This window comes from Dendrobates tinctorius, unplaced genomic scaffold (genome assembly GCF_039654945.1).
Source record: "Dendrobates tinctorius isolate UK_male_01 unplaced genomic scaffold, ASM3965494v1 ptg000158l, whole genome shotgun sequence".
In the NCBI taxonomy this organism is placed as follows: domain Eukaryota; kingdom Metazoa; phylum Chordata; class Amphibia; order Anura; family Dendrobatidae; genus Dendrobates; species Dendrobates tinctorius.
In genome coordinates this window covers 4,006,046-4,127,941 of record NW_027361825.1, presented here as the reverse complement: position 1 = coordinate 4,127,941, position 121,896 = coordinate 4,006,046, and the positions used below count along the sequence as shown (strand labels likewise).

Sequence of the window (121,896 nt, the reverse complement as noted above, 5' to 3'; positions counted from 1 at the left end):
ATAGGTGATGTCTTTTCTGATTGAAGTTAAAGGGAACCTGTCACCTGTTTTGCCCGCAATAAGATGCGGCCACTGCCTTTAAGGCCACGTTCACATGTTCAGTATTTGGTCAGTATTTTTCATCAGTATTTGTAAGCCAAAACCAGGAGTGGGTGATAAATACAGAAGTGGTGAAGTGTTTCTATTATACTCTCCCTCTGATTGTTCCTCTCCTGGTTTTGGCTACAAATACTGAGGTAAAATACTGACCAAATACGGAACGTGGCCTCAGGGCTATAATGCTGTAGATAAGCTCCCGATCTGACCTGAAAGATAAGAAAAATAAGTTTTATTATACTCACTCGGGGGTCGGTCCGGTCCGATGGGTGTCACAGGTCCGGGTCCGGCGACTCCCATCTTCTTGCAAAGCCGCCCTCCTGCTTGCTTCATGCCTCCCCGGCATCGTGCTCCTGTGCAGGCGTCCTTATCTGCCCTGTTGAGGGCAAAGCAATTTCCTGCAGTGCGCATGCGCTGGGTCTCTCTGACCTTTCCCAGCGCCTGCGCACTGCAGTGCTTTGCACTGCCCTCAATAAGGCAGAGAAGTATGCCTGCTCAGGAGCGTGATGCCAGGGAGGCATGAAGCAAGCAGGAGGGTGGCATTGCAAAAAGATGTAAGACGCTGGACCCGGACCTGCGACACCCATCGGACCGGACCGCACCGGACTGCCCCCCCGGGTGAGTATAATAAAATGTATTTTTCTTATCTTGCAGGTCGGATCGAGAGTTTATCTACAGCATTATAGAATGCTGTAGATAAGCCCTGAAAGGCGTTGGCCGTATCTAATAGCGGCCAAAACAGGTGACAGGTGCACTTTAAGTCCATCTTTATCTTCTTTATCTGGTCAGGACACCATGATGATGTTTCACAGCCAGAGCTCTTCTCTGCAGACTTCCCTCTTCTCTGACCTTCTGATACAAGTCTCAAAATGTTGCCCTTAAAAATAATAATGCTCCTTAATAATAATATCTGCCCTATGCTGTGCTTTATATAAGCACTGTCCCTCTTAGGCCTCTTTCACACATCAGGTTTTCGCCGTCAGGCGTGATCCGGCGCTTTTGACAGAAACCGGATCCGGCGAAATGCAATGCCGGATCCGGTTTCCCCCCCATTGACTTGCATTTGCGCCGGATGGCCATGCGTTTCATCCGGTTTTCGCCGGATCCGGCAATGTGTCGCGATCCGGCGTCTGGAAAAAACGGCTACTGTAACGTTTTTTGTCTCCGGCGAAAAAGCCGGACCCGCCGGATCCGGCGCGTCCGGCTTTTTCACACAATGAAAGCCTATGAGCGCCGCAATGCGCCTGATCCGGCGAAAGCCGGATCCGGTGGCCGGATCCGGTTTTTTTGGTCTGAGCATGCTCAGTAGCTCTGCCCACAAGACATATATAAAAGCAAGACAGTGGGACCCACAGCCACACCCAACATGCCACCCAAGAAAGCAACCAAGCGCAGCAGGAGAAGGCAGGAGACCACTGCAGCACCATCAGCACCACCACCACCCCAAATGGAGCAGCAAATGGAACATGCTGAGGAGGGAGGCCAGCAGCAGATGAGAGACGGTAATTATCAAATCCCCCATTCCTCCAAACTAGGGCCATGGAATATCAAGATATTCATTGGCCCTTTGTTTCTCTTTATTCAACAGCCGCCCAAGAGATGCAGCAGCAGCAGCAGAAATGGCATCACTGGCAGCAGCAACAGCAGCAGCAATACCCACAGCCATGGAGTCTGGACATCAACAGGACAGCACATCTTCTTCTGGGAGCCCTCCCTCGCATCGTCAGCGTTTGACGGTAAGTTTTTATTTCTAAAATCCATCATCTCTGTAATATATGTCTATTCATTGCCTTTTATTTCAAAACAGGAATCACAAGATGAAGAGGAGCCCCCAGAAGAAGAAGGAAGGGGTGGACAGACACCTGGAGTGGGCTCACAATTGGTAAGTTTTTTGCATCAAACGCAGAAACACAACATCACACTACACACAACACATAGAAAACAATGTTCTGCAGACCACACACAGCAAACAAATGCCTACATCCAAAGACATAACATTTTTTGTTTTCTTCTCTAGTCTTCCCAATCTGGTGCTCGGCCAAGAGGTCCTCGCAGTGCCTCCCAGGGTCGTCGGCGACAGCAACGCGGCGGTCACCAGCGTGTAACTATAAATATTTTTGCTTTGTTTTTTTGCACTTTTTATTTCATTTCTTTTGTGGAGGCTAATTATGTTATTTTTGTCTTTTTCTTTAACAGCCTTCACAGCGTGCTCCCGACTCTGACGGTGAGGATGGAGGACTCGATGTGGACCACCTCATCGATCTCGTCAGAGAAAGGGAGCCGCTCTGGAATATGGCTGACCGCCGCCACGCTGACCTGATCGTTACCTGACGACTCTGGGAGGAAATCTGTTCGCTCCTTGTGGGCCGCTGGGAGGACCTCGATGTTCGGGCCCAGATTAAAGAGCGTAAGTATATACAGTACCGGTTGCTTGATGTAAACCAGTGTTTCCCGAACTCCAGTCCTCGTGGTCCCCACGGATCATGTGTTCAGGATTTCTATTTACTATGGAAATCCTGAAAACATGACCCCTGGGGACCATGAGGACTGGAGTTTGTGAAACACTGATGTTGTATACTAACCACTCCTTTCTCGTTTCAGGGAACAGAATTGTGAATCGGTGGCGGTCTGTGAGGGATCGTTTCAAGAAGGAGTTCAATAAAGAGATGCGGGCCCCGAGTGGATCTGGAGGACGCAGGAGCAAGTACAAGTACGCACAAGCCCTGTCGTTCCTCCGGGAAACAATGGTCACTAGAAGGTAAATATTACACACCACATGTGAAAAAAAATGTTAGATGTAACTTTTTTTTTTCAGCCAGGGCCATACCATGTCAGTATTTTAATTGTTTTTTTTTCTCTTTATTCCACAGCACGGTGAGCAGCACTCGGGAGCCTGCACGATTGGACCCTTCTGAGGCGATCCCTGAGGAGACCGGCACCGAGGGACACTTCGACCGCCCTGGTACATCTGCACCTTCCCAGCCTTCCCACACATTCGACCCATCTGTCCCATCCACCAGCACAGGAGCATCGTGGCCGCCTACATTACATGAAGCTGCTGGTGAGGAGATCGCTTTCCCTTTACCCCACCCTTCTGCTCCTGCCACCTCTAGTACACCTGCGGGTACTGGGCGACAGCGGCAGAGGGGTCAGGAAAAGAGTTATGCGCCAGAGTTCTTGCATCTGAATGCATCTTTCCAGAACTGTCTAAAAGTCTTGTCAGAGCAAATCTCCGCAGGCTTTCAGCAGATCAACTCCAGCATTCTGGAGGTGAAGACACTTCTGCAAACCATGCATTCAGAAGCAAGATCTTCGCCAAACCACACCTTTTTCAGGTCTGTTGTGGAGCGCATGGCAACACTATCTCCTACCCAGCAGATGCATGTAATGCATTCGTGCCACGGTGCTCTACAGCAGGTTACCTCCCAACCTCCACCTCCCACCACTGTAGTTCCTCCACCTGCACCCCCTCCAGCCACTTTCCATCCTCCCCCTCCTATTACATCTGCACCCCCTCCAGCCACTTTCCATCCTCCCCCTCCTATTACATCTGCACCCCCTCCAGCCACTTTCCATCCTCCCCCTCCTATTACATCTGCACCCCCTCCAGCCACTTTCCATCCTCCCCCTCCTATTACATACCAGCAACCTCACCAGTACCAGCAACCTCCCCAGTACCAGACATCTCCCCACTTCCAGCAACCTGCCCTGTACCAAACTCCTTCCCCGTACCAAACTCCTTCCCCGTACCAAACTCCTTCCCCATACAACTTTCCATCAACATCATCTGCTCCTACAGTCCCTGCCCAACCCTCCACTCCACCGCCCACCACCTCTTCTGCCTCCCACATGTCCACCCATTCTGTAGCTTTTTCCACACCTTCACCTCTAACTGTTCCTTCCCCACCACGATCCCAGTCCTCTCTCCACACACCCAGTGTCGAAGTGTCCCGCAGCCCCTCCAGCAGTATTTCCACCCCACACTACACAGATTTGTAATGTGTGTTTTTTAATAAAAATGCCCATTGGGTTTAAAACCTTTATTAAAAAAGTTTTTTGCACTTTAAAAACATTTTACAAAAAAAAAAAATTTTTTAAATAAAAGTTAAATTATCGTTTCACAATGGTTGTCTGTCATTTCTTTCTGCGGCGAACTATGTTTAAAAAAAAGGTTAAATACAGGGTATTTCAAAGGTAAAAAGGTATTCAAAACCAGGTATATAACTGTGGGTAAATTTTAGCTTTTTGCCACAGTTGTGTTCCTGGTTGTGTTTGAAGCAAAGTATTTCACCTAAAAAGTTGTGTTTATTGTTGGTGATTTCCTAACAATGTACACAACTTTTGTTACAAGGTGAAATACTTTGCATAAAACACAACCAGGTACACACCTGTGGCCTAAAGCTAAAAATAGTAAGACCATGACAAGATAGCCAACTTTGGTTGGCAAAGGTATATACTGTTGGCAGTGGCGGATTATAATGAGGTCAATTTGGGCAGTTGCCCCGGGCCCAGTGGGGTTAAGGGGCCCACAGCCCAGGCCAGTAAATTGCCCCATTATAATCCGCCACCGCGCAGGGCCGGATTATAGGCAGGGCAGGCGGGGCTTCAGCCCCGGGGCCCCCACCACAAGAGCTTCTAAGGGGGCCCCCACCACATTCCTGCTGGCTGCTGCAATGGCACTCCATCTTCTCCCCACCTAAAAGTGAGTGACCGTGGGGGCGGCATTATGTGCTCTGCTACCAGCAGCATCTACAAGTAGCCTGAACGCTGATGCTGCTGGTAGCGTGCAAAGGCTTGTGATGAGATCACAGGAGGTAAGGTGTCAGGGCCCCCGATCATGTGACCCCTGTCTCCTCCCCTCCTGTGACCTCATCACAGGTCCTGTGCGCACAGCACTGAGAGCAGCCATGTATGTGGAGTGCGGCTCTGCAGGTGGAGGTCGGTGCTGGAGGCTCCATTATTCTCTATGTGGAGTGCGGCTCTGCAGGTGGAGGTTGGTGCTGGAGGCCCCATTATTCTCTATGTGGAGTGCGGCTCTGCAGGTGGAGGTCGGTGCTGGAGGCCCCATTATTCTCTATGTGGAGTGCGGCTCTGCGGGTGGAGGTCGGTGCTGGAGGCTCCATTATTCTCTATGTGGAGTGCGGCTCTGCGGGTGGAGGTAGGTGCTGGAGGCTCCATTATTCTCTATGTGGAGTGGGGCTCTGCGGGTGGAGGTCGGTGCTGGAGGCTCCATTATTCTCTATGTAGAGTGTGGCTCTGCGGGTGGAGGTCAGTGCTGGAGGCTCCATTATTCTCTATGTAGAGTGCGGCTCTGCGGGTGGAGGTCGGTGCTGGAGGCTCCATTATTCTCTATGTAGAGTGCGGCTCTGCGGGTGGAGGTCGGTGCTGGAGGCTCCATTATTCTCTATGTGGAGTGTGGCTCTGCGGGTGGAGGTCGGTGCTGGAGGCTCCATTATTCTCTATGTGGAGTGGGGCTCTGCGGGTGGAGGTCGGTGCTGGAGGCTCCATTATTCTCTATGTGGAGTGCGGCTCTGCGGGTGGAGGTCGGTGCTGGAGGCTCCATTATTCTCTATGTGGAGTGTGGCTCTGCGGGTGGAGGTCGGTGCTGGAGGCTCCATTATTCTCTATGTGGAGTGCGGCTCTGCGGGTGGAGGTCGGTGCTGGAGGCCCCATTATTCTCTATGTAGAGTGTGGCTCTGCGGGTGGAGGTCGGTGCTGGAGGCTCCATTATTCTCTATGTAGAGTGCGGCTCTGCGGGTGGAGGTCGGTGCTGGAGGCTCCATTATTCTCTATGTGGAGTGTGGCTCTGCGGGTGGAGGTCGGTGCTGGAGGCTCCATTATTCTCTATGTGGAGTGGGGCTCTGCGGGTGGAGGTCGGTGCTGGAGGCTCCATTATTCTCTATGTGGAGTGCGGCTCTGCGGGTGGAGGTCGGTGCTAGAGAATAATGGAGCCTCCAGCACCGACCTCCACCCGCAGAGCCACTCTCCACATAGAGAATAATGGAGCCTCCATGTGGAGTGTGGCTCTGCGGGTGGAGGTCGGTGCTGGAGGCTCCATTATTCTCTATGTGGAGTGCGGCTCTGCGGGTGGAGGTCGGTGCTGGAGGCCCCATTATTCTCTATGTAGAGTGTGGCTCTGCGGGTGGAGGTCGGTGCTGGAGGCTCCATTATTCTCTATGTGGAGTGCGGCTCTGCGGGTGGAGGTCGGTGCTGGAGGCTCCATTATTCTCTATGTAGAGTGGGGCTCTGCGGGTGGAGGTCGGTGCTGGAGGCTCCATTATTCTCTATGTGGAGTGCGGCTCTGCGGGTGGAGGTCGGTGCTGGAGGCCCCATTATTCTCTATGTGGAGTGCGGCTCTGCGGGTGGAGGTCGGTGCTGGAGGCCCCATTATTCTCTATGTGGAGTGCGGCTCTGCGGGTGGAGGTCGGTGCTGGAGGCCCCATTATTCTCTATGTAGAGTGTGGCTCTGCGGGTGGAGGTCGGTGCTGGAGGCCCCATTATTCTCTATGTAGAGTGTGGCTCTACGATTCGTGACCCCCGTCACGTGACGAGGGGGGCCCACAGAGTCTGAACTGCCCCGGGCCCTGGCTGCCCTTAATCCAGCCCTGACTGTTGGTCCAGAAGGTACACAAGTTTGGTTAGGGCACAAATCTTTCACACTCTGTCATCCTGCCAGTGTACTCTGCCTTGAGGTGACATAAAGTATAGTGCAAAATTGTCCCTCATTACTGAAACCGTCACAGAACTTCTAGTGGTAATATTTCCAATGACAACATCCATCTTCGCCAGTAACTTGCTCTTCTCTCCAACCTGCACTTTCTTCTCTACAACCTGTCAAAGAAGGGCTGTAGGAACATGCTATATATAGTTTTCCAGTAGCCAATCCCGTTCGGAAGGCCACAAGGGTCAATTTTAAAAACCGGATCCGGCGTAATCCGTCGAAAAACGGATAGAAAAACGGATGAACCGGATGAGACGGATCCGGTTTTGTCTGTCAAGAACAAGACGGATCCGGCAGAAAACCGGATCCGGCACATCAGGCTTTACAAAACATTTGCCGGATCCGGCATTCCGGCACGACGCCGGATCGCGCCTGACGCCGAAAACCTGATGTGTGAAAGTAGCCTTATGATACATGGCCTCCACATTGTCCTCTGCTATGCTTATTCCAGCCACACCATCCCCCGTTATATACTATAACCGCCACTCTCCTAATCCCACTTTTCAATACTGATCCCCATATGCTGCCCCTTCTGCATACTGAGCCCCCAAATTGTCCCTTTGCCATACTGAGCACCCAAAACTGTCCCTTTTCCATACTGAGCCTCCATGTTGCGCTTTCTGCATACTGAGCCCCTCACATTACCCCTTCTTCATCCCTTGCTAATCAAAAGCCGCACTAAAGATCCTGGAAGGTAAGAGTTGGGCCAGCGTCACACTAAACATATGGAAAATTGGTCCGAGTCGCCATGCCGAGAGTTGCACAAGTGTTCTCCGTATGGTCATTTGTGTGTAATGCGTTCGCAATGCGATAATGCGATTTTCTTGCACTTATATATCCGTATGACTTCCGTATGACATGCGTATGGATTTACATTTCTCACTGATTTTCCCCATTGAATTAAATGGCTCAATGGGCTGAAATGAGGAAAATGTGTGTGTATTTGTCGCAAGCTACATGGATGGTCCGTGTGATGTCTGAGTTTCTTGCACCCATAGGCTTGCACCTATCCATTGAAAGGTGATAACTTCTTTTCACTGGACAACCCCTTTAAACGAGATTTTCCTCAAATCAGTTAAATATGTATAAACTATAGATGGAGGGTTGGTCTGGTCAAAATTAAATGTTTTAATATTTTTTTTTTTATGCCAGGAATAATCTTTTTACAATATAAGAAAAAGGGATAACGGACATTATATTGTGTAAAACAGAATAGACAGGATTTCATGTGTAAATATTAGTTAAACAATATGCGGGGGATTACAAGAGCCAATCAGATTAAAGCCTTTATGCACTCCGGAATGCCCTCCAGACACACAGAAGACTCCAAAACAGGATTTGCAGGGGAAACACAACACACAGCTTTATAGGAACAGTCATCACATTTCAGACCCCATTTAAGAGATGGAACTGGTCAGCGAGGAAAAGTGAGGGATGAACTGCTGATAGTAATTCGCGAATCCGAGAAATCGCTGAATCGCTTTGACACCATGAGGACGCGGCCAATTGAGCACGGCGGACATTTTATCCAGGTCCATGCGCAAGCCGGAGTCGGATATGATGTACCCCAGGAACAGGAGAGACGATTGCTCAAAGGCACACTTTTCGAGCGTGGCATAGAGGCGATTCTCCCTCAGGCGCTGCAGTACTAGACGAACGTTCCTTCGATGGGTAGGCAGGTCAGGCGAGAAAACTAAAATATTGTCCAGGTATACCACTACACACGAGTACAGCAGGTCTCGGAAAATATCACTCACAAATTCCTGGAACACTGCGGTGGGCATTGCACAAGCCAAAGGGCATCACCAGGTACTCATAGTGGCCATCCCAGGTGTTGAACGCGGTCTTCCATTCATCACCGGAACGGATACGGATAAGATTGTAGGCTCCACGGAGATCCAGTTTGGTAAAGATTCGTGCTCCCCGCAGCCGGTCAAACAACTCTGGAATGAGAGGGAGCGGATACTTGTTCTTTACCGTAATAGCGATGAGACCCCGGTAGTCGATGCAGGGGCGAAGAGACCCGTCCTTCTTCTTGACAAAAAAGAACCCCACGCCTGCGGGTGACGAAGACTTCCGAATAAAACCCTTGGCCAGATTTTCCTGGACGTACTCAGTCATGGCTTGGGACTCGAGAGGATTTAACGGGTAAATACGGCCTCTGGGTGGAGTGGAGCCTGGAAGCAGATCGATCGGGCAATCATAAGGACGATGCGGGGGCAGACTCTCAGCTTCTTTTTTATTGAAGACGTCAGCGAAGGACCAGTAAGGCTGAGGTAAGTCTGCAGGTACCGAGGCGGAGGGAGGAGATTTTAACAGCCGAACGGGAGGCAGGTGGGTCACCCTCCCAGGGCCGTGGGGTTCTCGGTACCGGGCCGGTATCAGTGGGATGTGTCACAGCAGCAGTGACCCGGACCGTGGCCCTGGGCGCCCAAGTACTGGGGAAATTCTGAATGGTGGAATGTAGTTAGATGGAATAGTTCGTGACGCCACCTGTGGTGTTCGGCAAGTGAGATGTTAGGCCAACGCTGCTTGCAGATCCTCTGGGGCTGGTGATGGGTTGCAGCCAAGATGGTGAAGCTCCCCACAGGTGGAGCTGTAGCCCCAGGGCAGTGTGGATATAGGGGAAGAGGAGAGGCGCAAGCGGTGTAGAAGCTGGTACCCAGATGTTGCGGTGCTGGGTGTGTTGGCACAAGAATCAATGGAGGACACCAGGGCTTGTAGTTCCAAAGCTTTACTCACAGTCTGTAGTACACACAGGTGCCGGCCTCTGTGCCATGTCCTCCGGGTCAGGGACTCAGCCAACCTCCAGGCAAGATGGAATGCTCCCTTCCAACGCTCCGCCAACATGTGCCTTTCTGAACGTCTCCTCTTATAGCGCCTTTTAGTGTGAAGATCTCCTAGTACTGAGTTACACTGGAGTTGTATGGCAGACAGCTGTAGCCTGTTTCGGGGACTCCTTACTCCTGAGTCCCTGCTCTCTATCCGTGTTGCTGTTGTGCCCCCAAGTCTTAGATGGGAGTAGTGCATTTACAGCCCACTACTCAACCGGTGTCTGCTGCAGAACCATTAGCGTCCATACAACCTCAGGGACCGGGCCCCGGCCTTGCGCTTAGAACTTCTAGGCAGGGTTCTTCCTCTAACCCACGTCCTCTGTGTTCTCTTATTCTCCTATGTTCCGTACTTGTCTTTCTTTCCTATGGAAGCTCTGGCTTCAGTTCAATGTCTTTCTCCTTCTTTCCTTTCCCGTGCCAGCAGACCCGGATCACTCAGGTCTGCTGCAGCACTCCTTCCTCCATCCCTCTCTCAGGGATCTTCTTTCCTCACTCCTCTCTGAGTGACTTCCTCCCCCAGTCTCTCCGACTGACTGAGCTCAAATCCTAAATCTTCCCACTCTTTTATGTATTCTCAACTCCACCCACCTCCCAGCACGTTTCGTGTTCCAAGCAGGGAGCCACCAAAGGTGCTCTGCTACACTCTAAGCAAAGAGCCACAATGTGGCTTTGCTGAACTACCCTGTTGTGTGGGGTGCGAGTGTTGGATGGTGGGGCACCAAACCTGGATGGTGGGGCACCAAACCTTAGGAGAAGGTGCAGTACCTCTGTGGCGACTGAGCCTCAGGGGCACCACATACCCCCCTGTTAAACACTGCACGTCCACGGGCTGCAAGGCAAACAAAGCTGGCAACACAGGAACATACAAATTTTTTTGTAATGCTGAATAAACATTTCTGATACTAAACTTCCCAATGTGGGAGGTACTCATTCTTGAACGTTGCAAACAAGTCTTAATTAACTATCTAAAGTCTTAATTCAAAAGTGCAATTCTCAATAAATTCAAAGTGCTATTATCTATCACTCACTATCACGTCAGTATTCTTCATCAACACATTTCTTCATCATCTTTCCTTTTTCACATTTTCTACTTTTCTATATACTTGGTTCACCATCTACATTTTCCAAGTCCTCATTCTTTATTCAAATCTCTCATCTCTTTATTAAAACATTCCTACATCTTATATAACAGTTATCATAAGACACATCATCAAATACTTCACATTAAAACTTTCAATAATTCTTGTAAATGCCGGACACCGCTCCCAGCCGGGATCTCTTGCAGTGTCCTTTGATTGGAGTCACGCTCCACATGAGGTAGACTTTATCTTCGCAAAGTGTCTATGTAAAACCAAGAGAGGGCACCTAAAGAGGTGCAACTATTTACAAACACAGTTCTGGATCACTCAGCATTCATGATCTCTATAGTTCAAATGGAAAAGGCTGCCAACAAAACTGAGCAACTCTGGAAAAATAAACTAGGACAGGATAACCAAAAATAGGAAACTGGTGCAAAAATAGAAAACAATGGCACAACTGTGCAAATACCCTTCTGGGCAACGAGATTTATTACTTATGGTTGTTGTTCCCTCCTGGGATTCTGGAAGCTGATAACTGGGAACTGCTACCAGATGAAAGAAACGCATGTGCAGTCTTCAGGTACTCTTCCTCCAGTGGGGTGAAGCTTGAGGTCTTCCGTACCTTTGGTACACCTTGGCACATGGGGGCTGTAGATGGTTCCTGTCTGCAGGTCTGGAAGAGATCCTCCGGGACTCGCCTAAAGTTCATAGCATACCAGCCTCTCAATCCTGCATGTCTGGTGAAGGTCACACGATCTCCCGGGCTTAGGTTCCTGGCAGGGTGCCCCTTTCTCAAATGAGGTTCCACAGATCTCCGGTTGAAGAACAAGTCGGAGATCCGGCTAGGGTCATGGATGAAGCCGAACCCTCTCTCATGGTTCACATTCAGAATGTGGCCCCAACCTGCCGCATCTCTGGGACCATAATGACCGGCACGGGTCCGCTCATTCCGGTCCAAATCTGGGCCTAGTACCGCTAGCCGGCGCTGCTCCCTCTCCCGGTGTTCAGCTGCCAGTTGCCGGATGGTAGCTTGACAACTAGCCCAGTTCTCATCATCTTCCCGTTCCTCCTGAGACCGATCCAGGCTGGTTTGGTACCACGGTGCCACTGTCAGGGGTTCCGGTGTTTACGCCCGGGGACAGGCATTCTGGTCCCAGACCAGATCTAGCACGACCTGGCAAGCCGCTGCGACCGCGGTACACCCCAGGGCCTTCCCATGTACAGGGACATCAGACATACCTGGAGCCTCCTGGTGGTGTGGGGTCTGCTCCTGGTGCAGGCATGGTGGCAGTGGACGCCGCTCGGTGCATCACCGTGAACATCGGTGGAGCTAACGGCGGCTCCAGGTCCGCGGGGGCCTCTGTAGGGACCTGCGCAGCCATGTCAGGTCCGGACGGGGGCTTCTCTTCCTCCGCTTCAGCTCCTGGGGCCTCAGACAATTCTTCCAGTGGCGGCAGCGAGGGGGCTCCGGATGCTGCCGGTGGTGTGATGGCGACGGCAGGCTCAGCGGAATCTGCCTGGGGAAGCTCCGGTGCAGCAGCGGCGGTTACCACAGGTGTAGGCCCCTCCTGGGCGTGCTGCCAGTTCAGCCTCCACAAGGCCTCCTGCCTCAGTCGCAGACATTGGGTCAGCCGGGCAATCTCCTCCTCCAGCTGCTGGCGGTTCATCTCCGTTACTGGGTTGGAGCCTTCAGCCATGGCGCCAGGGAGATGCAGCATAACCTCCCTGCGCTCCGCAGGCCTCCTCCCTTCTTCTTCCAAAATGGCGTTCTGGCATTCTTCTTCCTGCCTCGGCCCCTTTCCAGCCACTGGCTTCTGCCCCTCCTTCTTGGGGCGGCGTCTTCTTCCAGCGCCTCCATACCAAGCCAGTATACGAACACCTCGAGGGGTGGGCCATGTTGCTGTCACATAGTAATTCAGGCATGGGAGGCCCAAGACTGTTCGCGGTCTTTTCCTAGGACCTCCCATATCGTCACGCCCTTCTTCTCCGTGCCAGCCGCCATTTTTAAGGTTCATTTTACAGTCTATTAAATTGGGTCTTCTGCACATTCTCAACAAATCTTAGGCACACAGAACCCGATGGCATCGGGTCTCGTCATCCTGTTCGATGGCATCGGGTCTCGTTATCCTGTTCGTGACGCCATGTTGGGTCGCCCTCCCTGGGCTGTGGCGTACTCTGTACCGGGCTGGTGTCAGTGGGATGTGTCACAGCCACAGTGACCCGGACCGTGGCCCTGGGTGCCCAAGTACTGGGGAAATTGTGAATGGTGGAATGTAGTTAGATGGAATAGTTCGTGACGCCACCTGTGGTGTTCGGCAAGTGAGATGTTAGGCCGACGCTGCTTGCAGATCCTCTGGGGCTGGTGATGGGTTGCAGCCAAGATGGTGAAGCTCCCCACAGGTGGAGCTGTAGCCCCAGGGCAGTGTGGATATAGGGGAAGAGGAGAGGCGCAAGCGGTGTAGAAGCTGGTACCCAGATGTAGCGGTGCTGGATGTGTTGGCGCAAGAATCAATGGAGGACACCAGGGCTTGTAGTTCCAAAGCTTTACTCACAGTCTGTAGTACACACAGGTGCCGGCCTCCGTGCCACGTCCTCCGGGTCAGGGACTCAGCCAACCTCCAGGCAAGATGGAATGCTCCCTTCCAACGCTCCGCCAACATGTGCCTTTCTGAACGTCTCTTCTTATAGCGCCTTTTAGTGTGAAGATCTCCTAGTACTGAGTTACACTGGAGTTCCTCCTAACAGATGTTCCCAAGAACTCTACTTGTATGGCAGACAGCTGTAGCCTGCTTCGGGGACTCCTTACTCCTGAGTCCCTGCTCTCTATCCGTGTTGCTGTTGTGCCCCCAAGTCTTAGATGGGAGTAGTGCATTTACAGCCCACTACTCCACCGGTGTCTGCTGCAGAACCATTAGTGTCCATACAACCTCGGGGACCGGGCCCTAGCCTTGCGCTTAGAACTTCTAGGCAGGGTTCTTCCTCTAACCCACGTCCTCTGTGTTCTCTTATTCTCCTACGTTCCGTACTTGTCTTTCTTTCCTATGGAAGCTCAGGCTTCAGTTCAATGTCTTTCTCCTTCTTTCCTTTCCCGTGCCAGGAGACCCGGGTCACTGAGGTCTGCTGCAGCACTCCTTCCTCCATCCCTCTCTCAGGGATCTTCTTTCCTCACTCCTCTCTGAGTGACTTCCTCCCTCAGTCTCTCCAACTGACTGACTGACTGACCTCAAATCCTAAACCTTCCCACTTTTATGTATTCTCAACTCCACCCACCTCCCAGCATGTTTCGTGTTCCAAACTGGGAGCCACCAAAGGTGCTCTGCTACACTCTAAGCAAAGAGCCGCAATGTGGCTTTGCTGAACTACCCTGTTGTGTGGGGTGCGAGTGTTGGAGCGTGGTCAGGAGTTCCCACCTTACCTGGATGGTGGGGCACCACACCTTAGGAGAAGGTGCAGTACCTCTGTGGCGACTGAGCCTCAGGGGCACCACATAGCCACTTGGTTTGGCAAGATTGACCCCAGTGTAGGATGTCACCAGATCGCCAATCAAGGATGGGTTCGTGGGTTCTCAACCATGGAAGGCCTAATAACAGCGTATGAGACAACGAGGGGAGCACGTAGAAGGCTATGTTTCCCGATGCGAGGCTCCGATCTGTAGCTCCACCTCCTCGGTGACCTGGGTGACAATCTCAAGCAAAGGCTTGCCATCAACTGAAGCTATCCACTGAGGAGTTTCCAAGGACCTGACTGGAATCCGGAGTCTTTTGACCGCCTCGAGCTGAATGAAGTTCCCTGCTGCCCCAGAATCAATGTAGGCGACCTCCGAGAAGCGACAAGAGCCCAGATTCAATAAAACAGAGAGGGTTAAGGGTAAAGAGGTATCAGTGGCACTAAAGGGAGGCCTCTCTTACCTGACCAAGGCGGAGGCGTTTCCCGGCCTCTCCGGACAGGAACGTAGCAGGTGGGCGGCGCTGCCACAGCAGAAGCAGAGACCCTAAACGACTCTTTCTCTGCGACGCTGCTCTGCTGGCTTGAGGCGGTCTACCTGCATGGGTTCAGGTGCCGAGGCCAAGGAGGCAGAAGCGAGTCGCGGGCGGGGCGGACTGCGTGTGACCAAGGATAGACTGGAAGGTTTCCTTTCCCTGGCGGCTTCACGGGAGCGTTCCTGGAAACGCAAGTCAATGCGCGTTGCCAGGGAAATTACATCCTCTAAAGACGTTGGCGTGTTCCGACCTGCCAGCTCATCTTTGATCCGGGCAGACAAACCGCGCCAAAAAGCTCCCACCAAGGCCTCATTATTCCATCCCAGGACAGGGTACGGAAGCGAATGGCGTACTGGCCAACTGAGAGAGTGCCCTGGTGGAGATTAAAAAGGGACTCGGTGGTGGAGGACACGTGTCCGGGCTCATCAAAGACTTTGTGAAAAGTTTCAAGAAAAGTAGCGAGCTGGGAGACCAGGGGGTCATCTCGCTTTCAGAGGGGGTTCACCCAGGCCAGAGCTTCTCCCTCCAGGTGGGATGCTACAAAGGACACCTTAGCCCGATCGGTGGGGTATTGTAGTGGCAGTAATTCAAAGTGCAATTGGCACTGATTGAGGAACCCGCAACATAATTTGGGATCTCCGCTATACCGCGGAGGTCTAGCCAGGCGGGGTGGTGGGTGTGGCGCAGGAGACTGGACAGGGATTGAGGCGGCGGACTGCAGGGATAAAAGACGGTTATCCACGGAAGCCATGTAATTTAGGATGTTGGCCTGGGTGTCGAGTTGTTGGGCCAGTTCCTGCTGGAGGCTAGCCAGCTGGGACGCGTTCCCTGGATCAGTGGGTTGTAAAGCTGAAATACGGAACTCCATGGACTTTAGAAAAGCCATGATCCGGGTTTGGTTTTCCCGTAGGAACAGCAGTTCCTTCTGGGCGGGAGCAGAGGTACCAGCGGAGTCCATGGCCTGACCGTGCTGTGATGATGAGTGGACCTCCAAGGGTGGACCCACTGGACCGTGATAACGAACCTCCCCCGGATGAGCAGACAAGGTGGACCACCCCCTATACAGGGAGCATTAGGGGCAGGCCCGGGAGAGACTATCACCATGGTAGCTGGCACCCGGGGACGGAACAACAGATCTCAGGGAAGGACAAGGCAGACTGGTGGCAGACAGACAGAGCTGCAACACAGGAACACGGAGAGAGTGGTGATGCTGGCAGGGAGACACGGCTGGGACACAGGAACACGGACATATGGTAGTCACTGGCGGGAAGACACGGCTGGAACATAGGTACGGGAACATGGCAGGATACGAAGACACTGGAGAGCAGGCACTAGGAGAAAGCACATGGAGGGCGTAAGGACACAGGCAAGGAGACAGACTAGCAACAGAGAAGGCAAGGAGCGTCAGAGGACGTGGGGCCAGAATCACTTGTATAGCACAAATGACGGTCAGGCACAGCCCGGAAGAAGGGGCGGCCTGATAATCAGAGTACGCAGAGGACTTCTGGGTCAGGAACCTCCAAGCCATAGAGCAGGCTGGGGAGAAGGCTGGGCTGACAGGCATGGTTGCCTAGCAACAGGATGCACGTGTGCCCCTGAACTCTGTGCGCGCGCGCCCCCGACGGATGACAGGAGCAGGGACCAGGGGGGGCGTTCGCCGAGACGCCGAGGGCCGGTGAGTACAGCGGGGCTCGGGGGGAGGTGACGTGATGGACGCAGGCAGCGATGGAGAGGCAGGAGCTGGGGGCGGCCGCGGCGGCGGCAGAGGGACAGGAGCTGGAGGCGGCCGCAGCGGTGGCATGACAATTTGTTCTGAAAAATATATTTTTTAATAAACTCTGAACCATTCATAATGTGGCTTAAATACTGTATGATCTTTATTCTACAGATCAGTTTGATTACATATATATACAAATATAGTTTTACCAGCAGTAAAAAATAAAATATATGTAAGTGAACTCTTCTCCAGAATTCTGGTGCTGAGGAGGTAAAGACTTTCTTCACATAGGTTGTAGCTCTCCAATCTAACGGGTATAAAAATGTCTCATTGGGGACAAATTCCACATTCTGCCGATTGATGCGGGTCCTAGCGGTTGTACCCCCAACAATCAATAAAGGAGTTATCCACTACTAGGACAAACCCTTCTCATTTCCCATGTTTGGTTCTGTTAAAATTAAAAAGCTTATACTCACTTCCCGTGCCGGCGCTGTTCCAGTGGGGTCAGCACTCCCTCTCCCGGGGTTCACTTGAGGTTAATATGTCACATGAGCTGGAATCACTGTCCCCTCCTTCAGATGTATAAGTAATTCACAGGAAGTGAGCAGCCGTCCACGACTCTTACTTCCTGTTGATTAATTATACGTCTGAAGGTGGGTACAGTGACGCAAGTGCTTATTTGTCGCAAGGTTCACATGACTTAACAACATCACATGTGCTTGGGAGAGGGAGTGTCGATACTGTTGAACAGTACCGGCACAGGAGGTGAGTATAAGCTTTTTTTAATTTAACGGGACCAAACATGAGAAATGAGAAGGGTTTGTCCTAGTAATGGACAACTCCTTTATTGATTGTTGGGGGTACGACTGCTAGGACCTTTATCGATTGGCAGAATGTGGAATTTTTTTCCCTGACGAGACATTATTATACATTATTATAGTGGACAACCTCTATAAGTTAACATTGGAGATGGTAGAGAAAGAGAAGTTCATCGGCACAAACGTCCTGGATATGATAAATTATGCCAAAGACATATCATATCCTGGATGGTTGTGCAGACGAATTTCCCTTTCTATACCATTTTGTTTGTAATCACCAGTGGGTGCGGCACCCACAGGAGGAACTCCAGTTGGAAATTCTGATATTCGATCTACAATGTCTCCACAATTACCTTTTCCTCCTTCTCAACTATTACCCTATCATTAGAGATCGGTGGATCAATTTACGATACAGGTCACTAGTCTCTGGCCGCTGGACAGGAAGCTTGAAGCTTTCATATCTTCCGGGATCCTCAGCTCTGCATTCGATTAAACGAGGCAGGTGCATTGTCAACTGTGCTTTACTTCACAATGAGGAAGTTGCACCAGTCCTAACCAAAAGCCATGCTAGGGATCCCGGAAGGTAGGAGTTTAAAAAGCCTTCTGTCCAGTGGCCAAAAACGACTGACCTGCCCAATGGAATGGAATTCTGCAAATTGATGTACCCATTTCCAGTTACCAATGGATAGGTGATGATAACTTGTTTTCACTGGACAACACCTTCAAATGAGATTTTCCTCAAATCAATTACATATGTAAAAACTATAGATGGAGGGTTGCTCTGGCCAAATTGAAACTTTTAAATATTTTTTTTTGTGTGTCAGGAATTTTTACAATGTAAGAAAAATGAATGACATTATATTGCATAAATCAGATTAAACAGGATTTCATGCATTAATATTGGTTCAGACAATAAGTGGGGGTGTTACTCACAAGAGCCAATCAGATTACAGTCTTTATGTATACCGTATATTGGAAAATAACAGAAGCAAATAACATCGCCACCTACTCTTTGCACTACTGATCTTTCATAAATTACAATGCTTTATTATTAATTATAAATAACACATATTAAAATCATAGTAATACAGTATAAGAGCGCCCTAACTAGGGGGGACATTGGGCTGTGTTAGAACATCTGACTTATCAAAAGCCTATATCATAAGACCAAGCAGGTATAGTTAAAGTCAAGTGACTCACTAAAAAGATTAATAGGTATGTACCATATATTTGCTGCCAGGATAAATGAAGGCTATATTAATGTGCAATCATAGGAAAATAAGCAATACATATTACCAAAACAGTGGTGTAGCAGTGAGGATTGCAGCCACTCAGAAATCACAGCATCCCTCCTCACCCCAAGGCATATTTCGCATCCAGCTTCTTCTGGGTGCGCCTATTAATCTTTTTAAAATAGAAAAATTGGAACAGCACCAAACAATATCTCTATTGGTGTGCAAAGCTTTTCCAACCAACAATCTAGTGGCTTCTTGCAATAAAGTAAAAGAGAAAAGCAGCACAAAGACATAAAAAAGTGGGTTTTATTGCCCCATGGCATGGCGATGTTTCGGATACAGTATCCTTTCTCAAGCTTGAGAAAGGATACTGTATCCGAAACGTCACCATGCCATGGGGCAATAAAGTCCACTTTTTTATGTTTTTGTGCTGCTTTTCTTTTTTTACTTTATTAATGTTTTTAGTGAGTCACTTGACTTTAACTATACTTGCTTGGTCTTATGATATGGGCTTTTGATAAGTCAGATGTTCTAACACAGCCAAATGTCCCTCCTAGTTAGGGCACTCTTATACTGTTTTACAATGGTTTTAATATGTATTTTTTTATAATTAATAATAAAGCATTGTAATTTTAGTCACTTTCTGGATCTCTTCATTTGGCAACATGGCATGTTAGTCCGAAAATTGTGTTTATCTGAAGTGAAGTGCCAGACTTATTTATAATTGGACATCCTATTGTAATTGATCTTACATAAGGCTAAAATTTATAATATTTTTCATATTCAGGAAGTCTAAGGGGTCAATAGTCTTAATTCTAGAAGTAATGTGTATATAATTCCAGAAATTAGATTTATTTCATTTGTGCAGTGGATCCTTTGTAAAATGTAACGCCGGTGGTGCTTTTTGTTACTACTATCACTTGTGAAAACTTTTCGTGAAGCCAATCCAACCATAGCTTATGTCTTTAACGTGGTCCAATCGTTACACGTATTAGTTCAGGAATGTCAAATCTTCCTTCAACTTGTCCTTTAGCCAAGGCAACATCTTAAAGATATCAATATGGAAGTCACGAGACAACGCCGGAACCGGCCCCTGATTTCTTTTAGGTCCATTACAACTGATCACTGTCCCCCAGCTAATAATGCCAACCTAAAACGTCAAGGACAGGTGAAATCAGTACAAAACTTATAAAACAAAAACACAAAACATTGAAATCTAACAAAAACCTACAAAGCATACAAAGTTTTCGGCGTTTTGTTAACATAACATTAATCCCATTGGAACATGGACAATTTTCATTTTTGAGTCTTCATTTTATGCTCCCCTTTTTCCAAGAGCCATAGGTTTATTTGTGGTATGTGTTGCAGTTTATTAAAGTATATAATGTATTGGAAACCAGTGATATAGAAGGCTTAATATTTTGCTAAGCTGCACAACATTAGGGAAAAAAATTAAATGAGATGAAATGGTGAAAAAAAAAGAAAATAAACAAAAAAAAATGAACAACCCAATTCCACCATTTAATTTTTACGGCATTAATAGTTCAATAAAAATGACCTGACAAAACTATGCTGCAGATTAGGGTTATTATAGTCATACTAAATATGAACCTTCTTTTTTCTGTTTTAGGGGCTTAAAGAAGTTCAGAACTTGATAAAAAAAAATTAGCTTGTGTTCCTATTTTTCTAAGACGCATACGTGTTTTATTTTTCCTTTACTGTACCAGTATTGGGGCTTGTTTTTAGCATGCTAAGCTCTCGTTTTTAATGGTAACATTTGGTTGTTAAAATGTTATGATTGATTTTTATTGAGTTTTGTGGGAAGTGTGACTAGCAAAAACAGCAATTTTTCGTTTAGTTTTTCTCATTTTTTTATGACATTTACCATACTAGTTAAAACATTTTATAATTTCATAGATCAGACTTCTACAGATGTGGTTAAAAGTAAGATGATTTCAATTTCTATGGACCTAATAGGTGGCTCAACATATGCCTGGGCAAGATTGTGTGCCTTACAGTATATGCTGCTGTCAATGACTGACAGTGATATTTAAGGGATAGCAGCAGCAATCAGAGTTAGCTCCGGTCACTGCAGTTAGACACGAACTGGCTGAATAACACCACAGGCCCTCTGTGGAGCTCCACATTCCCCTATTCATTCCATGATGTAAATATCCATAATTGAATGTGAAAGGGTTAATAACCTTTTTCGTTTACAGTACTGTGCTAAAGTGTTAGGTAGGTGTGCAAAATGCTGCAAAGTAAGAAGCTTTCAAAAACAGAAGTGTTCAGCATCAATTCTTCTAGATACACTTGCACAAAATCAGGAATTTTGTAGAATTATAGTCAGGTGTATGAGCAACCAATTATACTAAGCAGGTGATAATAGTCATAATTTTCATATATATGTTGATACGCAGTTATTAATTTGAAACAAACAGCTGTGTGGGAGGATGAAAACTGGGTGAGGAATAGACAATAAGTTGTGGAAAACAGTATCATCACAGGTCATGCACTATGGCAAGATTGAGCACAACAATAAGACACAAGGTAGTTATACTGTATCAGCAAGGTGTCTCTGAGGAAATTATTTAAAAGCAGACTGGGCTCCCAAGATATACTGCTGTACAATCTCTTTTGAAAAAGCATTAAAAAATGGGCAACTTTGAGAATCGTACATGCTATAGTCAGCTGCTAAAAAACAATGCAGCAGATATGAGACACATGCTTACTTCAAAATCATGGTCCAGCAGTGCCATCAGTTCAGACCTGGATGGAACCAAGGGGACATAGCTACACCCATCTACTGTTTGTAAAAGGCTGGTAAGAAGTAGCTTCTTTGAAAAATTGCAGACATAAAAATCAAACCCTCTACATGGAAAGAACTCTTCCAACCAACTCAACTACGCATGAAAACGTAGGAACTGGGTGCAAAAAATGGAAGCAGGTGCTCCCATGGGGGAGGGTATGCCAGGTTTGGGCTGCATTTCAGCAAAAGGAGCTCAAGATTTGGTCATAATTAATGGTGTCCTCATTACTAAGAAATTGACTCAGATACTTATCTATCATACAAAACCATCAGGGAGGCATCTGATGGTCTCCAAATTTATTCTGCAGTCAGACAAAGACCCCAAACATCCAACCAATGTCATTAAGAACAAATATTAATTTGATTTTCATTTGTTTTGCTTTTTAATTAATTGATGAAAAATAAACTATTAACACTTCAATTTTTAAAAGCATTATTACTCCACAGCATTTTTTTCACACCTCCCTAGAACTCTTGCACGGTACTGAGCATTAAAGAGGTTGTCTACTACTTTATCACTGTTGACCTATTCTTAGCATAGGTCATCAATGTCTAATTGGTGGGGGTGCAACACCCGGAACACTCGCCGATCAGTGGCTCTCAGGGCTGGCGATAGAGCGCAACTCTGTCAATTGTAAAATGGCTGAGGTCAGGTACTGCACATCCGCCCCTATTGATTTGAATCGGGGGCAGATATGCAGTACCCGGCCACAACCACGATAGAGGTGATGGAGCTGCGCTGTATAGCTCTGCAAATAAGCAGTTCCGGCTGCCAACACTGGGAACAGCTGATGGGTGGGGGTGCCAGGTGTCGCACCCCCACCAATCACAAGGATAGATCATCAGTGATAAAGTAGTGGACAACCTCTTTAACCCTTTAAACACAAACGCCGTCCAATGCCTGAATGTCCCCTCTCTTTTTTTGTGGGGCACAGATGACTGTTTCATTTTTATATTGGGAAAATGATGGAAAACACACTTTTTTTTTTTTCTTTTTTAATTTAACAATAATTGAATCAGACAAATATAAGTCACAGGATACAGAGTAGGTGCTCGACCTACATCACCCTTCATCTTCCTGAGAACAAATGTCACGGTGATGTTCCTCCCATCATCCCTCTGTACTGCCATCACTTTTCAGTTCATCTGCACACAGAAGATTGCTGGCGGGGTACAGATCCCGTTCCTTCCTCTCTATCTGGTGCACAATTACTGATATTTCCATTAGGACATAACTAGAGCAAACTGTCACGAGTGACTTAACATGAAGCAAAAAGAGAATATGCAATGTGCTTCTATGTGTTGGTCACTTACCTGAATGAAGCGTTGTTTGTAGGGCACAATAACAGGACCTCCAGAGTCACCTGGAATCAGAAGAAAAGGAGACGTAGATGCATTTCACAGCTGGTCATACAGTATATTCCTATTATGTACTTGAATCTATCCATTTACAGCTAAGATTAAGAAGCCTTATGGATGGAAGGTGCTGATGAATTTTTTTTTCTAGGTGGTCAAAAACAATGAGTTTTCAATTGGAAATGTTCTTTGGGAATGTGAAGTATGACACCAGAGAGATCACACAGAAAACCTATGGTGCAACCATATATGATGATCCTTCACCTCGCCACTCTTCATGACGTCACTATTACGTCAGCGAGATCACAAGGAATGATCTCCTTACATCAACGTGACATTCTGCACCATCTGGGGACATACAAGGTCAGTTTGGCGCAGGCTCCTGTCCACACAGGTCCAGGGAGGCACAGGGAGTGAAAGGATGGGGTCCACGCAGTCATTGACGTGGCACCACACTCTCACACAACCAGGTGATGTTAGATTATGGGTGCGCTGGGCCACAGGGTGCATGGGTTGCCAGCTGTCTCCTCGGTCCCTTCTCAGCATGTTACTCGATCTGGCCCCCACTTCTAAAGTGGACCACATGCATCACAGGAAGAGCCACCACATGACCGTACACTGGGTCACTTTGGGTCTCTCCCCTCCTACCCTCTGGGCTGAACACAAATCCTCTCCCCTTGCCTCTGCAGCTGCAATTTCCAAAACCTATAAAAGATCATAACTCCTTTCTGGACTGCTCTAGGGTGGTGGATCTTGAGCCATTTGATGCAGCTGGGCCACTGCTACGCTTTAAGACCAAATTCAGCTTTGTTATCTGGTTTCTACTGGCTGTTCTATGTATCTCCATACCCCTGGTTGCTAGAATGGGTTAAGACCCAGCCAGGCACTGGCCATGTTCTGGGGATCTTGGAAATATAACTGGTGTGTGGCCAGGACATATGGTAAGTCCATATTCTCCTTATGAAATCATATATGACTCAATAAAGCAGTTAGACAACATAGTTTAGATCCACATTTCAAGCAAGACCTTTGTTCTGCTGTGACCTGACTCAAGGTATTAGATCTGTCACTCTCAGCCTTTGAGTATTGTCCCCCCCCTGCTGAGCTAGCTGCACACTGGAGGAGGTCATAGGCCATGTGCACACGATGCAGATTTGCAGCGTTTCCGCAGCGGATTTTACCGCGCAGAAACGTTGCATATCCGCATTGTGATGTACAGTACCTTTAAAATGAATGAAAAAAAAAAAACGCTGTGCAGACGCTGCGGATTTTTCCGCGCGGTTTTCCTGCGGTACAAAATCCGCAGCATGTTGCTTCTTTTGTGCGGTTTTCTATCTCCCCTGTTACCAAATCCGCAGGGGGAAGACCGCAATGGAAAACCGCACAAAAACCGCATGAAAACCGCGTGAAAAATGGAAGAAATCCGCAGGAAAAATGCAGGTCATTTGACCTGCGGTTTTCTTCCATTCTGCACGGAAAAATCCGCAGGGCTCAAAACTCCGTCTGCACAATAATCCCATGCCACATAGGATGCAAAGATCGGCATGAAATTATATCTCCAATATTTTTCACAGAGAAATTTTTTAATTTTTTTTTGTTTTCAGAAGAAGTTTTGAAGAATTTTTGAAGCATTTTGGAAGAGACATTTTTCACAACCTGAATCTCACAAGACTGAACATACGAACAACAAAGTGGCTTTACGATAGAAATTAATTAAAATGCTTCAGGCACGTTTTGAAGCGGATGCAGTCCGAAAAACTCCTATAGAAAATATGTCCAATGTATAAAAATAGTTTGTATGGAAAGGGGAGCACAATTTAAAATGTTTTTTTTTAGTAGCTCTTTGTGGTAGTAAGAAATTAAATAAAATTGAAAAACAGACAGGTACTGTATTTCATGTTTAAATAAAAGTGACACAAAAATTAGGCTCCTTGTATCGAAGAAAAAAGATACAAAATGATTTGAATATCCTTTTTTTCAGCGTTGTTAAAAAACGCATGTGTGATAAAAACCCAAAAATGTGCCTAGTCAGAAATAGGAAAAAAATACCGTGATCCTGAACTAGTTAAAGAAGAGAAAAAAAAGGTTTTCCATAATGGCTGTGTGGCGCCCTGCGTCTTTACTGCCACAAAAGGGTTAAATATGTACTGTTTTGCATGTGTTTTGTGAGCACTGGGAGTTATGTTTTCTCTGCTAGAGACCACAACACACACACAATTTACTTCACTCCCTTATTTGTCTGAAGCTTAGAGCTTTGCAGACACACCCTATCTGGGAGGGGGAGAAGTTAAGTTGTTGTTTTCAGTGAAGAATGGATAACGCTCCTGGAAGCCATGACATGCGCTTTCTCCAGGAGAAAAGCTAAGAAGAATCAGGGAGTCCTAGGCCATCCATGCTTTCAGAGCAGGGTGGTAAGCTGAGAGACTGTGTGAGTTTATAAAACCAACAGCGGAGTGTTTTCCCCGGGAAGACTGCAGCAAACTAGGATCAGTGAAGGATAGTGCAAGAAGGAATTTGAGCTTCACACAGGATCCAAGCTGCAAGTTGCCAGAGGAGGAATACACAGTGAGTAGTGGCTATACTGGAAGTTTTAGACTCCGGGAAGCCTTGGTCCCAGAAGGGATTAGAATATCAGGAAGCTTACACCGAGTCACAGCAGAGTGAAGGATAACTCCCATTCTGCAGAGCAGACTGTAACCTGGTGAGAGTTGTAATATCTCCTCTGAACTGCACCTGAACTACAGTAAATGATAATGTGACTTTCCTTGTCTCCTGCCTTATTACTCCGTGCCTTCTACTTCCATCACAATCTCTGGGGGTCAGCCCTGATTGGAGAGGGTTAAACATCTGCACTGTCATCACCATCTACTACCCCAGGGATCATCTGCAGTGCCGGCTATACTACAGTCGAACACTCCAACTGGCGTCACGAATCACTACATAAACTTTATCCCTAATAATAATAATCTTAATAATCTTTATTTTTATATAGCGCTAACATATTCCGCAGCGCTTTACAGTTTGCACACATTTTCATCACTGTCCCCGATGGGGGCTCACAATCTAAATTCCCTATCAGTATGTCTTTGGAAGTGTGGGAGGAAACCGGAGTACCCGGAGGAAACCCACGCAAACACAGGGAGAACATACAAACTCCTTGCAGATGTTGTCCTTGGTGGGATTCGAACCCAGGACCCCAGCTAACCACTGAGCCACCATGCTGCCCGTCAATACTCCCATTTTACATGACTGCCTGGGGCCACGGACCAGGTCACCACCACTGTGACATATCCCTTTAATATGACCGGCCCGGTACCGAGTATCCCACGGCCTCTGGGGCGCGTCAGCTGCCAAATATAAACCACTCCTAATCCCAATCCAGGTGGGTTTTCCAAAATTATCTCTGAAGGAAGACTGCTACTTTGCATCCTCTTCCATTTTCTATCGCAGGGACATTGAAATAGGCAGCACAGCGGCAGTGCGCAGGGGTAATAAGGATGTGGTTGCCAGCTATACACACAGATTACAGGTACCGTGGGTAGTGACAATGATGAAGATAGGAAAAATTAGCAAAACTTCTAACACTTTGTAGTGAAGGTGACCTCATGGACGGACGGACATGTCAGAATAGAGAAAGATAGGTTTGCACAGTTTAGACAGGTGTCAGTTACTACAGTGGGGAAACAGCTAGGAAAGTGTAGTGGACGTGCAGTACCTTGGGTTGACCATTAGATGGCAGGGAGGAGTGTGAGCAAAGGACTTGACATCAGCTTAGGGCTTTAGAAACCGTTGGTTATGGGGGGCGGAGTTACAGTGACAGGGGACCGGGAATGCTATAAATACTGAGGGAGGGTTCCAGAAAGTTCCCATCCCCAGGGGGAGCTCAAGTGACAGGAGGACTACGACAGTCTGGGCACTCTGAGGAAAACCAAACCAGGGGGACTGAGGAGAGAGAACGTCAGGGGGTGGTCCTGACAGGAAAATACCGCAGAATAGACGAGGCATCGAGGTAAAGCATACCGTACTGAGAGAGACGACTGTTCAGTAAAAGTACTGTTGGTTACAGGCCTAGGGCGGCCACAGTGACGGATCTGACAGGAGTGTCAACGAGTGAAGAGGGGACGGTGTAAGCATACACGTCCCCAGTGTAAAGTATGGTGTAAGGGAAGCGGCTCAGGAAACGGAGGGCTGACAAGTAAGGCGAAGTAAAGTGTATTGCATTGAAGTGCGGTGTACTGTGGAGGCTGTCAAGTGGGCGGCCAGAGAATAAAGCTTGGACCTGTTGTACCCGACATTTGCCTCCATCGTGTCTCTGTTACATCTCTGCGCGGTATAAAGAGGGACCACCCCCCCAGCTCGGCCCACCTCTACAACTTTATGACACCTGCACATGATTTACCTTTGCAAGTTTGTGGATCCACTTGAGGATTTATTCCCCCTGTACATAAGAAATTTTCGGTCACTGCGTCTCTAATGTCCGGAATATCCTTGAATTTGTCTATCTTTTTGGTATCCTCTAGACAGGCGAGCCTCTGTGGAGAAGAAGGTAAGTTATAGTAATGAGCAAACATAAGACTGCAGATACTGTTGAATACAATGCTGGGGATGAAAGCCAATGACTCCATTCAGCCTCTGACATGCAGCCTGTGCGTCTGAGACAGCACTAAGTCATGCCTCAAATTGCACGATGCAGAGAATTAAGCATCATGGAGGGGGAACGTGGCTAGGTGAGTATATTTGCATTTTTATTTTATCAGTCACTACTTGTGAAGGCGCCACACTCTATATAGAAGAGCTGTGGGGGCATTGTATTATATACAGGGAGCTGGGGGGCATCATACTGTATATAGGTAGCTGTGGGGGCAATATACTGTGTATAGGGTGCTGTAGGGCAATCACACTGTATACGGAGAGCTGTGGGTTATTTTACTGTATATAAAAGAGCTGTGGGTACATCATGCTGTGTATAGAGAGGTGTGAGGACATCATACTGTTTATAGGGGCTGTGATGACATCATACTTTATGTAGGGACCCCTAGGGCTATCAAATTGTATATAGAGAGGCTGTATAGGCCATGATACTGTACATAGGCTGCTGTGAACCATCATACTGTATAAAGAGAACTGTGGGGGCCATCATGCCATATACAAGGGAGCTGTGTGGCCATCATATCATATATTAAGAACTGTGGGGCCATCATACTGTATATAAGGAGCGGTGGGGCCATCAAACTGCATATTGGGGAGCTGTGGGTGCCATCATACTATAAATAGGGGAGCAGTGGATGCTACCATACTGTATATAGGGAACTGTGGATACATCATACTGTGTATATGGAGTAGTGGGTACTATTATACTGTGTATAAGGGGCTGTGATGACATGATAACACATTTGAGCATCAAACTTTCTTGGTGTCACTCTGGGATCATCACACTGTACTAACTTGTATAGGGGAAAATCACTGTGTAGGGGAGCTCATATTCATGCGATTTGCATTCTTGTGGTCATGTGAAGACCAACTTCTCTTCCTGTTTCTCTCAATGCTTTAATATTCATAGAAGCAGGAAAGGAAGCTGTCATGTGTATGTTATGACAAGACAAATAAGCCTTGGTATGATAAACACCTTTAATGATAAGGCATTGGCTTTATAGATGAAAGGTGCGCCCTCAGAATCAATTCATCTGGTGGGCCTAATGTTCCCCAGTCTGACACTGCTAATATAACAATATATTTTTAAATAAATGAAGACAGAATAAATTAGATTAAGGTTTTTTTTCAATAATAGGAAGGAACAGAAAGGCAACTCTATGGCAGCAGCACACATGGCAGCTCTATCGCAGCAGCACACATGGCAGCGCTATGGCAGCAGCACACATGGCAGTGCTATGGCAGCAGCACACATGGCAGCTCTATGGCAGCAGCACACATGGCAGTGCTATGGCAGCAGCACACATGGCAGCTCTATGGCAGCAGCACACATGCCAGCTCTATGACAGCAGCACACATGGCAGCTCTATGGCAGCAGCACACATGCCAGCTCTATGACAGCAGCACACATGGCAGCTCTATGGCAGCAGCACACATGGCAGCTCTATGGCAGCAGCACACATGCCAGCTCTATGACAGCAGCACACATGGCAGCGCTATGGCAGCAGCACACATGGCAGCGCTATGGCAGCAGCACACATGCCAGCGCTATGGCAGCAACACACATGCCAGCTCTATGACAGCAGCACACATGGCAGCAGCACACATGGCAGTGCTATGGCAGCAGCACAGATGGCAGCTCTATGGCAGCGGCACACATGGCAGCTATGTGGCAGCAGCACACATGGCAGCTCTATGGCAGCAGCACACATGGCAGCTCTATGACAGCAGCACACATGGATGGCAGCTCTATGGCAGCAGCACACATGGCAGCTCTATGGCAGCAGCACACATGGCAGCTCTATGGCAGCAGCACACATGGCAGCTCTATGGCAGCGGCACACATGGCAACTCTATGGCAGCAGCACACATGGCAGCGCTATCGCAGCAGCACACATGGCAGCGCTATGGCAGCAGCACACATGGCAGCGCTATGGCAGCAGCACACATGGCAGCGCTATGGCAGCAGCACACATGGCAGCGCTATGGCAGCAGCACACATGGCAGCTCTATGGCAGCAGCACACATGGCAGCTCTGTGACAGCAGCACACATGGCAGCTCTATGGCAGCAACACACATGGCAGCTCTATGGCAGCAGCACACATGGCAGCTCTATGGCAGCAGCACACATGGCAGCGCTATGGCAGCAGCACACATGGCAGCTCTATGACAGCAGCACACATGGCAGCGCTATGGCAGCAGCACACATGGCAGCAGCACACATGCCAGCGCTATGGCAGCAGCACACATGCCAGCTCTATGACAGCAGCACACATGGCAGCGCTATGGCAGCAGCACACATGGCAGCGCTATGGCAGCAGCACACATGGCAGTGCTATGGCAGCAGCACAGATGGCAGCGGTATACATGGCAGCTATGTGGCAGCGGCACACATGGCAGCTCTATGGCAGCAGCACACATGGCAGCTCTATGACAGCAGCACACATGGATGGCAGCTCTATGGCAGCAGCACACATGGCAGCTCTATGGCAGCAGCACACATGGCAGCTGTATGGCAGCGGCACACATGGCAGCTCTATGGCAGCAGCACACATGGCTGCAACACACATGGCAGCTCTATGGCAAGGGCACACATGGCAGCTCTATGGCAGCGGCACACATGGCAGCTCTATGGCAGCAGCACACATGGCAGCTCTATGGCAGCAGCACACATGGCAGCTCTAAGGCAACAGCACAGATGGCAGATCTATTGCAGCAGCACACATGGCAGCTCTATGGCAGCAGCACACATGGCAGCTCTATGGCAGCAGCACACATGGCAGCTCTATGGCAGCAGCACACATGGCAGCTGTATGGCAGCAGCACACATGGCAGCTCTAAGGCAACAGCACAGATGGCAGCTCTATTGCAGCAGCACACATGGCAGCTCTATGGCAGCAGCACACATGGCAGCTCTATGGCAGCAGCACACATGGCAGCTGTATGGCAGCAGCACACATGGCAGCTCTAAGGCAACAGCACAGATGGCAGCTCTATTGCAGCAGCACACATGGCAGCTCTATTGCAGCAGCACACATGGCAGCTCTATGGCAGCAGCACACATGGCAGCTCTATGGCAGCATCACACATGGCAGCTCTATGGCAGCAGCACACATGGCAGCTCTAAGGCAACAGCACAGATGGCAGCTCTATTGCAACAGCACACATGGCAGCTCTATGGCAGCAGCACACATGGCAGCTCTATGGCAGCAGCACACATGGCAGCTGTATGGCAGCTCTAAGGTAACAGCACAGATGGGAGCTCTATGGCAACAGCACACATGGCAGCTGTATGGCAGCAGCACACATGGCAGCTCTATGGCAGCATCACACATGGCAGCTCTATGGCAGCAGCACACATGGCAGCTCCATGGCAGCAGCACAGATGGCTTCTCTATGGCGCAGCACACATGGCAGTTCTACTGCACCCTGTAGCAGTACGGCAATGTTCTGGCCATTCAATCAACCTGATAAATCGTTCTCCTTACCTTACTCTCTCGCTTTATGATCACATCTTTTCGCTCAAGCGCTCTATCAGTTTCCTCTGCAACAAACATGGCCTTCACCAATTCTTCCGAGAGCAATGTCTTCTCTACGAAATATAAAATGGTATTGGTTAACCTTTTTTTTTTACATTTTTAGACTATACAGTTGGATTATGATACTTTATGGAAACCGAGGTAAAACAGAGTATTTCGAGCTTTGTATCACAAAGAATAATCTCCGATCACTATGAAGCAATGTTCTGAAATTAGTCACAGAGGAACAAGTCACAGAGGAACAGAGATATAAAAAAAGACAATATGAAGTTTATAGTTGGAAGTACACAAAACCCATCACATGAAATCCTTCCGTCTGACACTCACCATGGTCGCTGCACGTGACAGATTTCCCTCGCTGCTTTAAAGCCCAGGATGCCCCGGTTGTACACGGAAGGCAGATAGGTCTGCGGGAAGAGCGAAGCGTTATTCCTGCTGTCTAAATAAAAACGTTCTGTTCCACACTCTCTGAATAAACACCAGCTCCAATAAGAAAAATCCTAATTCGTAGCTTCACACTTTTGAAGGTGCGCCGAGCGCGCCAAAATGCAACATGGTGCGCTTGGCGCACACCGGCGCACCTTCAAAAGTGCGCAGCGCACGCAAAAATCCTACTAGTGCACGGCCAGCGCATGGTCTGCGCACCCTATGCTAAAGGGAGGGGGCGCAGATCGTATGCGGCCATGTGCGATAGTAGGAGGAGATGACCGGACGAGGCGGGCAGGGGGCGGGGCTTAGCGGCACCGTGCGCTGCATGTAAAATGCGCTAGTGTGAAGCTAGCCTTATGCAGAAGAATAGACCCAAGCAAAGTCTTGTAACTTCAGTGCTGTCAGAATGTGGTAGTGACCTACTATGTCACTCTTTATTAGGCAATAGATGCAACCAAACTGAATGGTTTAGGCCTATCCAATCTACACTGACCTCACAATAAGAAGATATGGCTTTTTGGCAGCTTATTGACACTGTTTACCCGCATCTTTCCAGCATTATATGATTTTGATTTTCCAGCACCTTATTAACGCTGGCAAGGTCTATGTCATATACGTCTTAATAAAATGCTCCTCGCTTGTTGTGTATATCATGTATAAGAAATCTCTCTGTGTTATAAAACACACCATGGGATGTTCTCTGTGGTATTTTGTGGTGACAATACCTCAGTCTATAGTGTTCTTACCTCTATAGTGTGCTTACTCCAGCACCTCTTCTGATTAGGTAGCTCAGCACAACATCATGCCACAACTATGATTTCGCACATGACCTGTGAACCTTTATGCTTGTGTCATGGTTTGGACAGTGTTCTTGCCCTGCACTCACAGGGTAAAGTGTACGTGGCCTCTTTCTGGATCTGGGAGGGGTATTTATACTCACTCTTTACCAGGGTTCTCTGTCAGCTATACTGTTGTTCTGATTGTGTGTCTGACCCCCCTGGTGTGCGTGTGCACTGCAATGCTTGTTTGCTTCCCGTGTATGACCCGGTCTGTCCCCTCACTCTGTACTACACCTCTCGTTTTGGTATTATTGTCTTTTCCGGTTCTGACCTCCTTGCTTGGCTATCGTTACTCCGTTACAGGTTACCCCTATTGTACCGTCTATTGCCCGTTCTGGTTTTTTGATCTGTTGCTACGTCCTGACTATCCATTCTGCCTAACCCTTTGGTACTGTCGTGCTATCTTGTGCTTTGACACTGGCTTGATCTGGATTCTGTCTCTGTCTATGCCCCTTGGTAACATTGTCCTGTAGTTACCTTTCTAGGAGTTTTCTTCAGCTCCTAGCTCTCTGGAGTTTAGACCATGCCCTCAGCAGTCACATGCTTCAGGTCCTGTGAGCCTGGAGCATGCATCGTCACCACTGCTGCCCCATTCCACAGGTATCTTTGTGCACAGTTTTGCACTCAGGACACGCGTACTGGCTCAGTGAGCAGGTTCAGTGCGGTGTTCCTGACAGCCATGATACCAGGACAATGCAGGTCATGACGTCCCCATAACAGATATGACCACAGGGCCTCCATAGTAACTACACTTCCAGTGCCCCATAACAAGGTTAGTCATGGTGCCTCAAGATGTGGTGATCATGTCACCATTGCTTAACGTGTTCATGTTCAATTTAACCAAGTTGTCAAAATAAATCTTCACTTATTTTACCTAATTTTACTGGAAAACTCAAGTTGCTTATCCAGTTCAATGAGAGCCATATCGTAATCATAGGATTTTTCCACACCCTTGTCCTTTTTGCCAATTGGGTTGTAGTCACTATGACGGTGGAGTTCCTTCACTTTGTAGACCTTACCTACAATTGATGAAAGGAAAAAACATACGTAGTCCTCGTAGTTTGTAGAATCGTCTCCGAGGTGCTCATGTTTCTGCTAGAGAGCACGTTGGAGGTTGTACATCAGGGATGGGGAAACTCATTTCTGCCAAAGGATATTTCTACCATCATTCGGGGGCCGTACAAAATAATCAACTTAAAAATTATCCTGCTATATTTGGTCAAATATTTAAATAGCTCTTCCCAAATGGAGCTGCTTCTCTTTGGCGAGCTGTGTGATGTTAGGTGGTATGGGTGATGCTGTTACTTTTCCAGGTTTGTATCCATCTGCAGCACAGTCAACTATTTGCAATAAGTTTTTTAAAGAAAGCACCATATCCTCTGCACGGTAGTGCATTACCACAGCGCCATGAGACACTACTCCGTAGAAGGTCCCACTGTTCTGATGAAGGTCATGTTATTGGCCAAAATGTCAACTTTTTCTATACAGTGGATGAATCTGTATCAATAAAATATCTTATAATTTTTGCATCTGCTTTGGAGTGTCGAATCTATTTTTTAAGTTTTGTAAAGAACTCGCAGCAGTGAGTTGTTTTGAACAGAGATGTATATTTCACTAAAAGTCTCCTCAGAGTGGGAAATTCATCACTGCTCATGTAATGTTTATAGAACTCAAGCTGTATATACATCACATTGGAGATACCAAGACTGCTGTATTCATGACATCGGAGACACAGAGACTGCTGTATACACGTCACATAGATGTTGAGACTGCTGCACATAAATCACATAGGAGACACTGAGACTGCTATATACGTCACATAGGATACATGGAGACTGCTGTATATATATCACATGAGATACATTGAGGCTGATGTACTGTATATACATCACATAGTATACACTGAGATTGCTGTATATACTGTACATTCCGTCGGAGCCAACAAGACTATTGTATGCATAACATAGGAGACAGTGAAACTGTTGCATACATCACATAGGTGACAATGAGACTGCTGGATACATGACATATGATACATTGAGGTTGCTGTATATACATCACAGAGTATACACTGAGACTAATATATATACATAACATAGTATTCACTGAAATTGCTGTCTATACATCACATAGGAGACCCTGGAGTTGCTGTATATACATCACATAGGAAACGCTGATACTGCTGTATGTATCACAAAGGAGACACTGAGATTGCTGAATACATCTCTTAGGATACACTGGGACTTCTGTATACTTCACATGTGAGACACCAAGACTGCTGTATATGCATTACATAGACTACACTGGGGCTGGTGTATATATAGCACAGGATACAAAGGATGATGTTTACATTGCATAGGAGACACTGCTACCTTCGTTGAAAGAACTGGATTAGAGCACAGAATGCACTAACTTCTTCCACAAAGAAGGCGCTGACATTAGTACTCCAGCATTCAGAGGGTTGGCTGCTGGCAAAACAGGGTTGGCAGCTTAAGCATTGCAATCCCCAGGAATCTATCAGGATGCCTAAGAAAATGTAATTGTGAGCCCACCCTTGTTGTGGTAGGACCACAGCTAGAGCTCAAGTAAAATTGATGGGAGAACTTACCTCCAACTCTGACACTGACAGTATGAAGCAATTCATCTAGATGGAAGCAGTGAGCAGCCGTCAAGAGAAAAGATTTGCTCACAATGGTACCTTTACATGTCTCTTGAGACCCTGGACGCTAAAAGTAACAAAAAAGAGAAAGCGTCACAAAGTCTGTTTGCAAGTGAACAGAAAAGAGAGAAAATTGAGCAAATTTTAATCTTAATATATGCATGCTCATAGTTGAAGCAGATCTCATTTTTTTACCTAGCAGACCAAGATGCCCAAGGTCGTGCACCTTTTAATTGATTGGATTTATTCTACTTCTACTTCAGAATAAGCCTGGCCATTCTTAATGAAACTCCCACAAAGTGCTTTCTTAAAGGGATATTCCCCCAAACAGAATACATTGTAATTAATAAATCTTGGAATAGTAATTTGTTCCACAAATTGATGTGTTAAAAAGATGTTCCTGTGCTGATATAATCTTATAAATGTGTCCCTGCTATGTACTGTGTAATGGCTGTGTCCTACCATGCAGAGCTGGACCAGTTCATGTTCGGAACATACCTGTTGGGATCCTAACAGCGCCGGCGTACTGCCTTCGCTGCGCAGGGACTCACCCGTACTGTAGGGGCCTCAGGGACAGGAACAGCTGAAAAGTACTGATGCACAGGACCTGAACGCTGTAGTTTTAGCAAGCAGGCACAGGACCTATGTGAACGCAAGGGGGCGTGACTTAACGTCCTGCTTACAGAGATGGTAGAATACTCAGAGTCGGGCAAACCAGAGGTCATACACAGTAGGGGCAAACGAGGTACAGGAGGAATAGGCAGATGGGAGGTCAGACAAAGCCAAAGGTCATACACAAGAGGGCGGTGCGGTACCAAAAGGATGAGCAGAGAGAAGTCGAGTCACAAGCAGAGAGTCATACACGAGAGGGTGGTGCAGTACAAGAGGGTCAGGCAGAACTCGTAACAGGGACAGAATCGGATCACAACCAAACAAGCAACAAGTTATCAGGCACAAGGCACACGTAGACAAGAGGTCACTTAACTCAGCCGACGGCAGAAGTATAACTGACACCGGACCTAGGTCCAGTGAGCATTAAATAGCCGCCCTCTGCCAGAGAGAGGCAGAAACAATTAACCCCCTGTCTGACCAGGACGGGCCAAAGCAAAACCCCGTCCCGGATCATGACAATACCACAGCTCCTGGCCATGGGATGAAACATAAGTCGCTTTAGATAATTGAATATTCAGATAAAAAAGCAGCAGCTGCTACTTTCTGAGGTAACACATTACTCTTCCTGCTTTATCATAGGACTGAGGGTTTCTGCCATGTCACCAGTCCTGTGAGCTCATGATAAATGGAAGTCAGTGACATATGACCGCTCCAGCCACTAGAACTCATACCTCACTGATTTGATTTTCGATTATTTCAGGGGGCTGGAGACAAAACACTGGCTCCTGTGAAGAAACAGGAGGGGAAATATGTAAGGGTCCCGTCACAGGGTGATTTTGTGACACATCAGCAATCTCGCCAGCAAGATCGCTGTGTGTGATGGGGATCAGCGACCGGCCCCCCTGCCGGTTATCGCTGATCGTGCTCGAGCGGCCTGGGCTGTTTTTCGATTGCTGGTCTCCCGCTGCCCAGCACGCATCGCTGCGTGTGGCAGCGAGAGACCAGCAATCAGCGACGCTGGTTTCTAATGTAAACGTCGGGTATCCAGGAGCAGCGCGACTCCTAGATACCCGCTGTTTACTTTGGAAACCGGCGCACACGCTGGTTTCCAAGGTAAACGTCGGGTATTCAGGAGTCGCGCGGCTCCTAGATACCCGATGTTTACCTTGGAAACCAGCGTGTACGCTGGTTTCCAAGGTAAACAGCGGGTATCCAGGAGTCGCGCTGCTCCTGGATACTCGACGTTTACATTAGAAACCAGCGTCCAGCGTCGCTGGTCCTGATCGCTGGGGCTGTCTATGTGACAGCTCACCAGCGATCAGCCTAACGATGTCCCAGCTATCCCATCATGTGGGATCGTTGGTGGGATCACTGGGACATCGTTTAGTGTAACGGGGGCTTTACCTTAGAAAGCAGCAAGTCCTTGAAGTGTCATGTTTGTACTCAATTATCATAAGTGACTTATGTTTCTTCCTCTGACCAGGAGCTGTGGTATGTGCCAAAAATAAAATGGAGCAGCTCTGCATGGTCAGGTACAACAAATAAGACAGTACATAGCAGGGGAACATTTATGAGATTATCTCAGAACAGAAACAATTTTTTTATAATCTACTTCTCCCCATTCCCTTCCACTTTATCAGCGCACGACACACCATTGCCCAATTAAAATTTCAAGCAATAGAGCAGGTTCAACTCCCACGCAGGGGTGGGAATCATATCAACCTTCTTAAGAAACGAGAGGCATATTGGATATGTGGGGAAGGTGACTTGATGGACAGACTTGACTGGAAGTAGGAGGGGACGGTTTGTGCACTATAGACGGAGATTGGCAATGACAGAAGGGTAACAGCTGGGAAAGATAGAAAAGGGAGTGCAGTACCTAGAATTGACCACAAGATGGCAGGGGGGACTGTAGTTCAGGACTTGACATCAGCTTAGGGCTTAAGAAACCGCTTAGTCATGGGGGGGGGGGAGATAGGAACCCAGGAGGGAAATTCCCAGTGAGAGAGGGGATAAATAGGACAGGTTAGGGTTCCAGGTTAGGCTAGTCCCGGTGGGAGCTCAGGAGGAGAAGACTCAGGACAGAAGACTGAGACCGGTGGAAGAGTTCGACCAGGGGACTGACAGGAAAAGACAGTCGGGGGGGTGGCCTTGAGACGACGGACCGCAGGACAGACGAGGCCCCGGGGGTACCGATTGGACGACAACCTCGGGCAGGTGAAGCGCTGGTGGTAGATTGGTCTGGGACAGCCCCAGAGAAAGATCCGCGAGGGACGTCACTTCGACAGGAGGAAAGGTGAAGGTACCCGGGCCTGGAAACGGAGAACTGTAAAGGAACTGCGGCGCATGGCTATGGTCGTGAGGAGGACGGCCAATAATCCCGGATCTGTTACAACTGAAATCTGCCTCCGTCTCGTCTTTGCATCGCCTGGTGTCTGTGTCGTCTGGACATGGTAAGCAGTGGACCTCCCCCCAATCCGGGCCATTACTACAGATACATGAGCTCAATACTCTGGCACCCAAGGGGTTAAATAAGGATTATGATGTTCAGGCTTTTCTTATGTCATAATCTTAATTTTATTTTCTCAGGTTTGTGATAATTCATGCTGTAATCTCTTATTTAGATAGTGTACTAACTATATGTATTTCTGTTACAGAACCAACAGCGTTGAATGCATTGAAATCACTATCACCTGAGCACAAGATGCCACCACTTCTTTATATGGCACCGCCCTACTTCTGTATAACGTATAGTGGAGCACCTACGGTCTTACATCCACCAAAACATATCCACCTATATGTAGTGACAGGCACCGTCAGACACAGAGTATGCACGCCCCCTTCAGCGTCATCCTACTGATGGAAGGCACAGGCCGCGCCTCCTCCCACCATGCCCTCCGGCCAGTGGAACGCAAGATGGTGGCATTGGAACGCACGCCGGGCTACTTCCGGTATCACACTTCCGCCCGGGCCGCCATCTTCTCCCTAGATAAAAACACTGCCGGTCTCACAGAGCGCAGCACCCGGGACAAGCGGCGGACGCCATGTCAGTGCAGGCTTGCCCTTTCTGCACACATCAGACCGGTAAGATTCTAGGGGCACTCCCCACCATTATGTCAGCATATAACGGGGTTATGTTTATTCAATGACGGCACCGTTACCTTTTTTCAGATAACCAGCCACAAGTAGCCTGCTCAGTCATTTTGGTATGTAGGCACCTCTCTCCCCTATACACTATCACTATATGGCAGTGCACATTCCATAACTTTGTCCTCTTACCTCCTAGGCGCTTTGCCTATATATTGGAAGCTCACAGTACATCATAGGGGTATGTGCCTCTCCTATATCTTGTTACCTGACCTTTAGCACTGTGTTACTCTATGGTTTATACATTATGTCACATGGCTATGATGTGATTGATGTCTCTAAGCAGTTGATATTCCATAAACGGTTTCTGCACCCAGCTGTATCTCTACATTTCTTACGTATATACTTTAATTATTTCTCAAATTGTATATTTACTTTTGTTTCAGTACATTGATGAAGGTCATACAGACCGAAACCTCACTGTATGTACTGTACTTTATTAAAAACCACCATTTTCCATTGGAATCACGAGTTTGTGCCAAGTTTTTAAACACTAGTTCACGGATTGGGACCCTACTTATACACCACCACCCCTATCTGAGTTGTGCCAACGGTTTCTATAATAATTTAATTATCCCTTACGCTGAGCACACTCCTCTGGGCAATGACATCACTAACCTTCTCGTATAATGCAGAAGAGACATCAAGCATCATAGCACAATCCACCTTACCAAGCGATTTCCTTAGAGTCCCACCAAAAGAGACGAGGGGACATGACCTGTAGAGGGAATTGAGACGCTGCACTAAGTATGAGTTACACTGCGTCACCCTCACGGAGTATTTAGAGGTTCAGAGAATACCTAGGGGCCTACGTGTCCCCTTGCGTCCAACTCTTTTAGTGACGCTCATGATTTCTGCTCACGCTTTGAACAAATTATTAATAAATGTTCTTTTGACCTTATAACCCTCACATTAGAGCATCTACATCGGTGAATCACAAAGTGTAAGGAAGAAATCGCGAACATCGAAAACCAGCTGGCATCCTCAACTACCACCGAGGAGTTCGACACTCTAAAGACCAGGATCAACGGGATAATAGAACAACACCAGCGGGACACTGAGACAAGCAAAAGGAACAAGTTCGCACAGGATACTGAAGCCTACGAACAGAACAGGGTTTACAAATGGCAAGAATCTTACAACTCTGGGAACTTTACCACACGACCAAACTACAGATCGTCTACAGACATCCCGACTTCAGGTTCAGACTACGAAAGACAACCCCCAAACAATCGTTTTTTAGGCCAAAGACGCAGACCTTCAAGAAGAAGAGGACCCGCAGGGGAAAGAGACACTCGCAGAAATATGGACTTCAACCGCATAACCCGCTCACAGGTAATAACCCCCTTGTAGTCAATATTTCCTCCAAAAACCTTGGTAAAGCGGAATAACGTGTGTTGCAGAAAGGCCTCTCCTTCTGCCCTAGTTATAAATATAACACGTTTAGTCTAGATATGGACCTACAAAGATTTTACAGGTCACTCAGATTGAAATTGCATTTCTCGAATAAAGTGGCCACCATGAATGATACTACTTCATTATTAATTTCTGGTGTATCTTCTGAGAGCCTAGGCCTCAGGAACAAAAGTAACTACAGACCCTTGACAGGTTCTCATGCCCTAGAAACCTTCATCTCTTTTGTTGATAATACATTCCAGAACCTAAGGGATGACAACATCAACAAACGTAAGGTACACTTTCCCTCCAACCTTCCTCCGCTTGACCAACAGGCTCTAAACAGCATACAAAATGATAAAGACATAATCATCAAACCAGCGGATAAGGGGGGAGCGATAGTGATCCTCAACAAATCAATGTACCTTAATGAGATATACCGCCAATTGGGTAATACATTGATCTATCAACCACTTCAAGGTGACCCTATTCAGGAGGTCCAACAATTAATCCATGAGATATTAACCAAGTATAAACACAAAGGGGTTCTCGATAACAAAACGTGTGAATTTTTAACCAAACAGTTCCCCATAACCCCTGTCTTCTATGTACTTCCTAAAGTACATAAAAGTCTAGACAACCCTCCGGAAAGACCAATTGTGGCTTCCACGGAATCAGTCTTCTCACCGATTTCAAAATATCTGGAAAAAATTTTGACACCTCTCATTAAACGTGCATCATCATTTCTGTTAGACACGGGGGCCTTTTTAGACATGATACATAACCTTGGTAGCATTCCACTAAATGCTATCCTTGTGACATTTGACATGAAGGATTTGTACACGTCAATACCCCATCTGGAGGGAATTAGATCAGTATGCAGATTGCTAGAACTATCTGACTACAACCCTGAACAGGTCAACCTTTGTTGCGATTTGCTTTCTATTGTCTTAAGAAGAAACTATTTTCTATTTGAGGACAAATATTACCTGCAAATCAAAGGGACCGCTATGGGGTCAAATACTGCACCTCCTTATGCTAATTGTTACGTAGCCCACTTTGAGGAAAGCCTAATCTACCTGGATGACCTCTTCCACACACATGCTATCCTGTGGAAGAGGTACATCGACGATATTTTTTGTGTCTGGGATGGCCCACCAGATACATTAGATACGTTCTTCTCTTTTCTCAGATCCTCCTGGCCTGGCCTTGATTTTACAATGACACACGATATGCAACAAATTAATTTTCTAGACACTTTAGTCATTAAAGACGACTCAGGTCATCTCTCCACCGAATTATATACAAAACCGACAGACCGCAAGAGTTTGCTCCATTACGAGAGTTTTCACCCCACAAGGATGAAGTACTCTATACCTAAATCACAAATGAGAAGGGTTAGGAGAATAGTCTCAGACACAGAAACTTGGAGTAAACGGATGGAGTAAATGCGTACTAAGTTTACAGAGAGGGGGTACCCCCTTATACATTAAACTCCTTAGATCTAACTGCTCCTCCAAAACCCAAGATAAAAAAACGCATCCCTTTTGTCCTTGACTATCACCCTTTGGCCTACCGTTTACATACAACCATACGCCAACATTGGCGCATTTTAGAAAAAGCTCACCCTAACGTTGACAAGTTTAGAGAACCTTTCCTTCCTTGTTTCAGGAGACCACAAAATATTAGAGATCTTCTAGTTAGAGCAGACATAGGCTCTTCCCGTCCATCCAAACCACAGCGATTCCTCATGAACTCAAATACGGGACCTTCCCCTGCTTGCAGTGTGTGCAATGCAACAATGTCCAGAAGGGCAGTTTTTTCCATCATCCTCATACAGGAAAGAAATATAATATCATGGAGTATTATACATGCAACACATCTTTTGTTGTATATCTGATTAAGTGCCCCTGTAGATTAATTTACGTGGGAGAAACCACACAATCCATACGTGATCGGATTTCCAAACATAAATCTACCATCCGGTGTAAAAATCTACTTCTCCCCATTCCCTTCCACTTTATCAGCGCAGGACACACCATTGCCCAATTAAAATTTCAAGTAATAGAGCAGGTTCAACTCCTACGCAGGGGCGGGAATCGTATCAACCTTCTTAAGAAACGAGAGGCATATTGGATACATGAGCTCAATACTCTGGCACCCAAGGGGTTAAATAAGGATTATGATGTTCAGGCTTTTCTTATGTCATAAACTTAATTTTATTTTCTCAGGTTTGTGATAATTCATGCTGTAATCTCTTATTTAGATAGTATACTAACTATATGTATTTCTGTTACAGAACCAACAGCGTTGAATGCATTGAAATCATTATCACCTGAGCACAAGATGCCACCACTTCTTTATATGGCACCGCCCGACTTCTGTATAACGTATAGTGGAGCACCTACGGTCTTACATCCACCAAAACATATCCACCTATATGCAGTGACAGGCACCGTCAGACACACAGAGTATGCACGCCCCTTTCAGCATCATCCTACTGATGGAAGTCACAGGCCGCGCCTCCTCCCACCATGCCCTCCGGCCAGTGGAACGCAAGATGGTGGCGTTGGAACGCACGCCGGGCTACTTCCGGTATCACACTTCCGCCCGGGCCGCCATCTTCTCCCTAGATAAAAACACCGCCGGTCTCACAGAGCGCAGCACCCGGGACAAGCGGCGGACGCCATGTCAGTGCTGGCTTGCCCTTTCTGCACACATCAGACCGGTAAGATTCTAGGGGCACTCCCCACCATTATGTCAGCATATAACGGGGCTATGTTTATTCAATGACGGCACCGTTACCTTTTTTCAGATAAGCGGCCACAAGTAGCCTGCTCAGTCATTTTGGTATGTAGGCACCTCTCTCCCCTATACACTATCATTATATGGCAGTGCACATTCCATAACTTTGTCCTCTTACCTGCTAGGCGCTTTGCCTATATATTGGAAGCTCACAGTACATCATAGGGGTATGTGCCTCTCCTATATCTTGTTACCTGACCTTTAGCACTGTGTTACTCTATGGTTTATACATTATGTCACATGGCTATGATGTGATTGATGTCTCTAAGCAGTTGATATTCCATAAACGGTTTCTGCACCCAGCTGTATCTCTACATTTCTTATGTATATACTTTAATTATTTCTCAAATTGTATATTTACTTTTGTTTCAGTACATTGATGAAGGTCATACAGACCGAAACCTCACTGTATGTACTGTACTTTATTAAAAACCACCATTTTGCATTGGAATCACGAGTGTGTGCCAAGTTTTTAAACACTAGTTCACGGATTGGGACCCTACTTGTGCACCACCACCCCTATCTGAGTTGTGCCAACGGTTTCTATAATACAGATCCTGCTGATGCAGGATAGGCCACGGAACCTAATCTCTGCAGAACACAGCAGGGTTAAATTTCTGTAGAGACCGGCCCCTATAGTTAAATGCAAACCACATGCTCATGCAACAGTGCTGAGAAGTGCAGCAAAAGGCAAACTCAGCGAGATGGCCTGACACAGTGAGCAGGATCGCGCTAAGGAGGAAAGCGGGCACCAAGTTACTGCCATAACACACAGTTTATCTAGGATAATAATAAATACATCAGTATTTATTTACAGCTTTTTGAGTAGTGCTGCAAAACCCAGAAATGGTCCAACATGCAATATTTTGGGTAGCTGCACAGTGTAGACATGCAAATCTGCCAAAATGGGAAGTTAGGGCTGCCAGAGAAATTGGTAATAAATCAAATAGTCTGTATAAAGACGAACTGTGTAGGCGCAGTAGTATTTTTTTTGCACAGGACATTTTGCATCAGATTTTTGTCCACTATAACCTATTTTGAGAACTACTGACACTTCTTTGGCAGATTCAGGGGTCTCAAATGTGCAGCAACCTCATTTGAAGACCACTTTACTAGATGATAATGGCTTTCTGGCAGCTTACTGACACCAGATAGAGGTTTCTTTATCGATTTTAAATGCAGTTCAAAGGTAATCTTGGATTTATGTGATATAGTTAGTGTATATTTATGCTATCCTCACATATGACTTTCTTACACTACATCTCCTCTTATTGTATATCTAGGGATTTCTTACTCTAAGTATAATGTAATGAGCCAAGCAGATATAGACTTACTGTGATGGTAATTTTAGCTATCCAGGGAAACACTTCTTCTAGGCCCTCATTAGGGCCTAGGCCCTCATCATCTTCAAGTCGTTCTTTGGAAAGTCCACACATCTGAAGAACTTCTGTATCATCTAAAAGTAAGGTGTTAGAAGAAGCAGAATTGATGAAAGACAGAACCCTTGCAGACAGGGCCAGTTGGCTGCAAAAAATTATGGTGGTGCCACCATCCAACCTACTGTATGAGATTTGAACCACAACTGACCCCACCTCAAGCATATCTGTATATAGGAGTGGCTTCCTTGTTGGCCTTTAGGACTTAAGGTCTAAGACCCCTAAACTTCCCAAAAGAAACAGCCATGAATATACTTACCTGTTCTCATTACCACTGTGGCAGTCTATTTGTGCTGTCCAGCCAATCCTCATGCCTAATGTAATATGTCTTGATTCATTCATTATATATAGATGTGATGTTTATACAGTGCTTGTTGTCTGTTGCTATTTACTGGCCATTGTTATTATATATTTTCATTTATTTCAGCTGTAATATCCCATCATGCCTCTCTCTCTCTCTCTGTATCTTGGTTCTGCACATCATGTTCTTTCTGGTCATTGCCATCTTGGCAGAAATGTGCATCAGAGCTAGAGAGAGGATTCTCCTGTTACCTTTATCCACCACCATCCATCTTTATTCCTCATCCATGTCCTTTCATCTTCTCTGACATTTCTACCTCGTAATGTATCAAGGTACAGTTAATAAACTACCTAAAAGTTTGTCCACTGCATCTTCTTTCTTGGATTGTCCACATGCAGCTGGTCAGGCAAGAGAGGAGAGGATAGCAAGTAACCTATCTACCATTGCTGCACTGAGATCTGTGGTCAGATCATCAAACACATCTGACCTACGTACATTGGTGGCAGAATACTATTCCTGCCTGTTATCAATGCTTACTGCATCTCCATACCAGCATGAACAATTACATCATTGCACACAATAAGTAGGAAAGAAATGTAAATGTTCTGACCTAACATTTTGTCAAAAGCCCTCTTCATATCATTTACATTTTCCATCTTGAAAACATGCTTCTCAGGATCTTTCTTGGATGCAATGTCATTGATTTCTTCTTCGCTTATGTCTTTACCCAGGCCGAAGACATATACATCTATAAATGAGAGAAAATTAATTAAAGCGGGGATAATTTAAAATTTTGAGTAACAATGAGACTATAAATGATATTAATATAATGTAATTTATCGATATATTTTACATGAACAGGAAGGAAATGTATAGGAGGGGGAGGCATCCACCAAAACTGCATCTTGCCGGCATCCAATTGTTTTGGTGCAAAGACCAAGTTGGAGTACCATTTGTAAATCCCCTTATGAATATCATGGATATAGCCTTTTTAGTGCAAAGTCCCATAGATGTTGTGGCCATAAGACGTTAGTCATTTGGATATAATAGGATAATTGCCTGGCGCATATGGTCTTTGTCCCTTAAGGACCACAAAGACACACAGATGATCTTGCTTTCACTTGATCACCAGGTACAAAAGATACAGTGATGACACTGTCGAGTAATTTGTGTAATATAATAGAGAAGACAGAAGTAGCAATGAACCATATCTGTCTTCTCCTTGGGCTTTTGTATCTGTCAACTGATTACCCAACATTGCTAATGAATTGATGGAGCTTCATACCTGATAGTGGTTATCATCATAGTCTACTGAAATGAGACACAGGTACGATAATATATATTCCATACCTAGAAAATCTTCCCGTTTATTGTCCTTCCTGATGTTCAGAATTTCTCTGATCCTCTTAATCTCCACGGTAGGGTCTCCTCCCATATTGTGCTTTCCTAAAGGGTGAAAGATGGTTGACAATGAGACAATGATGTTGAATGTGTTTGTGGAGACATAAAACATTGGCTATAAGGTGAGGATAAAGCACTGACTGAAAATGTCAAAAGTCTGAAGAATTTGATAAGCTGAGCATCAGATCTCAGTTCTTTGGAGCTAACAGATGCGATGATTTGAGGAACCATCCTCCATCTATGCAGGACATATACACTACTAAAAAATTTTTTATTATGATCAAATTAGCTTCTAATTTTACAAATAAAAATTCTGATTCTAAATGGTAAGGAAGGTATTCAAAATTTAATATTCATCTCTCTCATCTTACAGCTCCACGTCTGATCATTTTGTCTTCTTGTAGTTGCCTTAAATACTAGACCTTGCAACATCATTATGTTTTGGAGAAACACACTATGTAATATTGATTTAGGCCTAGTCATTAACTAAGCTCTACTCATGATGATGCAAGGGCTACTCAGCATTAAAAGCCGACCAAGGTGAAGACTTGAGAGGATCAAAGACACTTATAAGAAGACTGAACGACCAGGCTATGACCAGCGTGAAAGGACAGGCAAGGGCCAGGAAAGGTGAGTATAATCTTTTTTCCTTTTTAAGCCTTACGATTGTTAGACTCTAGGGTCTGGAGAGGCCATGGCTGGCAGACATTATGCTGAATTGTAAAGGATCAGGAAGAGGACAATAAAATAATAATATTTTGCCGTTCTTGCACTCGCTTGTACCCCTGCACAGCTTCCGCCTAGTCATCTGGTCCTCTCCTAGGTGTGTGCCTCTGGTCCTCCCTCAAAGTCACAATGGTCTTCGACACCTCCAACACTAATTAGACCTTGATGATTATTCGGAGCGACACACTTCATGACTGCACATGGGGCCTAATTATTGACTAGGCCTCAAAATGTTGCAAGGCTAAATCAGCGCCAAAGACCAGTGTCAAGATGGAAGAGGACCATAGGCTTCTGAAAGAGAATTGGACATGGTAGAGAGTTGTGTAGAGCAACAGGTGAGGGATGGGGAGAGGTGAGTATAATTTTTTTTTTAAACCCAAGCAGGAACAGTTGTAGCAATCAGGGCGCAGCTTGTCAAGATAGTCAAGTGGTCTAAGGAGTCAGTATTAAGAGTAAAGTCTTCCACTACATTTATTATACTCTTGGGTCAGAAGTGAGCATAGTAAGGCTTACTCAACTTGCATTCAAAAATTTGATGTCATTCTAATTTTTTGTCAAATTCAAAATTTGGCAGATTCATATTCATTTCTAGTTGTTATTGCACACATCATTTAATTAAAAAGGAATACTTTTTTTATCAACCTATAAGAAAATGTGAGTTATTATTATTATTATTAATTTATATAGCACCATTGATTCCATGGTGCTGTACATGAGAAGGTGTTACATACAAATTACAGATATCACTTACAGTAAACAAACTAACAATGACAGACTGATACAGAGGGGAGAGAGGACCCTGCCCTTTCGGGCTTACATGCTACAGGATGGTGGAGAAGGAGACAGTAGGTTGGTGGGTTGCAGCAGTTCTGGTGTTGGTTGAGGTGATATCACCGGTAGTGGTGAGAGAGAAGGCGGTAGCGGGGTCATTGCAGGCTGTAGGCTTTCTTGAAGACGTGGGTTTTCAGGTTCCATCTGAAGGATCCAAATGTGGTTGATAGTCGGACTTGTTGGGGCAAAGAATTCCAGAGAATAGGGGAAGTTCGGGAGAAGTCTTGGAGGCAGTTGGGTGAGGAGCGAATAAGTGTGGAGGAGAGAAGGAGTTCTTGGGAGGAACAAAAATTACGTGAGGGAAGGTATCAGGAGATTAGTTCAGAGACATATGGGGGAGACAGGTTATAGATGGCCTTGTAGGTCAGTATTAGTAATTTGAACTGGATACGCTGAGGGAATGGGAGCCAGTGAAGAGATTTGCAGAGGGGAGAAGCGGAGGAGTAGCGAGGAGAGAGATGAATTAGTCGGGCAGCAGAGTTAAGGATGGACTGGAGTGGTGCAAGGGTGTTAGCAGGGAGACCACAGAAAAGGATGTTGCAGTAGTCGAGGCGGGAGATCATGAGGGCATGTACCAGCATTTTAGCAGATTTAGGGTTGAGGAAAGGACGGATTCTGGAAATATTTTTGAGCTGGAGGCGACAGGAGGTAGAAAGAGCTTGGATGTGCGGTTTGAAGGACAGGACAGAGTCAAAGGTTACTGCAAGGCAGCGGACTTCCGGTACTGGGGAAAGTGTGATGTCATTAATTGTTATAGCTAGGTCGGGTAAGGAAGATCTTTCAGATGGAGGAAAGATGAGTTCAGATTTGTCCACATTGAGCTTGAGGAAGTGAGAGGAGAAGGAGGATAAGGCTGATAGACACTCTGGGATTCTGGACAGCAGAGAGGTCTCTCTGGGCTGTCTGGGCCAGAGAGGTAGATCTGAGTGTCATCAGCATAAAGGTGGTACTGGAATCCGTGGGACTTAATGAGTTGCCCCAGACTAAGTGTATAGATTGAGAAGAGTAGGGGTCCTAAAACAGAGCCTTGGGGAACTCCAACAGAGAGAGGGTGGGATGAGGAGGTGGTGTGGGAGTGGGTGACGCTGAATGTGCAGTTGTAAAGGTATGAGGAGATCCAGGATAGGGCAAGGCCTTTGATGCCGAAGGAGGAGAGGATCTGTAGTAGGAGGCAGTGGTCAACTCTGTCGAATGCAGAGGACAGGTCTATAAGCAGGAGTATAGAGTATTGTCCATTTGATTTGGCTGTAAGTAGGTCGTTAGTAATTTTGGTCAGGGTTGTCTCAGTGGAGTGATGGGGGTGGAAACCAGATTGTAGATTGTCAAAGAGCAAGTTAGATGATAGGTGGGAGGAAAGTTCAGCGTGGACGTGCTGTTCTAGGAGTTTGGAAGCGAATGGGAGCAACGATATTGGGTGATAGCTGGACATAGCGGCTGGGTCGAGGGTTGGCTTTTTAAGGAAAGGCGTGATTGTGGCATGTTTGAAAGCAGAAGGGAAGGTACTGGACGTTAGTGATAGATTGAAGAGGTGGGTTAGGGATTGGATAAGTGTGATGGTGAGGTTGGAGAGGAGGTGGGATGGGATGGGGTTGAGTGCACAGGTTGTGGGGTGCGATTGGAGAAGAGACTATTAAGCTCCCCTTCAGTGATGTTGAAGAGTGAGGTTATGGGGTTTGGGCATTGGTCTGGTATACAAAGGGGTTGTGGTGGTTGAGTGATGAAGACTTGCCTTGTTTGGTCAATCTTATTTTTGAAGTGTGTGGCAAAGTCCTCGGCAGAGATGAGGGATGTTGGAGGAGGCAGTGGTGGGCGGAGGAGGGAGTTAAAAGTTTGGAATAACTGTTTGGGGTTGTAAGATAGGGAAGATACGAGGGTTGTGAAGTAGGCCTGTTTAGCAGAGGTGAGGGCAGATTTGAAATCGAGTTTTGCCTGTTTGAATGTGGTGAAGTCATCTTGCGAATTTGTTTTCTTCCAGCCGCTCTGCCATCCTGGACACTTGCTGGAGCTTTTTAGTGGTGTTATTGTGCCAGAGTTGTCTGTTGATACGTCGCATTTTGCCATGAACGAGAGGGGCAACTGCGTCAATAGCTGATGCGAGAGTGGCATTGTAGAAAGCAGTGGCACCGTCTGTGTCGTGGAGGATATGGATGCCAGTGGTAGAATAGAGTCAGAGAGCGTGTGGGTGTCTAGGTGTGCAAGGTTTCTGCGGGGGTGCGCGTGTTGCTGGACATGGGTGCCAGGTGAGGAGGAGAGGGATGAGAAAGTGAGTAGATGGTGGTCAGATAGAGGGAGAGGGGAGGTGGTGAAGTTAGAAAGAGAGCAGAGAAGGGTGAAGACCAGGTCTAATGTGTGTCCTTCTGTGTGGGTGGCTGAGGAGGACCACTGAGTAAGTCCAAAGGATGAAGTAAGGGACAGGAGTTTGGAGGCTGCTGACTGAGGGTATCAGTGGGGATGTTGAAGTCACCCATGATGATAGTGGGGGTGTCAGTTGAAAGAAAATGAAGAAGCCAGGTAAAGAATTGGTCAATGAAGGCAGTGGTCGGGCCTGGAGGTCGGTATATGACGGCCACTTGGAGGTTGGAGGGAGAGTAGATGCGGACAGAGTGGACTTCAATTATCTCCAAAGCTACTACCAAAAGGGGTTGTCTTCTGCTGGATAATTAGGACCTATTGTATGATCAGAGCCTAGCCCGCCTGATGATCCTTTGGCTAAAAATTTTAGGAGGAAGATAGATCACTGACTAGAAGATGAAGTAGACAAATATTAAGCACTGACAATTACTTCATTAGTGACCTGAAGGACTAACTGTGACCCAATACTTGCCATCTGTCATCAGCAGGATTACATTTCTTGTTTCCAGGAACTTTTTGGGATTTCTCGTATTTTCCAGAGACAACATGTTGTGAGTTTCATTCAGGGCAGCCCGAGTATTCGTTCCCTGTTTATCTTCATGTGCTTTTTTTAAAAAAACAAAAAAAACAGATATATTCATGTTAGCTTTGCATCAAGCTTATTATGGAAAGCTCATAGCTTCAGGAGTGGAAGGGTGATTTAAAGAGTTATTAAAGATAAGATATTGCACTTTGTACTATATCTACTTGTTAGGTGGGTCTCTTAGACAATGCTGAGATCTTCAGTTATCACTGATTTGTGGCAGGTAGTGGTTAGTTTTCCTGCAGTGCCACCTTAGGGCAACATAAGTATTACGTTGGGTCCATTCAGATGAATGGATCGTCTGTGTAACGCAGGCCAGGAGAGGTTCTCCAGAATGAAAGACACTCTATCCATCCCGTCTCCACACACCTTTAGGCTGGAGTAACACTACCGTATAAAAAATCAGTCCGATGTTAATCCAGAAAAGTAGGAAAAGTGTCATGCGAGTACAATGCGATTTTCCTCACCTAGTATCCGTATGACATCCATATGCAATGCGTTTTAACATTATATTTTACATGCTGTAATTCTCTATGTAATGTACAGTTGTGGCCAAAAGTATTGACACCCCTGCAATTCTGTCAGATAATACTCAGTTTCTTCCTGAAAATGATTGCAAACATAAATTCTTTGGTATTATTATCTTCATTTAATTTGTCTTAAATGAAAAAACACAAAAGACAATGAAGCAAAAAGCAAAACATTGATCATTTCACACAAAACTCCAAAAATGGGCCAGACAAAAGTATTGGCACCCTCAGCCTAATACTTGGTTGCACAACCTTTAGCCAAAATAACTGCGACCAACCGCTTCCGGTAACCATCAATGAGTTTCTTACAATTCTCTGCTGGAATTTTAGACCATTCTTCTTTGGCAAACTGCTCCAGGTCCCTGATATTTGAAGGGTGCCTTCTCCAAACTGCCATTTTTAGATCTCTCCACAGGTGTTCTATGGGATTCAGGTCTGGACTCATTGCTGGCCACCTTAGAAGTCTCCAGTGCTTTCTCTCAAACCATTTTCTAGTGCTTTTTGAAGTGTGTTTTGGGTCATTGTCCTGCTGGAAGACCCATGACCTCTGAGGGAGACCCAGCTTTCTCACACTGGGCCCTACATTATGCTGCAAAATTTGTTGGTAGTCTTCAGACTTCATAATGCCATGCACACGGTCAAGCAGTCCAGTGCCAGAGGCAGCAAAGCAACCCCAAAACATCAGGGAACCTCCGCCATGTTTGACTGTAGGGACTGTGTTTTTTTCTTTCAATGCCTCTTTTTTCTCCTGTAAACTCTATGTTGATGCCTTTGCCCAAAAAGTTCTACTTTTGTCTCATCTGGCCAGAGAACATTCTTCCAAAACGCTTTAGGCTTTTTCAGGTAAGTTTTGGCAAACTCCAGCCTGGGTTTTTTATGTCTCGGGGTAGGAAGTGGGGTTTTCCTGGGTCTCCTACCATACAGTCCCTTTTCATTCAGACACCGACGGATAGTACAGGTTGACACTGTTGTACCCTCGGACTGCAGGGCAGCTTGAACTTGTTTGGATGTTAGTCGAGGTTCTTTATCCAACATCCGCACAATCTTGCGTTGAAATCTCTTGTCAATTTTTCTTTTCCATCCACATCTAGGGAGGTTAGCCACAGTGCCATGGGCTTTAAACTTCTTGATGACACTGCGCACGGTAGACACAGGAATATTCAGGTCTTTGGAGATGGACTTGTAGCCTTGAGATTGCTCATGCTTCCTCACAATTTGGTTTCTCAAGTCCTCAGACAGTTCTTTGGTCTTCTTTCTTTTCTCCATGCTTAATGTGGTACACACAAGGACACAGGGCAGAGGTTGAGTCAACTTTAATCCAAGTCAACTGGCTGCAAGTGTGATTTAGATATTGCCAACACCTGTTAGGTGCCACAGGTAAGTTACAGGTGCTGTTAATTACACAAATTAGAGAAGCATCACATGATTTTTCAAACAGTGCCAATACTTTTGTCCACCCTCTTTTTATGTTTGATGTGGAATTATATCCAATTTGGCTTTAGGACAATTCTTTTTGTGTTTTTTCATTTAAGACAAATTAAATGAAGATAATAATACCAAAGAATTTGTGTTTGCAATCATTTTCAGGAAGAAGCTGAGTATTATCTGACAGAATTGCAGGGGTGTCAATACTTTTGGCCACAACTGTAAAAGTAGTTTACAAACTAATAAAGCAATCTTATATACAGATACACAGTATATAGAATGGATGAATAGATAGATAGATAATAGAATAGATAGATATCTTATAGACCTATAATTTCACAAGCCCGCTACATATAATAAACTTTCACCCTTTAGTGCCTTTCATGTGGCACTAAAGAGTGTTTCGCTTTACATAGACTATTAAAAAAATAAATTAAAAAAAAGTGGGGTCCCCCCTATTTTTTGACAACCAGTCAAGGTAAAGCAGACAGCTATGTACCTATATTATGAGGCTGGGAAGGTCCATGACTATTGGGCCCTTCCCAGCCTGAAAATACAAGTCCGAGCCACCCCAGAATTGACGCATTACATGAGATGCCCCAATTCTGCCTCTTTGCCGGGCTCTTCTTGATTGCCCTGGCGCAGTGGAAATGGGGATAATTGTAGTTGTCAAAAATCATAGCTGCCATCAACCCCTGGGGTTAGTAATGGAGAGGTGTCTATCAGATACCCGAATTAATAATCCAGTAAACAAACACACAAAAAAAAGTTTATTTGAATAAATACTCCCTCACACAATCCCTGGTTCACAAATTTATTTATTTTTTTTAAAAAAAGAAAAAAAAAAAAGCAATGTAGGTCCACTAGTGTCCAGGGAATCGGACGTAGTCCACCGAATCCGCTGCAGTCCACAAATGGATACCTGAAAGACATAAAAAGTGAGAGAAATAACCAATACACTCTCCCTCGTTCACCAATTTATTCGCAAAAAACGTTGCCACCCAGATCCAACGTAGTCCACAGTTCCTTGAATCTGGTGCCAGCGACTGTGAAAAGCAGGTATTATACTGCTATTCACAGGTGCTGGGTACTGACATCACCGCTAATTAGAGTTGCTGGCTCCCACGTGACCCATCGTCTCTGAGCAGCGGTGATGTCGGTAGCTACACCACTTATCAGAGTCGCAGAGTCTCATAGAGGGCAGTGTGACTCGGCAGCTCAGAACAGCGGTGACGTCAGTAACTATAACGCTATTCACAGTCGCGGATACTAGATTCAAGGAACACTAGATTGGATCTGTGTGGAAACGCTAGTTGGGAATAAATTGGTGAACAAAGGAGAGTGTATTGTTTATTTGGACCCTTTTCATGTCTTTTGGGTATCTGTTGGTGAACTACTGCGGATTCGGTGGACTACGGTGGATTCCCTGGACTATGGGAGACCTGTTGTGTGTGTCTTTTTATTTTTAAATGCTGGGTTAGTAATGGGGGGTGTCTAATAGACACCTCTCCATTCCTTGATAGTTGTTAGTAGCTCTGATTTCTGACAAATTGCAGCTGTCATCAACAGCAACTACCATTACTCCGAGTACCACCGCATCAGGACAATTGGGATGGGCCAGGCAAAGCACCAGAATTGGCACATCTCATGTGATGTGCCAATTCTTTAGCGGCTGCGGGCTTGTATTTTTAATCTGGGAAGGGCCAAATAACCATGGACCTTCCCAGCCTAATAACATAAACCTGCAGCTGTCTGCTTTACCTTGGCTGGTTATCAAAATTAGGGGGAACCCACGTTAGTTTTTTAAAATTATTTAATCATTTATTTAATAGGTTAAATAAGGCAGCTAAACAACCTTTAGTGTCATATTAAAGGCACTAAAGGGTGCTAGTTTATTATATGTAGGGGGCTTGTGACATTTATTTTCCTCTCGCGTGAATGAGTCCTTATGTAATGGCTTGTAAGGACATGGGTTCTCTAAACTATAATACCCCTTCAATTATAATTCTGTAGTGTGGTAGCTTTTGATAATTTTTTGTTATATAATTAGTACAGTTATTGGGAAAGTGACGTGAACCCCATTACCTGCGTACTTAAACTCTTTAATCCTCTCGATGACCGCGTCCGCATCCACACTATCATCATCAGAAAGCAGCATAATGGGTTTTGCAAATGACGCATACGAGATGACAGCATAGCGAGGGGTAAAATCAAAGCTGGCTATCTGTAAGAGATATTGATATATCAATCAAAATAAAAAGTTGACGCACCACTGTTAAAATGCCAGGTCATGTAAAAAAAAAAAAATCATACCCAGGAGAATCAATTCAGAAAGATTTCCACCTCTAATGTTTCCCAAAATTTGTACAAATCCAATGAGAAAGAAATTGAAATCATTTTTAGGAGGGAGATAAAAATAACAAAACTAAAATACAGTGGGTGTATAAGTGTGAACACCGTCCTATAATTGGGGATGTGGTTGTGTCCAGAATCCAATCCATGTAAATTCATGTTACATCATAGTCAGTACACGGCCACCATCATTTACAAGGATTCTGATAAACCTCATATAAACTTTAAGTGTTCTAGGAGAATTTTCTTGGTATTTTCTTAGTTGCATTTTACAGAGAAGCCATGGTCTGTAAACAGCTGACAACACATCAAAGGGATCTCACTGTTGTAAGTTATACTTCAGGAAAAGGTTACAAAAATGTTTCCAAGGATAAACAATGAGACACTGAAAACTGTCATGTAGAAGTGGCTTAAATTTGGCACCAAGAGTGACTTTACCTAGAACTATACGTCCCTCAAAAATTGATGAAAACACAAGAAGAAAATTGGTCCGGTAGTCTGCCAAGAGGGCTACAGCAACATTAAAGAAGCTGCATGAATTTCTGGCAAGTCCTGGTTGTGTACTTCATGTGACACAAATCTTGCATATTCTTCATACAGTATGTCTTGGCCCATGGGGTAGGATTGAAAGATGAAAGCCTTTTCTTAGAAAGAAAAACATCCAACACAAGCACATTAGGTGCTGTAGGGGCGCCAGCGATATGCTAGCACCTAAGTCTTGCAAAAAACAAAAATAAATTTTATATTGAGAAGTCGGGGGTTGTACCAAATAGATGTTATCCCCTATTGATAGTGCAGGACTCATACAATACCATAAAGAATGAATGGAGCGGAGGTGATCACGCTTGACCTCTACTCCATTCAGACGAGGCTTGGATATGTCACTGTACATTTACATTGATTGGCACAATTACTGCACAGTGCATTATTTGCAGTGTATGGTGGTAGTAGCATTGTATAACTGTATAGCAGTATTACATATTATAACAAAGCGGCACACTTTTATGGCACTATATGGTATAGTTACATTGCAGCAGCAGAGGGTACGCCATTTTCATACAGGTTCTGTATTAGTATCCTAAGAGGATACATATATTCTCCATACCTTTTCTATGAACACTTCACTAATATCCTTTGCGGTTTGAAAGTTTTTTGGTCCAACGCTTTTAGAGGCATCGATGATAATGAAGATGTTCATGAGACCTCCTTCTTTCACTCCTATTTTACGAACAGCCTCCCCTATGTTAAAAATAAAAGAAGTGTCAGGATCTGTATATCATAAAGAAACGCCGTGGGCACTACTGTGGTAGGTGCCTAAGTAGGTTCCAATATAAACCCGGCACTCAACTAGTGGATGCAAAATGAACTTTAATACAGACCAAGGTTGTAGTACATATGCATGCACAACAGCCTTGGTCTGCATTAAAGATAATTTTGTATCCACTAATTGAGTGGCGGGTTTATATTATACAGGATCTGTATCTCAGTCTTAATGTGAGCAGCGTCCGTTGGAGGCCCCTTTTAATCTGATGAAAGTAAAATGGATACTGTAAAGCACCTCCTCCATGGCTCACCTATCTAGTGTGTCAGGTCAAAAGTGTCTAAGTGTTCCTCTTATCTTATTCCAGCTTCCACCTTGAATTTTGTGTTTTATTTATTTGTATTATTTAGAATCCCCTTTATGGTTCCAGCTATAAGGGCCTTTATTTTAGTGCTAATTTTTATGGTCTTTACAAAGGGGAGGGGGCTGGCTCACAAGATAATAATGCAGCAGAAGGTAGCAAGTATTTGTGCAGTGTAAAGGAAATGATAGATTTTTTAAAAAATATTTGAACCCTTTTCCAACATCGGGCATAATAGTACGCCGATGTCGGACTCCCTCCCTTTGATGTGGGCTCCAGTGGTGTTTTTAACAGCTGACATGTGCCTAGATCGCGGCATTTAACATGCACTTCCAGCAATTGCGCTGGAAATCCGCCTATCGGTGACCCCCGTCACGTGATTGTGGGTTACCGATGGATTGACATGACAACCACAGGTCTCCTGCAGACAGTGGTCAAACGTGCTCAGTAGCTCAGTCCCATCTCCTCGATCCTCCGACATGGGAGGTGTAATAATTGCTGCTATTCTACAGATCGCAAGTAAGAATCAGGGGATTCTTCTTACTTGCACTAGATATGCAGGACAAAAGTACTACATCTCCCTGAAAATGAGTCTTAAAAGTAGGAATATACACCTTAAAGGGGTAATCCCCCAAAAATAACATGTTATCACCTATCTATAGGACATTATATACTATTTATCCCAACTTAATGGACATGCATGACCACCATTCCATTCTCTTCTATGGATTTATAAAAATGGGAGTGCGCATGCGTGACCACCACACCAGGAATAAACCAGAGGAGGAACATGCGCACTATTGATCCATTCACATGGCGGATGCTGAACCTGCTTTCTCATGGTCAATGGTGATTCACATCGGATTGACCCCCACTAATCATTCTTCTCTCACTTATCCTTATAGATGTTGCTGGTAGGACAACCCTTTAATTCATAACCTTTAATCTACGCTTCTCCTCCAGCTTTTCCTAGCAAATCTCTTCTACTCCTTTCATGATCTCATCTACTGGAAGGTAAATTTTCCCAGTCCAAACTAAACATCAACTCTCTCTTCCTAGGAAGCCCGAGTGCCAAATAATCCTGGACTCTGGACCCGGCCCTGTTTGCTCTGCTTACTTGACTGCCATATCTAATATTTGAGTATTTCTTGTTTACCGCCCGTCTATTTCCCGCTATAACATAGGTATCCTCCATTGTAGAGTTCATGTCACGTACTGGTCTCTTACCTTCTACTTTATCTTTGTCTGATGATTCAATAGTTTCAGAAAGGGAGGAAGAGAAAGTCTCCGCCACTTCATCGGGGGTATCAAAAGTATACCAGACTGTGGAGGAAAGAAACACATCAGACACCTTACACATATAACAGGGATCTATTACTAAAGGGGTTTTATGATATTAGAAAAAAAATCCTTTTTCTTTTCCATAGACAGAGCAACCCATTTCTGTACACGATGGGGAACATTTATCTGAAGGAAAGAAAAGAAAGAAAAACTGTCCGTCGCCCATAACAACTAATCACAGCGCAGCTTTCATTTTTCCAGAGCAGTTTCCAAAATGAAAGCTGCACGGTCATTGGATGCTATGGGTTACAAAGACAGACATTCTGTTAGAGCTGTTTTGATAAATAAGGCCCTTTGTCTGGTATTGTAGCAATGCCCACGTCAGGTAAGAGGTGCATCAGCTGCAGTACAAGACATAGCCTTAAAACAAGAGTGTCTCTGTCTCTTTGGAAAAAAAAGACTCTGTTTTGTTTCTTTTTTTTTTTTATAGGGATACTAACCTAAAAATTGTCATCATAGAGGAAACTACAGTTTCTCATAGGTTTATTTCTGTCCTCCCCTCCTTTTGTGTTTGCATCATTTGCAATTTTCTACATTAAAGGTTTTTGGAGGATATGGATTCTTTTGCAGCCATATTTTATTGCTCCAAATTCAGCAAAACAAAATGACGAAGTCTACAATTATGTGTACGTAGCTCCTATGTAGACCTTATGCATCACCATGGTTACAGACTACAAACAAACTGTAGTCTGAAATCATGTCGTACTCCACTTTATCTGCCTCCCTATAGGAAGTAAATGAAAAGGCAGAAGGTGGAAATTAACACACGACTACAGGATCTGACTACACAGGGTCTGTTTGTAGTCTGTAACCATGGAGACACTTTTTTTTTCATTTTAGCTGCAGTGTTCTTAACCTAATCTCAAACAAGTATATCGCATTAGCCCAAAAATTCCAACAGAGTAGTTGTGGGATCGGACAAATGGATTAGGAAAAGTAAAAGATGAGTAATGGAAAACTGCACAGCAAGTCCAACATCTTATTCCATAAAGAGTATGTGATCTTACATCTGCAGGACGGTTCTGCTCCGGACCAACGCTTATTCTCCATACAGACTCTCTCCTTAGAGCCGAACATGCGAAGATTCTGCTGGCATGTATATGTCACTTTGTGCTCAATCTTGTAGGAAGAACCTACTTTTGTGCTCCCGATAGGAACTCCTGGATTTGGACAGTCACCCTCTGTATGTGGGTAATACATGAAAAACAAAAGGAGTCAAATAGGAATGGAACTTGCAAGCGAAATGCAAAGAGAGAAATCAGCAGCGTCAGAGGATAATATAGTATAGTAGTATACTTTTGTGCTTTTCTTGCTTTCATTAGCATTTACTTACAGTCACCACTAGAGGCAGCCACGTACAGATAGATATTTACACTTCCCTTGGAGTTCAATACTTGCTGTTGGCTCCCCCTAGTGGTGGCTGCAGGGTGCTAGAATTTTATTATTTGACCCTGGGTGATGCACCCAATCTAAGTTTTGCTGTGGAAACTTATGATTTTGTGCAAAAATATCAAGATAGGTAAATAAAATCAATCTGAATCCCAACTTTCCTTGCAAGTAGTGCTCGCTGTGTCTCAATCAGTACCCCTGACTTTACAGAAGCTTTCAGATGGATCATATTACACTCCTGCTGGGGTCTACCAGACCTGGACCTGTATTCCAACTCAATGGGCAATAAACAATCTACAGGTTGGGCCATTTATATGGATACACCTAGGTCGGCGATTTATATGAATAAACCTAAATTAAATGGGAATGGCTGGTGATATCAGCTTCCTGTTTGTGCCACATTAGTATATAGGAGGGGAAAACGTTTAAAGATGGGTGGTGACCATGGCGGCCATTTTGAAGTCGGTCATTTTGGATTTCATCTTTATAAATGGCCCACCCAGGTGTATCCAAATAAATGGCCCACTCTGTAGAGCTGAGCATAATTCTTTACTCAGGGTCCAAGAAGAGCAACACTAAAAGGAGGACTTGGTCTAGATTTATGTTATTAATACCTGTGATACATGGGTTCTCCATGTTATTAAATCAGTGGCTTAAGAGTAGGAGAGCTATAATATCAAATAATAAATTATTACTCACCCACTAAGCCCTCTGCAATTATTATGATTTTACTAGTAGAATACTCGCGGCTTCGCTCGCGGAAAATATGTTAAATTGTTGGTTATGGTAGCTCTTTTCAGTTTCACCCTGATATTGAAATTTTCAGAGTGCTACAGTAATTTTTTTTTCCACTTTAAATTTTTATTATTTTGACATTTTACTAATTGATGTGAACAACAACTTTTTTTCATTTCAACATTTTTATTGATTTTACATATTATGTAGTATAAGCTATTACAACTATTTTTTTTAACTATTTTTTATCAAAAATGAAATTGCCGAATAGATGGTCATTTTTTGGGTGGCATTTTAAAAAAACTGTCCTTAGTATTATGACCCTTTAGTATTCACCTGACACTGATAAGAGATGTAATAGGATGAATAGTAATTACAGAGCAGCCCTCACACAATGAATGAAAGCTCCCAGTATAGTAAGCAATAATGACAATCTTACTATGAGGCATTTTTCACCTGACCAATATTGCTGCTCAGTAATGTTCATCCGTGTGCGTAGGGTGCATCCATCTGAGTGTGTTTGCATGCGTGTGTGGTCCTTGCGTGCATGTGTGTGTTGTACGTGTAGCAATTTTAAAGGGGTCCCAAAAATCACTTTTGGTTGCGCAGAGAAATCTTTCATTTTTATGTGGTATGGTAGAGTAGAATTTTTTTGAGTGTCTTACACAATTTCTTGACACCATTTTGCTGAACCCCCCCCAAAAATACATACAGGCCACATATTTTACAGTGTGGTATATCCGTCTGCTAAAAATTTGGTCATTTTAGGCCTAAATTCCATTTTTTTCTTGTGTGTCACTGTAGTTATATACAGCACTATTTAGCCTAAAAAAGCAAAAAATACCGGCCACAGATTTGTCAGTGTGATGTCTCCATGCTAGCTCATATATCTGCGTACTCCAAATTTGGCCATTTTAGGCCGGTTTTCCATTTTTTTTATTGTGTGTCACTGTAGTCATACTGTATACAGCACTATTTAGCCTAAAAAAAACAAAAAATACAGGCCAAAGATTTGTCAGTGTGGTATCTCCGTGCCAGCTCATATATCTGCGTGCACCAAGTTTGGCCATTTTAGGCCGGTTTTCCTTTTTTTTTTGTGTGTCACTGTAGTTATATATGGGTCGCCCCCTCGTCCCAGGGCTGTGGGGTACTCGGTACCGGGCCGGTGTCAGGGGGAATGTGTCATAGCAGCGGTGACCCGGTCCGTGGCCCTGGGCGCCCAATGTAAATGGTGGAAGTTTATATTACAGTTTATAAGAATAGTTTGTGACGCCACCTGTGGTGTTTGGCAAGTGTGATGCTAAGCCAACGCTGCGGCAGATCCACTGGGACTGATGGTGTTTGCAGCAGAGATGGTAAAGCTCCCCACAGGCGGAGCCGTAGTCCCAGGGCAGTGTAGATGAATTTATGGCGGGGAGGCGCAGATGGTGTAGGTACCCAGGTGTAGCGGTGCTGGAAGAACTGGAGGACACCAGAGTGTGCAGTTCCAAAGCTTTACTCACTGTTTGCAGTTCACACAAATGCCTGCCTCCGTGCCGTGTTCTCCAGGTCAGGGCCTCAGCCAACCTCCAGATAAGACAGGATTCTCCCCTCCAACACTCCGCCAACATGTACCTTCCTGAACGTCTCCTCTAACGCGCCTTTAAGTGTGAAGCACCCCAGTACCGTGGTTCCCTGGAGTACCTCTTGTCCCGGGTTCCTATGACCCTTACTTGTATGACAGACAGCTTGAGCCTCTATCGGGGACTCCTCACGCAGGAGTCCTGGCTCACTATATGGGTGCTGTTGTGTCCCAAGTCTATGATGGGAGTAAGGCGTTAGCGGCTCACTACTCCACCGGTGTCTGCTGTCGGATATAAAAGTTCCAATCAACCTCGGGGACCGGGCGCCGGCCTTTGCGCTCTGGGCTGGAAGGGTTATCTCTCTTTCTCAACCTGCTTCCCACCGTCCTTCTGTTCTCCTTCGTTCCGATCTGTTCTCTCGCTCTTATGGAATCTGTAGTCTTAAGTCTATGTCTCTTCTCCTTCTCTTCCTTCCCCGTGCCAGCAGCCCAGATCACTGGGACCTGCTGCAGCACGTCCTTCAAACATCCATCTTCACCAACTGAACTCACTGACTTCCCGTCAGACTGACTGGTAATCATACACTTTCCCTCTCTTTTATATCTAACTCCATCCGCCTGCCCAGCACCTCTCGTGTTACGAAGCCAGGGACCACAAAAGGCACGGATGGGTCCCTGCTGAACTATCCCATGTGTGGGGTGCAGGTGTTGGAGTGTGGAGGGGAGTTCCCACCTTACCCGGATGGTGGGGTACCACACCTGGAGAGAAGGTGCAGTACCTCTGTGGCGACTGAAGCCTCAGGGGCGCCACATATACAACACTATTTAGCCTAAAGAAGCAAAAAATACAGGCCAAAGATTTGTCAGTGTGGTATTTCAGTGCCAGCTCATAAATCTGTGTGCTCCAAGTTTGGCCATTTTAGGCCGGTTTTCCATTTTTTTTCCTGTGTGTCACTGTAGTTATATACAGCACTATTTAGCCTAAAAAAGCAAAAAATATTGGCCACTGATTTGTCAGTGTGGTATCTCCCTAACAGGCCTCAATTATTTGTGCAAAAAATTTGGCCATTTTAGGCCTACATATTCTAGTGTTTTTGCAGTCTGTTACCGTACTTATTGACACAAATCTGATAAGCCAAAAAACATTTTTACCTACAGTCCAGATAGGTAAAAGTGTAGTTTTCCCGCACATGTATCACTTACAAGTTGGCTCCCAATTCAGCAATTTGTAGTGAACGTCTATAATATTCTAGTCCATTTACAATGAGCATGGAGCGTGGCAAGGGACGTGGAAGTGGACGTGATGGTTATGGTGCATGCCGTGGCCGAGGCCGTGGACAAGCTGAATTTGGGCCACTAAAAACACCAACATCTCTCTGGACCTTAGTGTACAAAGTCCTAAGGGACCGCGGCAAGACGACAGCACTATTGAAGCCCGAGCAGTGTGAAAAGGTTGTTGGTTGGATAGCGGATAATACTTCCAGTTACTTATCCACCACCACCAGCACCCTGTCTTCCACACAGTCAAGTCAGAGCAGCCGTGAATCTGGACCGCATATTCCTCAACCTCATCCTCCTTCCTCCCACCATGTTGAGTGCCCTGACACAACTGATCCCACACTCTGACACTCTGAAGAGCTGTTCAGTTTTCAATTTGTAGATTCGTGCCTCTCGCCTGGTCCACTTGAAGCGGGACAAGATGATATTCCATGTAGCGATGCACAAATATATGAGCAGCCACGGTCACAAGAGGTGGACGATGATGAGACACAAGTGCCAGAAAGTAAGGAGGACCAGAGTGCGGAAGTGGAAGATGAGGTGCTGGATGATATAGTACCAGACCCATCCTGGCAGGAGGACATGCAGAGCGAGGACAGCAGTGCACAAGGGGAGGTAGGCATAGCACCACTTCAGGCAGGAAGAAGCAGTGTGGTGGCTGCAGACAGAAGGCATGCAACCGTTCCCCGTTGCACCAACATGACGGAAGTTGCTAGTCCAACTGTTAGGTCTTCCCTATTCTGGTTATTTTTTAATGACTCTGCCGATAACCCCAAACAGGCAATTTGCAACATCTGTCATGCCAGCATCAGCAGGGGTAGCAAAACTACCAGCCGTATTACCACCACCAGCATGATCAGACACATGGCAGCAAAGCACCCGACTTTGTGGGCTCAACCCCAGGCTGTAGAAACAGTGTCTGCGTGTGACACCACTGCTTCTTCCACTGTTGTGCATGCAAGCCAATCCCCTGTCCACGGTGCATGTGAAGATGCCTCCTGCCCTGCACCTGTCGTTGCCCACAGTCAAATAGAACCATCATCAAGCACGCCCACGTCCTTGTCCCAGCGCAGCCTTCAGTTGTCCATACCCCAGTCATTGGAACGTAAGCGGAAATACGCAGCCAACGCCCCACAGGCCACAGTACTCAATTCTCATATTTCTCATCTGCTTGTGCTCGAAATGTTGCCTTTTAGGCTTGTGGAGACGGAAGCTTTCCGCAACCTGATGGTGGCGACCATCCCAAGGTACTCGGTCAACAGCCGCCACTATTTCTCCCGCTGTGCCGTCCCGACGTTATACAAGCACGTGTCCCACAACATTACCTATGCCCTCAACAATGCAGTTACTGGGAAAGTACACCTAACCTAGGAAACTTGGACAGGGACGGTACATCTCGCATACGACACACTGGGTTAACATAGTGGAAGCCGGGACCCAGTCAGACCTTGGGATGGAACACATCCTCCCGACACCAAGGATTGCGGGCCCTACATCAATCAGGGTTGCCCCCACTGTGTACAGCTCCTGCACCTCCTCCTCCCCCTCCTCTTCAGCCTCCATCTCCGAAATGAGCACATCAGTCATAAGCTGGAAGCACTGCAGCACTCCCAAAGCCAAGCGGCAACGGGCTGTGCTGAAGCTAATTTGCTTAGGTGACAAACCGCACAATGCTGAAGAGTTGTTGACAGCTCTGAAAGAGCAGGCAGATGTGTGGCTGACACCGCTGAATCTCCAGCCAGGCATGGTTGTGTTTGACAATGGCAAGAACCTGGTGGCAGCTCTGAGGCAAGGAGAACTGACACACGCACCATGCCTGGCCTATGGGCTTAACCTCGTTGTTCAACGTTTTCTAAAAAGCTACACGGAGCTGCTAAATCTGCTGGTGAAAGTACACCGCCTGAGGGCCCATTTTAGAAAGTCAGGTACAGCTTCAACCTCCCTTGCCGTGCTTCAGTAGCGAATGCAGATTCCAGCTCACCGACTGGTGTGTGATGTCCCCAAGCATTGGAACTCTACACTGCATATGTTGGAAAGGATTTGTGAGCAGAAGTAGGCAGTTGTTGAATACTAGAATCAACAATGCCGTCGTTTTTCAGGTTTGACTCTACACATAAGACCTCAGGAGTGGACATGGATGTCAGACATATGTAACATCCTCCAAAACTTTGAGGAGTCCACCAAGATGGTGAGCGGCGATGACGCCATAACTAGCGTCACCACCCGCTCATCTGCATTCTGAAAAGCTCTCTGCTCACATTGAAAGAGGATGCATTGCAGGCGGAGCTCAAGGACATGGAGCAAGGGACCATACAGGGTGATTACACACAGCCCAGCCTCATGTCATCCCAATGTGGATTAGTTGACAATGAGGAAGAGGAGGAGTAGGAAGAGCAGGAGCTACTTTCATGTGCTGTAGGCGGTACTACAACCAAAACTGTCATACCATCTGTTCAGGGTGGATGGCCTGAGGACAGGGAGGAAGAGGAGGAGGACACCTTGGTGAGTTGTCCTGTTAGTGAGGACACAGAAGGCTTGCCTGTTACCAGTCTGGCACCTATGACTGACTTTATGTTGCGCTGCCTTTCCCGTGACCCTCATATTGTAAAAATATTGGGTAACAGTCATTGCTGGGTAGTGACACTTTTAGACCTACGCTACAAGGAGAACTTTCAATCTCTTGTTCAAGAGGCAGACAGGTGTACCAAAATGGTGCAGTACCAGAAGGCCATTGTTGCAGAATTATTAAAAAAAATTCCCATCTCAAAACAATGGCGGCAGAGATAACAGTTCATTGGCGAACCAAGGAGGACAGGTAAGAGAGACACAACTCCAATCCAGCAGAGGCAGGGGAACACTGGCAAAGTTCTGGGACAGTTTTCTCAGACCCTCCCATTGCCCTGCCCTGAGGCACGGAGTAATCTCACAAGGAATACAATGTTCTCTAAGATGCTGAAGGAGTACCTTGCTGACCGTACCAACGTCCTCCGTGATTCCTCAGTGCCTTTTAATTATTGGGTATCCAAGCTGGACATGTGGCATGAACTGGCTCTCTACGCCTTGGAGGTCCTGGCCTGCCCGGCCACTAGCTTTTTGACAGAGCGGGTTTTAAGTCCGCTCATGGAATTATCTCAGATAAGCACATTCGCCTTTTAACGGAAAATGCAGACAGGGGATGGATTGGGCCAGACTTCTCGACACCACCAAATGATGACAGCGAAACATAACCTCCAATGTACTGTCTTTTTGGGAGGTGTATATTCCCATGCACCTCTTCACACCCAAACATGGGTATACGCTTCCTGATTTTGGCTATTTGGTGTCCTCCTCCTCATCATCACCGTCCACCACCACTCGAACACCAAGGTGAACGTATAAAGTTACATAATGAATGTTCAATACATTTTTGCATATAATATTGGGTACATTTTTAGCTACAATAAAGATTTTTCTTGTTCATCTTGCTTGTACATAATTTCATGTGCGTTTTGTGTAAAATCCATACATGATTGTTAAAAATAAAAGTGTTTTTTTTTTATCAGGGCATAAGAAAATATAAGAATCAGTTAGTGGATTTGTAACATTTTCATAAACCCAAATGTGGCATATGTGTGTTATTACTATATAATTTTACGAATTCTTTTATTCTATTATCTTATTACTTATAATATTGTACTTATTGTTTTTACTGCTTTATTATTATACTTTTTTTATTAGGTTACTTATGATATTTTAGTTGCTGTTTTTACTACATTGTTTATTAAAGTTGACTTGCTGTTTTTACTGTTTTATTATTATACATATTTTTGTTATTTTATTAATTTACTTGTTTTTACTATATTTATTATTTTACTTGTTTTATTATATTACTTAATATAATATTTACTCTTTCTTTTTAATATATTATTTGTTGTATTACTTTGCTTATTGTTATTACTAAATGATTTATTTTTGTACTTTATTAAATTATATTTATTATATATGATTAGATTACATTTTTTATTATTTGATATTATATATTCTATTTTATTAATTGTTGTCTTAAGTCTTTACTATATTATTTTGCATACTAAATTATTTACCGATATATATTTAGCAATTATATATATATATATTTGTTATGTATGATTTCATTTTAACACTAAATTGTACCTTGATCGTCACATTTCGTATCTTCTCCACTCCATTTTCCATTTGCCTGACAGGTGCGGTTTTCAGGTCCGAACATTTTGAATCCTCCCCAGCACTCGAAGGTCAGGACGTGCCCCACAAAGTATACCGCTTTCGGAGGATGGAACTCTCCATTTTCGAACATTTCTGGTCTGGGGCACTTCACAACTGTGGAGGTAAAGGAACCAAGCATCACGTAGAAATAATCTACAGAAGTGGAACCAGTTGATCCTTTATTTGACCCAAGATGAAGCACAGTAAAGCTGCAGTAGAAGACAACTTTATTTGAAGCTTCCCAGGATCCCCAGTCCAATAATGCTAAGCGGTACAGTCATATTCTTATGGGTAGCACGGTGGCTCTGTGGATAGCACTGCAGCGCTGGAGTCCTGGGTTCGAATCCCACCAAGGACAACATCTGCAAGGAGTTTGTATGACAGGGAAATTTAGATTGTGAGCCCCATCGGGGACAGTGATGATAATGTGTGCAAACTGTAAAGCGCTGCGGAATATGTTAGCGCTATATAAAGATTATTATATTCTATGCAAAATGTGTATCAGGTCACCAGCTACCATGTGCCATTTATAATACTGGTGTCATCTTCAGTGGCAGAGGAGCCTTTGGGTCTTCTGAGTAACCAAGGTCCAGATGTGACTGCTACCTCTGCTCCCCCTATAACTCTGTCCTTGGTTATTGCCTATAAATGTCACTGTAATGTCTCAGTAAAGAGATGTGTAGTTAGTTACCTCTACATTGTGCCTTCACTTTCTCATCCGTCCACCGACCAGTATAGAGGCAATCCCGTGAGAAGGATGGGTGTGGGTACATTCCTTGAGGGCAACTGTACTCCACCGTACTGCCAACATTTCCTCCATTAGTCACAGTGTAAGTCCCACCAGCAATGGTTATTTTATTAAGATCACATTCAGGTGTAGGGGCTGCAATGCACACTAAAAAGAAAAGGAAAACAGTGATTGTACAAATGGCCTTCCAGGAGAAGCAAAACAATTAGCCTGGGCAGAGATTTGTATTATTATAGGGCAGGCACTGTTATCTCAATATGCATGATAACACACGCCCCAATTTCATCCTGTATTATATTCAGTGGAGTACCTAACATCCGTTGGGCCCAAGTGCAGAATTAGGACCTGGGCCCCCACATGCGTGTTGGTCAGATCGATGGGCCCTTGTAGCGTTCTAAATCCTATACAGACATACATGTAACTCCATCTTAATATTATGTCACCATCCCCATCCTGTACTATTAGGGGGACATCATCCTGAGCCTCTTGCAGTAATAATGTCCAACTACCTGTGCTCCTACCAATAAAAATGTCCCCATTCTGGGGCCTTTCAGTAATAATGTTCAACATCTTGGGTCCTTCCTGGTATAATGTCCCCATCCTGGGCACCTTCCTGTAATAATATCCCCTATTCTGAGCCCCTTCTAGTAAAAAATGTCCCCCATCCTGGTGTAATATACCCATTCAGTAATATATGTCCCCCATCCTGGGCCCCTTCTTGATATAATGTCCCTGATCCTTGGTCCCATCCAGTAATGATATCCCCCATCCTGGTGTAATGTCCCCATCTTGGTCCCTTCCAATAATATATGTCTCCCATCCTGGTATAATGTCCCTTTTCCCCATCCAGTAATAATGTCGCCATTCCCCATCCAGTTATAATGTCCCCACTTTCCATTCTTTAATAATGTCGCCTTTCAGTTGTTATGACTGCCAAAGCACATTCATGTGGCTAACATACAAGCCAGGAATACAAATACCTGAACCTGACAAGTCCCTGTTCACACTAGGAAAAACCCTTCTCTGACACTAGTCTGTCCCTGCCTGACATCAGAGGTTGGCACCCCAAGAGCTGCAAACAACACAAACTACAGCTGTGTGAATGAATCAAAGTCTATCACCATTTAAACAATATTAAAAGAACAGAAACCATCATATGCATTTGTACAATAAAGGGGGACCTAACAGTCTAGTGAGCCAACAGTGGTTTGTCAGCTAGACCCTCCAAACATAGAGTATAATACAAAAAACGAGTCAAGATGGTCCATTGAGAAAAAATGAGTATAAATTTATTAAATCATAATCATACACAAAACCTGTAATAAATGTTACACATAAAAAGACAAGATGAGTAGTAACAAGAGACTCAAGTATAAAGCATGGGGTCAACACGTACGTATAAGGTCAAGAGGAAAAATTGTCACCTGGGAGCACTAGTGCTTGAAACACATATTATATTTTTGCCTGGATGTAGTAGGTTTCTGTCCGGATGACAGGTATAGAGGTCATACTCCTGTCAAACGTGGTGCAGCAAGAGTGCAGGAGAGCTATGTAGAGCCAGGGAAGCCCCAGCCGGTGACGTCCCTGGATATCATCGAAGAAAGATGGCGGACTGTGATAACTAATGTGTGACTTCACAGAGGCTACAGAGTGGCACTGGGACCAAAAGATTGACCAACGCATTTAGAAGGATTGCTTCCTTCTTCATCAGGGTTAGGAGTATACCTCTATACCTGTCATCTGGACGCAACCCTACTACATCCAGGCAAAAACCAAGTTGTAAACGGCTTCTAACCCGGCAAAGCAGTCGCTACTTTACTAAACCTAGGCAGCAACTACAACATAACCTGCCTCTAACCCGGCAAGTGCACACAACTTTTCTACACCTAAGCAGCAACTAGCAACTTACCAGCATCGGGTAAATGACTAACCGATTGGGCCTGTTAATTTATTTTTTTTTCACTTTGCAGTATACTTTTGGGCACTTTTTATTTCAGCCAACTTTCCCCAGTGGTAAGGTCACTTTCACCTAAAAGGATCTAAAGGGGCTTATATCCCGGTATGACACACCTAAGTGAGAACTAACACTCCTAAACGCTGTCCAGTCCAGGACTCCACATTACACAAGGACCAGATTAAGTGGTTTATCTGTTCGTAAGAGGATCCTATCTCTGTGCAATTCATTATCTCAAAAAAGTGGATTTTATTGCATTTTTTCACTCTATCACTATATTTTTTGTTCTCTGCCATACCCTCAAGCGTGGTTTCAGCTATTTCAATCACCTAGTGTCTGTAATCATAATTCACTGCTCCTGCACAGTGCAAAAATGTAAACATTAGATCCAGAAGCAGGCCCGGACTGCTAATTTGCCCAGTGGGCCACGGTGTAACACCTCTTGGGGGGCCGCCAGCCCGTTTTTCAGTTGGCGGCCCTTTTAGTTTTTCAGGCAGAAGTTGAGGTGCGTGAGTTTGCGCACCCGCTAAAGTCTGTCATAACTGGCCGATCAGGGAATTGGCTCCATTACCTATTCCAGAAAAACCACAGACACATTTTTTCATGGATTTCTTCACTGATTTGCATGTGTCTGGAGGAAAATCTACTATTTGGGAGATAGATAACCGATTCAGTAGACAGGCTCATTTTGTCCCATTATTTTGGGTTGCCGAATGATGAAACACTTTCCAGGTTCTTTATCAATCATGTCGTGAAGTTGCTTAGAATCTGTCAGAATGTGGTAGGAGGCCGGGCTTGGGGGTGGACCACTGCTTACCAGATGAGGCACAGACGAGACGGAGACGGAATCCAGTTGTAACAGTTCCAGGTTTATTTCGTCGTCCCCTGACGACCACCAAACACGCACCGCAGCTTCTTCACACTGTCTCCAGGCCCGGGTACCTGTACCTCCGTTGAAGTCACAGTAACGCACCTCGCGGATCTTTCACTGGGGGCTGTCCTAGACCAATCTACCCCCAGCGCTTCACCTGTCCGAGGTCGTGGTCCAGTCGGTACCCCCGGGGCCTCACTTGTCCTGCGGTACGTCACCTCGCCTGTCCTGCGGTCCGTCGGGTCAGGGCCACCCCCTGACTGTCTCTTCTCTGTCCGCTCCCTGGCCGAGCTCTCTCTTCTCTGTCTTCCTCTGAGCTTCTCCTGGGACTAGACTCCTCTCGAGCCCCGCCTTCTTCTATTTATCCCCTCTCTCACAAGGGAATTTCCCACCCGGGCTCCTATCTCCCTGCCCCCCATGACTAAGTGTATCTGAGCCATAAGCTGTTGTTCAGTCCTACACTACTCTCCCCTGCCATCTTGTGGTCACTTTCCAATACTACACCCTTCTATCCTGCCTTTCCTAGTTGTCGCCCTTCTATCCTGTCAATCTCTGTCTCCCCTGTACAAACTGTCCCCTCCTACTGCCAGTCACATCCATCCGTCAAGTCACCTTCCCCACAAGAACATTATATCTGATAGAGGGGTGCAATTTGTCCCCAGTTCTGGAGAGCATTTTGTAAAAAATTGGGGATTGACTTGTCATTTTCCTCTGCTTATCATCCTGAAACGAACGGTCAGACTGAGAGGACAAATCAATCATTGGAACAAATTTTAAGGTGTTTTGTTGCACCTCAGTGGGAGGACTGGTTCTCATTTTTACCTCCTGCTCATGTTTGCCTTTAACAGCCGAGTTAACCAGTCTAATGGAACCTCGCCTTTTTTTGCAAATATGGTTGTTATTCCCATTTAGGTGAATTCTCTTGGAAGAGTTCTGGATGTCCTGAGTAGAGGTTGCCATACAGAAATTAGGGGATGTCTGGAGGGAGATTCCGAAGAATATTGGGGTGGCTCAGCTTTGCCAAAAACGGAAGGCTCATAAGAAACGTTCAGCAGGTCCCATCTTCAAAGTAGGTGATATAAGGATTGGTTATCTTCCAAAAATACTAACTAAAAGTAGCATCAACGAAGATGGGTCCTAAATTCAAGAGCATGAGATTGTGGAGGATGCTATTCCAGTGACATTTAGATTAAAGGGGTTGTCAGGTCCAAACTGATAACCTGGACCTGTTGAAGTGTCTGTGTACGCGAAACGGCTGCCGTCCGTCTTTTTCCCCGCATGCCTCATGCAAATCTGCCCGTCCTTTATTGTGTGACCTTTAATGTGAATAAAGAAACACTGCACTGCAAATCTGGGTGAGTGCCGCATCTTTTTCCCTTCTTGTTTTAAATTCAGCATGTTTTTTCTGATGCTGAACACCATTAGCCTCAGCAGTGTTTTCTACACACTGTGTGCCTGTGATTGATCCTCGACTTGTTGCTGGTGGATTAGAGCCTTGGTGCCGTTCATTTGGGCTTCCTTTGAATTGAATTCCAAATATGTGTATATTTGACTTTTTTATTGTTGTATTTTGAATGGGGCGAACCCATTGGTGACCTGCGATCACCTGACGGGGATCACCAATGAGTGGATTTCCAGCACAATTGCAGGAAGTGCATGTTAAATGACACTGTCAGCGTTTGAGAGCGACATTTAATGGGTTAATAGCTGCGGGTTGAATGCGATTCCACTCACGGTTGTTCCAGGCACATGTCAGCTGGGAAAGATGTGGGCTCACCGCCAGAGCCCACATCAAAGTGAGGGTGTCCAACATCGGCATACTATTATGCCTGATGTCAGAAATTGGTTAAATAATCACTCACCTATGGATCTGTTGCTGGATACCTTTCCCTCTTAAGTATGAGTTATACATACTCCAAGCCAGAAGCCGACTAGTGGGTGCGGTCTCGCTCCATATACTTTTATGGAGCGAGACTGCACTGCAACTAGTGATGTGGCAGACTAAAGGGTGTGGCCTTGTTCCATACAAGTGTATGGAGGGAGGCCACTTAAACTATATGGGCTCTGGCTGGGAGTGTGTATAACTCATACATACCGATCCAGTCCCGGCTCAGAAACTGGCGAATCCAGTGCACAGTGCACACAGACTGACTATAGACTTATCGATTTGGACTGAACAACCCCTTAAAGACTTACTTTGACTCTTAACATCCCAAATGTGTTCCACAGGTCCTTGTTGAAACCATTTGTCCCATTGATATTGTCTGCCTCGTCTCCGCCTCCTCTTGTTTCTGTTGATGGAGGTTTGGAGTATGAGGTGTAGAGGATAGTGGATTCTCAGAGGGTCCAAAATGCTCTCCTATGTCTCTTTCAATGGAGGGGATATAGACCCTGAGAGAGATCCTTTGGTTCCAACTTGTCATGTGCTGATCATCTGGTCGGAGTCTTCTGGTCAACTGTCACAATTCCACCTATCTGTGCATCTGGAAGCATTGAGTAACAGTTCAGTCATCCAATCTAGGACAGGAGCATACTTAGCTGTCTGTATGGTTAAGCACAACTCAGTCGTCAAATCAGAGACTGAGGCGTGTTGAGCTGTCAGTGTGTTGATTGACAGTTCAGCCGTCTAATCAGGGCCAGAGAGTGACAGAGCTTCCTTCATGTGCCTGTGCCCATTTGTCTGCTATTCGAGTGATTACAGTACCTTGTGAAAGTATTCGGCCCCCTGGAACTTTTCAACCTTTTCCCACATATCATGCTTCAAACATAAAGATACCAAATGTAAATTTTTGGTGAAGAATCAACAACAAGTGGAACACAATTGTGATGTTGAATGAAATGTATTGGTTATTTTAAATTTTTGTGGAAATTCAAAAACTGGAGAAGGAAATGTCATTCTCCAGCAGGACTTGGCACCTGTCCACACTGCCAAAAGTACCAATACCTGGTTTACAAACAACAGTATCACTGTGCTTGATTGGCCAGCAAACTCCCCTGAACTTAACCCCATAGTGAATCTATGGGGTATTGTCAAGAGGAAGATGAGAGACACCAGACCCAACAATGTAGACGAGCTGAAGGCTGCTATCAAAGCAACCTGGGCTTCCATAACACCTCAGCAGTGCCACAGGCTGATCGCCTCCATGCCACTCCATATTGATGCAGTAATTGATGCAAAAGGAGCCCCAACCAAGTATTGAGTGCATTTACTGGACATACAGTTCAGTAGGCCAACATTTCAGATTTTAAAATCATTTTTTCAAGCTGGTGTTATAGAGTATTCTAATTTACTGAGATAATGACTTTGGGCTTTCATTGGCTTTAAGCCATAATCATCAACATTACAGAAATAAACACGTGAAATAGATCACTCTGTAATAACTCTACTTTTTGTATTGAAGAACAGAAATAAATTTGTGAGAAGCACTTGTAATACCACCTAACTAATACCACACATACAGTAATAGCACTGAATAATGTCCACATCATGATGTATATTTCCCAAACAACAGAGCACATCAACACCAAAATGTGTTCCAATCAAGTGGCGAAATTATACCACTATACACCGCGGTATACAATGTATGCACAATACCTTAAATATAATACTGCAACATACTGTACAAATAATATTATCATATAGTGTCCACATAACACAGTAATATACTGTATTTCATACACAATGTTACCCAAAATAGTGTCCAAACATTGCCGCCATACAATGTCTAAACTGTGAAGATGTCAGTGGTAAAATCCCAAATTTATAAATTAATTGTAAAATAATTTTGCATTTTTTGCAAATTTGTAATCTAATCTGGCCACGAGAAATAAGACATCTTCTTTAGGTTATATGTACAGGTCCTGGTCATATGGCGGGGTTTGTTAGTGTTTTAATTATTTCATAGTATATAAACTCTCTTTCTATATGGTAGAACCTTGTAAAATGGATAAAATTCTGCAAATCTTAAGATTCCTTATGCCCGGGTGCATTTCCCACGTGTCGTCAAATGATCCAGTTTGCAGATATCCAGTTTCAGGATAAATATATTTTTCTGCAAGCAGATCTGCAGGGAGGGTTCCTTTATTATATAAGCCTCATTTTTTTAATAGTATCCAAACTTAAATAATGACGACCTTCAATGGACAAGACATGAAATGTGACCTCGGAAACAATCTGAGTCTTCATTTTATAGACCGTCTGCTCCAGCTCTATTGTATCACTCGCTACCATAAAACCTGCTCCATCTGTAAATCCCAATAAACGTCTTGAGATCGCTCAGTTACTTACGTGCTATTTGGCTGAGGAGCAATAGAGGTAACATCTTGTGCCTGTCGTCTTTCTGCGTCCCTCTCCTCCTGGCATCTGAGCCTCGCTGTGGGTTTGGTGCTGTGTATATATACTAGGGGTCGAGGACAAGTGAATTCCTGTAAATGATAAAATAAACAGTTCGGTTTCACAACAGGTGTTTGCAGAGAGGAGGAGCCGAGTGATATTACCCAATTCACCAGAGACATGAAAATAGGGAAATTCCTCCTTATATATTGTGTAAAAATTAGAGGCTTGCAGGACATAACTGTGGGGCAATTGGGCAAAGCTGAGACAAGGTACAGAGGAGCAAGAAGTGTGTAATGTAACGTAGGGAAGTGCAATTTGTGATGAAATAGTCCTAAAATTGTCAAGGCAATTATTATTTGTTCTTCTTTATGTTGCTTGTTTATGTTTATGACACTTCGACGTCTCTTATCTCTCACTTTATTCATTAAATCTGCATTATTTTCTTTTCCTCACACATTATTAATCTTCTTGCTGTCATACTCACTATCCACTCACTTTCTTCAGTGTCTTATGGCTGTTTTTCCTTATTTCTTTTGCTAAGTTGCCTGCTATTGTAGGGAGATGGACCGGGCTTGGGCAGCTTCTTGTGTGTCTGGACTGGAACGATCGAGGCTGTCACCATTGTTGCGGGGGGGGGATTACTTTCTCACCGCAGCAGACCTTTGCCCCTGACTGCAGGGGGTGGGAAGACAGAGAACACGCAAGGAGAAGGTTGATTCCGTCTCCACGCCAATCAGCAGGCCTACACCACTGCTTATCAGCTTCTATGCGCACAGCCTGTATCCAGACAGAGTCGAGGTCCTGACAGACTTCCACACCTGAGAGCTCTGATTGGACGGCACTCCTCGCAGTGCCTGACAGTTATTATCAAACGGACCATACACAACACGCTGACTACGAGGTCCCCTCTTCGGCTTCCTCTCTGGAACTCTGTGGCCCACGTGTTTTTTCATCTTCTACACCCCGTGCAATCTCGTGTACCAGGACCGGAACCCCGCATCAGGAAAAATCAGGAACCACCGTTTCGTTCAAGAGACATTGCTTCGATGTCATCCGGGATCGTTTCCGAGACTTCCCTGTCACCTGCGTCGACACCATGGAATCGTATAACTCTGACCGGCCGGGAGCTACAGACTGATAAGTGTGATCCATTCCTTTACCGATCGTTGTTAGCGTTAGATCTACACTGTTCATCTTTCCTTTATTTGTATTATTATGCTTTTGTGTTCTCCCTGTCCTGACTGCCGATTAATCTCTGCATAAAATACCCGTTAACTCTTTTTCTGCCTCCTGCTCGTCACTGCATCCCTGCTGGACTGCGATTGGAAGTCTACTTTGGAAGTTGATTGGAAATCAGGAGTAGCAAAGAGATAATTAATAACCAGCTTTAAATGGTGGTAAGTGGAAGATGACATTAACGCCTGACAGACATACTAGCTGAGAATTACGGGATTAGGATGTTTCGCCTCCAGCAGTTTGCCCCCAGCAGTTCACCCCGGCCCCGGGTACATTTGGCCCCCGCACATTTGGCCCCCAGCATTTGGCCCCCAGGATGTTTCACTACGCACACTTCACCCCCACACATATCACCCCCAGCAGTTCGCCCCCGGCCCCCAGCAGTTCACCCCCCCGATGTTTCGCCCCCAGCAGTTCGCCCCCGGATGTTTCGCCCCCAGCAGTTCGCCCCTCGCAGTTCGCCCCCAGATGATTGTACCCTGTTTTGCCCCCAGAATTTTGTGTTTGGATGTTTTGCTAGGTTTCACACCCAGCAGTTCGCCCTTGGATGTTTCGCTCCCAGCAGTTCGCTCCCGGATTTCTCGCCCCCAGCAGTTCGCCCCCAGATGTTTCACCCCCAGCAGTTCACCCCAGAAGTTTGCCCCCGGATGTTTGTACCCTGTTTTGCCCCCAGAATTTTGTTTTTGGATGTTTCGCCAGTTTGTCCTCGTGGTTCATCAATCCACATGTCACAAAAGTACTGTACAGAGTGCTGCACTTTTGTGACATGTTAAATCAACTGTTTCCAGCTGTTAACCTCACAACTGATTACATTATAGTGTCAGAGTATTTTGCCCGCAATTTTAACAAGACATTTTCCATAACGTTTCTAAAACGTTTTTGTGTTACAAAAACATAACATGAAAAAAATAAACGGATTAAAAAAATGTAGTGTGATTGAGGCCTGATTTAGGTGGGGAATGTAAACCACTCAAAAATCAAAACATTTTGTGAACTTTTACCTGACCCAGCATTGACCTGCTTTTTTGCACGTTTTGTTGCAGATGTAACAATTTTCATGTCAGGTGTCCTTCAAGTTACATTAGACTAGCTTTTATTCCATCTTTACATCAGAATATGGCAGTGTCTAAAATCTCTACATAGTGGTGTACTAGCACAAAAAATCAGTCAGCTTCCACAGCAATTCACTTTCTACAAGTATGAATTCAGTCCTATCCAAACGTGGGAAGAAGAAGTTGGTCTACGAGAATCACATTTACGTATTTTCCAAATGAACGGCTGACGATGTCCATTCCATCTGGGTGTGTGAAAAACGGTTGACTTGAAAGGGACGTGTTTGGACCAATGAAGCATCTGGTGAAGTGGTGAAAATAACCAATCCCCACAACCACGCAGCACAAGCAGCAAGACCTGAAGAAATCCGACTTGTCAATGAGGTGGTCACCAGGGCAAGGACAACACAGGAGTCACCACAACAGATTCTCACAGAAGTCATTTCAGGAGCCCATTCTAATGTTGTAGCACTTCTCCCAAGGAAAGCATCACTGAAGAGAACAATACGATTATCAAGGCAACTTGGCAATATTCAGAGGTTGCCCCAAACCCTTGATCAACTTGTTATTCCCCAGGAGTTCTTCTTTCCCCTTTGCTGAGGTACCGGCAGATGTGGAGGGTCCTCTACAGTCCTCTTCCATGCACTTCCACATTGTGTGAATATGTCATCGTTCCCGAGGGAATCCCTTTCAGGATTCCTAGCTGGGAATTCCCTTGGTCAAGAAGACTCTCCACACAGGTTGGGACCTCAGGAAAGGGGAGAGAAGTGATTTTTATTTTCTGATGAGAAAACTCCGAACATTGCCTGTTTGGGGTGAGTGTGGTTGAACCCGAGCAGGCAATGTTCGATACGAACCCTGAACTTTTCAGATTGGGTTTGGTCATCACTACATACAGTATGATATGTAATGGATGACAAAAAGAAGCCATTAAGTGTAACACTACTAGTACATGACAGTAAAATGATGGTCACTTTGTCTTAGATAAGGGGTGTCAAACTCATATTCACCAAGGGCCACACAAATTTAATGGTTGTCCCCAAAGGGCCGTTTGTTACTGAAAGACCGGATGCACACAACTGAGTCCCGTCCAGAACATGCATTTCTCTGCACAGAGCAGTGCATGCCCCTGTATAAGGCATGTCACGGTGGATCAGCTCTTTACCAGGCACTGTCACATCTTCCCTGGATCTCACTGAAATCATGGAGAGCTATGGCTGCAGCTTCCAGTCACTTGTCCTTGTCGTTGGTGCTAAAAGCTGCTGATAAACAGCTGGTTCAATGCAGAAAACAACTGGACCCTATTCTTGGCCTAATCTGAGGAATGGGCATCAATAGAAAAAGTGATCCTGAAGTGAGAATACCACTTTTATCTGCTGGTCCATTCCTTGTTATACTGGCAGAGTGTTCTGTGAGGGCTAATCCCAAAACCCCCCTTCTGAAAACCTGATAAAGAGGTTCTGTAGAAGCTTGTTAACCACCACTTTAGTTCAGCAAAGCCAATATCTCAGTTCTGCAGAGATGGTTCGTGGGATTAACTCTGTAGTCAGTTAACAGCCCCCCCTGCTTCCATACATAGCCTGCATTAAAGGGGTATTCTCATGCCGCCGAACATCAAAATAAGGCAGCATAGAATCATAGAATCGTAGAGTTGGAAGGGACCTCCTGGGCCATCTGGTCCAACCCCCTGCTCAAAGCAGGATTCGCTAAATCATCCCAGTTAGATGTCTGTCCAGCCTCTGTTTGAAGACTTCCATTGAAGGAGAACTCACCACTTCTCGTGGCAGCCTGTTCCACTCATTGATCACTCTAACTGTCAAAAAGTTTTTTCTAATATCTAATCTGTGTCTCCTCCCATTCAGCTTCATCCCATTGCTTCTAGTCTTTCCTTGTGCAAATGAGAATAAAGTTGATCCTTCTACAATGTGACAGCCCTTTAGATATTTGTAGACAGCTATTAAGTCTCCTCTCAGTCTTCTCTTTTGCAAACTAAACATTCCCAAATCCTGCAACCTTTCCTCATAAGACAGGGTTTGCAGACCGGTCACCATTCTGGTCGCTCTTTTCTGAACTTGCTCCAGTTTGTTGATGTCTTTTTTAAAATGTGGTGCCCAAAATTGGACACAATATTCCAGATGAGGTCTGACCAAAGAGGAGTAGAGGGAAATAATGACTTCACGTGATCTAGACTGTATGCTTCTGTTAATACATCCTAGAATTGCATTTGCCTTTTTTGCTGCTGCATCACACTGTTGACTCATATTCAGTCTGTGATCTATTAGTATACCCAAGTCTTTTTCACATGTGCTGTCACTTAGCCCTATTCCTTTGCTTTTAGCAATCATGTTGCGGTATGCATGCTGCACATGCTTTTAGCAATCATGTTGCGGTATGCATGCTGCCGATCTTCCCCTCCTGGTACTTACCTAGAGGTCTTCTGCTCATCTTTGCCTGATCTTCTCCTGGCTGTGTGGGATGGCGATTGCCATGCTGGATCAGGAGGCCACCTCGAGTCCTCTCCTTCTTCCCAGCGTTCTCTTCTTCTGCCTGATCTCATCGCGGCACTGCGCATGCGCAGCAGTGTCTTGGTGACAGGAGAGGCATCCTGCAACCTGGATTGACTGATGAATGGGGCAGGAGTGACGTCATTTCAGTGAGCGGCCAGGAGACATTCAGCCTCACGGGCGCGGCATTCATCATGCTTCATGGATCAGTGATCCAGGCAAGATGAAAAGACAGCCAGAAGCAGGAGAAGATGTCACAGGGAACCGCTAGACTACACTCCGAGACCCAAGGAGCTGCAGCTGTGACAGGTAAGTATGTCAGTTTTTTTGTGTTCCAGAGTGATAATACTCCCTTAAGACCAGCCAGAAGAGACACTGGTTGAGCTGCTGAAAAGGCAGCCACAGGAATCCCCAGCACTTGGGGTCCTGTATATTTTACCCCCAGGTATGTTCAGCCCTAGATGTTTTGTTCCCTACATGTTGACCCCAAAAGCTGAGGGTGAAACATCTGGGGTCAAAATGCTAGGGGCGAAACATCAGATGGCGACACATCCAGGGACAAAATGCTGTAGGTGAAACATCCGGGGGCAAAACATCCAGGGGCGAAATGCTGGGGGCGAAATGATAGGGGCGAAATGATAGGGGGCGAAATGTACCTGGGGGTGAACTGCTGGGGGCAAACTGCTGGGAGCAAATTGCTGGGGGCGAAATGCTGGCGAAACTTCCTATAACCGAGAATTATACACGTGGTCAAAATTGTTGGTACCCCTCGTTTAATGACAGAAAAACCCACAGTGGTCACAGAAATAACTTGAATCTGACAAAAGTAATAATACATCAAAAATCTATGAAAATGAACAAATGAAAGTCAGACATTGCTTTTCAACCATGCTTTTAAAAAAAATAAAACTCATGAAATAGGCCTAGACAGAAATGATGGTATCCTTAACTTAATATTTTGTTGAACAACCTTTTCAGGCAATCACTGCAATCAAACGATTCCTGTAACTGTCAATGAGACTTCTGCACCTCTCGACAGTTATTTTTGCCCACTGCTCAAAAGCAAACTGCTCCAGTTGTCTCGTGTTTGAAGGTTGCCTTTTCCAGATGGCATGTTTCAGCTCTTTCCAAAGATGCTCAATAGGATTTAGGTCAGGGCTAGAAGGCCACTTCAGAATAGTCCAATGTAGAGATGAGCGACTTTGCCTTTTTTCGGGTCGAGTCGGGTTCCATGAAACCCGACTTTTGCTTAAGTCGGGTCGAACGCAATCGGCCGATTATCGTGAAAAGTCGAAAGCACGAAACTCAATGCAAGTCAATGGGGAAGAAAAGTCGGCAGTGAGTGGAGGACAGGAAACACACCTACAGTGCCCATTTTAATGCCAAAAACATCAATTCTTATTACTTAAGCTTGTCAACCTTAATTTACTTTATAATAATAGTTACGCATTGAAAACTGGGGGTTATTTGGCTAAAGTTGGGGGGGGGGTAGGGCTGGCTCCAGATTTTCGTGGACCCAGGGCCAAAGAGTGTCACTGGACTCCTTTAACACATGCCACAATTCATGATCCTCTGATACGGCATAGAAATAGCGGTATAGTACGCTGAAAAATACTTCACTTCTTACATCACATGACTGATATCCATTTTAAATTCTCCAATAGCTCCAAAAATGGACAGTATATTACTCTATATAGTATTATAGCCACCTCATAGTGCGCCATACAGAGTAATGAGGCCCATATATTTCTCCATACAGAATCATTGGTCCCATATAAAGTTCGATACAGTATATGATGATGTTGGTCCCCATGGATGAAGCTCCACTGTCTTATGGGCCCAAATAATGCTCCATATATAATGGGCCCCATTTCTAATGCTCCAGTGTATAATGGGCCCTGTAAATGCTGCTCCAGTGTCTGATGTCCCCCATTTGGAAAGCTCCAGCATATGATGGGCCTCACGGATGATGCTCTAGTGTACAATTGGTCCAAATAATGCTCCATATATAATCTGCCCCATTTACAATGCTCCAGTATATGATGGGCCCCATGGATGATGCTCCAGTGTCTTATGGGCCCAAATAATGCTCCATATATAATGGGCCCCATTTCTAATGTTCCAGTGTATAATGGGCCCTGTAAATGCTGCTCCAGTGTCTGATGTCCACCTTTGGAATGCTCCAGTGTATGGTGGGCCTCATATATCATTCTCCAGAGTATAGTGCTCCCCAAAAATTGCTCCCAACCTTTAAAACAATTAAATAAGTCTCACTAGGGAATCCCTGTACTCTGGACTCCTCGTCGTCCCCATCTTCCATCTCTCTGCACTTGGACTGTTTAGGCAGTGGGCGTACAGACGTGATGTCATCTGACCAGAATGTCAGTCAGGAAACGCGGAAGACGTCACGGCGGTGGAGCAGGGAGAGGTAAGTATTTCAACTTTGCAAGTGCTGTGATCCTGAGCAAGCAGGGGGGGACCACTCGTTGGCGACGGCACTGGCACAAGGCCCCTCATAGTACGTCGGTGTGTCTGACGGCGGGTGGGCCCCCTCCCATCGGCAGAGACACTTTTGCGTACTATGATGGGCCCTGTGCCAGTGCCATTGCCCATGAGTATACCCCCCCACCTGCTCAAGGGACCTGCACGTTCATCTGCACCTTCCTCTTTGTCACCGTGTAAGGTGGTATAGTACATGGGTAGGGGAACCTGAGTTTCATCAGGGTCAGATTCTGGCTGTGTAGAGTGCGAGGGGAATGTAGTGGTCTGGGTCAATGTACCAGCAGAATCATCTAGCAGTGGCTGGGCATCAGTGCACTTGTGGCGCCCCCAGGAGTACGGTCGCCATAGTGGCATTACCTTCCTCCTAGGGAGTGTGATGTCATGCTTGGGAGCAATGAAGGATCTCTCTAGCAGTTAACCCAACACACAACACAGTTCCCACTCCAGGCCAGCAGGGAGAGCTCTGAACCTAACTGCTGAGGAGCTGCTCTCTGTGGTCGGGAGGAGGGAAGTTAGGGCAGTCTGTGAAGGGAAGGGGAAGTGTGTGGACGTGAGAAGGGAAGCTGGAGGATGAGCAGAGTTAAGGCTCACTCCTAGCTGAAGCGCATGGTCCGGATTCCGGTCTCCGAGTTTGTAGGGACACTGACGGTCCTGCAGCAGAAACTGGAGGAAATAGCAGCTGTAAATGCTCTGTTCCCAACTAAGGCTCGGAGGCCCCAGCAGCGACGTGTGTGAGCCAGAAGGAAAAGGCTACGGCTGTCTGCCATACAAGAAAATTCCAAAAGAGAGTCAACAGGGGGAACTTCAGTGAACTCAGTACTGCGAGTACCTCAGATAAGCGCTAGAACGGAGGCCACACTACCTATCTGCAGAGAGAGAATTCCTAATTTGCTTCCAGGCTGACCAACTCCTTCTCCATCTGTACTCTGGGTCCTGGACGGCACTTACAAAGTACAGGTAAAGGAACTGCACGACTGTGTCTGTCATCTTTCTCCTGCACACGGCTCTGCTACATCCTGCACTGCACACCATCTACCAACGCTTTCATCTGTCCTGCGACTACGGCCCTACCTGTGCAGGACTTCTACATCTTAGCTGCACCACAACATCTGTCCCAGAGAAGCGACACTGCAGCGCTGGTCAATCTGATCAAAAACCACAGGTGGTGTCACATATCATTCACCTATAAACATTATTCACCCCTTTGCATGGACGCCCAGGGCCAGGAACCGGGCCAACCCCCCATGACACATTCCTCTGAGACACCGGCCCGGTACCGATTAACCCCACTGCCCTGGCTGGCGACCCACACTCCATGTCAGATTCATCTTGGACTGGGGAATTCATGATTTAACTTGATAACCCAGGCATGGTATGTGAGAAAGAGCTACATGGACTAATGTGAAGTGTGGCCTGCTGCATCATTCACTTTTGGTGGGGGTGAAGGACACAAGGAAAGGGGTTCTTCCTGACCAGGAGCCAGCACTTGACAACTCAGTGCTTGCATTTTTTGAAACTTCAGAAGAGAAGGGCATATTGGCTGGAGTCTGTTTCGGCAATGTAAGCCAAAACCTGTTCCTGATGCTCCGGCTTTAAAAGCGGTTAACCTACTCCAAGAAAAGGTAGCCTTCCAGGCCTTCCGGAGCCAGACCATAATGCAGGCTCAACACCTCCTGTCTTAGCTGCTATTGTGCTTTTGCCACTACCAGCAGATGCACCACCATCATCAGTACCAGCTGCCCCCCCCACGCCCATGTCCATGGCATCTTCCATCATTCTTCCAAATTTTGGAGAAAATGTACCCAAAATAACATCAGATATATGGTACTGTATCAGAAGCGTACAGCTGTATACAGTCAAAGGATAATTGTAAATCTCCGTATATATTTCATGAGTCACACAGAGACGCTCACAGGCTCAGTATGGATTAAACAAGAATAGAAGTAGAAAAAGGGTACAGCATCATCAGATAGCAGGTATATATAGTATACATTCTAAATCTCCGTATATATTTCAGGAGGCAGACACAGATGCTCTCAGGCTCAGTATGGATTACAACACAATATAAAAAGCCGTAAAACGGTAATGTATCTGAAGCGTACAGCTGTATACAGTGTAGGGGTCATTGTCAATCTCAGTATTTATTTCCAGAGTCAGAAACAGACTCTCACTTGGTCTGTTTGGATTAGACCAGAATATAAAACCAGTAAATGGGTAATATATCACAAGCGTAGAGCTGTATACAGTGTTGGGGTAATTTTTAAATCTACATATAAATTGCAGGAGTAACCCACAGACTCTCACACGCTCAGGATGGATCACACCACAATATAAAAGAAGATCCGCAAGAAATAATCACACATGTGGGCCAATGTTACAGGTGTCAATGATACACTTAGAGTGGTGGGTGGAGGAGGACTTTCTGGCAGAAAGGGTACAGTATCACCAGATACCAGATATATATACCATAGTTTAAACATTAAAAATGTACGTCTATATATCAGGAGTAGTGTTGAGCCACCCCGCTAGTGTTCGAGTTCGGTTCGGGTGGTTGAACAGGAGGCAAGTTCATCGAATGTTCGTCAAACGTTCGACGAACACCGTCGAGCCCCATTGAAAACAATGGCAGGCAAACACATAGAAAACACATACAAAACACCTTAAAAGGTGTCCCAAAGCAGACAAAATGCTCAGAAGACACAAATAACATATGGAAAAGGGCAACTACATATAGAAAAGAGGTGGAGGAGTAAAACGAGGAGGAGACACAGATATAGGCATGTCATGCCCTTATAAAGTCAAGAAAGGCTGGAATAAAAATCTAAAATAAAAATAAATTCTAAAATCGAAGACGATCATATACTGTCGGACTTCCCACCATAAATTATGCCAACTGCCGATTGGGCAGAGTTATTCCCACGACCCTCCGAACAGCGTCCATGAAGGCAAAGTGTTTGGTTTCCCTGGGCAGTATGGTTGCAAAGCTGAACCTTAAAGGAATGTCCTGAAGGGCACCACCAGGAGTGGAGCCTGCGGCTTAATTGGACTCCACACGGGCAACCTCAACCATACCAGCCACGGGAAGGATGGACAGATTGCAAGCTTTCTCGATTCTGTGGGTGGAGGTGCATGACCGTTTTTAGTTGTGCTAGCGATTTGTCAGCTTAATTCCGTTAACGAACGAGACTCCGGCATGCCCCCGCGGTCCGCATCCAGCTTACTAGAGGGACACGCGAGGCTCTGGCACAAGGGATCGAGCAATAACAGGTCTGTCATGCCATTATATGTCCGGGGCTGCACGCGCGCTACACTGAAAGGACCAGCGTGTGTCGCTTACAGGTGCGGATAACCCGCTGAACCCCGTTAGTGATGGGGATCTGGGATTCCAATTCTTCCCCGCGAACGAGGATTTCCCAGTAAGTGCAGGTCAACCGGAATTCCGGAATTAGGCCTAACCGGCATTCCAGAAAGAATGTGAAAAAATTAAGTGTCCAAATCACAGGTGCTGTAGCTTGCTTAACAGCTGGGATCCTCTGCTGAGTAGCACACAGTTCTTACATAAACAGGCAGCATAGCTTGGTTCACGGGTGGGCAACTCTGCTGAGTAGCAGACAGTGCTACAAGGCCCAAAAGGATTTTCTGGACAAGATACGGTAAAAAATTATTAGAAACACACACGGTGTAACTCCTGTGTACTACACCGCTGGCTACCAGACACCGCTACTATGCCATGAAACTGTCTATTAACATTGAAAGCCATTATTAATGTGAAAATAAAGTTATGCTTTTGGTTAACAAACCGTTCTTGAACGTAACCTCGAACAGCTGAATTTTAAGCAAAGTGTTCGAGTTCGACGAACGGCTCGAACACCGCCCAAAACAGCTCGAATTTGAACTTGGCGAACAGTTCGACTCGAACACCGCTCATCTCTAATCAGGAGGCAGACTCAGAAGGTCTCAGGCCCAGTATGGATTCGACAAGATTATAGAAAGTTGAGAAAGGGTACAGTATCACCGGATACCAGGTATATATAGCATAGTTTACACATTACAAATCTATGTCTATATATCAGGAGGCAGACTCAGACAGTCTCAGGCCCAGTATGGATTCGACAAGATTGTAGAAAGTTGAGAAAGGGTACAGTATCACTGGATAACAGGTATATAGCATAGTTTAAACATTAAAAATCGCCGTGTATATTTCTGGAGTCCGACAAAGACACTCACAGCCTCAGTAAGGATTAGACAAGAATCTAAAAAAAGGTAATGTATTCGAAGGGTACACCAGTATACACAGTTGGGGTATTTTTAAATCTTCATATATATTTCAGTCTCAGTAAGACAGTCCAGACTCTCCGCAAGAGAAAACAAGGTGAATAAAAGTACAGACCAAAAGTCGAGTGATTGCAGAAATTTTGGAATTACTAATCACGGAAAAAACTCCTGGGAGAATTCTCAGAGGCGATGCTGACACTCAATTACTTTGTCTGTGGAGAGAGCAAAAACAGTTCTTTGTGAAGAAAGGGTTGCTGTATTGCAGTACTGTGGATCCCATCACCGTTACTCATCTCCATCAAATTGTGATCACAGGGAGAGATGTAGACATGGTCTTCACTGCCTATCATGATCTGTCAGGTAACTTTGGAGTGCAAAAGACAGAAGCCACAGGCCGTAGGCGATTCTATTGGATTGGCATGAGAGGACACATTTAAAAATGTGGGCAGGAATATCACACGTCTGTGAGTAGGAAAACTGTGAAAGCTGATGATAAACCACCACTGCATCTCATTGTGAGTCGACGTCCATAACAAATGGAAGCCATTGATCATCTGAAGATAGAGCCCAGCAGGACAGGGCATAGCTACGTCTTAACCATCATCTATCAGTTCACCAAATTTGTAGTGGCAGTCCCAGTGAAGGATTTAACAGCCCAGTCTACACAGCGGTGGAGCAGGGAGAGGTAAGTAATGCAAGTGCTGGGGCCCTGAGCAAGCAGGGGGGGCCCACTCGTGGGCAGCGGTACTGGCACAGGGCCCCTCATAGTACGCCGGTGTGTCTGACGGTGGGTGTGCACCCCCACCGTCAGAGACACTTGATTATACTATGAGGGACCCTGTGCCAGTGCCGTCACCCAAGAGTGGGCCCACCCACCTTTCCAGGGCAACGGCACTCACACGGGTGCGTGTGCCAGGTGGTGACCCCGGCCCTGGGGGAGGGCAGCCCAGTTAGGGAGGTTGAAAAAATGGCATATGTTGATGTTGGACATTCAGCAGCTGCAAATGGAGGAATTGGAGAAGTCAGGGGAAGAGGAGGACAAAAGCAAGCCATTTTTCTGGCAACCTATGTGTCATCAGGGGAAGGTGGGACAAAATCCTTTGAAACCCATGCATGGTTCATTTTAATGAAGGTTAGATCATCAACATTTTGGGTCGACAGACGGGTCCTTTTTTCTGTCAGGATTGATCCAGCAGCAGTGAAGACTCTTTCGGATAGCACACTAGCAGCAGGGCAAGCGAGCTCCTGTAAGGCATACTGTGTCAATTCAGACCAGGTGTCCAGTTTACAGGCCCAATAGTCAAAGGGGAATGACCTGTGAGGGAGAACATCGATATGGGAGGAGAAGTAGTTTGTAACCATAGTTGACAACTGCTGTCTCCTGTCACTTTCAATTGATGCAGTATTACCAGTCGTGTGAGCGGTACTTGAAAAATCAGTCCACAACATGGTCATGAAACCCCTGTCTCCAACGCCACTTTGGATGTGTGCACCACGAACACCTCTTCCATGTTGCCCCTTACGGCTTGTGGGAGAACCATCACCGCTGCTGTGTGCTGGGAATGCCTCAAACAAAGGTTTACCAGAGTTGCTTGTTTGTTAGCCAATATTAGCTCTAGGTTCTCCTGTGGCTTGATGTTTTGGAATTTGCCTTTATAGTGTGGATACAGGATGCTGGCCAACCAGTAGTCATCATTGTTCATCATTTTGTCAATGCGGGGGTCCCTTTTTAGGATCTGCAAGGCACAATCACACATGTGGGCCAATGTTCCAGGTGTCAATGATGCACTGCGAGTGCTGGGTGGAGGAGCACTTTCTGGCAAATCCACATCCCTCCAGTCACGCATAAACCCTGTACCTGACCTTGCCACGCCAACATTTTCTCTTGCCCCCTGAGAAGCATCCTCCTCCCCTAAATAATCATCCCCATCATCCTCCTCCTCCTCCACCTCGTCCAGGAGAGTTCCCTGAGCAGACAATGGCTGATTGTCATCAAGGCTTCCCTCCTCCTCTTCCTCTTTGCCCTCGGCTGCAGACGCCTGCTCCTTAATGTGCGTCAAAGTTTGCATGAGCAGACGCATAAGTGGAATGCTCATGCTTATGATGGCGTCGTCTGCACTTATCAGCCGTGTGCATTCCTCAAAACACTGAAGGACTTTACAGAGGTCTTTCAGCTTCTACCACTGCACACCTGACAACTCCATATCTGCCCTCAAACTGCCTGCCTGTATCCTCCCACAAATGCATTACATCCTGCCCCTGTTCGCACAGCCTCTCAACCATGTGCAGGGGGGAGTTCCACCTTGTTACAACGTCGATAATTAGGTGGTGCTTGGGAAGGTGGAGCAATTGCTGCAGCTTCTGCATACGACTGGAGTGTACGGGCGACCGGCGGATGTGCGAGCACAGTCTTCGCACCATATGGAGCAGGGCTGATAACTCCAGATAATTATTGAGGAAGCACTGCACTACAAGGTTCAAGGTGTGAGCCAGGCAAGGTATGTGTCGGAGTTTTGAAAGGGCTATGGCTGCCACAAAATTCCGTCCGTTATCACTAACTACCTTGCCTGTCTCAAGATGTAGACTGCCCAGCCATGACTCAGTTTGTCGCTGCAAGTAGTCGGCCAGTACCTCCGCGGTGTGTCTGTTGTCGCCCAAATACATCATCTATATCACAACCTGCTGACGCTTACCACTAGCTGTTCGATAGTGGGACACCTCGTGTGCAACACTGGCAGCTGCGGATGGAGTGCTCGTGCCACTGCGCTCTGTGGACGAGCTTTCGCTTCTGGAGAAGGAGGAGGGTCGAACGCCTACAGCCAACTGTTTCCTATACCGTGGGCTAGGCAGCACTGTCCCACCACCGCTGTCCCCTGTGGACCCTGCATCCACCACATTAACCCAGTGCGCAGTGATGTTGTGAGGTGCACCTTTCCACTCACTGATTGCTTGAGTGCATGGACAATGCGGTCTTTCACATGCAGGTGGAGGGCTGGGATGGCTTTTTGAGAAAAGAAGTGGTGACTGGGTAGGTCATAGCGTGGTACTGCGTAGGCCATGAGCTCGCGGAAAGCTTCTCTTTCAACCAACCGGTAGGGCATCATCTCTATCGAGATTAGTTTGGCAATGTGGGCATTCAAACACAGTGTAAGCGAATGAGAGGATGAGTACTTTCTTGTCCTACTCAGAGACTCTGGTAGGGTGAGCTGGACTTGAGAGCTGCATATGGTGGAACTAGCGGTGGACATGGCGGACTGAGAGAGGGTTGGTGATGGTGTTGGTGGTCTTGCTGATGGCCTAGATTCAGTCTTTCGTAGCAATAACATTGTGATTCCCTGACTGCTTTGGCCTTATGACGACACCTCAAAATTTGCTGGTGGTGGTGTGCTAACCAATTACTTACAGTGGGGGAAGCGATGCAGCATTGCTGACTACCTTCATTCGGAGCAGGTGCACATGTGGTACGTGAGGTTTGGTAGTCTATCCATGCTTGCAAGTGCATGGTGGTTAAATGTCTAAGCATGCAACTGGTATTCAAATTTCTCAGATTTTTTCCTCGGCTAAAGGTCTTTGCGCACGTCTTACAGATAACCTTTGCCTGATCATTAGGATTTTGTTCAAAAAAGTGCCACACTGCACTCTTCCTACTATGGAAGACATTTTTAGGCCTTGCATGCTGTGCTAATTTGACCATCTGGCCAAGCTGTCCTGCAACTTTTTTGGTTTTTGTAACCCGTTTTTGGACTGCTACGGGCCTGCCAGATAACAGCTGTTGCGATGTCGATGCCTGCGGCGGATCCTCCTCCTCCTCTTCTGAGCTATTGGCAGTGGCACCCTCTTCCCCCAATGGATGCCAATCTGGGTCAACAACTGGGTCATCCATCACCTCCTCTTCAATTTCATGTGCACCTTCCTCTGTGTCACCGTGTAAGGTGGTATAGTATGCGGGAAGGGGCAGCTGAGTTTCATCAGGGTCAGATTGTGACTCAGTACACTGCGAGGACAATGTAGTGCTCTGAGTGAATGTACCAGCAGAAGAATCTAGCAGTGGCTGTGCATCAGTGCACTCCATGTCAGATTCATCTTGGACTTGGGAATTCACGATTTGACTTGATAACCCAGGCATGGTATGTGAAAAGAGCTCTATGGAATAATCTGCAGTGTTGCCTGCCGCATCCTTCACTTTTGGTAGGGGTGAAGGACACAAGGAAAGGTGTTGTTCCTGACCAGGAGCCTCCACTGATGACTCAGTGCTTTTATTTTTTTAAACTTCAGAAGAAGAGGCGATAGAGCTGGAGGCTGTGTCAGCAATGTAAGCCAAAACTTGTTCCTGAAGCTCCGGCTTTAAAAGCGGTTTACCTACTCCCAGAGAAGGGAGCCTTCGAGGCTTTGTGGCAAAAGAAAAAATCCGGCACTCTCTTACAAGGCAAAAAGAATCACGTTTTATTCTTACAAAAGGGAATCAAAAAAGGTTTATTACACTGTAACGTTTCGGTCCCAAATAAGACCTTCAGACTGAATAAACAAACAGAGACAAATGATACATAATCAATCAGTGTGAACTGGTTTACATATCCACATATGTACATACATCAAATATATTGCATCACGTCCAATTATAGAGACAGAAAAGAATGGGTACTAAAAACCCAATTTCGTAGTATCCACATATCGAAGAATAAAAGAAATTATCCCCTGAGAAAAGAAATACCACCAAAAAAGGGGAAAAGAAAACAAAAAACAAAAAATAAGAAAAAAAAAAAGTGTAGGCCTATGATGCATAGTACAGATATCAGGAATTCTGGTCAGTCGGCGTTACAGCAATAATAAATTCACATCGAGGCTTTGTGGAGCCAGACGATGACGCAGGCTCAACACCTCCTGCTTTAGGTGCTATTGTGCTTTTGCCACTACCAGCAGATACACCATCACCACCATCAGTACCAGCTGGCCACCACCGCCCACTTCCACGGCCTCTTCCACCATTCTTCCTCATTTTTGGGAAAATGTACCCAAAATACCACCAGCTATATGGTACTGTAAAACAAGGTTTAAGGTGTATATAGCATTGGGGAGAATTTGAATCTCCCTAGAGATTTTAGGAGGCTGAACTATAATCTCAGGCCCACTATAGATTACACCTCAATGTAACAGGCTGAAATTGGCTGGTGGTATGACAAGGTACAAGGTGTATATATAGTATTGGGGAGAATTTAAATCTCCCTAGAGATTTTAGGAGGCTGAACTATTATCTCAGGCCCACTATAGATTACACCTCAATGTAACAGGCTGAAATAGGCTGGTATATGAGAAGGTACAAGGTGTATATAGTATTGGGGAGAATTTAAATCTCCCTGGAGAATTTAGGAGGCTGAACTAATATCTCAGGCCCACTATAGATTACACCTCAATTTAACAGGCTGAAATTGGCTGGTGGGAGAATTTGAATCTCCCTAGAGATTTTAGGAGGCTGAACAATTATCTCAGGCCCACTATAGATTACACCTCAATTTAACAGGCTGAAATAGGCTGGTGTATGAGAAGGTACAAGGTGTATATAGTATTGGGGAGAATTTGAATCTCCCTAGAGCAGGGGTCCCCAACCACTGGTCCGCGGCCCAGCACTGGGCCATTGCAGTGCCCTTGTCGTTCCGCGGACACAAGGGGAGTCGGCGGCGGTGCAGCAGCTGATACTCACCTAGCGGTCCCTGTCGGCGCGGCGGCTTCATCCTGCGCTGAGCGGTCAAGTGTACCGCTCATTTAAGGTCATGAATATGGACGCCACTCATCTCCCATAGGCGTGGCGTCCATATTCATAGACCTTATTGAGCAGTAGCACGTGACTGCATCGCACAGGAGCTGAAGCGCCGCGAGATGCAGGGAGGGAAGTTCAGCGACGGGAAGGAAGTTCAGCGATGTGAGGGTAAGCATGATGGGGGAGGATGGTGGAGCTGAGCGGAGCCATATATACAAGGGAGGGAGAGTGGAAGCAAAGCCATATATACAAGGGAGGGAGAGTGGGAGCAGAGCCATATATACAAGGGAGGGAGGGTGGGAGCAGAGCCATAAATACAAGGGAGGGAGAGAGGGAGCGGAGCCATAAATACAAGGGAGGGAGAGTGGGAGCGGAGCCATAAATACATGGGAGGGAGAGAGGGAGCGGAGCCATAAATACAAGGGAGGGAGAGTGGGAGCGGAGCAATATATACAATGGAGGGAGAGTGGGAGCGGAGCCATAAATACAGGATGGGACAGGGGAGCCATGTATACAGGATGGGAGACTGGGAGCAGAGCCATGTATACAGGTTGGGAGGGTGGGAGCGAAGCCATGTATACAAGGATGGGAGGATGGGAGCAGAGCCATGTATACAAGGATGGGACACGGGAGCCATGCATACAACAGGGGGAGCCACACAGAGCTGGACAGGACGGGGGGAACCACATATACATTTTCTGATGATTAGAAAATAATCAGCATGTACAGTACTCCAGTACAATTTTTCTTAAGTGCTCAATGCTCCATTTCCTTGTAGGTTCCAATCATCATTAGCAGTGACGGTCATCAGTAGAAGTAGCCCAGTGCTTCCACTGAAACAGAGAAACAAGCCAGGTGCTCCCACTCATTCAAAACCTATGGTGAGTTGAGTCACATTATAAATGTTATAATTAAATGATAAGTATGCACTGCTAAACTACAACTGCGTTCATAGCCCCACCCCCTTATGACCAAATCTCCGCCCCTGTCACACCTCCATCCCCGCCCTGCCGTGCCATGGAAGAATGGTTTTGCTTGAAGGGAAGTTCAGCGACGGGAAGGAAGTTCAGCGATGTGAGGGTAAGTATGATGGGGGAGGATGGGGAGCTGAGCGGAGCCATATATACAAGGGAGGGAGAGTGGAAGCAGAGCCATATATACAAGGGAGGGAGAGTGGGAGCGGAGCCATATATACAAGGGAGGGAGAGTGGGAGTGGAGCCATAAATACAAGGGAGGGAGAGTGGGAGCGGAGCCATAAATACAAGGGAGGGAGAGTGGGAGCGGAGCCTTATATACAAGAGAGGGAGAGTGGGAGCGGAGCCATATCCATATATACATGGGAGGGAGAGTGGGAGTGGAGCCATAAATACAAGGGAGGGAGAGTGGGAGAGGAGCCATATATACAAGAAAGGGACAGTGGGAGCAGAGCCATATATACAAGGGAGGGAGAGTGGGAGCAGAGCCATAAATACATGGGAGGGAGAGTGGGAGCGGAGCCATAAATACATGGGAGGGAGAGTGGGAGCGCAGACATATATACAAGGGAGGGAGAGTGGGAGTGGAGCAATATATACAAGGGAGGGAGAGTGGGAGCGGAGCCATAAATACATGGGAGGGAGGGTGGGAGCGGAGCCATGCATACAGGATGGGACAGGGGAGCCAGTAATACAGGATAGGAGACTGGGAGCAGAGCCATGTATACAGGATGGGAGGGTGGGAGCGAAGGCATGTATACAAGGATGGGAGGATGGGAGCAGAGCCATGTATACAAGGATGGGACACGGAAGCCATGCATACAACAGGGGGAGCCACACAGAGCTGGACAGGGCAGGGGGAACCACACATACATTTTCTGATGATTAGAAAATAATCAGCATGTACAGTACTCCAGTACAATTTTTCTTAAGTGCTCAATGCTCCATTTCCTTGTAGGTTCCAACCATCATTAGCAGTGACGGTCATCAGTAGAAGTAGCCCAGTGCTCCCACTGAAACACAGAAACAAGCTGTTACGGAGTGTGTTTCGGATGGCAAAAAACAAGGAGAGCAACACGTAGTGGACCCTCTGGGTCATGGCCCCAGAGCCTCTGCGGACGAGCTGGACCAGGTGGAGCCACCCCCTATACAGGGAGTGTTAGGGGCAGGTCCACAAGGGATGGAACCGTGACAGCCGGAGCCAAAGGGACGACTGGGTGAGCACCAGAGGAACTAGGGTGGAGAGTCAGCGGAGCAGCGGCACGGGAGGTCAGTGGTAGGAGCCAGAAGGATGCAGAGATTTGGAGGGTTCGAAGCAGGTAGTGGCTGGAGGCTGCAAGAGAGAGAGCGGGTAAGAGAGGGCACGGACAAGGAGTACACAGGGGCGCAAGCACACCGGGAAGGAGGCAGGGAAACGGAACAGCCAGAGGGCCGAACCCAGAGAGAGAACAGCAAAAGAAACCTAACTGAGCGGGGCTAGGAGGTGAAGAGTATCAGGGCCTGAGAGCGTAACAAAGCGCTGGCCAAAAGGACAGCAGCCCGGGAACGATACACAGGCGTCTTACCTGGGGAGACGCCTGCCAGAAATAGGCGATGGGCGCCGCCATGTTGGGGGCGGAGCCACCGCGTCACATGACGCTGTCAGAGCTCCGGACAGAGGAGCGTGGGAGCGACGTCGGGGAGGCCGGAGGTCAGCAGCGGGGACGCGCCGGGGAGCGGGTGCGCGCCGGGAGGTGCGCACAGGACCCCGCAGGTGAGTATCAGCGGCGGCCGTGACAGTACCCCTCCCTCTACTCCCTCCTCTCCTAAGGTTGTCGAGAAATCGTTTCATGATCCGAGGAGCATTAATGTTTTCTCGAGGTTCCCAGGACCTCTCCTCAGGGCCGAAACCCCTCCAATCGACCAAAAACAACGTTCGACCTCTAACAGTCTTAGTGGCGAGTATATCTTTAACCTCAAAGGTATTATCAGAAGTGCTGGGTTGGAAATTTTGCGAAGCGGTTGAGTGGTAGTGATTAAATACCGCAGGCTTGAGGAGGGATACATGAAAAACATTGGGAATTCTTAGCGAGGCAGGCAATTTTAATTTGTAGGCCACGTCATTGACGCGCCTTAGAATCTCAAAAGGACCGATGAAACGTGGATCCAACTTATAGGACGGAACCTTTAGTCTGATATGCCGTGAGGAAAGCCAGACCTTCTCCCCAGGGGAGTACGGAGGAGCATCTAAACGTCTCTTATCGGCGTAATTCTTCATTTTGCGACTGGCTCTCTCAAGGGCCTCCCTGGTGTCCCTCCAAATCTGGGAGAAATCTATCGACACAGCATCCGCCGCCGGTACACCCGAGGTGGGGGAAGCGTGAAGGGGAATGCTGGGATGTAGACCAAAAACCACAAAAAAGGGGGACTTGGTAGAGGCTTCACTGGGGTGATTATTGTACGCGAATTCAGCTCAAGGAAGAAGAGAAACCCAGTCATCCTGGTGCGCGTTAGAAAAATGCCGAAGGTACGAAGTCAGGACTTGATTGACCCGTTCCACTTGTCCGTTAGACTGGGGATGATAGGCCGATGAAAAATCCAGAGTTATCTTCATCAACCCGCAGAGAGCTCGCCAGAATCGAGAGGTGAATTGGACTCCTCTGTCTGAGACAATGTGCTGGGGAAAGCCATGAAGACGGACGACGTGGAGCAAGAAAATCTTCGCCAACTCGGGGGCAGAAGGCAGACCAGACAGGGGAACAAAGTGAGCCATTTTTGAAAACCGATCCACGACCACTAAGATAACCGAACACCTCGAGGACTCTGGCAGATCAGTGATGAAGTCCATAGTCATGTGGGTCCAAGGAGTCGTGGGTATGGGTAATGGGTGTAGGAGCCCATAAGGTCGGGATCGAGGAACCTTGTTCCTGGCACACGAAGGACAGGAAGCGATGAAGTCCAGGACGTCTTAGCGAAGCGATGGCCACCAATAATGTCGAGAGACGAGATAGAGAGTCTTCCTTATTCCAGCGTGTCCAGAAAATTTAGATGAGTGCCCCCAGTGTAAGACCCTAGCCTTGTCCCTGCTCGGAACGAAGGTCTTACCGGGTGGTGGAGAAAGTACGTTTAGGGGAGCCACAGTGATAATCTTAGCTGGATTGATGATGTGTGCTGGGTCATCTTCACTGTCCACAGGCGAAAAGGACCGAGACAGGGCGTCAGCCTTGACGTTCTTATTCCCTGGCCAGAAGTGGAGCTGGAAATCAAAGCGCCCGAAGAACAAGGACCATCTAGCTTGACGCCTTTGGGCAGTCTGAACATAAGCCAAATTCTTATGATCCGTGAATATGGTAAACGGATGGACAGCTCCTTCAAGAAGATGGCGCCACTCTTCAAGGGCGAGTTTAATGGCCAGTAGTTCTCTGTCTCCGATAGCGTAATTACGTTCTGGGGCGGAGAAAACCTTGGAGAAGAACCCACATGTGACCACGCGTCCAGAGGAGGTTTTTTGTAGAAGAACCGCTCCTGCACCCACAGACGAGGCATCAACCTCCAGAAAAAATGGCCTACTGGCATCTGGACGGTGGAGTACTGGGGCTTTAGCGAATTCCTGCTTTAAATCTTTAAAAGCGACTTCAGCCTCCCGCGGCCAGGAGTGGGGATTAAACCCTTTGCGAGTGAGAGCAGAGATAGGCTTGACTAGGGAGGAAAAATGCGGAATGAATTGCCTGTAAAAATTGGCGAAGCCCAAAAAACGCTGGATTGCCTTCACTCCTTGGGGACGCGGCCACTTGAGAACGGCAGAGACCTTTTCAGGATCCATCTCCAAGCCAGTGCTCGAAACGATGTAGCCAAGGAATGGTAGAGAGGACTGCTCAAAGAGGCACTTCTCCAACTTAGCGAACAGGTAATTCTCCCTGAGACGATGTAGAACCTGACGGACATCTCGGCGGTGGGTAGACAAGTCGGGAGAGAAAATCAAGATGTCGTCCAGATAGACCACTACACAGACATAGAGGAGATCTCGAAAGACGTCATTTACGAGTTCTTGGAAAACTGCAGGAGCGTTGCAGAGTCCAAATGGCATCACTAAGTACTCGTAATCCCCGTCCCGTTTGTTGAATGCGGTCTTCCATTCATCCCCGGACCGTATACTAACTAGATTGTAGGCTCCTCGCAGATCCAGCTTGGTGAAGACTCGTGCTCCTCTCAGGCGATCAAAGCGTTCAGGAATTAATGGAAGCGGGTACTTGTTTTTTACCGTGATGCGGTTAAGGCCCCGATAATCAATACATGGACGAAGAGTCCCGTCTTTCTTCTTCACAAAAAAGAAGCCTGCACCAGCAGGCGAGGACGATTTTCGAATGAAGCCTTTGGCTAGGTTCTCTTGGATGTACTCCGACATAGCCTGCGTCTCGGCTAAAGAGAGAGGAAAAATTCTGCCGCGGGGAGGAGTGGCACCAGGAATGAGCTCAATAGGGCAGTCATACGGTCATTGAGGTGGAAGAACTTCAGCCTCCTTCTTGTCGAAGACATCCGCGTAGACCCGATATGCGGGCGGCAAACTAGAGGGACCAGGGAGGAGACGGGGAACACCTACAGGATGCACCGGCTGCAGACACCGAGACGAGTCCCCCCAGCACAAAACATTGCCGTTACGCCAATCCAAAGTGGGTTCATGGAGTCGCAACCAGGGAAGACCGAGGAGAATAGGATGAGAGATACCGGCTAAAACAAAAAACGAGATTTTCTCCTTGTGCAAGGCGCCAATCTGAAGCTCGACCTCGTGCGTAACTAACTTGACGGTCTCTTGCAAGGGATTACCGTCTACGGATGCAAGGACTTGGGGATTCTCGAGGGCCTTCACAGGGACCGAAAATTTGGAAACTACATCGAGTCTAATAAAATTCCCAGCGGCGCCAGAGTCCACGTAGGCTGCCAAGGAGACCCGCTTGCCACCCACATGCAATAGGACAGATAGAGAAAGGGGTTGAGAGGAATCATGCACACCTAGGGAGGCCTCTCTTACCTGACCTAGGCGGAGAAGTTTTCCGGACGATGCGGGCAGGCACGGAGCAAATGAGACCCGCTACCGCAATAGAAACATAACCCGTGAGAACTTCTCTCCTTGCGTCGTTGTTCTGAGAGTTTCAAGCGATCTACTTGCATAGGCTCGGGTCCAGACGCGGAGGGAAAAGCTCTAGACCGAGGACTGGGTGGTCTGCGAGGAGAGGGCAGCGGGCGCGTGAGTCTTCTTTCACGAGCTCATTCCTGGAACCGCAGATCGATTCAGGTTGCAAACGAGATTAGATCCTCAAGAACCGTGGGAGTGTCGCGGCCTGCCAACTCGTCCTTTATCCGACCCGAAAGCCCCCTCCAAAAAGCTCCTACCAAAGCCTCATTGTTCCAACCCAAATCGGACGACAGAGTCCGGAATTGGATGGCATACTGCCTCACGGTTAGGGAACCCTGACATAAACTGAACAGAGATTCGGTGGTGAAGGCGAGACGACCTGGCTCGTCGAATACACGACGAAAAGTGTCCAAAAAATTTGACAAATGAGTAACCAGGGGGTCATCACGCTCCCAGAGGGGGTTTACCCATGCCAAAGCGTCCCCCTCGAGGTGGGAGATTATGAAGGCCACTCTAGAGCGATCCGTGGGGTATGCTCGAGGCTGCAACTCGAAATGGAGGCGACACTGGTTCAGGAAACCTCGGCATAGTTTTGCGTCACCGTTATAACGGGGTGGTTTGGCCAACCGTGGAAGGGGGTGAGGACCAGTAACTGGAGGAGGAGCAGCCGCGGCTGCCTGGAGCGCAAGTAAGCGGCCATCAACTGTAGCCATGTAGCTGAGGATGTGACTTTGTGCATCCCGCTGCTGCGCTAACTCTTGCTGTAAGCCAGCCAGCTGGGCCGCATTACCAGGATCGGAGGTTTGGAGAGCGGAGAGACGCGCGTCCATCGATTTCATAAAGGACATTATGCGCGTTTGGTTCTCGCGTAAAAAAAGTAACTCCTTCTGAGTAGCCGTGACTCCAGCGGGGTCCATGGCTTGTGTATCTGTTACGGAGTGTGTTTCAGATGGCAAAAAACAAGGAGAGCAACACGGAGTGGACCCTCTGGGTCATGGCCCCAGAGCCCCTGCGGATGAGCTGGACCAGGTGGAGCCACCCCCTATACAGGGAGTGTTAGGGGCAGGCCCACAAGGAATGGAACCGTGACAGCCGGAGCCAAAGGGACGACTGGGTGAGCACCAGAGGAACTAGGGTGGAGAGTCAGAGGAGCAGCGGCACGGGAGGTCAGTGGTAGGAGCCAGAAGGACGCAGAGATTTGGAGGGTTAGAAGCAGGTAGTGGCTGGAGGCTGCAAGAGAGAGCGGGTAAGAGAGGGCACGGACAAGGAGTACACAGGGGCACAAGCACACCGGGAAGGAGGCAGGGAAACGGAACAGCCAGAGGGCCGAACCCAGAGAGAGAACAGCAAAAGAAACCTAACTGAGCGGGGCTAGGAGGTGAAGAGTATCAGGGCCTGAGAGCGTAACAAAGCGCTGGCCAAAAGGACAGCAGCCTGGGAACGATACACAGGCGTCTTACCTGGGGAGACGCCTGCCAGAAATAGGCAATGGGCGCCGCCATGTTGGGGGCGGAGCCACCGCATCACATGACGCCGTCAGAGCTCCGGCCAGAGGAGCGAGGGAGCGACGTCGGGGAGGCCGGAGGTCAGCAGCGGGGACGCGCCGGGGAGCGGGTGCGCGCCGGGAGGTGCGAACAGGACCCCGCAGGTGAGTATCAGCGGCGGCCGTGACACAAGCCAGGTGCTCCCACTCATTCAAAACCTATGGTGAGTTGAGTCACATTATAATTGTTATAATTAAATGATAAGTATGCACCGCTAAACTACAATCTCCATGAAGAATGGTCTTGCTTGAAGCCGGTCCCTGGTGCAGAAAAGGTTGGGGACCACTGCCCTAGAGAATTTAGGAGGCTGAACTATTATCTCAGGCCCACTATAGATTATGGGTCGCCCCCGCTGGCTTCACCCAGGGCTGTGAGGTACTAGGTACCGGGCCGGTGTCAGGGGGATGATGTGTCACAGCAGCGGTGACCCGGTCCGTGGCCCTGGGCCCCAATATCAATGGCGGTGGTGTTTGGTTGTAATATAAAGTTCGTGACGCCACCCGTGGTATTTGGCAAGTAAGATGGTAAGCCAAGGCTGCTTGCAGATCCACTGGGACTGATGGTGTGATGCAGCTAAGATGGTGTAGCTCCCCACAGGTGGAGCTGTAGTCCCAGGGCAGTGTATAGGTTTGATGGAGGAGTAGGGGCACAGAATGGTATAGATGTTGATACCCCCAATGTAGCGGTGCTGATGCGGGAATGAATGGAGAACACCAGGGCTTGCAGTTTCAAAGCTTTACTCACAGTTCGTAGTGCACACAGGTGCCCGCTTCGGTACCGTGTCCTCCGGGACCGAGACCCAGCCAACCTCCAGGCAAGATAGGGCTCTTCCCGCCAGCACCCCTCCAACATGTGCCTTTGCTGAACGACTCCTCTATAGCGCCTATTGGTGCGAAAAGCTCCAGCACCGTGGTTCTCTGAAGTTCCTCCTGTCAGATGTTCCTAACAACTCTCTCACTTGTATGACAGACAGCTGTAGCCTGCTTCGGGAACTCCCTTCTCCTGAATCCCGGCTCTCTATCCGTTTCGCTGTTGTGTCCCAAGTCTTGGATGGGAGTAGTGCATTTACAGCCAACTACTCCACCGGTGTCTGCTGCAGAACCATAAGTGTCCATACAACCTCGGGGACTGGGCCCCGGCCGTGCCCTGAGAATCTATAGGCAGGGTTCCTATCCAACCCACTCTCCTCTCTTTTCTCCTTCCACTTCGTTCCGTAATTGTCTTTCTCTCTCTTATGGAAATGCAGATTACAGTTCTACGTCTCTCTCTCTTTCCCGTGCCAGCTGGCTCAGGTCACTGAGGCAGCTGCAGCACTCTTTCTTCTCTTTCTTTCTTCCAGGAACCCTCACTCCTGTCTGAGTGGCTTCCTTCCCGACTGACCTTCTGCCAGCCTGTCCCCCTCCGGTCAGACTGACCTAACTCTCTCTGACGGCCCCTTAAGGGACTGACCTGTAATTCTATCTTTCCCATTCTTTTTATACTAACTCCACCCACCTCCCAGCACATCTCGTGTTACGAAGCAGGGTTCCACGAAGGGTGATCTGCTACCCCCAGCCTGAAGCTGCTAGGTGTCCCTGCTGAACTATCCTGTGTGTGGGATGCAGGTGTTGGAGTGTGGCAGGGAGTTCCCACCTTACCTGGATGGTGGGGCACTACACCTTAGGAGAAGGTGCAGTACCTCTGTGGTGACCAAGCCTCAGGGGCACCACAATTACACCTCAATTTAACAGGCTGAAATTGGCTGGTGTATGACAAGGTACAAGGTGTATATAGTATTGGGGAGAATTTGAATATCCCTAGAGATTTTAGGAGGCTGAACTACTATCTCAGGCCCACTATAGATTACACATCAATTTAACAGGCTGAAATAGGCTGGTGTATGAGAAGGTACAAGGTGTATATAGTATTGGGGAGAATTTGAATCTCCATAGAGATTTTAGGAGGCTGAACTATTATCTCAGGCCCACTATAGATTATACCTCAATTTAACAGGCTGAAATAGGCTGGTGTATGAGAAGGTACAAGGTGTATATAGTATTGGGGAGAATTTGAATCTCCATAGAGATTTTAGGAGGCTGAACTATTATTTCAGCCCACTATAGATTACACTTCAATTTAACAGGCTGAAATTGGCTGGTGTATGACAAGGTACAAGGTGTATATAGTATTGGGGAGAAGTTGAATCTCCCTAGAGATTTTAGGAGGCTGAACTATTATCTCAGGCCCACTATAGATTACACCTCAATTTAACAGGCTGAAATTGGCTGGTGTATGACAAGGTACAAGGTGTATATAGTATTGGGGAGAATTTGAATCTCCCTAGAGATTTTAGGAGGCTGACAATGATGCTCTCAGTCCAAGTATGGCAGCAGGCAGCCTAATAAGCAGGACTGCTGCACACAAAAGTGTGGAAAAATGAACACTTGGTAACTGTGCAGAAAAGAAGAAAATTATTTTTGCTTTTAAAAAAGCAGTTTGCACAGCAGTGTGCAAATAGCAGTGCAGCTATCAGGGAGCCTTATAAGGCAGCCTAATAACCAACAGAGCTGATGCACAAAAATATATCCTCCCCTGTCACTGCTCACAAACTGTTGTGTTGTACAGTGAAAATCACTACCAGCAGAAGCAGTTTTTTTTTTCTTCTTCCCTGCCTAACGCTCTCCCTTATTCAGAATCAGCAGCAGCAACCTCTCCCTATGCTAAGATCGGCAGCAGTATGATGGCGGTCGGCGTGCATGCCCTTTTATAGCCTCTGTGATGCCACACAAAGCCAGCCAATCACTTGCATGCCCTTCTCAAAGATGGTGGTGACAGCTGCCCATGTCATCACGTTGCCCACAGTGTGCGTCCTCCATCATTGGCTGAAAAAGGGTGCTGGAAGCATCATTTGAAACACGACTTTGGCGCTCTGGTCGCCGACCTCATGGCCGACCTCACGCTATGGTTGGGTTTCGTTTCATGAAACCCGACTTTAGCGAAAGTCGGCGACTTATGAATTTGACCCACCCGTTTCGCTCAACTCTAGTCCAATGTTTTCCTTTAAGCTATTCTTGCATGTTTTTTGCTGTGTGTTTTGGATCATTATCCTGTTGCAAGTCCCATGACTTGCGACTGAGACCAAGTTTTCTGACTCTGGGAAGCACATTTCTCACTAGAATCACATGATAGTCTTGAGATTTCATTGTACCCTGCACAGATTCGAGACACGCCTTGCTACACTTGTAAGGAGAGCTTTAAACTAGAACAACATGGGAAGGGAAGCAAAAGACCAGAAAAAGCCATACACCTGACAAATGCTATTGAGAACTCTGCTATTAGAATTGGAAAGGAAGAAAAAAGAAGAAAGAATCTAATTAATAAAAATATTGGAGAAAGAGAAACCAATCACAAACTAAAATGTTTCTATACTAATGCACAAAGCATGGGCAACAAACAAGGAGAATTGGAACTACTAACACAGGAAAAGAAATATGATGTCATTGGAATCACTGAAACTTGGTGGGACAATACACATGATTGGAATACAAGACTAGAAGGATACAACTTATTTGCAAGAAACAGACTTGATAAACGAGGAGGGGGTGTCGCATTGTATGTTAGAAACGCGTATATCTGCACAGAGATTGAAGCTTCAGAGACTGGGAGTTCTGTGGAAACTGTTTGGGTAAGAATACAAGGACAGAACAATGGAAAGGACACCATTGTAGGCATTTACTACAGGCCGCATGTGCAAGCTGAAGATATGGATGAACTCTTTATGCATCAAATGGCCAAGTTCTCCAAAAAATATGACATAGTTGTCATGGGAGATTTCAACTATCCAGACATTTGTTGGGAATCTCTCTCAGGCAAAACTAACAGGTCAAGGAAATTCTTATCCTCTCTTGCTGACAACTTTATCTTCCAAAAGGTAAAGGAGAAAACAAGGGGAACTGCTACCTTGGATCTAATCCTTATAAACAGGGAGGAAATGGTTGAGGAGGTAAAAGTGGCTGGGACCCTAGGAGGCAGCGACCATGCTATTTTAGAGTTTTGGATAACTAGAGGCGGAAGACCTGTGAAGACTCAGACGTCAAGGTTAGATTTCAGAAAGGCAGATTTTAAGGGATTCAGAAAGAGAATTGGAGGGATCCAATGGCTGGATATCCTTAAAGACAAAAATGTCCAGGAAGGATGGGAAATCTTGAAAAATGAAATTCTCAAAGCACAGTTGTTAACAATTCCGAAAAGAGGGAAGAATAGGAAGCATTTAAGGAAACCAGGATGGATGAACACAGAACTTAAGCACATGCTAAAAAGGAAGAAAAAAATGTTTATAAAATGGAAAGAGGGAGGCATATCTAAAGAAGAATATAATGCTGTCTGCAGAACCTGCAGGGCACAAATCAGATTATCTAAAGCTGAAAATGAATTGAGGCTTGCAAGAGATGTCAAAAGCAATAATAAAGGATTTTGGGGATATGTCAAAAGTAAAAGAAAAGTCAAAGATGCTATAGGATTTTTACAGGATGAAAATGATGAAATGGTAAGACAGGATGTTGAGAAGGCTGAACTTTTAAATTCCTATTTTGCATCTGTTTTCTCTCAGAAAGGAAATGTAAAATCAACTGTTCTTCACTGTCCTATTAAGGGAATAGAAGAATCCAGGATATCTATAAACAGAAAGATAGTGAGGAAACACTTAGCTAACCTAAATGAATTCAAGTCTCCAGGTCCAGATGAATTACACCCCAGAGTACTGAAGGAGATAGCAGAAGAAATTTTTGAACCCCTCTCCATAATCTTTGAAAATTCTTGGAGAACAGGAGAAGTCCCAGAAGACTGGAGAAGAGCAAATGTTGTTCCTATCTTCAAAAAGGGGAAGAAGGTGGACCCAGGCAACTATAGGCCGGTGAGTCTGACTTCTATACCAGGAAAGATCTTTGAACAAATTATTAAACAACATGTATGTCAATACCTGGATAAGAATGAAGTGATTAAACAGAGTCAGCATGGGTTTGTAACTAATAAGTCATGTCAGACTAACTTAATTTCCTTCTATGACGGTATCACTGATTGGGTGGATCAAGGAAATGCTGTAGATATAGTATATCTTGACTTCAGCAAAGCATTTGACAAAGTCTCTCATCCAATCCTTATTGAAAAAATGACTAAGTATGGAATGGACAAGGCAACTGTTAGGTGGATTCATAACTGGCTTAGTGATCGGACCCAAAGAGTGGTCGTATATGGCTGCACATCCAGTTGGAAGAATGTCTCAAGTGGGGTACCACAGGGCTCTGTCCTGGGCCCTGTATTGTTCAACATCTTTATCAACGATTTAGATGAAGGAATTGAGGGTAAACTGATTAAATTTGCTGATGACACAAAGCTAGGAGGGATAGCTAATACTAGAGAAGAGAGAGAGGATTCAAAAAGATTTAAATAAACTGGAGAAGTGGGCAGCAACTAACAGAATGGTTTTTAACAGGGAGAAATGCAAAGTACTACATCTGGGCAATAAAAATGAAAAAAGCATATATAGAATGGGAGGAATAGGGCTAAGTGACAGCACATGTGAAAAAGACTTGGGTATACTAATAGATCACAGACTGAATATGAGTCAACAGTGTGATGCAGCAGCAAAAAAGGCAAATGCAATTCTAGGATGTATTACTTGGGTATACTAATAGATCACAGACTGAATATGAGTCAACAGTGTGATGCAGCAGCAAAAAAGGCAAATGCAATTCTAGGATGTATTAACAGAAGCATACAGTCTAGATCACGTGAAGTCATTATTTCCCTCTACTCCTCTTTGGTCAGACCTCATCTGGAATATTGTGTCCAGTTTTGGGCACCACATTTTAAAAAAGACATCAACAAACTGGAGCAAGTTCAGAAAAGAGCGACCAGAATGGTGACCGGTCTGCAAACCCTGTCTTATGAGGAAAGGTTGCAGGATTTGGGAATGTTTAGTTTGCAAAAGAGAAGACTGAGAGGAGACTTAATAGCTGTCTACAAATATCTAAAGGGCTGTCACATTGTAGAAGGATCAACTTTATTCTCATTTGCACAAGGAAAGACTAGAAGCAATGGGATGAAACTGAATGGGAGGAGACACAGATTAGATATTAGAAAAAACTTTTTGACAGTTAGAGTGATCAATGAGTGGAACAGGCTGCCATGAGAAGTGGTGAGTTCTCCTTCAATGGAAGTCTTCAACCAGAGGCTGGACAGACATCTGACTGGGATGATTTAGCGAATCCTGCTTTGAGCAGGGGGTTGGACCAGATGGCCCAGGAGGTCCCTTCCAACTCTACGATTCTATGATTCTATGATTCTATACCCTGTGTCAGATGCAGCAAAGCAGCCCCAGAACATAACAGAGCCTCCTCCATGTTTCACAGTAGGGCCTTTTCTTGATATGCTTCATTTTTTCATCTGTGAACATAGAGCTGATGTGCCTTGCCAAAAAGTTCCATTTTTGTGTCATCTGTCCTTAGGTCATTCTCACCGAAGCTTTGTGGCTTGTCAACATGTAGTTGGCAAATTCCTGTCTGGCTTTTTTATGATTTCTTTTCTACAATGGTGTTCTCCTTGGTTATCTCACATGAAGTCCACTTTGGCTCATACATCGACAGATGGTGCGATCTGACACTGATGTTCCTTGAGCTTGAAGTTCACCTTTAATCTGTTTAGAAGTTGTTCTGGGCTCTTTTGTTACCGTTCGTATTATCCGTCTCTTGGATTTGTCATCAATTTTCCTCCTGCGGCCACGTCCAGGGAGGTTGGCTACAGTCCAATGTATCTTAAATGTCTGAATAATATGTGCAACTGTAGTCACAGGAACATCAAGCTGCTTGGAGATGGTCTTATAACTTTTTCCTTTAACATGTTTGTCTATAATTTTCATTTTAATCTCCTGAGACAACTCTTTCCTCTGGTCCATGTTGAGTGTGATACACACCATTTCACCAAACAGCACAGTGGGTATCTGTAGCACTCTATACAGGCCCACTCACTGATTCCAAGATTGTAGACACCTGTGATGCCAATTAGTGGACACACCGCGATTTACCATGTCCCTTTTGTCACATTATTTTTAGGGGTGCCATCATTTCTGTCCAGGCCTATTTCATAAGTTTTATTTTTAAAAAATTCTGTGGAAGCATGGTTGAAAAGCAATGTCTGACTTACATTTGTTCATTTTCATAGATTTTTTTATTTATTATTACGTTTGTCTGATTCAAGTTATTTCTGTGACCATTGTGGGTTTTTCTGTCATTACACAAGGGGTACCAACAATTTTGACCACGTGTGTAAGATTACTCAATACTCAGACATCACATGGTTGCCTGAACAGGCCTTAAAAGGCATTGGGTGATCATGTCAGAGTTGGTGGGCATCACAGTAACCTGGCTTGGATTCGCGCAAAGGGAGCCAAACATAGGGGACGGAAACAAGGCACACTGCCTAAGCCAAGACAGATGAGTAACGACCTGTTCCTTTTTGCACCCACTAGTGGAATGTGACTCCTCTCTCCCCTCCACCTCTGGATCACTCACTCCTCCCTGTGCCACACTAGCATGATGTGACTCCTCTCCCTCCTTCTAGGGATCAATAACTTAAACACTATTATCCCATGGTTCTTTCTGAGTTTTTTTACCAAATAGATCTCAACACCCTCCCGAGTTACAGTGGTAGATCTCCACTTCTCTTTGGTTGCCCTATTCCTGTAATAGGCCAGTTAGATCTACTCTAAAATAAGAGAGATCTACTGGCAAAGTAGGTAAGTCTCCGCGAAAAACTGATGGCTACCACGACTGGAGGGAGCTGGCTGCATATTTATTTATATTGCTCCTATTGATTTTAATGGAAGATGTACAATTAAGTGAGCTCCCCCAGTTGCAAGAAGAGGTAGCCAGATTGTAATAAGTGAAGTACATAAAATGATTATTTGCCTATAAGGGGCAGTCTGTTTGAAGTATCGTTTATAGAGCGCAGTCTGCTGGCATTGATTGTGCTGAACAATATATCATTTATGGGTGACTGCTGACTATGTATGTGTGATATCCCTGATGGTGAACCTATGACACACGTGTCAGTGCTGACACTCGTAGCCATTTTCGCTGACACGCGGACGCACACAGAAAAGTATGGGGCTGCATGCCAAGAAGGATGTTTTCATCCTCGGCTCCTGCGTGGCCGCGTGCAGTGTAGAAACTTTGTGCCGGAGGTCTGTAGGCCAAAACAACAGAACTCCGGCAGAGAGCGTCTAGTTCTGCTACTTCTGGATAGGCCGCTAGGGACCCTCACTTCCGGCTGGCGGAGCACAGCAGGGAGAAGCGGATTGCCGCAGATCGCATCTCTGGGGGCCTCTTGTGATTACCAGCAACTGCATAACGGTTATAACCAGCAACATCATCCAATCTACTGGGCCCTGGGGTGTCGTGGATTGTTAAATAAACAAGTGGTACTGAGATAAGTGAGGGGGAGGCTGGGAGAGGCGAGGGCCTGTGATATGGGTGCCATTTACCGCCATTAGAAATAGCAGCAGCCATCTTAATTTACATAAGGAACACCATCAGCATAGTGCAGACTCCATTTCACCACTATTACTGTTTTGCATCCTTACTAACCCCTATCTCTGCTTATTAACCCTGCCCTTTCCTAAAAGACAGTTACATGTGCCATGTGTCTTGTGGTCAGTTAGGCTAGTTAACCTCTAATTGCCTTATAAGTATTTTCCTCGAGCAACAAAGTATTTTGAGAAGGCCAGTGCAGGTGTACAAAATGAAATGGAACCCTTGCATATAAAGTACCAGCATGTTTTAGACTCGTTACTTGACCAGTTCAGTGATAGATTTAATCAATTTAGAAGCCTAGAACAGACCATGAAAATAATTAAGTATCCTGATGTAGTAGTCTACAGTAGTTTGGAATTAAATGGTTTCCAATGGATGCAAATTGATGATTCGGAGATGCAACTTGCAGAATTTCAAGACAGCATCTGGCTCAGGTGTTTGTCGACTTGAGGTCAAAACTTGAGAATCTGGAAAGGTGTCGCTTGGAGAATCAAGAGGAGTGCCACTGCGAACAAGAAATTTGGAGTGTCTGGAACCGATTACCAGACACTTTTAGCACCCTGAAAAATATAGCAATGGCTTTACTCACAATTTTTCCCTCCACGTACTTTTGTGAGACCTTATTCTCAGCGTAAAATAATATCAAAACCAACAAAAGAAACAGACTGACAGATTAAGTTAGTAGTGCTTGCTTGGGCTTGAAGTGTACTAAATACCAACCTTCAATTGAAGGTTTAGCCAATGAAATTCAGCAACAAAATAGTCACTAATAGGCAGGTTAGTTAAAGAATTCCCCCTCCCCCTCACTTATCTTAGTTCACGGCACCCAACACAAGTTAAATAATATCAAGAGCAACAAAAGAAACCGACTGACAGATGAACAAAAAAAGTCACTAAGCAGGTAAGTTAAATAATTAGTTTTTGGTTTATTAAATACAGTTATATATTACAGTTATACATTTTTGTTATTTAAACTATAAATATCGCAAAATTATGGGGTTTTTTTCTCGAAGTGACACACCACCCAAGTTATGCTTGGTTTTTTGGCGAATTTTTACACACCTAGCTCAAAAGGTTGCCCATCACTGTGTTATATCATGGCTCTCTGTTTCTAGGGTCTCTGGATCCATTGTTACTGATTTCACTTTCACTACTCTTGTTGGGAGTTTCACCTTTTCACCCTGTTTGCTTCATGTACTCTGCACCAATTAGTTTAGGTCTTATATGTAATCCAATGTTGGCATGGAACAGTGGCACAGTCGCTGAAATGCCATGATAAGCCTGGGCATGATTCTGTTGTTACAAAGGTTTCCCTAGCAGCAAACCAGGAACTTTTCGAATTATTGATGTAAACTCAGGTTGCGATTATCCATGTTTTATGCAGCGATTTCCTGCTGGGCCTCGGTCCAGAGCTCGGATTAATTAATTCCGACACATGTAATAAGAACACAGTGGGTTAATAAGGGAGCGGTTAACTGTGTTGTTCGGGGAATATGTACCATCAGCTTTCTCGCTGCGGCCAAAACTTCCCTCCTTGTTCCTCTATTTACAAGTATTTTTTTTTCTAGTGTCCATAATGGACTTTCCCTTCTCTGCAGTTCCACTTTTTTTTTTACCAGTAATAGAAAAAACATGAGTAATCACAAAATTTTTGTACTAGTTTTTATTTCCAGAATTGGGCACATTGCACACTGTTTTCTAATTGAAGAGAAATGTATATAATAATTTTTATCTGTTTTACAGAAAACAAAAAATGAAAATTGGCCTGCTCTAAAAAATAGTAATGTCTGCATTTGTCTTTATAAACTCACAATACGTACTTTTTTATGCGGATTTATCATTCCTCTGAATCACTAACCTAATATTTAGTTGTTACCCACAGTTTCTTAGAACGGCTTCACATCTATGCTGCATAGAGACACCCAACTTCTGGCCCCGTCAACCGGTTATTCCAGCCCAGGATGCTTTAACTACAACCCACAATTTTTTAGCATTTGTTGGCTTTGCCTCAGGAACGGCATTTTTAATGTCATCACACAGTGTGTTCTATGGGATTAAGGTCCGGGGATCGGGCTGGCCGCTCCATAACATCAGTTTTGTTGGACTGGAACCAAGATTTTGCTCGTTTACTGGTGTCTTTACGGTCATTGTCTTGTTGAAACTCCCGTGGGCATAATATCCTCTTCGGCGTAAGGAAACATGACCTCTTCAAGTATTGTAATATATACAAACTGATCCATGATCCCTGGTATGCGGTAAATAGGTCTGTCGCCATAGTAAGAGAAACAAGCTCATATCATGATGCTTGCACCACCATGCTCCACTGTCTTCAGAGTGTACTGTGGATTGAATGCAGAGTTTGGGGGTCGTCTGACGAACTGTCTGCGGCCCTTGGACCCGAAAAGAACAATTTTACTTTCATCAGTCAACAGAATGTTTCTCCATTTCTCTTTAGGCCAGTTGATGTGTTCTTTGGCACATTATATCCGCTTCAGTGCATGTTTTTTTTTTTTTTTTTTTAACAGTGGGACTTTGTGGGGACTTCTTGGTAAGAGATTAGTGTCACACAGGCGTCTTCTGTCATAGTCCTCACAGGTGACTTGAGACTGTCTCTGACCATCCTGGAGCTGATAAGTGGCTGAGCCTTTGTCATTCTGGCTGTTCTTCCATCCATTCAAATGGTTGTCTTCCATTTTCTTCCTCGTCTCTCTAGTATGGCTTTCCATTATTAAGCATTGGAGATCATTATAGCTGAACAGTCGATCATCGTCTGCACTTCTTTATAATTTTTACCCTCTCCAATCAACTTTTTACTCAATGTATGCTATTCTTCTGAACAATGTCTCACACAACCCATATTACACAGGCTTTCAAGGAGAAATGCATGTACAACATGTCCTGGCTTCACCTATTACCCCTTAATACCAGGGGTATTTTCATTTTTGCTCCCCTTCTTCCAACAGCCATAACATTCTTATTCTTTGGTCAATATGTGAGGGCTTGTTTTTTGCAGGACAAGTTGTACTTTTGAACGACACCATTGGTTATATTGTAACGTGTACTGGAAAAACGGGAAAAAAAATTCCAAGTGCAGTGAAATTGCAAAAACAGTGCAATTCCACAATTGTTTTTGGATTTTTTTTTACCTTGTTTACTACATGCTAAAACTGACCTGCTATTATGATTCTCCAGGTCATTATGAGTTCATAGACACCAAACATGGCTAGGTTCTTTTTTATTTAAGTGGTGAAGAAAAAATCCAAACTTTGTAAAAATAAAATAAAAAATTGCGCCATTTTCTGATACCCATAGTGTCTCCATTTTTCATAATCTCAGGTTGGGTGAAGGCTTATTTTTTGCGCGCTGATCTGACATTTTTATTGATACCATTTTGGTGCTGTTATTGCATTTTAACGCAATGTTGCGGCGACCAAATAAAAGTCATTCTGACGTTTTGATTTTCTTTCTGTCTACGCTGTTTATCCGATCGGATTAATTTTTTCTATATATTGATAGATCGTGCGATTCTGAAAGCAGTGATACCAAACATGTGTATATTTGATTTTTTTAATTGTTTTATTTTGTATGGGGTGAAAGGGGGTGATTTGAACTCCTATAGTTTTAAAAATTGTTTGAAAACTTTCTTTTTTAATTTTTACTCGCTTCAATAGTCCCCATGGGAAACTAGAAGTTGCAATCATCCGATCGTTGTGCTACATAGAGCAGAGCTGCGCTCATAGCTATCCGGCTATGACAATTACAAGGGGCTTCTGCAGACCCCGGGTTGCCATGCCAACCCATCGGCGACCCACAGTCATGTGACACGGACATGGATGGGAGGAGGTAATGACGAGCTTCCTGCCCGTGCATGTTAAATGCCGCTGTCAGAGTTTGACAGCTGCATTTAAGTCGCAGGTGGATCGCAATTCCACCTGCGGCTGTTAGGGGCACATGTCAGCTGATCAGATCAGCTGTCATGTGCTGGAAAAGGTGCAGGTTCATCGCCGGAGCCCGCACCAAACAGGGGGAGGAGTCCAATGTCAGATATATCAGTCATTGGACGTTAAGGGGTTAAATTAGGGCCACCTGATTCACACCTGTCTCTTCACAGAATGATTGACCTCACTAATTGATCTCCACACTGCTGTTTTTTTGAACATCCCGCACTTACAATTACTTATTCTAATACACAGACTCAAAACCCTGCAGATCATGAATGCGGAGTCTGGTGTGTTTCTTAGAATCCACTGCACCAACTGGTAAATTGTTTTGTAGGGAGAAGGACCGGCTAGTGATACCTCTCTCGTATCAGGGCCGGAACTATTGTGGCTGTCTCCATTGTTGCTGGGGGGAGCACTTTCTGACATGGACAGACCTTTGCACTTCACTCCAGGGGGCGGGTCAGATATAAAAGGGACGGAGCGCGCCAAAACGCTCTCTTTGGTGGGAAGACAGTGTGCGCAGAAGGAAAGGTTGACTCACTCTCAACTTGTGAAGCTAGATGAAAGGATGGACTCAGACTACAAGTGGCAGAAGGTATCGCAATCCAGAAATGCTGCTAGAGGTGAGGAAGATCCCCAAGAGCTAGGAAAGCCAGATAGGGGAATATGCCACCTGTCCTGTGAACCAGGGCTAAATTTGTATCAAGTAACTGTGGGAAAGATGACAATCCATTTGGCCTTATACTTTAAACCTGCTTGTAAATACTGTACAGACTGCCATTCTCTAAGTAAAAGTTTGGTTTTTATTAACCACGTGTCTCCTGGATTGTTTGCTGCCCTGGTATCAGGATCCTGACAGCGCCAGCGTACAGCCTCCGCTGAGCAGGGACTCACCCGCACTGTAGGGACACCTGGGGATCAGGGCAGCCAGAAAGTATAGGTGCACAGGACCTGAGTGATGAAGTTTAGCAAGCCGGCACGGGACCTATGGTCACGTGACTGCAAGGGGGCGGGGCTTAGCGTCCTGCTTTCAGAGAAGACAGAAAACTCAGTGTCAGGCAAAACGGAGTTCATACACAGTACGGACAGCGAGGTACAGGAGGGATAAACAGACGGGAGGTCAGACAAAGCCAAAGGTCATACACAAGAGGGCGACGTGGTACCAAGGGGACGAGCAGAGAGAAGTCGGGTCACAAGCAGAGAGTCATACACGAGAGGTAGCACAGTACAAGAGGGACAGTCAGAACTCGTAACAGGGACAGAACCGGATCAAAACCAAACAAGCAAGCTAGATATCAGGCACAAGGCACACGTACGCACCGCACAAGGTCAACTAACTCAGCCGAGGGCAGGAGTATAACTGACACCGGACCTAGGTCCAGTGAGCATTAAATAGCCGCCCTCTGCCAGGAAGAGGTAGAACAATTAATCCCCAGTCAGACCAGGACGGGCCAAAGCGAAACCCCATCCTGGATCATGACAGTACCCTCCTCTCAATGGGGGGCCACTGGACCCCCAGGTCTCTCAGGGTACTTGGCGTGAAAGGCCCGGACCAACCGATCCGCATGAACCGATCGAGCAGGAACCCACGAGCGTTCTTCAGGACTGTAGCCTTTCCAATGCACCAGATATTGAAGGGCACGACGGACCAACCTGGAGTCGACAATTCGTTCCACCTCGTACTCCGACTGCCCGTCTACCAAAACCGGTGTTGGGGAAGCTGATGATCCCTCCCCAGCGGACCTCACAGGTTTCAAAAGGGCCTTATGAAAAACATTTGGGATCCGCAGAGATGGCGGGAGACGCAACCGAAAAGCCACCAGGTTAACTGCCTTGGTAATTTCATAAGGACCGATAAACTTGGGTCCAAGCTTCGCATAGGGGACCTTGAGTCTTATATTCTTGGTGGACAACCATACCTTATCCCCAATCTGAAACACAGGTCCCGCGGATCGTTTTTTGTCCGCAAAAAATTTTAATTTGTCCTGGGCCTTCGTAATGTTACTCTGGACCTCTCGCCATACCTCCCCCAACCGCTGGATCGTCTCATCCGCCCCAGGACACCCAGAATTCAAATGGGAAAATTCTCCAAAATGAGGATGAACGTGGTTGTTAAATGCAAACTCAGCCACCGGTAACACAGAACACCAATCATCTTGTCGGTCTGAGGTCAAGCAACGCAGAATTTGCTCCAGCGACTGATTGGTCCGCTCGGTCTGCCCATTAGTCTCTGGATGATAAGCGGATGAAAAGGACAGACCAATACCCAACCTTTTACAAAAAGCCCTCCAAAATCTGGAAACAAATTGCACTCCTCTATCAGACACCACATTCAAGGGTACCCCATGCAACCGCACCACATGCTCAACAAACAATCTGGACAAGGTTTCCGCATTAGGTAGAGCTGCCAAAGGTACAAAATGTGCCTGCTTACTAAACCTGTCCACCACAACCCAGACGACGGTATTACCCTTGGAGGGGGGAAGGTTGGTGATGAAACCCATGGACAAATGCGTCCATGGTCTCTCAGGAATTGGCAGTGGTACCAATTCCCCGGCCGGTTATGGGTTTTTTTTGCACGGGCACAAACATCACAAGCAGACACATATTCCCCAACATCAGAGGCTAAAGCAGACCACCAGAATACTCTAGCAATGGCCTTCCAGGTAGCCAAGATCCCTGGATGTCCACCCAGAACTGAGTCATGGAACTCCTGGAGGACCTTAAGGTGAAGCTGAGCTGGCAAAAAAAGTTTGTCCACCGGCTTAGCCGGCGGTGCAAGAGACTGGGCTTCCCGAATCTCTCGTTCCAACATATTCGAAATACCTGCCACCACCACCCCAGGCTGAAGAATGGAGGATGGAGGTTCCGGGGGGGACACCGGATCTAAACTGCGTGACAAAGCATCCGCTCTGACATTTTTGGACCCTGGCCGAAAAGTGATCGAGAAGTTGAATCGGGGAAAAAAAAAGTGACCATCTAGCCTGTCTAGGAGTCAACCTCTTAGTTGACTCAATATAAGCTAGGTTTTTGTGATCCGTAATTACGGTTATAGGATGGACAGTCCCCTCCAAAAAATGCCTCCATTCTTCAAAGGCCAACTTAACGGTCAGAAGTTCTCGATTTCCCACATCATAGTTTCTCTCCGCAGGAGAGAATTTCTTTGAGAAAAAGGCGCAAGGTCTTAAATTGGTCAAAGTGACGGGTCCCTGGGACAATACCGCCCCCACCTCTGAGGCATCTACCTCAACAATAAATGGTTCCGACGTGTCCGGTTGAACAAGAACCGGGGCCGACATGAAACATGTTTTCAAAAACTGAAATGCTGCTACCGCTGTGGTTGACCTATTCTTGATATCGGCCCCCATTTGAGTCATGTCTGTGAGGGGTTTAACCACCTGTGAGAACCCTTTTATAAATTTGCGATAGTAATTGGCGAATCCTAGGAAACGCTGCAGAGCCTTCAAATCACAAGGTTGAACCCACTCGACAATGGCCTGCACCTTATTAGGATCCATGCGATACCCTTCAGCAGACACAATGAACCCCAGAAACGACAGTTCCTGAACAAAAAACAAACATTTTTCCAGTTTAGCAAAGAGACAGTTCTCCCGGAGTCTCTGGAGAACTGCCCGAACATGACCAATGTGAGTCTGTTTATCAGGAGAATAGATCAATATGTCATCCAAATATACCACCAAAAAAGTCCAATAAAATCAGACAACACGTGATTTATGAAGTTTTGGAAGACCGCTGGAGCATTGGTCAAGCCGAAAGGCATGACCAGATTTTCAAACAACCCTTCAATAGTGAGAAAAGCGGTTTTCCATTCATCTCCGTCTCGGACTCGGATAAGGTTATACGCTCCCCCTAGATCTAATTTTGAAAACCACTTAGCTCCAGGCAATTGGTTGTATAAATCAGGAATAAGTGGAAGGGGATACATATTCCTCACAGTTATCTTATTTAACTCACAAAAATCGAGGCTTGGGCGTAAACCACCGTCTTTTTTCTTTACAAAAAAGAACCCCGCTGCCACAGGAGAAACAGAAGGACGAATGTGTCCCTTACGGAGGCTCTCGGAAATATACTCCTTCATCGCCGCCCATTCAGGACCCGAAAGGTTATACAAGCGGGCCTTGGGCAATTTAGCACCTGGAACCAGGTCAATGGCACAATCAAATGGGCGGTGTGGTGGTAAAACTTCAGCCTCTTTTTCGGAGAAAACGTCCGTATAGTCTATCAGGCACTCCGGAATACCTTCCAGACCCACGGACGACACAGACAAAGTATCAAGACATTTCTCAGAACAATAGGGACCCCATTTAACAATGTCCCGATATTCCCAATTAATTACAGGATTATGCAATTGTAGCCAGGGGAACCCCAACACCAGTCCCGCTGGCAGGTTGTCCATCACAAAACATGAAATACGTTCCTGGTGCAAGGAACTCACTTTAAGGAGAAACTCTTCAGTACGAAACATAATGTCATTCTTTACCAGTGGTGTTTTGTCAATGGCCACAATGTGAATAGGAGTCTCCAACCTAACTGTCCCTAACTTACACCTGGATACCAAATCAGAGTCAATAAGGTTCAATGCTGATCTGCAATCCACGAAGGCAGAAGTGGATGTGGAGACACTCCCACAACAAAGTTCCACTTGCAACAACATTTTAGAGAAGGCAGAAAAAGGTACCTGAGAGCCTGGGTGACCTCCACGACAATCACCCGGGCTCAGTCGCTTGGTTAGTGGACGGGAGGGGCAAATCTTTCTCCAATGTCCAGAATCGCCACAGTGAAAACAGCCTTTTCCCATGCGCTGTTGTCTCCTTTCATTTTCTTTGAGGTCGATGGTTCCCATCTCCGTGATCTCCAATATAGGACTGGCTCCCCTTCCTTGGGAGAATAACGGTCTTTCACTTTGCATCACTCCCCTCGCCCGTAGCCTGCGATCCATTCGGACGGCCTGTGTAATAGCCTCCTCCAGGGAATCAGGCGGAGGGTGGAGAGCCAAAGCATCTTTCAGATGTTCAGACAGACCTCTACGGAACAAACCCCGGAGGGCGGCATCATTCCAGCAGACGTCAGCAGCCCAGCATCTGAACTCTGAGCAAAACCACTTGGTTGAGTGTTTCCCCTGGCACACACTCATCACCATGTCCTCAGCCATACGCATACGATCAGGCTCATCATAAATATGCCCCAGGGCCTCAAAAAAATGCATCTACCGTCATACGCTCAGGGGCCGTGGTCGGAAGGGAGAAAGCCCAAGCTTGGGGGGCTCCCCTTAACAGAGACATAATGACCCCCACTCTCTGACTTTCATCCCCAGAAGAGTGTGGTCTTAAGGAAAAAAAAAAGCTTACAGCCCTCCTTGAAAACTCTGAACTCTTTTTTATCTCCAGAAAAAGTATCCGGTAACTTCACTGGAGACTCAGGGGAAACTAATGTAATATCCCGAGCCCCCGATGAAAAAAACCCCTGCACAGTGTCAGTGATCAGCTGCTGAGACTGAGCCAGGACTCGTTCTCCAAGGAGTTTCTGAGACATCTGGGTTAGGTGTTTAACCTGCTCAGAAAGAGCGTGCATAGGAGCCATCACATACACAGAAGAAGGGGAGCAGAGAGAAAAAAAAATGCTATTGGTCAGTTATAATATCAGGATCCTGACAGCGCTGGCGTACAGCCTCCGCTGAGCAGGGACTCACCTGCACTGTAGGGACCCCTGGGGATCAGGACAGCCAGAAAGTATAGGTGCACAGGACCTGAGTGATAAAGTTTAGCAAGCCGGCACGGGACCTACGGTCATGTGACTGCAAGGGGGCGGGGCTTAGCATCCTGCTTTCAGAGAAGACAGAAAGCTTAGAGTCAGGCAAAACGGAGTTCATACACAGTACAGACAGCGAGGTACAGGAGGGATAAACAGACGGGAGGTCAGACAAAGCCAAAGGTCATACACAAGAGGGCGACGTGGTACCAAGGGGACGAGCAGAGAGAAGTCGGGTCACAAGCAGAGAGTCATACACGAGAGGTAGCACAGTACAAGAGGGACAGGCAGAACTCGTAACAGGGACAGAACCGGATCAAAACCAAACAAGCAAGCAAGATATCAGGCACAAGGCACACGTACGCACAAGGTCAACTAACTCAGCCGAAGGCAGGAGTATAACTGACACCGGACCTAGGTCCAGTGAGCATTAAATAGCCGCCCTCTGCCAGGAAGAGGCGGAACAATTAACCCCCAGTCAGACCAGGACGGGCCAAAGCGAAACCCCATCCTGGATCATGACACCTGGTTCCAGAAGAAGGATTCCTGGACTCAGAGTAGTCCTGTTGGCCATAAGTAAGTGGAAAGCACCACATACAATGCAACACACCAGGACTGAGACACCCCTTGCATTTAGGATGTCAGAGTGAGTGGGGACTAAAGCTCGCCCACGACTACCTCTCTTGGGCATCTTACAGAGCCTGAGGAACACAAAATTGCTGGGAAAATGAGAGCTGGAGACAGCCATCCGCAAGCTACTCATGAACATAGGAGGATTTACTGGAATATACACTGTTTGTGGAAGAGTTTGATGTGGCTGGTGTGGTAATTTTTGACACATAGCTCCCTCTTGTAGCTAGACTGTGGTGACATAGGGTTAGAACCCCTTGGCACATTTCCTCAGCCCCACTTAACCATAACAAATCAGACTCAGAAACCAAATGATGGGTGAAGGCCGGTCACAGCTTTATTAAATGCTTTCTTAAACAACCATTTGAAAAGGCACTTAACTTTCTTAAAACGCGCTCGCTGCCTAATGCCCTGCTCCATATTCGCAGGCAAGTCAACCAGCAAGCCGTAACTTTGTGCCATTCCTTCTTTCACCGCCACGGAGGATCCTGTTTCTCAAACAGGACTCTGACCCCCACCCATCAGTAGCAATGCCTGCTCTACGCCGTCTTGGAGATCGGATAAGAAAATATCGAGCCCGATATCGTTCAAGTGTACCCCATCAGGCCCCAATAAAGCAGCATTATCCCCTTCTAGTTTTCTGTGTCTAATAACCACCCCAAACCTCTCGCGCACAAACTTAGAAATAGGGGCGTTAATTGTCCTCCTGGTGCGTTCGACGGCCATTCCATCTCTAGCTCCTTGCCACACCGCCCTCGGGACAATCTCAGACCAGACTAGCACCAATTCCGGAAAAAAGCTATGAAAACGTTCCATATCAGCCTGCATCATTGTTAGAAGCTCCGCCACCTTGTACGAACACAGATCATACCCCCCCACCTGCAGGACCAAAATTATCGGACCCCTGGCTCCTCTTGCAATTGATATAACTTCCGGTAAAACTTGCGGCCATTGCAGGCCCCTGATGCCTCTCCACGTGAAGGCCACTTCATGAAATCCTAGGTGCCTCCCACCCGGGTGGCACTCGGCCCGTTGCGCTGCCCAAAAAATGTAGGAGTGTCCTAACAACCAGACAGTCGGTCTAACGGCATCTGTGGGAAAATAAAAAGTTAGTATAATAAATCCGGGCGAATATACCGAGCAAAACACACTGATCGCCACCTCCCTATCCTCTGGACTTAAGCATCAGGCAGACCTTCCCTAGCAGCCTCAGTAGCAGCCCCGATGCGAAAAGAATGAGTACCATATTCACCAGCCGACACTCCCACCCCCGTCAAACATTTATTAAATACAGCCTGAAATTGATACCTAGTCAAAGGCGAAGAATCTGCGTGCGTGAAGAAAAAACTGCCCCCTTGTCTAATAGCTGCGTACGCAGTAAGCAAAGCGACCGGGCACGTTGGGGAGTCTGAAGCGTGCAGCAACACCCAAGAACCACGACCCAATGGATCAGTTTTCGATCTACGTATCCGAACCCGAACCGCTGCTTCCAAGAAAACCACATCCCCAAATAATAAACCTCACCCCGAACCGAGCTTTGAAGATGGAACTAATTCACCAACCCTTAAAGCACCGGAAAATGCCAACCCAAAAACTACGGATATAAGAGCTGCTTCAAACGAAGAACTGCACAAGTTCTCAGCAATAGCTATGATTCGACCTAGTGAAACTAGGGAAATAGGACGCCGACACTCATTAGTGGGCTGAACTCTCCTCCAACCTTTAATGGCCTGCCTTATAATAAAGGATTTGGTCACATCCGCCCAACCTAATAACTGAAAGTGAAAGGCAACACCCGACAAACACTGCTGTGCTGACGTACCCGACAAACCCTTATTATTCAGCTGACAGAGGTACTCTATCGTGACTTGCAATTTCAAATTCTTGCAAACCTGAACCGGTCTGTGACCCGCCAACAGGCACCATTCCGCCCACGCCTTACCATAGGCTTGCCACGTAGACGGGGACACTGAGGAACGGAAAAGCAACATCAACTGCTCCCGACCACATCTCACAGAAGCGGCGGGCAAAGGAAATCTTCCGGAAGAGCATTGGGGCAAGTATCTGGGGGAACCAGCGAATCAGAATGAATAGAAAAATTAAACATTGAATTATCAATTTCCTGCACAAGTTGAGCCCGGAGCCAAATATTGAATTTCAGACATAACAGTGCCAGTCTGCACAGAAGGCTCAACACCGGCAGCGACTTGGACGACATGTGGTTGATACATCATGCCACACACAAATTAACGGTCTGCAAATGAGTTTCCTGATTGCGCAGCAAATCACCCCATAGCTTGATCGAGAGACAACAATCGGGAAAATCTCACACAAGGTCCTGTCATGACCCAAACCCGATCTCAACCAAAACTCCGGCCAAAACTCCCAACACCATCGATCCCCAAAAACTGCCATAAAACCAATTGCTGCGTCTCCTGTCGAAAATAACTTCAAGTCCTGTGCCGTGCGGCGAGGCAACATGAAACAAGTGTGACCATTAAACGTTTGCAAAAACAAACGCCATACTTCCAAATCTGCCTTCATGGCCCTCGTGATCCGCACCCTGTGGTGCAGGCTAGATGCACCTTTTATAGCCAACGACAGCCGCCGTGAAATAACCCTGCCCACTGGCATGACTCTACTAGCAAAGACCAACAAACCAACAAAGATTGCATCTGTAACAGGGTAACCTTCCGAACTGACATGAAACCCTCGATCAACGAAACCAATTTTTGAATCTTCTCACTGGGTAGTCAATACACCATTGCTACCGTATCAATTTCAATACCTAAAACGACAAAGTTTGGACTGGGCCAATGGTCTTCTCCGGTGACAGCGGCACACCAAAATTCTGCGCAACTGACGTGAACGTTGTAAGCAGCCTGGTACATACTTACGAATTCTTAGGACCAACAAAAAGGAAATCATCCAGGTAGTGAGTAACGGATCTGCTCCCCGATTCCCATCTCACCACCCACTCCAAAAAGGAACTAAAAAGTTCAAAGTAATAACAAGAGATAGAACATCCCATGGGGAGACACATGTCATAGTAATACTCCCCGTCCACCTGACAACCCAACAGATGAAAACAATCTGGATGCACTGGCAACAAACGAAAAGCCGAATCAATATCAGACTTCGCCAACCAAGCCCCTTCTCCCGCACCTCTGATCAATGCAACCGCGAGGCATAAGACACTGATGCATCCTCCGGCGAAATCCCATCATTCACTGAAAACCCCTTTGGGTGCGATAAATGGTGTATCAAGCAAAACGAACCCGGGTCTTTTTTCGGAACAATGCCCAAAGGCGACACT

At 46.2% G+C, this 121,896-nt stretch overlaps 1 protein-coding gene and 1 long non-coding RNA gene across 4 annotated transcripts; one reads left to right on the top strand and one right to left on the bottom strand.

Moving 5' to 3' along the window:
• Positions 1-4,919: 4,919 nt before the first annotated feature.
• LOC141051777 (uncharacterized) lies at positions 4,920-24,526 on the top strand. Of its 3 annotated transcripts, none has more exons than XR_012220693.1 (3): positions 4,920-5,089; positions 22,797-23,008; positions 24,250-24,526. It is a non-coding gene; the product is annotated as an uncharacterized lncRNA (long non-coding RNA). The 3 variants fall into 3 exon arrangements; XR_012220691.1 differs by lacking the exon at positions 4,920-5,089 and adding an exon at positions 5,104-5,254; XR_012220692.1 differs by lacking the exon at positions 4,920-5,089 and adding an exon at positions 6,371-6,519.
• On the bottom strand, positions 19,317-74,823 carry LOC141051776 (complement factor B-like). The gene is made up of 18 exons (XM_073548800.1): positions 74,670-74,823; positions 67,500-67,703; positions 66,737-66,922; positions 58,629-58,802; positions 57,508-57,603; positions 55,764-55,897; positions 54,392-54,530; positions 50,241-50,372; positions 45,809-45,904; positions 45,069-45,206; positions 44,056-44,177; positions 34,712-34,829; positions 32,978-33,122; positions 31,163-31,242; positions 30,785-30,888; positions 27,045-27,177; positions 22,604-22,653; positions 19,317-19,630 (listed from the first exon to the last, which is right to left on the bottom strand). Exons 1-18 carry the CDS (start codon positions 74,701-74,703, stop codon positions 19,472-19,474), a joined length of 2,244 nt encoding a protein of 747 aa, XP_073404901.1. The 5' UTR covers positions 74,704-74,823; the 3' UTR covers positions 19,317-19,471.
• Between the last annotated feature and the right edge of the window lie 47,073 nt (positions 74,824-121,896).

Bases quoted from the DNA above. Each gene is read 5' to 3' on its own strand.
- LOC141051776 (XM_073548800.1), bottom strand. From the start codon at position 74,703: ATGTTACCTCTATTGCTCCTCAGCCAAATAGCAC. The intron at 66,923-67,499 runs GTAACTAACTAC...TTACCTCCACAG, and splicing joins AGTGAAGGCACAATGTAGAG to TTGTGAAGTGCCCCAGACCA. The intron at 30,889-31,162 runs GTGAGTGTCAGA...TATATTTCGTAG, and splicing joins TGTCACGTGCAGCGACCATG to AGAAGACATTGCTCTCGGAA.